Source organism: Chionomys nivalis, chromosome 12 (assembly GCF_950005125.1).
Source record: "Chionomys nivalis chromosome 12, mChiNiv1.1, whole genome shotgun sequence".
NCBI classification, from domain to species: Eukaryota; Metazoa; Chordata; class Mammalia; order Rodentia; family Cricetidae; genus Chionomys; species Chionomys nivalis.
This window is the reverse complement of record NC_080097.1, coordinates 64,732,283-64,876,461: the sequence shown is the minus strand read 5'-3', so window position 1 is coordinate 64,876,461 and position 144,179 is coordinate 64,732,283. Positions and strand designations below refer to the sequence as shown.

Genomic DNA, 144,179 nt, shown 5'->3' with positions numbered 1-144,179 from the left:
CCTTCTGTATATGTATTGTTTTTACTGGTTAATGAATAAAGCTGTTTGGGCCAGTGGCTTAGAAGAATAGAACAAGGTGCAGACAGAGAAAGAAAGAAGTCAGAGTCAGGAAGACACCATGAAGCCGCTGAAGGAGATAGATGCCCATGGGAGTCTGCTGGAACCTTGCCAGTAGGCCATGATCTCGTGGTGATGCACAGATTAATAGAGATGAGTTAGTTTAAGATACAAGCGCTAGCTAACAATACACCTAAGTAACTGGCCAAAGAGTATTGCAATTAGTATAGTTTCTGTGTGATTACTTCAGGTCTGGGCAGCCAGGAAACGAATGAGCAGCCTCTGCCAACCGAATTGTGCCAATGTGGTCAATTACATCCACACAAAACCTGAGAAAGCAGCCAGGCGGTGGTGGCGCACACCTTTAATCCCAGCACTCAGGAGGCAGAGGCAGGCAGATTTCTGTGAGTTCGAGGTCAACCTGGTCTGCAAAAGCTAGTTCCAGGACAGGCTCCAAAGCTACAGAAAAGCCCTGTCTCGAAAAACCAATAGATAGATAGATAGATAGATAGATAGATAGATAGATAGATAGATAGATAAACCTGAGAGAGCTTGGGAAGTAATTCTAGACACAAAAGAACAGAGTTAAGCATGGCTTCTTGGTAGCTGCATTATTTTTCAGATGTCTCTGTTTGCTGGTGGTGAGCAGGGGCACCACAGATCCTTTAAGAGAGGTCTTCCTGACTCAGGCAGCATTGGCAGTGAAGGCTGCTTGGCTTCTTTAGGGGTGGTCTTCTTGGTTCGTGTCAGTTGCACAAACAGCTCTGACTCTTTCAGGAGGCCGAGCACTTAAATGGGGTTTGTAAGCAGCGTGTTATAAACTGCTTAATGTTGTGACATAGACCTGCTGCATACCTGGAACTGGGATGGTGTGCAAAGCTCACAGAGGCAGTGAACATGCCTCTGCCACATTAGACTGGGCGGCAGCCTTAGTCTTAGCCATGCTGCTTAGCATTTCAAAAAGTGGTCCATGTCAGAAAAGGATTACAGATATGCAATAGAGACAGATTCAGAAAAAAAAAAGACCTCTAAATGGATCACAGTGTTAAATAAATATACGTAGGTTTGGGAGAGAGAAGAAAAAGAGTAAAGAGACAGTAAAAGTAATATAAAAGAGTTCAGACAGTCATAGATTAAAGGAGTAAAACAATAAGTCATGTAAAGATGGAAAATACACAGAGAGTCTGGATTGTGTATATTATTGTGTTTTCTTTGAATCTTTTGACTGGGAATTGAGCTAAGTACAGAGAGACATTTCATTGTACGGACTACTAAGCTAAATCAAAATATGTGATTTAAAGGTATCTTGAAACCAAAATTTGTGTCTAAGAATCTGTTGCTTTGGAAAAGTTCTGCTTTTGTTTCCACAGAGGTTAGAAAGCTAATTCCTTACAGGCTAATAAAATTTGATGGACCAAGACAACCTGAAAGGTATCCATGAACACCAAAAAATACTTCACCCAACAAAAAGCAGGAAGCAGTTTGGAGAAAACTATACCCAAATTCCCAAATATTGTTTATAAATGTTTGATTACATTTAAAGGAGGATTATGATATAATGATGAATACTTTGCATTGGTATGGATTTTGGTCTATTGACATAAATTTAAGGTCAATTTTGTTATATGTATATTTCTGCTCTTGATTAACGTATTGGGTTTGTGCAGCTCATTTAAAAATGTACTGTATAATTAAGAAATACAGGTTAATAGATAATCATTTATAATAGTCAAGCTTGTAGTCCCATTGTTATAGAAGATCTTTGGGTGACTGCGAGGCAGTAAGATGTCTCTGTCAAATCTAGAGTTTTGGAAGTTGCTTATAATGCACTTCTTGTTTCTTTAGGTAATATTATACCCTCCTATAGTCTTTGATGGAGTTGAAGAATAGATAGTTATAATTATAGTTTTCCTTTGTTATGATAAAAATAACATAGATATAAATATTGTAATTGTAATTCTTGCTTGATACCTGTTTTGTTATATATAATTTTACTATGCTAAAGTTAAAACCTTCCTTTTTATTTGAACAGAAAAGAGGAAATGGTATGGGAAGTCCTTCTGTATATGTGTTGCTTTTATTTCTTGATGAATAAAGCTGTTTCAGCTAGTGGTGTAGCAGAATAAAGCAAGATGGGAATTCCAAGCAGACAGAGTCAGAAAGAAGGGAGAGTCAGGAAGACCCCATGCAGCTGCTGAAGGAGAAAGACGCTGGGAACCTTGCCGGTAGGTCACAACCTCATGGTGATGCACAGATTAATAGAGATGGGTTAATATAAGATTTAAGAGCTAGTTAGCAATATGCCTAAGTGATTGGCCAAGCAGTGTTTTAATTAATACAGTTTCTATGTGGTTATTTCAGCTCTGGGCAGCGGGGAACGAACAAGCAGCCTCCGACTACATTCCCTGATTCCGTTTGTACCAGTCCTCTAATCCAATGGTTCTAAAGATGCAAAAAGTGGCTGATGTGGCCTTGGGTGTAGAGACTGGAGAGGGTGGGAAGGGAAGGAGGCATACGCACAGGATGAAACCTTCTCTAAGGCAGATTGTGGTGACAATGGCACAGCTTCTGCAATGCACTCAGTTCCTTGAATCTGCAAGTTCATCTTCACATTCAACCAACTGCAAACCAGGAGTAAACACATGTGTGCAAAGTAAATGTATGTTTGCTGGATGTCAAACCCAGGACTTGGTGCTTGCTAAACATATGCTATGCCACTAAACCCTACTCTCAGCTGCCTGAACACATTGATTTTCTTTTACTAACCTTTAGTGTACAAAATAATGAGTTTCACTATGACATTTCGGTACACACGTGTCATTGTGCCTTGCTCATATTTGCCTCTCTCCTCCCCTCCACTGTCCTTCCTCTCTGCTTCTCTGGTATCCTTTATCCTGAATTTATTTTTAAGTTACTGCTGTTGTGAGTGGAGTGGCGGCTTAGCAGTTAAGATCACTTGCTGCTCTTGCAGAAGACTTGGTTTGGTTCCAGTTACCCACATGATGGCTCACAACTGTCTGCACCTCTAGTTCTGGGGATCTGATGCCTCTTTTGACCCTCATGGGTATCAGGCATGGACATGGTATGCAGAAAAACATTCATACACATAAAATAAAATAAATAAATCTTTAAAACAATGTTTCTCTGCTAAAATGTTTAGACTTTTATGGTCTCACCATCATCTTTTAAGCAGTGTAGAGTAATAACCACTAGTGTCCTAGTTTTATTTTATTACATATTCTAAGTAATGTAGAAATGAGCCGCAATTACACAGGAGGATGGGCATAAATTATATGCAGATACTATACCATTATATCCAAGGAATTTTACCATCTATGGATTCTGGTATCTGTGGAAGGTCCTTGCTGTGCTGGCCTGAATAAAAATGGCCCCCATTGGAACATAGAGACTGATACTGTTAGGAGCTCTGGCCTTGTTGGAGTAGGTGTGGCCTTGCTGGAGAAGGTGTGTCCTTGTTGGAGAAGGTGTGGCCTTGTTGGAGTAGGTGTGGCCTTGTTGGAGAAGGTGTGGCCTTGTTGGAGTAGGTGTGGCCTTGTTGGAGAAGGTGTGGCCTTGTTGGAGAAGGTGTGGCCTTGTTGGAGTAGGTGTGGCCTTGTTGGAGAAGATGTGTCACATGGGGTAGGCTTTGAGGTCTCAGAAACTCAGACCTGGCTAGTATGTCACTATTCCCTTCTTCTGTTGCCTACAGACCCAGATGTAGAACTCTCAGCCTCCTCCCCAGCACCCTGTCTGCCTGCATGCCACCATGCTTCCAGCCATGATGATACTGGGCTAAATCTCTCAAACTGTAAGCCAGCCCCAATTACATATTTTCCTTGGTAAGAGTTGTTGTGCCATGGTCATGGTGTCTCTTCACAGCAATAAAACCCTAAGACAAAAACACCTTGTGGCAATATACTGTAATCAACCGAATTAATACTTTAAACAGGTAAATTTTATTTATTTTATGTGAATTGTATTTTAATAAAGCTATTATTATTATTATCTTTTGAATATTTTATTAATCCTCTGAGAATTTTATACAATGTCTTTTAATCATATTCACCTCTGTCTTTCAACTCCTCCCAATTTCACCCACACATCCTCACCCACCTTCCCTTTCTCTCTCTCTAAATTTAAAACAACTGAGTTCAATTTGTGTCACCCCAACTCCTCTTTGGGGTAGGGCTTGCTCTGAAATGTGGTTGACCTACCAGGGCCACATGCTTAAGGAAAAATGACTCCTCCTCTCCCAGCAGCTGTTAACTGTGCATAGCTCCTCAGGTGAAGGGTGGAACTTCATAGCCACCTGCCCCTTCCGTGCTGGGATTTTGTCTGGCTTGAGCTCCCACAGGCCTCATGCCTGCTATTGCTGTGAGTTCATACGTGCAGCTGCACTGTTGTTCTGGAAAGCACTATGCCTAAAGTCATCCATCACCTCTGGCTCTTACAATCTTACAAGATGCTCCCTGAGCCTCAGGGCTGGGGAATTTTACAGATATGATACAGAGTGATACATTCAGGGCTGAGCCTCTGGTTCTTCTACACTGGGCTGTGCTGGACTTCTGCACTGACTGTCATCTCCAGCGTGGGCTCTCATGAGAGCTGCACTGATCTGGGCTCCCAGGTCATGCTGAACCTCAACAAAGCTAACCTTTCTGAGGAGAGATGCAAGGCTCTCCTGAGTTCGGTGACTCGAAAGCACAGCTGAGTTTGTCATTGCTCTCCTTTCCTCTGGACTCTTCCTTCCTGACTCCCTGTGGACATGCTTCAGCCAAGTCCCATGGGGACACAACGCATTCAAGATCTTGCCTTATCTACTACCTGCTCTGTGGACTTTCAGGCTTGCTTAACTAGCTCACAGTCTCAAAAGTCAATTCCTTATGACACAGTAAGTATATTCAGCTTCTTTGGTTGAAATCTGACTTTGAGATATGCCAGTGGCAGAAAGATTTTTCTATAAATATTCATTGCAAGAACCTAGGCCAGACATTTGGTTTAGGATTAGAGGAGCCATGGAATCTGCCAAATAGCAAACCATCACCACTTACCTTGGGAATGACTGTTGAGTTAGCTTTGTTCACCTGGGTTTGGAAAAGCAACCATGTGAAAGATGGAGCAAATTGTGCCAATCCTGTCCCCATTGGAAGGGAACCTGGGGGATACTGGTGATGATGGAGACATGCCCATTTGTTTAGCATTTATTTAGCATGGTTCTATCCATTCCCTCATTCCACCCACACAATTTGATCAAAGGAGAATATTTTGAACTTGCACAATGCCCAGAAAAAGGACAAGAATCTTGGACGTTTCAGTCTGAGGGTGCCGTGGTTTGTACATATGCTACCCCACATCTAGGCTGTAGGCAGGATCTCTAAGTGATGCTGGTGGGAAGTGGAGCCTTTAGGTAAAGGTTAGTCTTTGTGGTCATGATGGGCTTGTTCATCAAAGCTCCAAACATCAGGCCCAGCTGCTCAGGAACTGGAAGCCATGAATCTGTGCACCCTAAGAAACCTATTCTGTTTCTGCTAATTGCACCGAGTATTTTATTGTGGGGGTGAAAAGTCGGTAGGGGAATCTAGACAGATAGACCCTGGAGCTCATGTGACCGCTAGCACATGTGACCCACATTAGCAAGAGCTCACCCCACATTGCCCAGTCTTTGAGCAATAAGTTAGAAGAAATAGAATCTGTATTCTTTCTTTTTCTTGGAATCTGTATTTCTTTTAGCCCACTGAACTTCCTACCACAACTTACCTCTTCCTTAATATATTAAGAAGAAAAAAAAAAGAAAGAAAAAATGCTGTGATATTTTTTCCCTCATTTTACATGCTTCCCTGTGGTAGGGATTTTGTCATTATCATAGATGAAGAAATGTGTGTGCTAAATAGTTTTTTCATGGTCACAATGCTTACCAGAGGTAGCACTGGAGATGAAATCTAGTGCTCTAATTTTAGTGCAAGCCTGGAATCGTGAGATTATTATTTTTCTGTCAAAATGCCAAACTGCACTAAAGAGACGCAGGACCCTGCGGAAGTACGGCTGCTAGGGCAGAGGGCCTGGCTCGGGTGTTAATCCAACTGCCCGGTTCTGGTTCCTATCCAGCATGATGTCACAGAATGTTGTGGAATCAAAATTTCCTCTCAAAGAATAGAAGGAAGTGAGTAGAATGGGGTGTTACTGCCTGACTCCAAACCTGTGATCTTAATTAACTCTGATGTGTTTCTGCCTCTCCAGGAGTGTGAGGGGCAAACATAAATTTGTAGACAGCCAAAGGAAAGTTTCACCGATTTTCCAGGAGCAATTAATCTATACATTATTCATCAAGTAATAGAACTTAGCACTTGTCTATTCTAGGCTTCCTTAAATAATCCTCCCTGTGGGTTCTTTGCAAGAATACCAATGATACGGAAGATACATATTAGGCCACTCTGCGGCCCGGAGAGGGGACACTGGTGATTATTTTGCAGACAGCAATTTGTTAATGAGGTCATTGCTCTGGTTTTCTATGAAATTTACAAGTTCATTTAGATTTTCTGCAAAAAAAAAAATCTTTAACTACATCCATCCATTTCCTATGCTGAGAATTAGGTCACTCACCCATTCACTCTTGATGGGATGCTGTCGTAGGCACTAGCCTTAGAGCCAGAAACTGAGCAAAGCTCCTGGTCGCATGTGCAGAGGTATTATGAAACAACAGAGGCAGTAGATCTCATTCACGCTTAAGTTATGCGTGCTGCCTCGTGACACACTTGTGTTCTTGGAAAAGACGAAAAACATGTGCATGAGCTGGAGATACAGCTCAGCAGTAAAGCACCGGCTGCTCTCCCAGAAGACCTGTGGGTGTTTGATTCTCAGCACTGCATGGTGGCTCGCAAGCATCAAGACTGCCCACTTGCTCCATACCTATTCAATAGAGTACTTGAAATCTTAACCAGAGCAGTAAGACGACTGGAGGAGATCAAGGGGATACAAAGAGGAAGAGAAGAAGTCAAGAGATCTTTATTTACAGATGATATGATAAGATATATATATGACCTTAAAAATTCCACCAGGAAACTGCTACAGCTAAAAAATCTTGCAGCAAAGTAGTAGGATACAAAATTAACACACAGAACAGCTAGCCTTCCTAAACACACAATGATTTTTAAAAAAAAAAACAATTAGGGAAACAGCACCTTTCTTAATAGCTTCAAAAAACATAAAATGTCTTGGAGTAACTCCACCAAGGAAGCAAAAGTCTTGTATGATAAAAGCTTTAAGACATTGAAGAAAGAAATTAAAGAGATGTCAGAAGATAGAAAGGTCTCCCATACTCATGGATAAGTAGGATTAATATAGTAAAAATGTCCATTCTACCAAAAACAACATACAGATTCAATGCCACCCGCATCAAAATTCTAACACAATTCTTCACAGATCTTGAAAGTACATTTTTCATATAGCAACACACACGCACAAAAGAAAAAAAAAACAGGATAGATAAAACAATCCTCAATTAAAGAACTGCTGGAGGTATTACCATATTGATTTCAAATTGTACTGCAGAGCTATAGTAATTAAAACAGCATGGACCTTTCCCTAGGAAGGGAAAATAGAGTAGTTATAGATAAATAGAGTTGGGGAGTCTGTAACAGGAGGATCATATGAGTAGGGGAAGGGAATGTGGCGAGGGATAACAAAAACTAAGGGCCCCTTGAGGGGACAGATGGAAATCTAATACAGTAGAATCTTTCTAAAATATATACATATATGAAGATGATCTAAATAAAATTGCCAAATAATGGGGGAAATAGAGCCCTGGCTGAACATATGACCAAATAAAGTACCAGGAACGGGTTACATCTAATCTAGTGGTTGGCCAAGGGTGCCCTATGGGAACCACCCCGGCTAGTGCCCATGCTGTTGGTTGTTCTCCACTAAGGACAATAGGTCTAGGTCCTTTTGTTGAAGACAACACTTACACAAGCTGGTGCCTACCTATGTAAGTTTATCCATTTTGTCTCGCTGAAGCTATCTTTGGTTTCTACTCCCGCTCTGAAAAGTCCTCTGAGAAAGCACCCTACCCTGTTCTAGAAACTCAGGGTGGAAATGCTCCAGTTAATTGCATGCTATTGGCTCTTGTTAGACTGCTTACTTGCTGCACACACACACACACACACACACACACAGAGAGAGAGAGAGAGAGAGAGAGAGAGAGAGAGAGAGAGAGAGAGACCAACCACCAACCTCCCTGTAGTATACATTTGGGCCACTCTGTGAGAAATGTTTCTCTCCAGGCAGTTGCTAGTTGGCTTAATACAGACCCTCAATTTAACTTAGGTTGTGCTCAGTGACCTTTGGGTTTTTGACTCCATAACAATAGAGCTTTCACCCCTACGGACTAGAGTTCTTGGATCTGGGAGGTACTCTGTATGCTACCAGAGCAGAAATGTAAGCACCAAGCCAGCTACAAACCTTTTGATCTACAATGGTGACCTGCCTGTAGGATATGCTGATGCAATAGCTGCCCAAACTTGTGGGAGTAACCAACCAATATTTGATTTGGGTTCAAGTCCACTCCATGAAGTGGAACCCATACCCAATGCTCCTTGGGTGATCAAGAAACAAAACTAGATAGGCCAGGGACTGTTTATGGCTCTAGTCAGCCATATGAACCTGGAAGAGCAGGGCCTAAAAATGAGGAGGACTAAAGTCTCATACAATCAACTTTATTTAGGGCATTGTCCAAGAACAGTTCTGTGTTTTGAAGAACTGGAGGTCACAAGATTCCTGTCTTGTTTTCTTGAAGTTTTCTCAAAGGCACTCAGAAATCTCCTCATACACAAGGAACCTAGGGGAAAATCAAATACTATTCTTCTGTTAAAGGAGCTCAGCAGTAAAAGGACTCCTAATGACATTCTGCTAGACCCATAGATCAGTGTCTTGCTCAGCCACTATTACAGCAGATGAGAACCCACAGCCAGACATGCAGAGAGCGAGAGACCTTGGAGCGCTCAGCCCTAAATGAGATGTTTCCATCAATTCTCTCCTCTCAGAGCTCAGGGAATTCTGCAGAAGTGGAGGTGGGAAGGATGTAGGAACCAGGGGGAATGAAGAACACCAAGGAAGCAAAGCCTTCTAAAGACAGCAAGCACTACAGGTGCACATAAGAACCCACAGAGACTGCGGCGGCACACAGAAGGCCTACGAGTTTGCACCAAGGTGTCCCAGAGCTGAAAGAAGGGAACACACACACTCATCTCTAACCCAGATAATCACTTGTAAATAGAAAATTACTATTCTCCAAGGGAGTCTCACTGGGGAAACATACCACTCTTAGGGGTGGCTCCCATGCCTAGCAATAGATGGCTAACAAAACAAACTCGGTTTTGTGCTTTTGTGGGTTTTCTGTTTGAGAACACGTGTGTCTCTGTGGCTGTTTTTCTTATGTTCCTTTTATCTTATTTTGTTTGTTTTTGTTATATTATCCCTTAGATGCCTGCTTGTTTTTTAATGAGAGACAGAAAGGGTGGGAGGGGAGTTGGTGAGGAACTGTAAGGCGCTGGTGGAGGGGAAACCATAATCAGAATATATTGTATGAAAATAATTTATTTTCAATAAAAGAAAATAATAACAATAATAATAGTCTCATAATGAATTGAATATGTTTTGATCAAATCTACCCCAATTTCCTCCTTTTAAAACCTTTTACTTGTTAAATTAAATAGAAATATACAACTAAACAGCACGAATATAGAGTTTTTGTATTATAATAATAAGATTCCCCCTGTAACATAGCTCCAACCTCAGACATAACCCAGCATCCTCAGGAGTTCCCAGCTGTTCACATCCTTCCTTTCCTCCACAGCTCCTCGCCTGGCTTCTGAATCAGCCACTCTCTGGCGTTTCTCTCCCACTTCTTCACTCCTGTGTGACTACTCATGCGCTAATTTACCAGAATCATGCTTTCGAAGTTATTTAAAAATACAAAGCTACAGTCTTTGGATTTGATCAACTTTAGATTTTGGTAAAGATGGTTAAGCTAACTGCATAGAATTAATGATATTACTGACCACATATGTGTCCTGAGTGTATTCTTTCCCTGCCAATAATTAAAAACTAATGAATTAATGAGCCAAGCATGGCCCCAGGAGGCCTGGGCTGTTAGCATTGGTGGTGTGGAGGCAGGAAAGTCATGACTTCCAGGCTATTTGGGCCACAGAGTGAGACCCTGTCGCAAAAACAAGTCAATGCAATGCCAATTAGTATCTCATACATCTCAGCAAATGTCTAATGCTGGGGGAAGTCCCTCAAACATTTGTTGTGTCTAGAGTCCCTTTGGGTCTACAGGCTTCTCCTCCACTCCTTCCCCTTGTACGTATTTACTGTGGAATGCAGTGTGTCTGACTCATACCTCCTTATTGCTGACTACACACCCGTATTGTTCTACTTATTCCTCTGTCTTCTATGCTTATTAGGAAGTTAGCTGGGCGGTGGTGACGCATGTCTTTAATCCCAGTACTCGGGAGGCAGAGGCCGGCAGATCTCTGTGAGTTTGAGGACAGCATGGTCTACAAAGTGAGTTCCAGGACAGTCAGTTAGGGCTCTTACACAGAGAAACACTGTCTTAAAAAGAGAGAGAGAGAGAGAGAGAGAGAGAGAGAGAGAGAGAGAGAGCTAGAAATTGGCACTAGGTCCAGAGGCATCACCAGACTCAGGTTCAGTTCTTCTCATGCTCTTTGTGTGTGTATTTGAGACAGGGTCTCGGTATGTTAGACTTTAAACTTAGGATCCTCCTGCCTCAGTCTTCCAAGTACTGAGATTACAATTGTATTCCACTATGTTGATCCTTCACCTCCTCCTCCCAGTTTTGACAGTCTTGTTTGTATTTGCTGGGGCCACGGACAAGGGAGTCTGGTCTGTAAAGCATGCTGTATGTATGATAGAGAAATACATCCATCCAGATGCCCAGATGGCAGAAGTTCCTTGGGTAAGCTTTGTCATATGCCCCCAGGACAGATTTCAGCGTTTGACATCTGCACAGTCTCAGGTTTAGCTAACGGGAGACCTTGACTCTGGCTCCTAGCCTTCTAGCACTTCTTCATCATCCTTTGAGTGTTTTCTTACTTTCTTGCTCAGCAAGCTGTTCCAGGAGCACTTTGACCTTACCCTATCCCAGCAAGTCAACCATTTATTCTTTGTATCTTCATTATGGAGGATGGAGCTCCCTTCCTGTATTAATTCTCTTCTTTGACCACCACAAAGATGGCACCTATGATCACAACACCCTCAGATAAGCTCCCTGCATATAAACCATTTCCCCACCAATGACCATCTTGCAGACTGAAACACCACCTTCACTGTGGCTAAACCAGGAGAGGAAATGATGTCTCCATAGTGAGGCACCCCATCTGCTGCTCCTACTGTAACCTGTAAAAAGCATGTTTGTCGTGCCCGCCTTGACCAGCAAGGAAGATGCAACACTGGAGCTCTTCTTGCAAGCAGTTTATTCAGGACCTTATTTACAGCTTCTCTCTCTCTTTCCATTTCTCTCTCTCTCCCTCTGGGCAAACCTCTACCAGCCCTTAAATGGCATGGGCCGCCAACCCCGGATTGCCACGTGGGCACTGTCCATAGGTTCACGCATATGCAAGCAGCTGACGATCATTGCGTGATAATAGCATAAGTCAGGCCTTAGCCATATAAGGAGTTGATTATTACAGAGAACACTCACTTTCGGGATCACGGAGGGCGGAAGCCAGCACCATGAGGTGCGGCTCCACGCAGCTCTCTACACATGTTATCCAAAACATGAACATTTTCTTTTCAGGTAATGCCTCCTCTGTGTGTAAAAGTCACAGATGAACTTTAGAACTCCATTTATGAGAGCTTTAAGAAATTAATCTCACTCAAGACGTTGCTGCTATGTGCATTATAGCTGGAATCATCTTACTTGTTGCTTCTGCTCTGCCTACAGACTTACTGAGCAAGAATGGCTGTTCAACTTCTTTCTGGATATACAAATTTGACAAATGAGCTCTGACCACTGGGGCAAAATAGTGGAAAAATTTAAATTCATTTAGCCACAGACACCAATCTTGAAGAAGTAATGAAAAAAAAAAACCTCAAATCTCACTTTTAACTCAGTAGATGTGTTCTAAAGCATTTACTACATGGTTGTAAGCCTTGCTGTTAAGAAAGACAGCTTTTATCTGCCTGGGTGCCATGGTTTACAAAGCACTCAAGAACTAACATCCCAATTTCTCCTGGCTCATCGTTGATACTTGATAGGTACTTGATAGGTACATCACAGGCTCGATAAGAATGTAGCTTGTTAGCCAGGCAGTGATGGAGCAGACCTTTGATCACAACACTCAGGGGGCAGAGAGAGACAGATCTCTGAGTTCAAGAGACAGATCTCTGAGTTCAAGACCAGCGTGGTCTACAGAGTGAGTTCCAGGACAGCCATGGCTACACAGAGAAACCCTGTCCAAAACAAAACAAAAAAAAGTCGAAAAACCCAACCAACCAACCAACCAACCAAACAAACAAACAAACAAACAAACAAACATAATGTAACTTGTTACAGGTCACTTAGCTATTAAAATTAGAATCCAGACACGTTTTATTTTATCTATGTGTATGAGTGTTTAAGTCTGTGCACCATATGTGTTCCTGGTGTCTGAGGAGGCCAGAGGACTTCAGACCCACTGACGCTGGAATTGCACATGCGTGTTAGCTGCCACGTCGGTGCTGTGAATGAAACCCTGGTCCTCTGTTAGAGCTGAACCATCCCCTCCAGCACCCAACACAGTTCCTTTAACTCATCACTTATTGGTCCCTTTCCACTATTTTATCTTTCTGGACTGGGATTTGTTCTCTATCCTCATGCTGTCTTGCTTACTAGATTGAAACAGGCTACTGCCTTATCAGGCCAGCTCTTGTGCCCCCAGGCTCAAGATCATTCTATCAGCTCCGCCAATCTCATTTCTTTAGAGCAGCTGAAAATGCACATTGTTTCTAAAATTCAGTTCCCCTAGTTTCCAAGTTGTAGAATGTTTACAGGAAAATGGCCTCCCTGGGGTAAAGTCCCTGTCCGAGTGTCCTTCTAAGGTGAGCATGGTCACTTGGCAAAGGCAGTCATGTGCACAGCTGTTGGTGGCCCTCCTTCCAAAGTGCCCCTAGACTCCTTCTTCCTTGTATATTCTCCATTCTGCTGCCAGGAGCAGAGATCTGCCTGTGGTAATGACAATGAAGGTTGTAGCCAAGAAATGCCATCAGGACCAGGACTCAAGGGTCTCAGGGAAAATGGAGAGAGCTATGGCTCAATTCTGTACTATCACATAATAGATGCTAGTAGAGAGAGCAACTCTCTTTGATCCGTTGGTATTCTGGCTTACCCAGAATCATCCTTAGGTTCACGTGTATTAGCCTTCTGTGGGCTCCACTGACTCCCCAGCACTAATTTGCCTTCTGTTACCGTCAATCAGTATGGCAGGTAAATGAGATAATCTGCCTCACATCTAGAGCTCTACCCTCCCGGGGACAGGGCTACTCCAGGTCATTTCAGCAGGGTGTAAGGAACTGGCTCAATAATGGGTGTGGTCGTTCATTAGTGACAATCAACCTATGGCCTTTCTGCACTCCTGATGATTGGTTCGGCTGACACAAATAACTGGAAGTTTGGCAGAGTCACCTTCTCCTCTGGAAATAATGACGTTCCACAAGCAAACACGGAAGCCACTAGCTGTACAGAAACCAAGGTAAGGGGAATGTAGCTGGAGGAAAAATAGAGATCCAAGGGAATTGCGGGGGATTTCTCTGAGACTGAACTAACTCTAAAGCCAATATGTGCTCATCTCAAGAAAATAAGACACCAAATATCTACTAAAATCATTTAATGTCAGTAGAATTGGGTTTTCTGTTACTAGCACAAAGCGTTATCTTCTGTTTCACCTTCCCGTGACTGCAGATCACATTAGTTTTCAGTAATACTCACCAAGCTGAATACAGTGACACACACCTACAGTCCCGAAGGCAGAGGAGCAGTTGAGGCCAGAATTTGAGGTCAGTCTTGGGTTCAAGGTCATTCTTGGTTCTATAGCAAGTTCAAGGTCAGCCTAAGCTATAGGAGTCTCTATCTTAAATCGAAGTTGACAAAGTTAGCAGGGTGGCACACACTTTTAATCTGAGCCCTCAGGGGACAGACACAGAGGATAGATGCAAATTTGAGGTCAACCTAGGCTATATAGCAGGTTCTAGGCCAACAAAGACCTCATTGTAAGACCATGTCTCAAAATATTAAAAAATCAAAACATGAAGGTTACTGCCCCTGCCCGAGACAGGGTCTGTCTATGTAGCTTAGTCCTGGCCATCCTGGAACTCGCTTTGTAGACCAGGCTGGCCTTGAACTCACAGAGATCCACCTGCCTCTGCCTCCTGAGTGCTGGGATTAAAGGTGTGTAACAACACCACCCAACTAGAGGTTACTCTTTTTGGAAATTCATTCTTTTGTGAATTTCCCCTTCCTCCTTCCCTTTCTCCCTCCCTTCCTTTCTTTCTTCTTCATTTATTTCTTTGCTTTTGTTTTATTTTGTTGAGATAGCTTCTTACAACAAATTCCAGGTGGCCCGGAACTTGCTATATAGCCCAGAATGGGGTCAAACTAAGAATTGTGGAGTTATGATATCTTAAATGCTGGCTTACAGACGTGAGCCACCATGCCAATCTCCTTCCTTTTCTTTATTTTTATTTTTATTATTAATTTTTTTTTGTGTGTGTGTGTGTGTGTGTGCATGCACTCCTACATGTGTGCTCCTGGGTTTTGAGGCCAGAGGTCGATGTTAGGTGTTTTCTTCAGTTACTTACCTTGTTTTTTGAGACAAGGTCTCTCACTGAACCCGGAGCTCACTAATTACGTTCAGCTAGGCTAGCTGGCAGCAAGCCCCAGTGAGCCTCTTGTTTTTACCGCCCCAGCGCTCTTATTATAGACATTTACTGCTCACTCTATTTTTGTTTGTTTTATTGGGGATCTAAACTCAGGTCCTCATGCACAGTGAGCGTTTTCCTGATGGAGCCATCTTCCTCGCTTGCCTTCTTATACTTTTGTTTTTTTTAAACAGGAAAATGGCCCACAAGATATGTTACATGTTAAAGGCATGGGAATATTGAATTCCTTTGCTGCGTATCTTTTTGTTGTTGCTTAGGTGAAATCTTATGTAACTCAGGTTGACCTCAAACAGAATGTGCAGCTGAGGTTGGTTTTGAATTCCTGATCCTCTTGCCTCCATTTTCCAACTGCTGGGATTCTAGGGTGCTATATGACACCCAGATTTCCTTCATGCATTTTTTATGGTGTTCCATTCATCTACATGTTTTTTGCCCATTTCTTGGATGTTGTCTATGGTGAACCCCTTAAAAGAGATTTCTCTAAGTTTCAGAAAGATGGGTACTTTCAATGTTTCAGTTCGTCTTTAATTTAAATATTTCTCTTTTAATGACAAGTAATGGTGTAGGAGATTCTTCTATTCATGTGTTGCTTTTATTGGTTAATGAATAAAGAAACTGCCTTGGCCTTTTGATAGAGCAGAACTTAGGTAGGCAGAAAAAAAACAGAACTGGATTCTGGGAGGAAGAAGGCACAGTGAGAGACGCCATGGATCTTCTGCCTGAGATGGATGCTGGTTAGAATCTTGCCGGTAAGCCACAGTGAAATGGCGATACACAGATTAATAGAAATGAGTTAAATTAAGATGTAAGAATTAGCCAATAAGAAACTAGAGCTAATGGGCCAAGCAGTGTTTTAATGAATACAGTTTCTGTGTGGTTATTTCCGGCCAGGTGGGGCAAAAAAACAGGCCCTCTCCTTGCAACAAAGTAAAAATATTTTTGTGGTGGACAGAATGATATTTTAAAATTTGAACACATTGTGAAATGGCTAAAATGAGATAACGTACTTTATTCCACACACATTTTTGTAGAGCACTGACAGCCTGCTTTTCAGTGATTTTCAAGCATACGATACATTGTTACCAACGACATCAGAGCTCTTGGACTCATTCCTCCTATGTAACTACAGTTGTGTCTTTTGACTAACATCTTCCCAACCCTCCTCCAGACTGGCCTCTGCTTTTCAGACAACGTTCATGAGCGAGATGCTGCATGTCTTTCTGTTGACTGGTCCGTGGAGTCACGTGGCTTCTCACCCATCTGATTAACATGCCGCTGTCCCCTGAGAATTGTTCACTCACAGTTTAGGTCTCAAAGCTCCTTGCGTTTCAGCCCCCACTCCACCGGCACCCGAAGCACACTGGTCATCCAGGTGCACTAAGCTCATCTTTCTTCCCAAACGCCTTCCTCTGTTCTCCCCTGAAACATTCCCACTCTCCCTGCATCCCCAAATCTGAAGTAAGCCTTATCTTCCAATTCCCCCTTCCAACCATATTTAGCCCATTACGTGCAATTTTTTTCTTCTGCAGTGAACTCGAGGGCCACTACCTGACACAGCCCTGACCAATCAATCTCCCATCTAGATGACTGTACTTGTTTAGCTCGTCATACTCTTTCCCCACCTGGTATATGGAATCCTAAAATCCTGCTAAGAGTCCTTAGAGACTCCTTTAAAAACCCTTCTACGGCATGTGTGACCTCCACCTTGGAGAGGGGGCAGGGTCTCATTATGTAGCCCAGGCTGGCTTAGAACTGGATCCATCCGCCCCTGCCTCCTGTGTGCTGGGTGGGATTAAAGGCATGTCCCACCATGCCCAGCTTGGCTTGTTCAATTTTTTTTTTAAAGATAAAGTCTTACTCTCTAGCCCAGGCTAGCCTGGCACTCAGTAGGTAGCCTGGGATGGCTTAGAACTTACTATATGACCAAGGTCCATGGCCGTCTGCCTGCTCCAGCCTCCCAAATGCCAGAATTACAGGTGTGAGCTACCACATCTGGCTTCCTTTCTTTCTAACATCAATGTGCCGTGATCATTCCTTGCCACGTTTCTACGCTTTTGCTCACATCCTTGACCTTGTTCCGGAATTCCCTTCCTTCTTGGACATGATTTAAGATCACCTTTCCTTCAGTGCTAAATCTGAGGTAGTTGTGCTTCCTGTGTGCAATCCCTGCAACCGAGAGGCTGAAGTGGGAGGTGCTGAGCGTTTGAGGCCAGTTTAGGCTTCAGTGTGACATCCTACGTCACCTGTCACCCTCACCCTCAAAAGCTAAGTTCAGGGCCTTGTTCTTCAAAGTAATAGCTCCCTCTCTACTCTCTCTTCCTAGAATCAGACACACATTGGGCCAGCCTGGCAGTGGTCGTCTTTAGCGGACTAGGCGGTGTAGGAAGCACCGCCATGGTAGCTAACGTGTCCTTTGGAACCTGGTGACCCTATAGACCACACAACCCGAAGGCAGACCATCTAGAAGTCCTCCCTGCGCCCTTGTTTCCCCTTTCTACTTTGATCTCCAGAATTAGAAATCCTAATCCCTTCTGAAATTCTTTTGGAAGATGCAGACTAAATCGGAAGGATGGCAGTTGACATAAAAGGCAAGCGGTCCTGGGACTCAGGAGAAGGGGAGACCTGAAAGAGAGAAAATGAATCTAGCGCTGCACTAAGGAGTTGTGGGAGTGGGGGAAGTGGGGGATGGGGAGTGGGAGGGGGAGCTGAGATCTGGCCCCAGGGAGACAATTTAGGGAGTAGACTGAAAGAAGCTGAGGTGGACATTATCTGCACAGACACAAAAGGCCTTTTGTACGTTCGTCCATACTGTGTGAACACGACCTGTTGGTGAGGTCGAGTAGGAAGACTTTTGGCGATGAGAGCAGAGCTAACTTCCTTTTGGAATATGAGCATGATGCCACAGGCAGGCTCTGGCTGTCATGGGTGCCCCACTTGCTGAGGTGTGTTGAAGGGTTTAATGGAGATACTGTTTTCAGAAGTATAGACCAGATTAAGGGATTCAGCAAATGGCAGGGAAAGACCCGGGATAACAACAGCTGAAATCTGCTACTGTCCACCTGCAGAGACCAGGGGGGGAGCTGGAGCACTGAGACCTGGGAAGCTGCAGCTGGAAAGAGACCCCTGGGTCACAGCTGGGGCTGTAGAGTTGCAGCCATGACCAGAGGGACACGGGCTCTGACTCCTGACTTTTCTCTAGTTTCTGATTTCTGGGTGTGGGGCCATGCTTCTCTTTGGTCATTTCCCATGGAAAGCCTCAGAAAAAGGTAGCCTGGGGTTTGAGGTTCTTGGATATCATCCTCCTACGCACAGAGGAGTGGAGAGAGAGACGATGATGGATCAAGGATAAACCCAAAATGGGTATCACTCTGGGCTTCCAACAGCCTCAGTCTATTTTCTAAAAGGGGCCGCACCGCACTTCTCTGCAAACTCCACTGCAGTTCCCAATGAGCAGGTCCTTAGCCTTCCCAGGAGCACTAGGGGGTTGAACAATCAGAAATAACTTAGATCCGCCTGTCTCTGCCTCCCAAGTGTTGGGATTAAAGGTGTGCACCCAACCGCCATCGCGCTTGGATCTCTGTGAGTTGGAGGCCAGCCTGGTCTACAAGAGCTAGTTCCAGGACAGGAACCAAAAGCTACGGAGAAACCCTGTCTCGAAAAATAAAAAAAATAAAAATAAAAATAAAAAAATAAAAAAAGAAAAGAAAAGAAAAAGAAATAACTTAGATGTGCGTCCCTTTATGAACAAACATCCACTGGGCAGCCTTCAGGCACTTAGAATTATCTACGCTGGGCCTCATTTATCTATTTTTGTTTCACCTTTTCAGAGTCTAAGAGCTGAGATGTGTCCTGGTCATTTTCAATGATGGGAGTTTTATGTTATATTCTCAAACAAACAACCCCCCCCCCAAATCTTAGTGCACATGATGCAGAAAACCTAGAAAGTCACTGCCATTACCTCATATACACGTGTCTGAGTTGGGTGATTGTGGCTCTTTGCTCCCCATTTGTAAGCATCCCCCTCACATTTTTGTTTGTTTCAGTTTTGTGTGTGCGTGCATGGATGTGTGTGTGTGTGTGTGTGTGAGAGAGAGAGAGAGAGAGAGAGAGAGAGAGAGAGAGAGAGAGGTGCTGGTATTATGTCTATCACAGGTATTAGGAGTCTAGAGAAGGATATTAGGGGTCTTCCAACATCCCAGCACTGGGGATGTATTAGGGTGGCTTCAGGCTGTGGTCTAATTATTCCAATAATGGCTGTCTACCCACATGAAAGGGACACTAGCCCACTGGAGTATCTGGCTCTGGCAGGTCTTGCCCTCCTACCCCATTCCTTCTGCCTTGCTAAAAACCATCAGATTACATTCCTAAAGTTAGCCACCAAGGTCTATTCCCTTATTTGGCCACTTCCTCCTTGTAGTGATTTGGGGAAAGAAAGGCCCCCAAAGAGAGTGGCACTCTTAGGAGGTACGACTTTGTTAGAGTTGATGTGACCTCGTTGGAGGAAGTGTGTCACTGTGGAAATAGGTTTTGAAGTCTCATACATGTTCAAGCCATGCCCAGTGTCTCAGACCACTTCCTGTTGTCTTCAAATCAAGATGTAGGACACCCGGTTACTTCTCCAGCACCATGTTGCCTGGATACCACCAATGTTGTACCATGATGATAATGGACTGAATCTCTGAAAATGTAAGTCATCCCAATTAAATGTTTTTCCCTTATAACAGTTGCTGTGGTCATGGTGTCTCTTCACAGCAATAGAACACTGACTTATACAGCCCTCCTGAGGCTGACCACCAAGGTCAAGCTATGAAAGTATTGAAATCAAATATGCCCTTTTGCTCACCTAATTAACAAGCTCAGTTAAGATTAAAGTCCTCATCCTAAGACAGGAATTCTCCTTTGTACCTTTATAAACTGTCATTTTCCTGTGCTCCACGTCTGTCTCCCCTCTATCCAGAGGCTGTCCCTTGTTCCCCTGCCCCAGGACAAATACCCCTGTTCCCTTTCCTTGTTCCCTTCCCCTTCTCCTTGGTCCTCTACTTCCTGTCTTTGTCTTTTATTTCCTGTCCTCTGTTCTTCCGGGGCAAATAAATCTCCTTGTGCTGAGAACTTGGCCTTGTGGGTCCTAAGTCAATACTGTTCCTTTCAAGCATAAAACCCAATGATAGAATAGTTGTTTGATCCGCAAGGATAGATGCCTCAGATAGTTTTCAGAATATTCTGGAATCCCAACAAAATTGCCTCCAATGTCAGTGAAGGAATCAACTTGCCAGTCTTTCCCCAGCCATCTCTGCCATTGCCCAAAGGGCTCCTGAGCAATGAGGCTATGGTGGCACAGATGGAGGTTGTGAGGGGGTCGACAACATAGACTTCCAGTCACCAAGGCTACCTAGTTACAGCTGTTGCTGAGGGCCAGGTCTGCCAACGGCAGAGACCAACACTGAGCCCCAGAGAGGGCGCCACTCTCCAGGGAACCATCAGTGACCTGGTGGCAGGTTGGCTGTATTGAGCCCCTTTCTCCATGGAAAGGACAATGGTTTGTCCTCACTGTTGCAGATATAAGGATCTGCTTGTGGATTTGACATTCCTACAGGTAATGCTTCTGCCACAACCACCATTCACGAACTTACAGAATGTCATTATCATGTCTTATCATGTCATTCCGCACAGTATTGCTTCTGACAAGGAACTCACTTCAGTCAGAGAAGCATCAGAGTGGGGCCACAGTCGTGGAATCTATTGGTCGCCGTGTTTCTCAACATTCTGAAGCAGCTGACCTGAAAGAGCCATAGCCTTTTGAAGACACAGTGATAGCTCTAGTTAAGTGGTGGCAGGGCTCTCCAGAAGACGGCACAAGCTTTGAATCAGCATCCAGTATGGTACTGTTCCTCCCAAAGCCAGGGTATATGAGTTCATGAACCAAGAGGTGGAAGGTAATGTCTCTATTCTCATGTCTAGTGACCCACTCGGAAAATTCTTGCTTCCTGTTCCCAAGACCTTAAGTTCTTCTGGCCTAGAAATTTTGTTCCAGAGTGGGGAATTCTTCTGCCAGGAGACACAACAAATATTCCATTGAACTGGAAGCCGAGACTTCACTCTGGTTACTTTAGGTTTGTTTCTTTTTTATAATTTATTTAACTTTATTTTATGTGCATTGGGGTGAGGGTGTTATATCTCCTGGAACTGGATTCACAGACAGCTGTGAGCTGCCATGTACATGGGCACTGGGAATTGAACCCAGGTCCTCTGGAAGAGCAGTCAGTGCTCTTAATGGCTGAGCCATCTCTTCAACCCCACTTTAGGTTTCTGATGCCCTTAATCCAACAGGATAAAAAAGGAATAACAGTGTTAGGAAAGGTGATTGATCCAGATCACCACGTGGAAATTGGATTGCCGCTCCACAATGGAGGAAATAAAGAATGGGCAGTAGAGGGAGGTGGTTACAGATACCAGCTGAGGTCACGTGACCAGCTACAGAAAAGAGGATTATGTAATTGACACGCATGTTTCCGTCGTATTTTGTTAAGGATGTGCTTGTGAAGGTATTTGTGTGTTCTTTCCTCAATTCCTATATCATGTACTTTAATGTCAATTGAGAGAGTATCAGTGGTTATCATATTTAAGTTTTGATACACTAAAAGAATGTCCCTCAAGGGACATGACCACCTATTCTAAAATTTATAATGCATTTGTGGTCCTACATGGAGTAATTATATTACATTTGGCACATTTATGGCCTGGTTGTCGTTTTAATTTTGAAATTAAGCATGACCTAGGGAGATGTGATTGTGTATCAGCTTGGCAACGGGTGGATTTGTGACAGCTATTCTTGGTTGTGAATTTTACTACGTCTAGAATTGGCTGAAACCCAAGCAGCTGGTACTTTTGTGAGGGATTTTTTTTTTTTATCATTTGAAGTAGGAAGAACCATTCTAAATCCGGATCTTTTGAGGTGGGATGATCCACCTTAAGTCTGGGCCACACCTTCTGGTGGCAGCCTACATAAAGGACAGGGAAGAAGGATGCCCTTTGCTTGCGTGCTACCAGCTTCATTTCTTTACTGGCGCTAGCGACTGAAGACCATCTGAGACATCCAGGTTTGTGGGCTGAACAACTACTGGATTCTTAGACTTTCTTCTGGTAGACAGCTATGGTTAATTTAGCTGGGTCAGAACCTTAAGGTTTTTAACATACATTCATTCTCTCAGTATTTCCCTCTAGAGAACCCTGATAAATACAATGAGGAATTCTTATCTTCACTTTCATGGACATCATAATGTTTTCAGGGCTTCAGAATAAAACAGCTACAAGAGGAAAAGAGTCATTGGCTCATGTTTCGCTAGAACTTTCTATCACGCCAACTGAGGTTAATGCCTGATGCCACTGAACTAATGAAGAGCTTGGTTCCATCCCTAGTACTGTAAAAACAAGCAAACAACTGAAGTTTAAAAAAGAAAAAAGAGGAGAGATGGCTCAGAGGTTAAGAGCATTGTCTGCTCTTCCAAAGGTCCTGAGTTCAATTCCCAGCAACCACATGGTGGCTTACAACCATCTGTAATGAGGTCTGGTGCTGTCTTCTGGCCTGCAGGTATACACACAGACAGAATATTGTATACATAATAAATAAAAAAATATTTAAAATAAAATAAAATACATAAAAAAGAAAAAAGAAATAACAGTGTGTCAGACTCCATTCTGGAAAGGGTTAAAGTATGGAAACAAAAAAAAAATCATTGATCACCAGGGATGCTGTAGGAAAGGATGAGCAGCCCACGCATAGAAGGGCTTTGGGGCAGTGAAGCTATTCTGTGTATACTACAATGATGTAAGCATATCATCACACATTGCACCAAACTTGGAGACTACATGACACCAAGTGATAACTCTGATGTAATGATGAGCTTAGGGGAACATGATTGATGTGGGATTCCCCTCTGTATTCATGATTACGATTGGTTAAATAAAGAAACTGCTTTTGGGCCTATAGCATGACAGAACAGAGCTAGTGGGGGGGGGGGGAAACGAGACTAAAGGCTGGGAGAAAGAAGGCGGAGTCAGGGAGATGCCAGGGAGACATCATGTAGCTGCCGCTGGGAACAGACAAGCCGAATCTTGCCGGTAAGCCACAGCCACGTGGCAATACACAGATTAATAGAAATGGGTTAAATTAAGATGTAAGAGCTGGTCAATAAGAGGCTAGAGTTAATAGACCAAGCAGTGATTTAATTAATACAGTTTCTGTGTGGTTATTTCGGGGCTGAGGAGCGGGGGACAAACAAGTGGCCTCCTCCCACACAGGATGCACATTGTGATAACTCTGACATGATGATGGTTATGTATATGCTGTCCCTGTAACAAACACCACCACTGTGCTGTGAACAGTGGAAGATGCTGTGCATGGACAGGAGCTCTGTACTTCCCATTCATTGTGTTGTGAACTTAAGAATTACTGTAAGTGTATAGATTGTTCATTTAAAAAACTAAAGTTTACAAGAAAGGTTGCAAGGATAAGACATAAAATGTTTAAAAAAAAAAGTCTTAAACCAGCCTGGTAAGCTAGCACTAATCTATAGTCTCAGAGTGAGACCCTGTCTGGAGAGGGTTGGGGTGGGGTGATAAAGCCAAATACATGAATAAACAAATAATATAATCTTACACCATATAATCATCAAAATCAGAGGTTAACATTGGTAAATATCACTATTGTTTTCTAGGCTGCCATTAGATTCCATCAGGGCTTCCAATAATATATATATATAATATGTGCAAAAATTCCAGTCCCTTTCAGGGGAGAAGGAAAAGAGGACTAGGAAACTTTCATTAGATTTAATTAAAGTGCAATTTGATGATGACCTGGTCTTTGCCAGCTCTTCCCTTGGGCTTGAAACCAGGAACTTAGAGAAAAGATGCAAGCATTCAAAACAAATTGAATGTAATTGACAGCACGAGAAAGATTTGGACTTCAGGTGCGCCAAGACACACAAGACTGCTACCAAAACAGAATTCAGAATGCGCACCAGAAACGCAAAACAGAATTCAGAATGCATGACAGAAATGCAAGCAACATCAGAAGCGCTAGAAGGAAGTTTGGATGAAAATTTTGGTTTTCAAGAATGTGTAAAACCATGTTCACAAGAAGCTGAAGAACAGAATGAGAGATTGAATGAACTTATCCTACAGAAAAAGAATCTAGAAGCTTAGGATATACGGAACAAATTCTAAACAACTGGGGGTTGGGGAGGCAAGTGGATGGGTGAAAGTGACCAAAAATTGAGAAATTTTACTCCATTGGAAAGAAAGATTGGAAGAAAACCACACAATATAAGAAACTGGGAATTGCTGGGCAATGGTGGCATATGCCTTTAATCCCAGCACTAGGGAAGCAGAGGCAGGCAGATCTCTGTGAGTTCGAGGCCAGCCTGGTCTACAAGAGCTAGTTCCAGGACAAACTCCAAAGCTACAGAGAAACCCTGTCTTGAAAAACCAAAAAGAAGAAAGGAATTTGGAATTGAATGCCTGAATGGAGTGTGGAAAACAATGGGTTGCTCCAGTTGAGTTATTCATGCAAAGGCTTTTGAAGAAAAAAAATAAACTAAATGTATATAGTCCATTAACAGATGGGAGGGAAGAAATCAGTACAATTGGTGACCATACCAGACGTTTCCAAACCAGTGCTCGAGTTACCATAGTTACTATTTTTCAGCCTGCTGGTTTCTGCTCTGTTCATGTCTTCTGCTTTCCTCCCGTGACTTAAGCCCTGACATCTATGTCCCAAGAAGAAGGTAAGAAAGGGAAGGGGATGTTAGGGTTCTGAGCCCCTCTGGCAATTAGAGAGGGAATAGAAACCCCAGCAACATTGGGCTTGACACAAATTGACAAGCTCTCTAAAGCAGAGTGGGAGTGGAGGGCAAGCAAGGGTGGGAAGGGATGGAAGAAGAGGTTCTGTTTTGTTAGGAGAGCTGGAGAGACAGTCGCAAACATTACAGAACACGGGACATGAAGAGGGGAGGTGTTAGAGCTTGAGGGAGGAGATGGGCGTCAAGGAAGAATGTTCTGCTTGTAGAATGGAATCCATTCCCAACCTCAGGGACAACAGTTTCACAGACGGTAGAGACACTGATCCGGTAGGCAAAGTCGAGAACGGCAGACAAAGCTGTGGAAGGAAGTCTCCCCGGAAGTCCTGGTGTGGCTGACTCAACAGAGGCACGGTTGCTGCAGAATGACATTGCTCATAAGAAAGAAAGCAAGGGAAACAGAGGCACCCTCAGCTCAAAGATGAATTTGATTCCAGATCAAGAACCAAATTGACCAAACGTGAGAGCAGAAGGTAACAAGCAGTTCTTTTACCCACGCCTCCTATTCCAGTCTCAGGAACTTTCCCTACTGTCACCAGGATGTGGTCGCGTTGCTTCCCTTGGATCTTCTTACCCTCAGAGTGGCGCTTTTTGACTAGATGTCCTCTTTGTGTTAGGATGTCACTCTACCACAAACCAGAACCAAAATGGACAGAGAGCTCCCAGGAAGGGAGAAGCCAAAGCTATGACAGAATTCCAAGTTCTTTCAGAATAACTTCAAGAAAAAAAAAAAAACAATTCCAAGGCTATTTCCTCTATACAGACAGTGCAGACTCTTTCTGAAACAGAGATAAAGATCGGGGGTAGAAGCATCATGATAGAAAGATGAGAGGAGCCAAAAGTCAAAACCTAAATTCCTTCCAGAGACTGAAAAGAATTGATGAGATATCATCAAATCTAGTTTATTTCTTTATAAAAGGAAGACTCAAAGCAATTGATTGAGAGTTCTTCAGGCTGGAGAATCCTTGGAGTTTAAGAAGAGAAAATTTATGCATTTAGGAGCTTGGAAAACACCCTTACGTTCCTAGCTTTCAAACTGGTCAGAGATCCAAGGCTAATCACTAAGGAAGCAACCCTCTTACCGACCATCTCCACAATGAAGGACTATTCAACAATGTCGCCAAGATCAAGGGTCCAGAGCCCTAAATGAATTGTGTTTCCTCTAGGGTTGGGGTCCCACCAACAAAAAATTGTTCACTTATGCGAACCCCATCTTGACTCCCCTCTCCTAGAGACTCAAAAGGCATTACCCTAGCCTTCATGCTACAGATGCTGACAATTATCTTTCGGTTCCAATCGCCACCTGAACTGGGGTCACTGGTCCGAGTGTTCCTTCTCTTATCTTCCTATCATGGACCTGATGTTACAGAGAAGTCGAAAAGCCAAAGGCCACAAAATGTCACTTTCTCTTTGTTGTAGCTTCCCCATCAAAAACTCCACATGACCCGGACCAGCACCCGGGAAGTGCTGAGGGCCAAGTCTGGATTTCCCTTCCCAACTCCAACACATTAAAAGCTTGAAACGGACCAGGGTGGGAGGAGTCACACCACTATCCAGGCAAGAGCTGTGTAAATCAAGCTGGGGCTTTGCTGCAGAACTCCCCCAACCCGCCTCCAGCCCTTCTTTATCCGCAGGTCCCTGGCCCCTTGGCAGCAATTCTTCCTTGTTCTTCAGTCACTGATGTGTGGGCATCTCTAGAGCTCTCCAGTTGGTCAGGGGCAATGCGTCTGCAGCCCGCTCCTCTCTGGGTCCCGGTGGTAAGGAAGGAACAGCGTGAAACTGGACCAGATGGTCGGCTGGGCGTCCCCTCCAGCTGGGGCTCATTCTGCTGCCGCCCCCTCCCCTTCTCACTCCGTGTTCAGCATGGTGGGAGGACTTCTTTATGGCTGAACGCTGCCTTTGGCATAGGTCTCAGTCACACATGCATTTTAATTTTCATCACATTTATTCAGTGTGTGTGTGTGTGCATGTGTGTGCGCATGGGCGCGCGTGTATTCACGCGGGCAAGCGTTTTGAAAAGTGTTGTTGGTGTTTTCAAGCAAGACTTGGCATTAGAGGTGTCGTTACGGCTGCTAAGAAAATGTCAGCAAACTCAGAAGCTGCACCAGAAGTTGCTGGCTTTTTTCAAAGAACTCAGTTCTGAGTAAAAATCCATTCCATGGGCCGTTTTAGCAAGCTATGTAGCTGGGTTATTTTAGCGAGCCAGTGCCTCCTTGGTGCCGCAAGTGCCTGCTATTTAGGTGCGAGCACTCCACAAGGGCAGGGGCAGGCTGGCTGGTCTCGTGGGCGTGCTGGCGTGCTGATGCTCCTCCAGTTACACTGCAGTCATTAGGAAATGCCATCTTCTTAAAGGCTTCAGAATGGCACAGAAGATCCTCTAAATAATGTTATTTAGAGAACATTGCCGTAAGCATTAATAGAAAAAGCTCTCCCTATCCCTGAATTTTATTATTCGCTATAATGAATTCAAGAATATTCTGGAAGCACAAAAATAAAAATTATTTTATTATTAGGTGACTACCGAGCTTGTTCCCAAAAGAATACACCAGAGTCTTCCTTCCTTTGTTTTATTTTCTATTCAACCTATTAAAAAAAATAAAATATACAATGTTTACTCTAGGATGTTTTCAGCGACAGATTTTTTTGAGCCCGATAAATTGTTTTAATGGATGTATTGCCTCATATGGCAAGAAGTCTTAATGGTTGGTTAATCAGTTTCATGGATGTCCTGAAGGATACAGGCACCCTCTAGTCTTCTGCTTTGCTGTCCTTGTTAAGTTTCTTCTGTTAACTGCTCTGAGGTCCCAAGATTCCAGACAGGCACTCTTCTAGACTCTGACATCTCAGGCATGCATCTCACAACAGGGTCGCAACCTACGTCACCGTCTTATGTCCTACTTCCCTTCCCTCCCTCCCCACAAGCAGGAACATGTGTGATGCATTTTACTCGTCTTGTTTAAGGTTAAGAAAAGTCTTTTCACCTCAGCACGGAGGTATGTGCATGTTAGGAGGCTGAACCAGAAGGATTTCTGGGAATTTGTGAATAGACTGAGCTACACAGAGAAACCAGGCCAGCAAGATTCCTTCTGAACAAACCAAAACAAAGCATAACCCCCTTTCCAACAATATCTCAGCAAACTTCCCTTTGTATTTTATTGCCAAGATTTGAGGCTCACTCACTGGAGCCAATCCGTTACAGGGATACTGGCCAATGCTGCTTTGCTGGGGGAGGGTTTCTCAAGTTTGGGATTGTTGGCGTTTTGCGTGGTGTGACTGTGTGTGTGTTGGGAGCTGTACTTCGTGATGCCCAATGTTAAGTGTTTATTGGACTGGACACCTACAGTGCCTTCCCTTGAGTGGTGACAACTGGTCTCTAGAAACACCGAAAGCCTTTTGGAAGTGAAATCAATCTTCCTGTGACGGGAAAGTGATTAGCTTAGGGCAATCGGTATCCACTCCACGGGTGCAGACCCACCGCACTGGAGCACAGAAAGCCAGCAGCGATCAGTTACCTATGCTTTCCCAGTTAATGCTAGTCTATCTAAACCAGTGGTCCTCCACCTTCCTAATGCTGCGACCCTTTAATACAGTCCTCATGTTGTGGTGACCCTCAACCATAAGAGGATTTTTGTTGTTACTTCAAAACTGTAATTTTGCTACTGTTACAAATTGTATTGTAAATAAATGTGTTTTCTGATGGTCTTAGGTGACCCTTGTAAAAGTGTCAATCCAACCACAAAGGGGTTGTGACTCACAGGTTGAGAACCACTTACCTAACTGCTCGGTGACATAGTTCTGTGATCAGTGATGGAGAATATCTAGTGAAGTGCAGCTCTGCTGTCTCTAGGAGATGCAGATGGTCCTGTCGTCGGGGTATCTGTGCAGCAGTTCAGAATCTACCTCTTCTGTGCCTTCCTTCTGACAGCCATGCCTCTCCATTCTCGTCTGTTCTATCAGTCATCCGCTGAGGTTAGTTCTCATGTCCCAGAGTCAACTATGTTTTATTTGTTTGTTTTTTTGTTTTGTTTTGTTTTTTTTCGAGACAGGGTTTCTCTGTGGTTTTGGAGCCTGTCCTGGAACTAGCTCTTGTAGACCAGGCTGGTCTCGAATCAACTATGTTTTAATGAGGAAAAGTATGAGTCGTTCAATGAATTCAGCAGCTATGTACTGGGTACCTGCTATGGCTGGGGATGTGTATTAATAAAGGAAAATGGCCAGGATTGATAGTTAGGGAAAGCTCTCTGAGGAGAGACATTTTAGCTAAGACAGGAGGGAGCAGGAGAATGGACAGGGATAGGGCATGCCTGACAAGGACGGGCCACATTTCTGAGTGCAGACTGAAGAACCAAGAGCCTGGAGACAGCGATGGTGATGACAATGGTGACTTGTGTGTGATGAGCATTGGTGACGACAATGGTGACTTGTGTGTGATGAGTGTTGGCCTGATATAGTTCTGTCCTCGGAGCAAGGCTGGCTTTATTTTCTTGTGTGCTATAATAACTATCAGGATACACAAGGTTGCCATCTTCCTTTGTGATTTTTACTCTGACTCTTACGTCAGCATTGTTACCTCAGCTTTTGGTTCTCTAGACGTAACTCTTGGGCCTTCTGTTTTAAGAAGTCCCAACTTCCGTGTTTCTGCTTGGTCAGCGGCAGACTCAGGGTCTACGGCTTCTTCGGCTTTCTCTTTTCATCTGACTCACTGGCTAAGGGACTTTGTGGAAGTTTCAGGAAGAGTCTTGGGGTCAAGACTATGTCTCTTGTCTTCCCCTCTATTTTTCAAACGCTTATAACTGCAGGGGCTAAATGCTTCTCAGTACAGCTCGCTGCTGTTCCTACGGGAAAATCCTTGAAAGCACCCCTCAACCTTTGCTTACCGGATACCTCCTAAGCATCAGCACTTGAGGTTAGCTGCATGGTATAAAGATGAATCAAACTCAGCTCCCCATCTCTGAGGAGCAGTCGTGCTACAGGAAATGGTACATCAAAATGAGAACCATTCATGCTGAGAGATAGCACTACGGCTTTGTGAAAGAACACACTTTTAGGATGGCTAGGGAAGTTCAGCTGTGTCTCCACGCCTCCTCAAAGGTGAGGCGGAATCTCAGCCAAAGATGCACTTGCTCAGTAAATGTAGCAAGTCAAACCCCATCTTAACACATAGATCACAGCATCTTAAGTGCTTTTAGGGGATCCTTAAACCAACACTCAAACTAGTGTTGTGGCTAACCAGTTGCAGGGAGGAGCCTTCCGGGCTAAGGGATAAGAACAGGTTTTGAGAGTGAGCAGGGATTGCTCAACTTGGAAAAGGCCGGAACAAACTGACTTCCTTGAGTCCTGCTCTGCTACACTTGAACTCTGCTAGAGATGACATTCCATTCGCTTCATTCATAGGGTCCCCTGTATCCCAGACTGATGAAGGAAGGTCATTGGTTAATTAATAAAGAAACTGCTTGGCCCTCATAGGTTAGAACATAGGTGGGTGGAGTAAACAGAACAGAATGCTTGGAGGAAGAGGAAGTGAGCTTAGATGCCAATGCAGCTGCTCTCCAGGGCAGACACAGTGCAGCCAGCCACCAGGTCAGACATGCTGAATCTTTCCCAGTAAGTACACATAGTGGTGCTACGCAGATTATTAGAAATGGGCTAAATTAATATGTGAGAATTAGCCTAGAAGAGGCTAGATATAATGGGCCAGGCAGTGTTTAAAAGAATACAGTTTGTGTGTTGTTATTTCGGGGCATAAGCTAGCCAGGTGGCCGGGAGCTGGGTGGCAGGAACGCAGCCCGCAGCTCCCACAACACCAAACTGGCTGTGAATTCACTAGTAGCTGAGCTCAGGGCCACACACCTGTACCCCAGGGCGCCGCAGGCTGAGGTAGCAAAAGCTTGTGTTCCAGGCTTTCTTTTGCTGCAGTGAGAAACAGGTCTGAATAAATAAACAAGCAAACAAACAGGGAGATAGCAGCAGGAGGCTTGGGAAATGAAGGTCACAGAACTGGCAGGATGAAGATTGCTGCTTATGCCCAGAATTCTAGTCAAAAGTCAAATACGCAGGGGCGCAATTGGGAAGCACTGTATCCTGATATCAGACTCTGCCCTGGTGTTAATTTTTATGATAGGAATGGGAAGTCTCTGGCCCAAATCTTTCATGGAATTCTGTAGCAGAAGGAATCAGTCACCTCTTCCGTGTCACCAGGAAGTGAAACATCTATGGAAGTTGCCATGGTCCCCAGTGCTGGTGGTAAAAGCTACCTTTCTAATGCCACTCAAAGGCTCAGGACACTGACAATCAGAGCTTCTGAGGGTGATGTCATAGGTCAGGAGACCTAGCGCCTTAACTAGGTTTGCCACGATGTTGTCAATCATCAGTCTATGTGTTCTTTATGAAAGTGCGGATGAACTAAAGTAAGCTGACCTAAGGGATATTTTTTTAAAATATTTATTTATTATGTATACAATATTCTGTCTGTGTGTATGCCTGAAGGCCAGAAGAGGGCGCCAGACCTCTTTACAGATGGTTGTGAGCCACCATGTGGTTGCTGGGAACTGAACTCAGGACCTTTGGAAGAGCAGGCAATGCTCTTAACCACTGAGCCGTCTCTCCAGCCCCCGATCTAAGGGATATTTTAAAGACACAACTCTCCCCTTTTAGAGATAGACTCTCCTGTTAGCCTAGGTTGACCTGCCACTTACCGCACTCCTGCCTCTGCCTCCTGAGTGCTTGATTACCAATGCCCACCACCATGCGGGTCAGTTTTAAACTTCATGCGTGCCCACGATCAAGTGTGTATGCACACATGTGAGTACATGCCAGGTGTCTTCTTCAGTCTCTCTCTACCTAATTTATTTACTTAAATTTTATTTTATTAAATTTTTTATTTTTTTGTTTTTTGAGACAAGGTTTCTCTGTAGCTTTGGTGCCTGTCCTGGAACTAGCTCTTGTAGACCAGGAACTCACAGAGATCCGCCTGCCTCTGCCTCCCGAGTGCTGGGATTAAAGGCGTGCGCCACTACCTCCCGGCACTGATTTACTTAAATTTTAAAATTTCAATTTATTCATTTTATTTTATGTGTGAATTTTTGGCCTGCATGTGTGTATGTACACCACATACATGCTCGGTGCTCTCAGAGGTCAGAAGATGGCATTGGATCTCCCGCAACTGGGATTATGGATGGTTTCAAATCACCGTGTAAATGCAAAGAATCCAATCTGGGTCCTCTGCAACAAGCACTCTTGCAGCTCAGCCATCTGTCCAGTCCTTAGGTAAATATTTTTTTAACATTTATTTGTGTGTGTGTGTGTGCTCACACGTGCATGAACGCACATGTCATAGTACATGTGTGGAGGTCAGAAGACAGCTTGGGGAGTCAGTTCTCCACTGCCCACATGTGTATTCTGGGTATCAAATGGACCGTCAGGCTCGACAGCGGGGCCTTTACCAACTGAGATACCTCTCTGGTTCCATTTATTTACTCATTCACTTGAGATTTTTTAAATTGTTATTATTGAGCTATATATTTTCTCTGCTCCCTATCCTTCCTCCCCTTCAACCCTCTCCCATGGCCCCCATGCTCCCAATTTACTCAGGAGATCTTGTCTTTTTCTACTTCCCATGTAGATTAGATCCATGTATGTCACTTGAGGTATTTTTATTTCATTTATTTATGTATCGTGTGTGTTCGTGTGTGCCACAAGACATATGTAGGTCAGAGGACAACGTACTGGAGTCAGCTCTCTCTCTCTACCATGTGGCACCCAGAAAGTGAACTCAGATCCCCAGGCTTGGCAGGAAACACCTTTTCCAGCTGGGCCATCTCACTGTTCCTATGGACTTATTTTCGAAACAGGGTATCATGTAGTCCAGGTTGGGCTCAGACTTCCTATGCTGGCCTTGAACTCCTGCTCCTTCTGCCTGCCTCCATCTCTAGAGTGGTAGGGCCACAGCTGAGCCCTACCGTGCTCAGTTTATATGGTGCTGGAGCCTGAGCCCTAGACCTTTATGAACACTAGACGCACATTTTACCAAACTGAAATACATCTATAGCTGCCTTCCCATTTTGGGGGGACCTTGTCTCTCACTGAACATGGAACTAGATGATCTGGCTAGACCGGCCAACAGGTCCCCAGGGTTCTTCATGTCTCGACTTCCCCTAACTGTGTTGACAAGCTCGTGATATCAGGCCTTGGTCCTTCACATGGGTGCTGGGGGTGGAACTCGGGTCTCCCTGCTTGCTGGGGAACCCGTGACTGCCTGAGCCATCTTTCCGGCCCTGCGTTTAGACTTTAGAGAGCACTTTTGCCCTTCTTATTTGATCTTCTCAACTGCACAGTCCAAGTAGACAGGACTGGCCTGTGTTCTGCAGTAAAGACGTACCTTGATGCAAGGCCTAATGGAGTCTGCCTTCTGTGTCTTGGTTTCCTTTCCCTGGAGATGGGGGAAGTGAGATCTGTGAGCAGTAAGAGCTTGAGGAAGAAGCTAAAGATGAACTAGATCGGGGGTTGGGGTGGTTTTTACCTCCGTTGGAGACAGGAATGTGGTTATTAAACAAGAAGCGGTATGTCTTAGTTTTTCTCTTAGTTGATGTTGTGTTCCACCCCCCACCCCACCCCGACACAGAACAGCAGTGAAAAAAAGCCTATGTAAGACCAAAGCCACTGTGCTGCTATAAATTTAACGTAGTGTCTGTAGTGTTTGTTGGTGTGAGAAAACTCAGTTCTAGTCATTGGCAGGGTAACAAAAGTTGCGTATGATGTATTTATACTTTTCTGCTGCTGGGCCACCTTGGACTCTTTAGCTCCTACGGGTTTCTCTGCATCTTTGTCAGCCTCCCCCAGGCACCCCTGTGGCACTGTCTCCTGAGTGTCTACCACAGGGCTCATGGTGTTGTGTACTTCTCTGGCTTCCTGGCCCTTTTCTTGTTATTATACAGATGGAGAGAGGCAAGGGAGCACTTTCCTAACATGACATCATGCTTTAGAGTTAGACCAGTGCTACTCGCCACACCCCAGCGGCTGGTCTGGGACTTTACTAGCTGGCAATGAGGCAGAACAATTTTATGCATGTTCTGTGTATTCATATGTATGTATGTTTATGTGGAAGGCATGTGGAAGATGGATGACAAACAGGTTTTTGTTTGTTTGTTTGTTTGTTTTTGTTTTTTTTTCGAGACACGGTTTCTCTGTGTAGCCCTGGCTGTCCTGGAACTCACTCTGTAGACCAGGCTGTCTCTGAACTCACAAACATCCTCCTGTCTCTGCCTCTCAAGTGTTGGGATTAAAGGCATGCGCCACCACCCACCACAACCTGGCCACTTTATTGTTTGTTTTTTTTTGTTTTGTTTTGTTTGTTTTAATGTGAGTTCTGGGGATTGAGCTCAGGTTCTCAAAACACCAATTGAGCTTCTTCTCTAGTCCTACAGCTTGGTTATTTTGCTGTCACTTTGGTTTGTTCGTTTGTTCGTTTGTTTCAGACAGGGCAGAACCTTGAGTGTAGAGCAGACTGGCCTGGAGCTCTCAGTAATCCAGAGCCTTTGCCTCCTCAGTGCTAGAACAGGCATGCATGCTTAGCACGGCAGTTTGTTAATACCCAACATTAACTGCATTTATATCTGGATATTATGTTACAAACATTTTCATATAGTTATTATTTGATTTGGTTTTTGTTTTTTTGGTAGAAGGTTTCAGTATATAGTCCAGGTTGACCTGGAACTCCTGGCAGTCCCCTTGCCTCAGCCTCACAAGTGCAAATATTTTATGGGCATGTGTCACCTTACTGTGCTGTTATTGGGAGTTTCGTGAGCTTAACAGCTGACACTGTACTGAGATGACAGTGCCTTGCACACTGGTGGCATCTCACAGATGTCACTGTACTGAGATGACAGTGCCTTGCACACTGGTGGCATCTCACAGATGTCACTGTACTGAGATGACAGTGCCTTGCACACTGGTGGCATCTCACAGATGTCACTGTACTGAGAGGACAGCCGCTTGCACGCTGGTAGCATCTCATTATCCGAAGTTCCTTCTGATTTCCTGGGCTCTAGTGCAGTATCTGGTGTTAAAAAAAAATAGGGCTTTGTTTTTGTTTTAAACATTTAAAACTATATCCAGAGTGGTGGCTAAGTGGGTGAAAGATCTTGCTGCAAAAGCCTCATGCCTAGAGTTCCATCCCTGGAACCTACACACACATACATACAAAGCCTTCTGCTGCTTAGCAACCGAAACAACCAAAGATACAGCCTCCTCAGCAAGGTGAGAAAGGCTCATCCTAAACGTGGGCAGCACCAGTAAGGAAGATGCTAAGTGCTGTCATTTACCTGTTTCCCGACTGTGGACACTGTGTGACCAGCTGCCTCGCTAATGCCGCTGCACCTTCTCCGTTTCAAACTGTGAGCAACAGAAACCCTTCTTTTTTCTTAAGAAAGCTTTAGATTTTTAAATTTTATCTCATATTTACGAGGTTTTTTTTTTGTTTTTTGTTTTTTTTTTTGGTTTTTCGAGACAGGGTTTCTCTGTGGTTTTGGAGCCTGTCCTGGAACTAGCCCTTGTAGACCAGGCGGCTGGTCTCGAACTCACAGAGATCCGCCTGCCTCTGCCTCCCAAGTGCTGGGATTAAAGGCGTGCGCCACTACCACCCGGCTCATATTTACGAGTTTTGCCTGCATCTATGTCTGGGTGTCATGTGTGCCTGGTGCCCTTGTAGGTCAGAAGAGGGAATCAGAGCCCCTGCACCTGGAGTTACAGCAGGTTGTGAGTTGCCATGTGGGTGCTGGGATTGAAATCGGGTCCTCTATAATAGCAGCAAGAGCTCTTAACCACTAAGCCATCTCTCCAGCCCCACAAAATAAGCCCTGCATTCTTAAGTTGTTTTTGTGAAGTATTTTGATCACAGCGAAGAGAAAATGACTGATATAGCCCACTAGGCCTGGTACCAATGTCGCCCAGAGTGGCCTTGAACTGCTAGCAATCTCCTGTCTTGGCCCCCAGATTCGGGGGTTACAGATGTGTGCCACCATGCTTGGCTTATTTTTAAGTGTGTGTGTGGGCATTCATGGTATATATGTGAAGGTCAGAGGACCACTTTTGGGGATCAGTGTCCTCCTCCTATCAGGTGGGTTCTGGGGATTGAACTCGGGGTGTCAGGCTTGATGTTAGGCACTTTTATCTGCCGAGCCATCTCACGGGCACGATTTTGACATTTTGACACTCAAACTTCACGTGCAGGTCATACACATATGCTTTACAAGAAGTTTTTTTTTTCCCTTGAGACAGGATCTCTGTAGTTTTGGAGCCTGTCCTGGAACTCTCTTTGGTAGACCAGGCTGGCCCTGAACTCACAGAGATGTCCCTGCCTCTGCCTCCTGAGTGCTGGGATTAAAGGCATGTGCCACCACCGCCTGGTTTGAGTAAGGTTTAAAAAAATGTTTTATGTGTATGGGTGTTTTGCCTGCATGTATGTGCACCAGGTATGTGTCTGGTTCCCAAAGAGGGCGTCAGAGTCCCCGGAACTGAAGTGACAGGTGGTTTGAGCCACCATGTGGGTGCTGAGTCCCTGGGAAGAGCAGCCAGCGCTTCTTAGTGCCGTGCCATCTCTCCACCCCTGGACAAGCTGGTCTTGAACACATGGAAACCTCCCACCTGAGACTCCCAACAAGCATTCCCAAGAGTAGTTTTATATTAAGTGGCTAGCACGAATGTTTAGAATGTGCGTGTGTGTTACATGACTTTACCTGCACGTGTACATGCAGACACCTGCAGAGGCCAGAAGAGGGTGTCAGCTCTCTAGGAACTGGCGTTACAGGTGGTAACAGGTGAGCACCTAAGAGGGTGCTCAGAACCGAATTCAGGTCTCCTGCAAGAATAGGTGGGTGATCTTCACTGCAGAACCATCTCTAGCCCCTGCTTTCTTAAAGGGCTTGGTAAAACCAGAGTTTCCTGATTTGGGTGCTAGGATTTGAACCCAGGACTTGTCACACACTGACTTGTACTCAATCCCTGGGCTAACCTCCAGAAGGCTCCCAACCACCTGTAACTTCAGATCCAGAGAATCTGATACCTTCCTCTGTTTACTTCAGGAACCCACCCACGGCACACACAGACCTGGAGGCAGGAGCAGATGCAAGGGCCATGGAAGGGAGATGCTTACTGACTTGCTCCCTGGGCTTGCTCGGCCTGCTTTCTTATAGAACCCAGGACCACCAGCCCAGGGATGGCACCACCCAAATAGATTGTGCCCTCCCATATTACTAATTAAGAAAATGCTGTATACAGGTATGCCTATGGCCTGATATTACGGAGGCATTTTTTTAGTTGAGGCTCCCTCCTCTCAGGTGACTTTAGCTTGTGTCAAGTTATTATAAAACTAGTCAGCACACTGTCCAATGTGGTTAAAATTATTCAATGGAAACAATAATTTTAAAGATTATTAAAAGTTAGTTTACTGATTCTCTGACTTGAACATAAGTATTGGAAGTCTGGCTTTTTTTTTTTAATTGACAAGCCTGTAGGTTGCCGTAGACTAGTATTTTAACCTCAAAGTTTATGTACTTTCTGGTAGGTACTTCTGTCATAATTTCATGTAGAATATAATTTCTGGTAAATTTAAATTTTCTTTATGTTTATGGTGTTTTGCCTGCATGTGTCTGTACACCATGTGCATTCAGTGTCTATGGAGGCCAAAGGAGGGCATCTAATTCCTTGGGATTAGATGGTTGTGAACCACCATGTGGTGCTGGGAATTGAACTGAGTTCCCCTGGAAGAGCAGTCCAGGCTGATCTCAAATTTGTGTTATTATTGAGAGTGACCTTGAACAGTATGTAGTAAGAAGGCGAGCAGGCCTGCTTTTCGTCCTGCCCAGCTCCCGCACAGCTAGCTTTACACCTGAAATAACAACACACAAACTGTATTCATTTAAACACTGCCTGGCCCATTATATCTAGCCTCTTCTTGGCTAACTCTCATAACTTGATTAACCCATTTCTAATAATCTGTGTAGCACCACCGGGAAGGATTCTAGCCTATGTCCATCTTGGGCCGGAACTTCATTGCATCTGCCTTCTACCCAGCATCCTGTTCTGTTTACTCCGCCTACCTAATTTTCTGTCCTATCAAAGGGCCAAGGCAGTTTCTTTATTAACCAATGAAAGTAACACATAGAAAGATGACTCTCCATCAACTTTATCTATCTATCTATCTATCTATCTATCTATCTATCTATCTATCTATCTATCTATCTATCTATCTATCTATCTATTATTGTTGATAGGGTTTCTCTGTGAAACAAGCCTGGCTATCCTGGAATTCACTCTGTAGACCAGGCTGGCCTCGAACTCACAGAGATCCGCCTGCCTCTGCCTCTTGAGCGCTGGGATTAATGGCGTGTTCTACCATCGCCCTGCGACCTATAACTTCTCATCCACCTGCAGCCACTTCCCAGATTCTGGGATTACAGATGTGAAGCAACCGCCCAAATTTTCTTACAATTTTGAACTTTGAAATAAAACCATATAAGCTAGTGGCAGAACCAAGATAAGGACCCAGGTATTTTGGACATCTCAGCGTCAAGCACGCTTCGACTTCTGGACCACCTGGGAGCGCTAATAAACTTGTTGCTCTAACCTCTAACCGTGCTCTAGGGTTAAGGTCCTTGCCCTCGGTCACACTCCCCCACTTATCCACCACTTGGGGGCTCCTCCCGGCACCGTCCACCTCTCTCCGCAGCGCTCGCGACCGCCGGTAGGGGGCGCCGGCGCACGCAGGCTCCGCGGCCCCGCCCCCGGGCAACCGTCGATTGGGCCGGCGCGTGATGTCACGCCGGTTTAGCCAAACAAATGGGTTTCGGGGCGAGCGTTGGGCTCCGCCGCGCTGCGCTGAGCTCCCGGTCCGCCTCAGTCTCGGGGAGCGAGTCAGGCCTGCCGCCGCCGCATCGGGCTGCCGCAGCCCCGGGCCAGGCCCCGGCCGGGCAGAAGCACAGGTGGGCCGGGCGGGGGCGCGGGCGCGCGGCGGGCGGACTCCGTGGCGGCTCCCGCTGCTCCCCGCGGCGGGGCCGGGCGTTGGGGGCGGGGACCGCGGGGCGCCGCGCTCGGGAGTGCAGCCGCCGCGTCCTCCCGGGCGCCGTCCGCGCGGCCTGGCCCCGAGGTCGTGCGTCTGCGGGTCCCCGGGCCCCGAGGCGGGCGACCCGAGCTAGGCCGCCGCGGGGGAGCTGCTTGCCGGGCGCGGGGAGTGGGGGAGGCGTCCCGGCGCAGGTGAGCGGCGCGTCTCCTCCACCCTCCCGGGCCCCGCCGTGTGAGCCTGCGGCGGTGAGGTCACAGTTCCGAGGCTCGGTGTGTCCTGTGATGTCAGGGCTCTACCCGGAGAGACCGTGATGTCACAGCAGGCCCCGAGTGGCGACCTTGGCGCGCGGAAGGGCTGGGAGGACCCGCGGGGAGAAAAAGGAAGTTCAGTCCTCGCAGATTTGAACCGAAATCGTGGGATATCGGCTTCGTAGAATTTGAATGTAATAATTGTCAGGTGTTTAAACTTCATTTCGTTAGTGTCAATTTAAGGACATTTGGTTTAGAAGAAGAGAAATCGTGGGAGATCTTGAGGGGAGGCGGGAGAAGGGATTTTGCGGTATTCACTGTGAGTGCCTTTCAGGAAGCTAAACTCAGTTTGATGGTTTGATAACAGCAGTTGCTGGGGCAGAACCAACTGGAGTGCCGATAATTCTGTTGGCTTTATTTACCTTTTCTGGCTAGTGATCTGCTTATTAGCCTTTTTGTTAGCGAATGACCATGGCAAACAGATCTTAAACGAACTTTGTCTTATAAGAGCTCTTTTTAAATAATAATCACCTGAGGATTTAATTTATCCAGGTGTTTCTTGTCCCCCCCCCCCATGAAGGATAATTGGAAGTTTTCTGTGGTTATAGCTCAACAACAGGACTTTTTTATTTTTTTGCTTTTTTTTTTTTTATTTACAGACTGGGCTGTAACTTAATATAATAACACATCTGAAGATTGCTTTTGGGGACTGGTAACTAAAATTTCATCAGTAGTGCTTTGAATGTGAAATTATAAATTTTAGGAGATTTTGTGTCTGATGATTTTCTTGGCTTTGACCTGCATAGAAGCTGGTGTGCTGAACTAACCTGCAGGAGACATTCCAGAGACTCAGTCCTTTCAGCCTTTCTCCCTTCTACACTCTTGTTCAGAGGTAGCAGACCTAAAACCGAAGCATGCCTACAATTAGGGTTCTCAGCAGGAAGCCTTCGTTGGAACTGTCCGTGCCTCCTCCTGCACAGTTACTTGCAATAGTAGGGTCCCCTCTTTCCAATACTTTCTGCTTCCCATTTGCTCTTCAAATATTTGCATTTTTATAGGCAAATATATCCTTAATAACTTTTTTTGACAGGGTTCTCACTGTAGCTCTGAGTGGCGTGGTACTTGCTGTGCTGTCTAGGCTGTCCTTGAACCCTCAGCCTGCCTCTGGTGTGCTGGGATTACCTGTGCGTGCCATCACACCTGGCTCCTTGAAGACTTTTAATGGCTTTCTGAATTTTGCATCAGTATGCAGATGAAATGCAAATTAGCACAGGAAATGAAAACAAAAATTATCTGTTAATATTGGATCTGGATGTGTGTCCAGAGTCTCAAGTCTAGGGTCTCCTGCAGGAATACCGATCGGCACTGAGCTACATTCCCAGGCCCTGACTGCTGGATTTCACTGGCTCTGTCAGTGGCTCTCAGTCTTCCTAATGCCGCAGCCCTTTAATACAGCTGCTCGTGTAGTGAAGACCCCACCATAAAGTTATTCCTTTGCTCCTTGACAACTAATTTTACTACTGTTATGAATTGTAAATATCTGGTGTGTGAGCCCTGTGAAGGGGTCGCTCGCTCTATGTAAATGAACACTGCTAATATAAATGGAAGGGGTGGGGCCAGTCTAAATGGGAGTTAAAAACCCTGTAGCTGACCGCTGTCTTGGCAGTGCTTGGCCACCTCACTGTCTATCTTGCTTCGATGTTAGTTTTTATTTTTACATGGAAAGAGAAGAGTTACTGGGTGGAGAATGAAAGTCTTAGTGTGTTCTGGTGTTACTAAGAGACAGTGGTGGGCACAAGAAAGCCGCCTGCATGTGTGTCATTGCATAACAAGCCATGACTATGGAACATTTCTATAACCTGCTTCTGCTTCGGTGCTTCTCACCCACGTCTTGCAGTTTTTGGTCCAGGAAGCAGCTTTTACTTAAATGGTTTTATGGAAATTGGAGATTAAGCTTATTTTTTTAAAGACATTTTGTCATTTAGTTCACTTACAGAATTTGGAGGGACTAAAGCATCATTAGTAATGTGGCATCTTTCTGACGAATAAGGCAACATTGTGAGCAGAGTGTGGTATTAGATAGAAGTCCTTAGGATATACTCATCGGCTCAGCTGTTTTACTAACATGCTAAACAGTTTCTACTTTATTTTCCAAACTTAGTTTATGCTCACCTAGTTTAATTTCTATAATACTGGAATCCCATTGAGCTTCACTTGTGTCTTAATATTTGTTGGTAGGAGAACATACTCAAGAGACTTCATTTAGAGCTAGCTACTTTCCAAAATTTGCAGCTGTTTAAAGCCAAGATACGTGGGGGAAGCGACTATGGTGTGATAAATGCCTTCCTTGTTAGGTTATTTGTGACAGGCAGAATTCAAGTGCATGAGCTGCGTGCTGGCCTTTGGATTTCTGTCGGTCCTGTCTACCTTATCTTCCCACTTATGTTGTCTATGGGATGTTGAAGCAGATGAGCCTACTGTATCATCCAGGACGGAGTTAATTAAGATGTATGTGGTTCTCAGTGTTCACTAAAATTACTTAACCTTTCATTTTCAACTTCATTTTCTAGTTATTGCACTCACGTCAGAAATGCTTAGCTTCATAACCTAGCTTGTCCATTTCATACCTTAATGACAATATAAGTTTGTGACTCCAAGCCTATGCCAGTGTGCCCGCACAGTGTGAGTCTAAGTGTGTCCCACGCGTGTGCCAGTATGCCCGCACAGTGTGAGTCTAAGTGTGCCCCAGGCCTGTGCCAGTGTGCCCGCACAGTGTGAGTCTAAGTGTGCCCCACGCGTGTGCCAGTGTGCCCACACAGTGTGAGTCTTAAGTGTGCCCCAGGCCTGTGCCAATGTGCCCGCACAGTGTGAGTCTTAAGTGTGCTCCAGGCCTGTGCCACTGTGCTCAGCTTTGCACAGGTTCTGGGGATCTGAACTCAGGGCCTCATGCTGGTGTGGCAAGCACTTTACCCCTCATCGACAGAGCTGTGCGCACGGTCTTGTCACCTTTAATGCTCACTTACGGGCGTGAGCTCTGGGTCTGGCCGCTTAGTCAGACTGCTGGCTGCTGCTGTTGCACTTGGCTGCACACAGTGTCAGTGTGAAGAGGGTTAGAAACTCGGGTAGGAAGGCTGGAGTAGTTATCGTAGGCTCGGACAAAGGACTCATCACATCACTGATGTGTATTGTCCTGGAGTGAGTGAGAAGGATGAGTGCCCAAGGCTGGAGCTAGTCAGTGGGCGGTCAAAATTATATCTGTCCTTTCTTCGCCTTCCTTCCTTTCAATTTTTTGCTTTTTGAGATGAGAGTATTATCACATAGTTCAGGCTGGCCTTGAACTCATGGTCTCCCTACCACAGCCTTTCAAGGCCTGAGACTCTAGGCAAGCTTCACCATGCCTGTCTCTACTTTAAGATGTGTGTGGACCTTTTCATTAAAGTGAGTTCTCTTAGTCTGTGGACTTGAGAAGTGCCTGAGCTCCTCGCCTTCATTTGTCATATCTTCCTGACATTTTATGGGGAAACTGCTGATCATTACAGAAAAATATTTGAATGTTGAATATCTAAATACCCATATCTGTAATTCCATAGTCTTCCGTGAAATAGTTAGGTGGGTCTATTTTACTGCCTGCTCATTTCCCTCCTGTCTACCAGCCAATCTTAGATTTTTGTTGTATTTTATAATAAGTATACTTCACATGTAAATCCTTCAGAATACTTATTATTTACTTGATTTTAGGTAACATATATGGTAAAGTGTCCAGGTCTGTGTCTACATATCTTGAGCCGTGTATCCTGTCAGGATCACAGAGCTTTACGGTGCCACAGAAAGTCTCTAGTCGGTGTATGTGGCTTTCCATCCTCTGCTCTGTTGTTTGTGAGTCCTTCTGGCCCCGTCTGTTTAAACCTTCCTCCCTGCTCTCCTAATGCACATCTGTTACGACAGAGAGTGGACCCTTGAAGAGGTTGGAGACCTGTCTAACATTGTCGTCTGTCCTGTGAGGGAGTCCGAAGCTTCCTAGCCCAGAGAGCGCAGCCTTTGCTTCTGTGAAAGAACCTAGGAGAGGGCTTTGTTTTAGAAGTCCTGTTGAGTGAGGGTGGAGAGTGGCCCCTGGAAGCCGGAACTGAAACTGTGGGGTGGCTTTGGGGTGATTGGGGCTGCTGGGACCACTGTAGCCTCAGGTGAAGTGCAGAGTGTCTTGGGAAAGGTAGGGATGGCAGTCCATGCTAAAGTGGGCAGAACTGGGGGTTTGTGCTTGTGTCCTGGTGCTAAATTTTAGGACCACACTGTCCGAGCGCTAGGTGTGTGGCAGAAGAGACACTTCAGCAAAGTGGCCTCTCTAACTGCTTAGAGTGAATTGTAGTGACAAAGGCACGTTATGCAGGACACTTGATAAGGAAGAGGGATGAAAAGAGTCAGCACAGTTCCGACGGGCCCTGCTAGAAATGGAGAGGGATACTCAGTACAGAGCAGGCAGGTGAACTTTGGGTAAAGAGATTAGGGCGACAGTAATCCCGAAGGCATGTCCGCTCCTTACAGCACTTACAGCAGCCCTGCCCTGCGCAGGCCCTGGATGACTTCAGGGTTCTGTTCCTCGCATTCCAGTGCCAGTGTCGACTTCGACTTGCCCAGGTGCAGTCTTGTTTACAACGGCCACCTCGCTGGAGGTCTTAGACTTTGGCTGTGTGGTTCAGGCTCCTTCAGAGCGGACGGAGTGCCTAAATTGTGTGTGTGTGTGTGTGTGTGTGTGTGAGAGAGAGAGAGAGAGAGAGAGAGAGAGAGAGAGAGAGAAAGAGAGAGAGAGAACGACCAAGAGTGTAGACAGGATGGACATTCTGTATTCACCTAGATTTTTGTTGTTGTTGTTGTTGTTGTTGTTGTTTTGAGACAGGGTTTCTCTGTAGCTTTGGAGCCTGTCCTGGAACTAGCTCTTGTAGACCAGGCTGGCCCTCGAACTCACAGAGATCCGCCTCCCTCTGCCTCCTGTGTGCTGGGATTAAAGGCGTGCACCACCACCTCCCTGGCCTCACCTAGATTTCAAAGTCTGCTCTAGAGAACTTTGGGTTCTAGACAGACTCCACCCTCGCAATGGGTGGGCCCTGATGGAGAGAGCATCCCTACTAGGGCAAAGCTCAGTGGCTCTATAGGGATGGGGCTTGTCCCTGCGACCTCTGTGGCATCTCCAGCTAACAACTCCAGCACTTGTGCCGCGTCCAGTGAAACCATGGAAGTGGGTGCTACCTGTATTCGTGGGGGTCAAGTCCCCAGCACGGTTTGTCTGGAAAGCTGAATATCAAGTCAGACTGTGGAACTTTGAGGCTTAACTGCTCTGGGAGGTTCTGTGCTTGCAGTAGTTTTAAGAAATGATTTATTTATCTTTTAATGTGTGTTCTACTCCCCTTTGGAACTGTGCCTGACTCACCATTGTAGTTTGGAAACACTTGAACTGTTTGGTGTTACAGGCCGTGCTAGACAGCAGTTTGCTTCATGACAATTCTCATTTACTGATTTAGATGAAGGCCTGGATGTTAGATTTTTGAGTTGTTGCTTCGATTGGTCAAGATGTTTGGGGTTGTTGCTAAGGAGTGAAGATATTTTGTGTGACCTTTGGAGGACTAGAGGTGGGGCCGGTGTTTGAACCAGGAACTGCCTCCACTATATTTGATGGCAATCCTTTGGAGAGAATGCCATTTCTGTCCTTATGTGAGACTTTTGTTCCCATGTGATGCCACAGTTGGAGTTTGTCTGCAATGTACTATGTGAAGAACGGAAGTGATTCTCCCATATTATCCTGTGTGAAGATAAAGCTTTTTCTAATTTTGTTGCTTCTCAACAAAGCAATGGCTTGTAGTTTTCTGAGTGAGCCTAGTGAAATCAATGGTAACATTTGTTTGTTTTTTTTTTTAAATGTTGTTATAACAGAAAACTAGCTCATTCACAAGCTAGTATCATTGAGAAGTCCAAGGATGGAGTTTGACTGACTGCATACTTGTGTGTTCTGATCTCAATTTTGCTTCCTTTTTTTTTTTTAAACAGGGTTTCTCTGTACTCGCCCTGGGTGTCCTGGAACTAGCTCTGTAGGGGCCTTGAACTCACGCCTGTCTCTGCCTCCCAAGTGCTGGGACTAAAGGTATGTGCTGCCACCCACCCGGCTTTCCTTCCTTTATTTAATGAGCTCAACTTTTATGCTTTTTGTCCCTTTGTGGTCCTGGTACAATTGTCATAGCTCAGATCTCATGTCCTCATGCCATGTGCAGAGGGGAAGGAATTGTGTGTGAGGCCCGAGACCCCTTTTCTTGAGAAGAACTTGAATAACATGCTACTCACACATTGCTGTTGGAGAGGGGGTTCCTAAGGCCGAGACCGGTAGCTGCAGACAGCACATGCTCATTACACCGCCCTAAGTCCGCCTTTTCCTTGTTCCCATCAGCCAAGCACTTGTTCGTGAATTTATCTTTTCCTATTTAATCTGCCATTTTTCTAAGCCTTGGATGGAATAGGCTAGTCTGGTGGGTGGAAGAAAGAAAATTATCCTTTATGAGCACGGCGAGAGTGGGAATGAGCATGTTAGAAGAGGTGGGGATAAATGTATGGTAGTCTGTGCAGTAAAGATACAGTGTGAGCCATATGTATGTATGGTAGTCTGTGCAGTAAAGATACAGTGTGAGCCGTTTGTATGTATGGTAGTCTGTGCAGTAAAGATACAGTGTGAGCCATATGTATGTATGGTAGTCTGTGCAGTAAAGATACAGTGTGAGCCATATGTGCAGTTTTCAGTTGTCTGCGAAAATCATTGTGTGGTTTTGGACAAAAATTCCAGAGGTGCTGTTTCCTCCCCTTTCTCTGATCACTTTGTCTTAGCTCTGGTACAGCCTAAGCTGAGCTAGAGGTCACAATCTCCTGGCTCAGCCCCTCACCTACTGATGCTACTCTCAAGTTTGAACCTACCCTGACTTTTGGTTATCATACTTAAAAAACGTTTTTGTAACTATTTTACATGGCCTCACCCTCTTCTATTTTTTCTTCAGCTGTGCCTGTCCTTTTACATTGCTTCACATACAGTCAGTTAAAGCCAGGTATGGTGGGACACAACTGCATTCCCAGCATTGGGACGGGGGTTGGAGATGGGGGAGGTGAGGGGTGGAAGGAGCATCAGGAGTTCAAGGCCAAGCTCAGCTATGTTTGAGGGTAGCCTGGGCTCTGTGAGACCTTGTCTCAAAAAAAACAGTAATCAAACCCAACCACAGTAATCTATTAAAAGAAAAATCTGTTCCTATCAAATTTCCTTGGGTCCTCCGGTCCACCTCACCTTTCCGATTCCTTAAACCCCTATATGTGCATATCGAATACTTACTACCTAGTACTTCTGTTTCAACATATGTGCAGTTGCTTAATTGTTCTCCAATCGTCTCATGTGTATTAGCCTTATTTCCTCTTCTAAATTATAAGCATCACATGTTACTATGTTCCTAAGTTGCAGACATATAATTGAAGATTTAGCTTTTCCTTAATAAGGTTATAATATCACAGGTTATTTAAATTTGTATCCTTAAAGTTTCTTAAAGTTTTCTACTCTGTTACTAACTTTGAGATATGTTGTTAACACATTGGGGTGTTGGAGTTTGTGTGTTAATTGTGTGTGTGTTTGTGTGTGTATGTGTGTGTAGTGCTGGAGATTAAACCCAGGGTTTCACATGAGCTAGGAAAGTGCTTTTTCAAAGTTAAAATGATTATGTTTATATAATTGCTTATTTGAAGCCATAGAATCACTCTAGGAACTACAGAGATAATTTTTGATTAGCTGGAGTTTCTTAAGATAAAATCTGTATTTGCTAAGGATGTCTCAGAGGACCCATTTACTTTCTTGCTGAAGAACCAGGAGAGGCAGACCAGTTTCCAAAGTAGGGCAGGAGATCTTATTTCAAGTTGAGACATCAGACTTGGTCCCTAGGGGTTCTCAGTACCTTCACAGCCCCCACTCACTTAGTTGTAGAGTGTAGGTTCTGTGGTCCAGGTTGTCGGCTGTTTTAAATGAACAGCTCTCTCACTCTCTCAGTATTGTGATAATGTTGGTTCTTTGGGGTGCTATGAAGAGGACAATCAAAAGATCTGAAAAGAAGTTCAAAAAGGGTCTGAGAACTTGGCCCCCACCCCCAGTTCTTTGGCATGTTATAATGATTAGCTTGATGAAAAAGAAATGCGTTGATGCTTTCATTTGTGGAATTTTATGATCCATTATTTCCTGGGAAATGCATACCCATTTAATAGCATTGATGCTAAGTGCATTAGTTTTTTTGTTTGCTTGAGACAGTATATGCCTTTGGGAATCTTTAGCTTGTCTGTCTTGCTTGAAATGTATTTCTTTGTGTGTAGAGTGTGTCTGGGTATGTGGCTGAGCACACTCAGGCTAGAGGTTGACACTGGGGTTTTCTAGGGATCACTCTTCACCTTATTTATTTTTAAAGATTTCTTTTTGTTTTATGTGTGTGTCTTGCCTGATGTGTGTCTGTGCACCATGTGTGTGCAGTGCCTGTGGAGGCCAGGAGAGGGCATTGGATCCCAGTGAACCTGGAGTTAAAGATAGTTGTGAGCCCCTGTGTAGGGGCTGGGAACTGAACCCTGGTCCGCAAGAGTAGCAAGTGCTCTTAATGGCTGAGCTTTCTCTTCACCCCCTTTGATCTTATGTTCTGAGACAAGGTCTCTCAGTGAATCTGGAATTCACTGATGGACTAGACACTCACAAGAGCCTCTGTCTCTGCCCCCTTGGTGCTGGGATTACAGATTTGGTCTGAAATGCCCTGTTTTTTTTTTTTGTTTGTTTGTTTTTTGTTGTTTTTTTTTTTTTTTTTGTTTTTGTGTGTGTGTGTGTGTGTTGGGGTTTTGAACTCAGTTCCTCATGTTTGGGTAAGACACACTTCACCCTGCTGATCCATTTACCTAATTAAATGTTAACGTAGAGAATGAAGCTTAAGGATTTACCCCACCCCTGACCCACTTTAAGAGACGTGAGAAGGGGAGTGCACACTTGTGAAGATATTGATCTGGCATAGTGTCCCGTGCTTTTAATCCCCACACTTGAAAGCCTGAGACCAGAGGAATGTATGGCAAGACCCTACTTCAGGGAGGGGGAAAAAAGGTGTTTGGCAAGATAGTTCAGGGGATCATCAGGCCTGACGATCTAAATTTAATGACCAGAGCCTACATGGTGGAAGGAGAAAACAACTCTCACAAGTTATTCTGTGACCCACATCCATGCTGCAGCACACAAATGGACGCAAAATAAAAATGTAATCATTTTTTAAAATGCAATCTTTCTTTGGTAAAGGTCTTTTCATGAGCCCTGAGTGTTTTCTAGCATTCTTCTGGTTGGACTAACTCTTGAATCCATCTTTTTTACCACTTTGATTTTATTTATTCACTTTTTTATTTGTTCATTTGTTCATTTAAAACAGGATCTTATTTTGTAACCCTGGCTGGCCTAGAACTTGCAGTAATCAGACTAATTGCCGTTTAAGACATTTTCTATTGGTTTTATCTGGCTGTTAGTATAAACATCTTAGTCAGAGAATTTCAGCTTAATTTCATTTGCCTGGTGTGTTTATTTCTTTTTGTTGTTGTTGTTGTTTTGTTTTGTTTTTTCGAGACAGGGTTTCTCTGTAGTTTTGGAGTCTGTCCTGGAACTAGCTCTTGTAGACGAGGCTGGCCTCAAACTCACAGACATCCGCCTGCTTCTGCCTCCCAAGTGCTGGGATTAAAGGCGTGCGCCACCACCGCCCGGCTGGTGTGTTTATTTCTAAATGGTTACTGCTCATCACACTCACCAACTGTGACTGCTCTGAGTCTTCTACATTTGAATGTCCTGTTCTGCATTGCTGAAAAGTAATATGTTAGAAAGTACAGCCCCGTCTTCAAGAGAGTTTACTTTGAAAAGGTTAGTAATTATTATCTATGCTAACATGTATTCCTTAGGGCCTACTGCTTACTAAGAATTTCTAAATAGTTGATGGTTTTGTTTGTAACTTTCCAAGCTTATTAGACACAATCTGATATTTGACTCTTTTGTTGTTGTTGTTGTTGTTTTACAGTACTGGTGATGAAACCCAGGTCCTCACAAAAACCTAGGGGACACTCTGAGTTACAATTTTGGTCCAACATGTTGTTTTTTCTCTTGACACCAGAAATGGTAGATGATGTCTCCTTTTGTGTTGAAATGTGTGGATGCTTAGCCTTCAAGGCTATTTGTGTTTGCTGTGGATCCATACCCCACTGGAGGGCTGTGTCTCACAACTGGGTACTAGTGCCAGAAAATAGGGCTTGCTGGAGATGTAGCTTTCTGTGTGCATAGCATCTGCAAGACTCCAGTAGTCTTTGGTGCTAAACATCTCAGATTTAATGTATACTTCTAAAGTAGAGAACATTTTTTTTATTTTATGTGATGTAATTATAATCATTACATAGAAATATGTAGAAAATGGAGTCTAAAATTATATATCCAAAAATAGACCCAATCTCAAATGATCTAAGAGTAGTCAGTTTATAAATGTATGATGATGCTTACCAGTAATCCTAACGGGGTGGGGTGCTAAGGCAGGGGGATTTAGTGTTCAAGGCCAGCTTGAGCTACATACAGTGAAACAAAAAGAAAACTATATATGTATAGTGTGTGTGTGTGTGTAGGTGTAGGCAGGTCTTGTTTATGTAACCTAGACTGGCTTTGAACTTCATTCAGATTCTTCTGCCTAGTGTAGGATTATGGGAGATGTACCACCAAGGTTGGCTCAAACAATAAAATTTTACGTATTTATGTTTATGCCGTGGGAAAGGATAACTTAAGCAGATTTGAAGTGGTGTTGACAGCTGGATGTGGTGGCTCACACTTGTAATCCTAATGCTTGAGGAACGGAGGCAGTAGGATACCACAGGAGTCTGAAGACAGCCTGACATACACGGTGAGTATCAGGCTGACTTAGGCTACCTGTTTCAAAAATAAAAAGCGGAAAACAAAACCTGTTGGAAGGGCCACCATATATGGTCAGTTTGATACATCTATTTCTGCATTTAATCCATCTGCAGGCTTGCAAATGTTCTTATTTGCAATTCTTCAGGATCTCTATTCTTGCCCCCCACCCCCCATCTAATAAGCCCTGTTAAATGATTCCTTTGGCTAATGGGACCTCTTTTTTGTTGATCTTTTTTTTTTCTTTAAAAAAATACCCAATTTATTTTTCATTTTATGCCTTTGAGTGTTTTGTTTGGATATCTGTGCAACACATGCATACAGTACCCACAGAGGCCAGAAGAGGGCATCAGAGTGTCTGACATTTAGTTATAGATAGTTGTCATGTGGGTGCTAGGATTTGAATCCTGGGTCATCTAGAAGAAGAGCATCAGATATTCTTAACTGCTCAGCCATCTCCAGCCCCTTGTTGGCTTTTTAACTGCATTTGGTTGCTTTTGCCTGTTTCTATTAAAAACAGGTGAATGAGACATTAAAAGATACCCAGTGTAGCTTAATGGGACATATTTTGTCATCCCTCCTCAAAGGAATTGACTTCTCAGCCTTTCCATTCCCTTTCCTCTTTACAACACTTTAATTCTCTTATAGCTAGTATGAGGTGGTTTGAATAAGAATGGCCCCATAGTCCATATATTTGAAAGGTTGGTCATCAGTCTATGGCATTACTTGAGGGATTAGGAGGTGTGGCTTTATTGAAGGAGGTGTGTCAGAGAGGGTGGGATTTGAGGTTTCAGAAGTCCAAACCAGTCCCAGAGGCTCTCTCTCTTCCTGCTGCCTTCAGATCCGTATGTAGAATTCTGAACTGCTTCTCCAGCACCGAGTCGGCATGCCTGCAGCCTTGCTCCCTGTCATGATGACAATGGACTAAGCCTCTGAAACTGTAAGCTAGCCCCATTTTTAAATGCTTTTCTTTCTAAGAGTTGCTGTGGTCATGATGTCTCTTTTGGCAGTAGAACACTAAGACATAGTGGTTCTTCAGGCAATTCCATAAAGAATCATGTAAAACTATGGCCATGTTGTAAATGGTTCAGAATGCCAAAGGTGTTGTTTCCTTCATCTGTCTACTGGTTACCCAGTCCCCTCTTTAGAAACAGCAGGATTGCTTGCGTATTACCTGCTTTTTCAGCACATACTAAAACAAACATATAAAATACAAATCTAAAAAAAAAAATTAAAAAATAAATATATGGTGCTTTGCTTTGTTAATTTTTAAAACATTTTTGTCATTCTTTACATCTTAGTATATGACCAAAGTAGATAGAAAGTCTGAACAGTGGGTTAAAAGCAAGTATTTCGGATGTTGCCAGGCGGTGGTGGCGCACGCCTTTAATCCCAGCACTCGGGAGGCAGAGGCAGGCGGATCTCTGTGAGTTCGAGACCAGCCTGGTCTACAGAGCTAGTTCTAGGACAGGCTCCAAAGCCACAGAGAAACCCTGTCTCGAAAAACAAAAAAAAAAAAAACAAAAACAAACAAACAAACAAAAAAAGTATTTCGGATGCAAGAGTCCAGGAAGCACTTAGGCGTGGTGCACTTTTTGTAATGGTACTCTTTCTCTCTCACTCTTTTAAATTAAGGTATAATTAACACTGGAAAAATGCACGTATATGGCACAGCTGGCTCTGGGGTTTTGATTGTCGGTACTTGTAAGTGCTGCCTGTGCTTTCCAGGCTCTGGGGTTCTTTCCCTTCATGTACGCTCCAAGTCTTTGGGGGCCTATCTGGATCTCCAGATGGAACTGTTCTAGGCAGTGGGGTTCAAGGAGCAAAGGTTACATGCCAGCCTTTTAAAAAGGAAAGTTTCTAGAAGCTACCCCTTCACAGCAGTTTTGTTAGCCAGGATGCGTTGTTATGGTCACATGAGAAGTCAGGGAGTTTGGAGATCCAGCCGTCACCATCTTTCTGTATCTAGTGAACACCACTTCTGTGCTGTCTGCGAGTCCCCAGAAGCTGAGCTGCTGCAGAGGACAGGGTGCTGGAGAGCACATCTGCTTTTTCTTGCTGTTACAGTTTTTATAGTTGTTAATCTTGTAAGTATAAAGGAATTATGGCTGAGGCCATCTCTGATTGGCCCAGTAGTATAGGTAGAGAAAGTAATTCTATCCTAATCCCCTAATGCATTGACAGCGCCTTGAAAATGCGGACTGTCCATCAAGCAGATGATTGACACACATACAGCACATTTCTTTGTCCTAACAGGAAACTAATGGTTGACGGAAAAGAAGAAAGGCTTGAACTCAGAAATGCTTCAGATCAGCGTGGTCATGAGTGGAGGAAGCATAGTGTGTCAGCCTGCTGCAGTACAGCCGCAGGGCAGGAGTGTGTCAGCCTGCTGTAGTACAGCCGCAGGGCAGGAGTGTGTCAGCCCCCTGCAGTACAGCCGCAGGGCAGGAGTGTGTCAGCCTGCTGCAGTACAGCCGCAGGGCAGGAGTGTGTCAGCCTGCTGCGGTACAGCTGCAGGGCAGGAGTGTGTCAGCCTGCTGTGGTACAGCTGCAGGGCAGGAGTTTGAGAGCCTCTGTCAGCAAAAATGAAAACTAAATTAGGGCACAAGGTTAATTTAACTTAATTTTTTATTTTTTGTCTATTTTTCTTTCATATTCATTTAACCTGTAGGTGGAATATTCACAGTCTACCTGCTTCAGCATCCCAGCGCTGTGATTTCTAATTGTTCTCTTAGCCAAAAGAGGAAAAAGCAAAATAATAAACATATGTCCTATTTGGCTCTCTTTTACAGAAATTTGCATGTTTTGTTTTTTCATGTAATTATTTTTGTTGAGATTCTCTAAATTTTCTTTTTACTCTCCAGTTCAGATGGATTCAGATTACATAAAATATATTTTGCCAAAACTCTTTAGTAGGCTGTTGAGTTGTTTCAAGTGCATTTCTATGCTGGGTGTGGTAGGGTATGCCTATAATTCCAGCACTCAGATGCATGAGGCCAGTCTGGGCTACATAGTGAAGGTTTTTGTTTTGCTTTGTTTTTGCTTTTTTTTTTTTTTAATTTAAAAAAGTACGAATAGGAACTGTGAGTTGGTCTCTAGAAAAGTTGGTAGTGTTTTTCCAGCTAATACTATGGAGAGTGTTCCAAGCTATCTTTACTGCTGAAATAGATCGGAGCAGTTACTAAAAGGTGATCTATAGGCTCAGGACTTGAGCAGCAGCCCAGGTTGTATAAGGAGCCTTGTGCCCCCTCCCCCATGAAGGAAAGTATGTGTGTATTTTTATACCACATGGTGAGGGCTTAGCAGAAATCTCTTAGCTCTCATGGCATACGGCATGTATTACCTTGTACTTAGTATACATATTAACTCTGCTTTTCTCTCTGAATTTTGGGGAAGTGTTAGAAAAAGGGTTATGTTTCTGATTGGGAACCTTTACATGGCTGTTACCAAATACCTGAGAGAAATAAAGGAGAAAGTGTTGATTATGGTTGCTTGTTCCAGAAGGATTTCAGTCCATCTTGGCAGGGAAGGCAGATGATGGAGTGGACCTCAAATGGGAGCCTGAGGTGCTGGCCTATTCGCATAGTGACAGACCAGTGGTGACAGACCAGTAAGCTTCTAGGACAAGGGGCAGGGATGACCTTCAGATGCCCACCCTAGGCGGGAAACAAGTGTCCTAACAAAAGATAGCAACAGACTTTTCAGTTCCAGCCAGACCAACTCAGTAGCAGTGTTTTGTGCTTTCTAGGAGGGAAGGGAACGTAAATATTATAAGGCAAGTGATCATACTTTTGAATTATCACTAATTAAAGAAACTTTAATGAGAGCTTGGTACCCATTACCTACAGCAGGGGTTTTGAGATACTTCCAGTGCAGTCGCCCTCATTTGCCCGGAGGTCAGATTTCTCCTTATTTCTCCTGTGTCTTAGAGCACAACAGCATAGCAGTGAAGGCCGCATGTCAAAGACTCCGTTACTGAGCTGTGTGACTTCAGGGTCCGGCCTAAGGTTTTTACCGCTTACTTTACATTGAAAATGGCACAAACCATAGTGTTACAGAGAGATTCGTTAAGTGAGTACATAAGTTGTTTTGTTTCACGAGCACATACTTTTTGGGGGAAACTGGAGCTATAAGAAGCTGAGGCAGTGTCTGATGGTTTGCGCATTGTTGACATACACTATTATCTAACTAGTTAGACCAGCAAGCACTGGGCCTGAGATTCGTATTGGTGCCTCCCTGTGTCTGGGTTGCTGTCATTAAATAGATAAATCTAACTCCTTTGGACTATTAGATATCACCTCAAGAAAGTCTGTGCTGACACCCTATTTAATCGCCACTGCTGATTTTCCTTTGTGCTTCCCAACTCCCTTGCGCTTCACCTCTCTAAATATTACAGTCAGTCAGAGGCAGCAGTCACAAGTGTGTACTGCTGGGTAACAAGTGTAGTTTAGGTGGGTAGATCTGTGATCCATCTTTTTACCTTAGCACTGTGCTCCTTGAGTGCTGAGTGCTATGATTAAAGATGTGTGCCACTGCGCCTGGCCTGAAATACTTACACATGTCTGCTGTTTATAGCCCTTTTTAACTCTGTTAGTCCTTGAGAGCTTTGTTTCTTTGTCTACTGTGTTCCAAGTACTTAATAGATGCTCAGAAGACATTTGTCACCCGCAGAAGGTAGGAAGAATGTAACTATGAAGTTAGCAGCAAAATAGTTTACATAGAAAATATTTGTGGGGGCTAGAGAGATGGCATTGCCTGATCTTCCAGAGGTCCTGAGTTCAATTCCCAGCAACCACATGGTGGCTCACAACCATCTGTAACCTTCAGGCATACACGCAGAAAGAATATTGTATGCATAATAAATAAATAAATAAAGTAGAAAATATTTAAAAGAAAAGAAAACATTTGTGTTTAAAAGTATTTTCATTAATTAATTAATTTAGGATGGAGCCCACCTTTAATCCCAGTACTTTGTTTCCTGCCTTTTAGAACAATTTTGAAGCAATGGAAGACACACAAGCATGCACACGTGCACACACGTGCATATACACACGAAGGCATGTTAGGATGTGGGGCCTGGCTAGTGGAAGAAGGTCACTAGGGTGGGCATCTGAAGGTCATGCCTGCCCCTCGTCCTGAATGTTTACTGGTCTGCCACTATGCAAGGGAGGCAGAGGCAGACAGATCTCAGAGTTCAAGGCCAGCCTGGACTACAAAATGAGTTCCAGGACATCCAGGGCTACACAAAGAAACCGTGTCTCAAAAAAAAAAAAAAAAAAAAAACCAAAAACCAAATAAATAAATATAAAAATAATAATTTAGGAGCTTAAAATAATAAAAAATATTTATTTTGGAGACTACTGTGTCCTGTAATGATAGCAAAGACAGAGAGACAAGGAGTGTGTGTGTATACACACACACATTTTTCCCCCTCTCTTTTGACATTGCTGAGTCTTCAACCCAGGGCCTTGCACATGCTGAGCAGGTGTACCGTGCTAAGCTACATCCCCAGCAAAGACTGTTTATTCTGTTGGTGGAAAAGGAGCTGAGTTTTGGCTTGATATGACTCAGTTCAGATCCCCAGCACTTACATAAAAAGCTAGGCACCGCAATAATGCTGTAATCCCAGAATTAGGGAGGCAGATAGAGTTAAGTTAGCTAGCTAGCTAGGCAGCCTACCTGAGTCAGTGAGCTCCAGGTTCAGTGAGAGACCCTGGTCTCAAAATTGAAGTAAAGAGTGATGAAGACATCCTGTATTGGCTCCACACCTGTGCATATATGTGCATGTTCGTCTGTACATACACTGTATATACACACAAAGCTGAAAGGTCAAAAGAAAAATACAGCATCTGCCTTGTGCCTAGTGCAGCATCTTTTCAGCTTAATAGGGATGGGATAGTGAGGAGAACTCCATTAGATTCCAGTTGTCCCACAGTGTGCAAATAAACATCTGTCTCCTATCGGAGCCCTTGAGGCTTCAACAGAGTGAGGTATGGCAATGTAGTAACTTGCTTGATTTCACTCTTCATCTGGAGTTGTGGTTTGAATCTGAAATGTCTCCCAAGGACTCCTGCATTGAAGCCTTTCCCGCTAATGCAGTAGTGCTCAGAGGTGGGGCTCTGGAGCTCTGGGCCATGCTAGGCAAGTGCTCCATCCCTAAGCTGTAGCCTTAGCTGGGTTTACAGCTCCTTACCATCAGGCTTGGAGTGTCTCATTGTGACATAGTTTGCATTTCCCCAACAGCTCATGTGAGTTACCGTCTCTTCATGTTTGTTAGTATATCTTTTTTGGAGAAATGTCTCTTAAAGCCCTAGTTATTTTGTGAGGATTGAACCCAGGGCCCAATACATGTATATGTCTTGTCACATATAGTCCATCTGGGATATTTGTCTTCACTTGTTTTAACCTAGTTTAAGGCCTGGAAATAGTCAGTCTTCCTTGCTAATACTCATAGTCTTAGTTTGTCTTTACTGATGTCCTGAGACTGTTGGTAGTGAGAGTAGTCAGACTATTGAGACTGAGTCTGGGTAGCGTTTATTTATGTTTTGTTCCTTGAATTTACTGTGTAGAGGAGGTTGACCTTGAATTTCTAATCTTGCTTCTTTACAACTGCTGGGATTATAGGTGTTAACTGCTTCTGGTTTTGTACAGTCTGGGGATCGGACCTAAGGCTTCCAGAATAGTAGGCAGTGCCATGATTGTGAAGATGATTTTCCATGGCTCTCCAGATGTGCTAACCCTGCAGCTTTCCCAGATGTGGGAAAGTGGACTGCATAGTTTGTGGTAGTGGGGGCTGTTCTTGTTCTCCCCTGAAAGGGAAAACTGTTTGGCAAGTACTCTGCTAAATGAATCACATTCCTAGCTCCTCAGCACCCTGTTTGAGGCAGTCTTAAGTAGCCCAGGCAAGCCTTGAACTACTGGCTTCCTGGCTCCACCTCAACTGCTGGGATTCACCTGGAGGTTCAAAGCATAGTTGTGGAGGAGTTGGTTTAGCTCTGATGGGGACTCCTGGTGGATGACTTTACAATGGTGGAAAGGCTTGGGAGGGAGAGAGCACTGCTGGGAAACCACCTTAGCCCTTCCAAAGCCAAAGCCACCACAACCCAAGAATCCTTCCTTCCTTCCTTCCTTCCTTCCTTCCTTCCTTCCTTCCTTCCTTCCTTCCTTCCTTCCTTCCTTCCTTCCTTCCTTCCTTCCGTCTGTGGTGGTGACAGTAGAGGGGCATTACAGAGTATTCTAATGAGCCATCGGCCAAACAGTAGCCAGACGGGGAGTCATTAGAGGAGTTGATTGAGCCAAACATTGAGAAATCAATGCACTCATTTAACATACACACATGTATATTTTAAAATGCAAATTTTAAAGGGCCTCAAAACATTTTTTTAAAAAAAGAACATATGATTAAACTTGGGATTCTGTGTAAAAAAAAATTGAACAAATGATTTTTCTGCTTTTAAGGTACACGAAAGAATATCTAATTTATTGCTTAGTTATTGTGTGGCATTCTACTGCTAAGGAGACAAAGTTGTTGGTAAATACCTCAATTCTAATGAAACTGGCTGAAGGTATATGATTATGCTTCTAGTTTTAGTATTTGCCATGGTGGTTTTATTCTAACATTAAAAGCTTTAAAAAAATCTGCTGTGAGGCCGGGCGGTGGTGGTGCACGCCTTTAATCCCAGCACTTGGGAGGCAGAGGCAGGCGGATCTCTGTGAGTTCGAGACCAGCCTGGTCTACAAGAGCTAGTTCTAGGACAGGCTCCAAAACCACAGAGAAACCCTGTCTCGAAAAAAAAAAAAAAAAAAAAATCTGCTGTGTATTTGAGTGTTGTACTTTTTCTGTTGTCAGTAGTGGAGTATGTTTAATAGTTGGGAATACTAGTCCTCTAAATCACTGGCACAATTACTGTCAGTCTCATCTGAGAAAATATTTCTAAGAATATATTGAGGTGCTAATTAGACATGATCTAAAGTCATTATGGGTGTTCTTTGATTCATAGACATCAGTTGTAAAACAGCAACAAACCCTTCACAAAATGTGCAGGTAGCAGCGCCCACGGTGTCCAGAGAATAGCAGTGTCTACTTCAGAGTTTGTGTAGGGCCTGTGTGAAATGGTTTGTTAGTCTTTGTGCTGTATTCTGTCAATTAAATAGGTCCTAAATATTGATTTTTAATTCTTTTCTTATTTTGTTATTCTAAAGTGTCTTCCAGACCTGGCATGATGGCTCCCAGCTGTCATCCTGGCCCGGTCAAGGAGTTGTCATGAGTCTGAGGCTAGCCAACATACATAGAGTTACAGGCTGGTTGTGGGCAGAGGGAGACCCCTGTTGGAAAACCACTGAAACAAAAAAACCTCACTCAAATTCCTGGTATATAATGTAGAAAATTTTTGTTATGTATTTTTGGCAAATGATGGGACTTAATTTGTTTTCACGTTAGTGTGTTTCTTCAGGACTTACCAGCCGCTTCAGTCTTAAGTGTTGTTTTTTCCCGTTAAGTCATCGTAAGCACCAAATAATTTGAGTTCTTACCCATTTTTGTTATAGTCATCTTTCTAGGCTGCTGGTGTAATTTTTAAAAAATGTTTTTGAAGAAGCTGGGGAGATGGTTCATTAGGTAAAATATTTGCCTCGTAAGCCTAAGGACCTGCGTTTGATCTCTAGAACCCATTTTTTTAAAAAGGCAGCTCAATCTGTGACTTGCTTGGAATCCTAGTGCTGGGGAGGCAGAGATAGGTGGGTGGATCTTCTGAGCTTGCTCGCTAGTCAGCCTAACCTACGTGCTGGGTCCCGATGATGTAAGAGGGGGACAGCTGGTGACTGTTCCCAAGGTCGCCCACTGCTTTCATGTGCATACACACAGATGTTTAGGATAGAGATTAGAAATACGGGCTGAAGGAATAAATCAGTGGTAGTCACCAGTAGGCTAGGGGGTTTGTTGATAACTGGATAGAAGTCAGGAGTAGGCAAGTGAGGTTTGTTTAGGATTAGCAGCTCCAAGTGTTAGTGGTACAGCTCTCAGTGTTACTGTATCCTCTGAGTGCTGGCAGCTCAGCTCCCTGCCACCGTGGTGACTGCTTAGCAGCCATCTCCTGTAGCCTTGTCACAGACCTTCCATCACTGCCCGCTGCTCCTTCACCCTCCCAGTCTCAGGTCTTTGTAGACCTTTGTCTCTTTCCTGACTGCTCTCCAGGGTTCATCCATTCTAGCTGGGGGGTGTGCTTAGAGCTAATTGCCCCCTGGTGTTATCTGCTGGTCCTGTAACCAGCTCAACCTGTTCTAGATGATGAGTAGTTCCTAAAACCTGTAAGGTCACTGAACTAAGTCTTGTTGGGGTCTGTGACACAGTACGGGAAGGCAGTGCACGCACACAAGACATGGCTCCCAGACTGAAGCATTTGAGGGGATGGTTGGTTATATAGGCAGCCATGCATGTAGTCGTACATCTGTCTGCTAGGCACACACTTTTTGCACAGTCATACTAGGCTGCACAGGAGTACTTGGTTTGCCTGTCCTGTCTCTGTGAGTCAGGGAGGTGGCGGGGTGGGTGGGGAGGCGGGGTGTGGGAGTAAAAGCTTTTACAAAGGGTGGGGTGGAGGGCAAAGTTTCCTAGGGGTTTGGCAGCACATCTGGAGTGGTTGTGGCTGCAGCAGTCTCTGAGGCAGTGGTTGATAGAGACGCTGTTGAAGTAGAAGCAGTGGCTTCTGTAGCTGTCACTGTACTTTCTGTGGCCGCAGTAAGACTCTGTAGGATGGCTGCAGCTGACAGTCTTTCTAAGTGGCTGTGAGAGGTTTAGAGCATCCATTGCTGGCTGTGATAAGGACAGCTCAATGGATCAACAAAGAAGTTTATTTAGGGCTCAGTGAGTGGAGAAAGGGACTTGTTATCAAGCCTGACAGCCGGAGTTCAGATGCCTGGATCCAGGTGTATGGTGAAGAGAGAACTGAGCCTGGCCTCTGAGTGAGTGTGTGTGTGCGCGCGTGTGTGTGTGCACCTGATTATTTGATGGAAGTTCGTGTGGCTTCTACAGAAGTGGCCGAGTTGAAGTTGTAGTTGCTGCTGCCTTTGATGAGACCTTAGAAATGGCAGTGCCACTGAGTTCAGCTTTTTGTCACCTTGAGTCATCTGGGAAGAGTGAGCCTCTCTTGAGAAAGTGCCTCCATCAGATCGGCCTGCAGGTAAGCATGCGGGGCATTTTCTTCTACACATTTTTTTTTTTTTTTGATTTTTCGAGACAGAGTTTCTCCGTAGCTTTTGGTTCCTGTCCTGGAACTAGTTCTTGTAGACCAGGCTGGCCTCGAACTCACAGAGATCCGCCTGCCTCTGCCTCCCGAGTACTGGGATTAAAGGCGTGCGCCACCACCGCCCGGCTCTTCTACACATTTTTAAATTTTATGTATTTCGGTGTTGGCCTCCATGTTGTGTCTATGCACCAGTCCTGTGTCCAGTGCCTGTACAGACCAAAGGAGGGCGTCAGATCCCCTGGAAGGAGTTACAGACAGTTGTAAGCTGCCGTGTGGGTGCTGGGAATTAAAACTAGGTTCTCTGGAAGAGTAGCCAGTGGATTTAACCTGGTCCTCTCTCCAACTCATATAGTTGAGATTGGTGAACAGCATCATATAAGGTGAATAGACTTCATATAAGGGAGAGAGTGAAGTTAGGAATGCTCGTTTCCTGAGGGTTACAGCAGTAGCATACATCAGACCAGACTTTTGGCCTTGTGTTGTTTCCTGAGGTCCCCGGTCCCTTTCTGCTCTCGCTAACTGTATCTGAAGCGGAGTCCTCAAGCTGCAGCAGCTGAGTATCCTGATAGGCTTTCGCTGACACTGCCTCTGCAAAGCAGCCTTTTGAAAATGGTATCTCACATGTAGCATCCAATGCATATAAGTTTACAAGTTATAGAAGGAAATAAAATATTATCTTCCAACTCTGTTTTTAAAAACTGGCCTTATTTGTGTCTTGAAAAAGGAAGCCTTTTTCCGATACTGCTTTTTAAGTAGTAAGGTTTTACTGTGTAAAGGAGAAAGGGCACTTCATCCTTTGTCCTAATAGCTAATTCCAAGATAGTTAAATGTGATCTCCACCCATTTCGTTAGGCTGCAGCCTTTGCTCTCCTGAACCTAAGACTGATTATTCAAAATTACTTTGTGTGTGCTTTGGCACAGCATGAAGGGACCCTAATAACAACTGCCATTATGTTTTACACAGCTTGTAGTTACTTCTACAAATAAAAGGGCACAACAGGAGAGCATGGCAGGTCAAAGTTCTGCTCCCAGTGTTAGATAAAATCTGTTCTACACTTCGATGCCTTTGTATTTCCTTTGCGACCTACCTACTGTATTTTCTGTTCCTTGTTAACTAAAATGTGTTTGTGACTCACTCAAACTTAAACATGTGTGCAATATATCTAACCATATTGACTTTTTTCTTTTTCTTTCTTTCCTTTTTATCTTGTAAGATGAGGCCTTACTGTGTTGCCCAGACTGGCTTCACTCTCCCTTTGAATTCTTTTCACAGTGGTAAGCGAAGCAAATGTGCGACTTAGTATGTTTGAACAGCTAAGCACTTAAATAATTGTGCATGACTCTTGTCCATCAAATGTTTATTTAGTTTTATCTCGTTTAGAATATACACTTTGGGGTAGAGCTTGTTTTCCTTTCCTTTCTTTTTTCTCTTTTTTTTTTTTTTGAGACCGTTTTGCTGTGTAGCTCTCTTTTCTACTGCTGTGAAGAGACACCATGACCAAGCCAACTTAGAAAAAAAAAAGAAAGCGTTTAACTGGAGGCTTACTTACAGTTTCAGATGGTGAGGCAGGAAGCATGGCAGCAGGCAGAGAGGCACGGTGCTGGGGCAGGAACAGAGAGCTTACCTATGCACAGGCAGCGGGCAAAGAGAGGCTGGGTCTGTCCTGGGCTTTTGAAACCTCAATGCCCAGAATACACCTCCTCCAAAAAGGTCACACCTCTTAATCCATTGGTTTTCTTGCCTTTGCTAAGCTAGCATTGCTGGCATGTGGCCCCACATCTTCCCTTTATTGTATCTAGTAAGTGATATGGAAGGAGAATGTAAATACCCAGCGTGGAACTCAGGAAAGCGCCTGTATTGCTTCAGAACGTTATCTCAATAATACTTGCCCACTGACCTCTTTAGGAGAGACCTTCATGGCACCTTTATGTGACTATTAGCATTTATTTCCATTTCATTGACTGACAAGTGGAGGGTCAGAAAAAACAATCATTTTGCTTAGAGTTGCAGACACATAATTCCAGTTCATATATATACATATATATGTTTATATACACAATATGTGTATGCACACATTTGTATATATATATACATAATCATGTTGAGACTGTTGTTCTGAGGACGAAACCAGGGCTTTATACTTGAGTATTCTGCTACAGAGTTGCTAAGTCTACCCCCTCTGCTCCTGGGGAAAAGAACCTTGTCACTCCCAGCTTCCCTTAGTTGCTTATAGTTCTCTGTGGGTTGAGGTCTTGTGGGCTTTTCTCTCCACGTGGGCATCTGTATTGGTGTCATCTTTCAGCTCTTGTTTGGGCAGTCACGTTGGTAAGCCTTATGGGTGTAGTTTCTGATATTACTGGAGACACTCAGAGCAGACTCCCTCATCTTCTGGCTCTTAACAGTATTTCCACCTCCTCTTCTGCAATGATTGCTGAGCCTTAGGTGTGGGAGTATTTTGTAGATGTCTCGTGAGGTGGGTGCCTGACAACTCTTGTGTTTTGATTGGGTGTAGTTTTCTGTAGTGGTCACCTGTCTGCTATACTGAGAAATTTCCATCATGGGGGCTGAAGATTTGCTTGTTGAGTTATAAAAACAGTGTTTAGGTTGTTGTTAGGATTGTGCTCACTTACTAAAGTAGTGGTTGTAGGTTCTCCGATAGCGGTGCCCTCACTAGCGCAGAGTAGCTAGCCAGGTTTCCAGTACCAGGTGTAGTTTCCCTCTTGTTGAGCAGGATAAGTAATCTTCTATCACATCCTGCTTGCTGCAGAAATCTTGTAAATGTTTGTTAGTCACTAACTAGAAATTAAGGTGGTAAAAACTTGTTATTAGAGCCTGCTACTTAATTTGTTTAAAAGGAAAAACTAGAAGCAGAGGCAGGAGGATCTCTTGAGTTCTAGGCCAGTCAGGGTTACACAGTGGAGACTGCCTTGGGGGTTGATGCTAAGAAACTGGACTGGGCACGTGGTTCAGTATTAGATTGCTGACCTAGCATGCCTGAGTTCCTCAACTGAATTCTATAATTGATTTTCTCTTGTGGACACATCCACACACTTTAAAATATGCCGAACGCTCTGCCAGAGGAGTTTATTGCACACCCCTGGATTAAAGATTAAGGATTAAATAGCTCTGCTTGGTTCTGGTTTAGGGTAGCACTCTATCAGACTGAATCAAGGACTTCCAGACTGATAATCTCTGCTGATGTCACACGTCTCTCATACTGAGTTTGGGTGGCAGTAAAGACAAATTTGTGGTTGTGATCATCTGCTTTTCTTTTGTTTCTTTTTATTGATGTTTTCCTTATCTCTGTTTTGGATACATTTATTTGGAAGAATTAAGGTTGTAAGTAGTTGTTCCATTTGATGGCTTTAGGAAAAGACCTTTGGAGGTTATCTGCTGTGGATTTTCCAGGCAGGAGGACTAGCTTGCCAGGAACAGACATTACCAAATAACACATGAACTATGCAAAATATTTCTGAGACAGGTCAGTTGGGAAGTTGTTTTACCTTAGAAATATGAGATCATTGGCTCCTGAGTGAGAGGGGGCTGGGGAGTGACAGTAGTTGAGGATTAACTGGCTTAAGGAAGGAAATAGGAATAAAGTTAGTAAGAATTTATGGAAAACTGAAAAACTTAATTGGAACACAAAGACTGCTGGAGTGGTCAGATGTTGGGGGTGGAGGGGGTGGGGGTGAGCCATTATTCCAAGTGTTACAAGTTTATCTTTAGCCGATAGGTTACAATGAGTTTCCAGATCCTTATCAGTGGTTATAGGAGTACTGTTTTAATAGTGATAATGAGGCAGCTGTTCCCAGGAGGAGACTTAGTCATGCAGGATTGTCAGAGCCCAGAAATAGTTTGGGAAAACTCAGGATGGAAAAAAGCAAACTGTTTCAAAACAAAACAAAAACTTGAAGCTGTTTTTTAGGGATGGTGATATGGGAATTTTCAGGTGGCAACCATCTCCTATCCAGGGAAGCGGTGAGCTTTCCAGAAGGCATCTGGAGGACTGCAGGTTAACATGAAGTGTGAAGAGTGTGAAATTGAAAACAGCTACTGATCTGAAGTTAGGGTTTTTTTGTTTGTTTTTTTAGGGTTTTTTTATTTGTTTGGTTTGTTTTTTTGGATTTTTGAGACAGGATTTCTCTGTATCTTTGGAGCCTGTCCTGGAACTAGCTTTTGTAGACCAGGCTGACCTTGAATTTACAGAGAACCACCAGCCTCTGCCTCCCTGCCCGAATGAAGTTAGATTCTTTATATAAGTTGGCTAAACAATTTTACATTAGAAAAAACATCTGGTAGCAGCTTTGATTTAAAAAGGAAAGATTTATTTTTATTTACGTGTAAGTGTGTTTGTGTGTGCACAGGTGCCCAAGAAGGTCAGAAGGCAGAGTTTCAGTCTGTTGTGAACCGCCTGATGTGGGTGCCAGAACTGAACTAGGTAGGGTCCTGTAGTAGAGCAGTAAGCTCTCTGAGCAACCGAGTCATCTCTCCAGGCCCTGGAGATAGAAAAATTTAAATAGCATTTCATACTGTGGGATTATTCTGCCAGGTGTTAGAAGTGTTCATGAACTTTTAAACTGCACTGCTCTTTAACACCAGGGTATTGGTTAGCATCGTTAGGCCAAAAAGGGTGAAAGGGTAGGCTGCCTTTATGTTTGTCTATTTTATTTCAGATCTAGGAGCAAGAGAATTTTTATGTTAGGATTACTTTATGGCTGCCTGAATACTAGCATAGCAAACTATGAAACCAGTTTTTCTAAAATCCAGAAGTAATAATATACCAAATTAAAACAAATAAGTCACTCTTAAGGAAATAAATGCAAACATGTAGCTGCCTTGGTTGAATTACAGTCCACATATTGTCTCAGCTTTCTGTGCTAAGCAAATTCCTCCTTAATATGATTCCATCATAGTCATCGTCATCCTGTCTGGAAACATCATTTACTGCATGAATTGTGTTTTGAAAACTCAGGCCTTGGTAACACCCCCACCCTCAGAGCTGAGGACTCAGCCCTGGGCCTTCAGCTTCCTAGGCAAATGCTTTGTCACTGAGCTAAATCCCCAACCCTAACTGAACTTTCCTAACTGAACAGAATCAACCTTAAAGCTACCTAAAGAAGTGGACAGGTGGGCTCAGTGAGTTGGAGCTTTTCTGCACAGTTCAATTCAGATTACCTGATTGATCCCAGGAATCCATGGTGGAAGGAGAAAACTGACTCCCAAAAGAAATCTCCGACCTCCACACATGTGCCTGAATACACATACTCAGAAATCATAATAAAATAAAAACGTTTATAGAACGCACTTAAAGGTGTAAACTAGAAACAATTGGTATCCAGTTAAAACAGTGTATTTCATATTTCAGGTTATTTAGATACTAAAATATTACCTTCAGTGTTGGAAAGTATGAAAGATCAAAGGTGTTGCCATCGTAGGGCACATTTGAGAATTTATTGTGTTGATCATTTTAACTTCTTACACAATATGAAGTGGAAACAGTCTCTTTATGGTGCTTTAAATATTGTCTTAGAAAAACCAGAGTGTGACCGAATGTAGCAGCCGTTGAAGTAACTCCCTCGTTTCCTGAGGTGAGTTGGGTATACCCTGTGACATGGGAACAAAGCAATTAAAAAGAACTTGGAGTTACGGAAAGTTTGGAGTGTCACACAGAATCAGATAGCTATAGTTTTTGTTGTAAAAACGTGATGTTTCTAAAATAAGAGAATTTCTTCTGTGGGAAATGATCAATTATTCATTTGAAAAAGGAGTTACGAGGGGGGCGAGAGAGGCCGCACAGCTGTTAAGACCCTTGTGCTCTTGCAATGTGTGGGAGTTTGGTTCTCTGCACCTGCATGAGTAGTTTACAAATACCTGTGTCTACCTCCAGAGGCATGGCATAGTCTGGCCTCCAAGGGTACCCACACTAAAGTGCACATGTCCACACATAGACACATACGCACACAGTTAAAACTAAAATCTTCTATAAAAGAATTATGACCTAAATAGTTGAAGTTTTGTTACACTTTTGTATTTTGATCTAATATTAAATGCATGCAGTGTGTTCAGTAGCTCTGTAAGAGTTGCTCTGAAGAACAGCAGCATTTAAAAAGCAGTAGTGCTTTTCATCCCCAGCTTTCCCCTGGAGACAGTGCTTTCGCGTACTCCTTTTCATTGGCTTAGATTTTCTCCATAGTCTTACTGCTCTTCCTTGCCCAGGCTGGCCTCAGACCATGGCAGTCTTCTCTCCTCGGTCTCCTAAACTCTGAGATGTGGGCATTTGCCACCATACCTGTCTTACTCTGTGTTATTAGCAGCATTGTTTCTTCTTTATTTTATTTTATTTTGATCTGGGTTTCAAGTAGCCCAGGTTAGGCTCAAAGTTACTGTGTAGCTGAGAATGGCCTGAGCTCTCGAGCCTCTTGTCTGCCTCCTTTCCAGCTACTGGGATTACATGGCTTTGCACCATGGGTAAGCATTAATAGAATTCCCACATTCTGGTTGTTGACTTTTCAGCTTCAGGTATGAGGATTCAGTGTTTTCCTCATCCCCAGAAAGGTTTGTCTTTTGCTCTTTTACCGCTTGCTTAGATTGTTGTTTGGTGTTTCTGTGCTGAGACTGAAAGCACTCCTCACTTAAGCTAGCGCACTTTCAGAAAACTACTTTCCCTGGCATTTATATAGTTATATTATCTATTTCATTAATCTACTTCGTCTTTTCCATGTCCTCTCAGGCCTCCCAGTAGCCCTGTGCTCCTGAGGACTCACGCCCCCAGGACCACTTGGGTTCATGCTGAGGTACTCTGCAGTGTCCCACCTCCAGCAGTGCCTGTTTGTGTGGGGTTCTTGTTTGCAGCTTATGTCTTCTTTATCCTGCTTTAGATCCCATTACCCCATCTGTCCTTGTCCAGGCCCTCGACCACCTCTCCCAGTGATGGGAATTGAACCCAGGACTCTGCATTGTAGGTGAACTCTCGACCACCAAACAACATTCCCCTGCCTAGTTTAGTCTTTGATTGTAGCAAAACGTACTCATAGTCCCTGGTTAAGAAAGTTAAACTTGTGTAAACACATGTGATACATTTTTGATTCATCAAATATACTACCAACTGGTAGATAACACAAAGAACATGGAACTTTTATTACACACCTAGGTAGAGGGACTGTGCATATTCTGGTATGGAACTCAAAGTGGAGCCAGAGAGCTGAACCCTGAATGGAGCTATCAGACTAAGGGGAGGAAAGTAGAGCGGGCTGTGGAAGGTACTATACTGCTGAGATAAACACTCATACTGCACACATATGCTTTAATTTATAAAGTTTTTGTGGTTCAACACAGTGACTGTTGTAACTAGAGGGAACAGATTCTTGACCAGATCCTTTTCAACACTGAATATGTGAATTACACATGGAGCAGGTGAAGCCTGGAGTTCAACCTTGTGAAGAATGCTAGTTGGCTTAGGTAGTTATTTTGCTGTGAGGAGACAGCATGAACAAGGCAACTTACAAAAGTTGTAAGCTTGCTTACAGTTTCGTAGGGTGAATCCATGGCCGTCATGGCGGGGAGGTTATACGGCAGCAGGCATGTGGGCGTGGCGGTAGAGCAGTCGCTGAGAACCTAACATCCTTATCTGACAGTAGGAGGCAGGGAGAGAAAGACTGGGTTAGGGTGGACTTTGAAACCTCCAGTGACACACCTCCTCCTACAAGGCCACACCTCCTAATCCTTTCTAGACAGTTTTACCAACCAAGAAGCCAGACATTCAAATACATGAGCCTAGGGGGCCATTTTCATTCAGACCACCACAGCAAGTGGTTCCTGTCCAGGGGATGGGGATATTCAATCTCTAGGTTTTATTAAGCATTTATATAAAATGAATTTCTCTTCTCTGTTCAGTCTTTTCTCACTGTTCTGTTTTGTGTGCAAAAGATTTTTCTGTTCTTCTTGCCCCTAGTTTGTGTGATGAAATCTAGGTCAGACTTATATGGGCTAATTGCTGTTTTCAGTTCTTGTGACTCCCATTTATGGCTCTCAGATCCGCTTCTCTTTTTGGAAGGGGCATCGAGGGGAGTGGGCCAGGTTTCTTTAGTAGCTTATGCTCAAGACCAACATTCTGTGGTATCTGAAAGGCCCTTCTCCAGAACTTTATTCATATAAAGTTGATTTGGATGTTTGACCAATTACTTTCACTGAAAAATGGGATTATACGCGGTTAACTGGGTCCTGTGATTACCAATGCACCTTCCCCAGAAACTGACCTTCATTTGCGTTGGCTTTGCCTACATCATGCATTTGAAATACAGAATCTATAAATAAGGAGGATCTTTTAAAGCATGGTCCAGAGAGAATTACATAGGGTTTTTATTTTTTATTTTTGCTGGACTGAGGATTGGGCCTAGAGCCTTATGCATATCAGAACAGGCTACCATTACACTGTACCTCCAGCCACGACTGTAGGGTTCTGGAGAACTTAGTCAGGCACTGGACCTGTGGAAGACAGTGTGGCTGACCAGACACTCAACAAGCTCTTCTTTCAGCCTTAGGTGGGAACATGGGCAGCTCTAGAGTGATGGGAGAACCAGAAGCTGCTGCCATGTGCCTTCTACAGTTCACTTCCGAGACATAGGGCGGGCTTTGGAGTGCACTAGTGTGCCCTTTTTCTGTGGACAGTCTCCTAGTGGACACTTCTGAGAGACAGGGCTGGCTGTGGGGTGTACTAGTGTGCCCCCTTTCTGTGAACCGTCTCCTAGTGGAACCTTCCGAGAGACAGGGCGGGCTGTGGGGTGTACTAGTGTGCCCCCTTTCTGTGGACAGTCTCCAAGCTGGGGTTGAGAGGCTGTTAAGGCAGGAAGATTGTGTTTGAGCCTAACTGAGGTAACATACTGAAACCTTGTCTCTAAAACCTCCAAATCTGTACAGCTCTAAGGTGAGAAAGTTGGTAGTTTTTAATGCACGGTCATAATTTTGTTCAAACTTCTGTGAAACTGCTGTTGGTATGGCAGATGGCTGCGATAAAATGGGAACATGTAGACCAAAAAGAAACCAATGTAGGTTGAATCATAATTAAAAATATCTCTATGATTCACTAAAATAGTTTTTATTTGGGTTAACTTGTTAATGCTGTAATCTTGTTTTATTTGTCATTAGAGAAAAACAAAAGTAGACAAAGCAGACTGGCAAAATGGCTCAGCAGGTTAAGGCACATGATGCTCTGCCTGATGACCTGAGTTTGCTCCCCATGTCTCCTCCCCTGGTGGAAGCAGAATAGTTCTAACCTCTACATGCCCACTATGATACAAAACAAACAAAAAACTGAGACCAAAGGAAATAACCAAAGATGGCTTTAGAATTTCTCCATTAGTCAATTTTTAGGTCATGAACTTTCTGAAGTTAAAAGAATCTCAATAAGATGATTGCTTATAGAAGCTGATAGAGACCTTTGCTTTTTTGCTTTCTCTTCTGTTGTGGAATATTAGTTGATGTGTTACATTTGTTTATGCTGTTTTAATGATGCAAAGAAGTATTGCATTCTTGTATGTTGTATTTGTTTAACTCTGTGAAGCTGTGTTATTTTGCCTGCCTAGAACACCAGATTGGTCTAGTAGAGGACTGAATGGCCAATAGCAAGGCAGGAGAGAGGGGATAGGTGGGGCTGCCAGGCAGAGGGAATAAATAGAAGGAGAAAAAGAGAAAAGGGAGAGTGAAAAAAGGAGGACAGGACATCAGGGACCAGTAAAGAAAGACATGTATTACAGAGAAAGGTAAAAGCCAGAGGCAAAGGTAGCTGGGATAATTTAAGAAAAGCTGACTAGAAGTAAGCCAAGCTAAGACTGGGCATTTGTAAGAAAGAATAAGGCTTGTGACTTATTTATTTATGAGCTGGGTGGTGGACCCCAAAAAGAAGAATAAAACAAAAAACAACTCCACTCTTCAGTGAGTTTTCAGAAGTGCATTTTACTTGTCAGGAATACCTAATCATCTTCACAGGAGATTATTCCCGGATACCTTACAATGGGAAGAGCTTCTCCCTGGCTTGCCAAGAGGAATGGCCACCCTCACTTCCCTGTCTCTTGCATAACAGCCCAAACAAAGTATATGGTATTTTTCTTGAGATAGTTTACAGCATTTCTGATGTGGCACTAAGCTGTGTTGTGTTTTTCATGCTTGAAATCTTACTGAGCCCAGTGAGAACTGGCTCCTGGAGCATTGGTGGTCATTTTATCAGAAGGGAAAGGGGTGTTCTAGGTCTCTTATAAGGGTGCGGGTCCTGTTCATGAGGTCTCCATCTTAATGATCTAATGATGCCTGAAAAGTCTCACTCCAGACATGATCACATTGGGGATTAGGGGCTCAGCATACGGCACACAAACATGACTGCGCAGCTTGTTGAGCTAGCGTCTCACGCTGGAGTATGTCAGCCCACCACTCTGCACTCTGTCCTGTGCTTTCCCTGCTTCCCTGTTTCACTCTAGTGGCTCTTTAACAAGACTGTTGCATGGGAGCCTTTGAGGTTTCCTAGTATGTTTTGAGTTTGTAACTAGTCTGAACATGCTGAGCTCTGAGATGGAGTGAAGCTCTTCATAACAGAATATATAGCCCAGCACTTTCATTTTCTTTGGTCTGTTTACTGGGAACCAAGCAATTTAAAATGTTTGTTAGTTAGAGTCAAAAAACATCACCTTATGTTTATAAATATACTCTAGAATTGACTCATTTGCTCCTATCACATTCTTGATGAGAACAAAGCCCCAGAATGCTCTGCATTTTTAGCAAAGCAGCTCATTACCATGGTAACAAGGAGTCAGTTTATTCTGAGGCAGGGTTTTGGTCTCTTGCTTTCAGGAAATATAAAAACAATCCAAGCCGGGCGGTGGTGGCGCACGCCTTTAATCCCAGCACTTGGGAGGCAGAGGCAGGCGGATCTCTGTGAGTTCGAGACCAGTCTGGTCTACAAGAGCTAGTTCCAGGACAAGCTCCAAAACCACAGAGAAACCCTGTCTCGAAAAACCAAAAAAAAACAATCCAAATGCCTTCTTGAAGACTTGACAGCATGCTCTATTCAGAGTCATGTCCAAATAACCTTGGCTTATAAATATGGCAGCACAACTCAGGTATATTGTAAGGGAAGGACAATCCCCAGAGCTGGGGTTCTGTCACCTTGTGAAGACTTCAGATCAGATCCAGATGGCTTTTTACCTGTGCCTGAGGATAACCTGACTACTTCCTGTTAAGTGTCATTACCATCTCCATCCTCCCAGTCCACCGTGAAGACAGCTAACTAACTGGCAGGGGTTTAGGAGAATAGAATCACATAGGACAAAAGTGAAAGTGACTTTACTTAGGCCAAATTGCCCTTGGGACCCTCACAGTCTTTCATCTAAATGTGTGGTTGAGATTTTGAAATGTGTTTCTTAGATCTTAGTATGGGCAAGGCTGTTTAGAGCCTACATCGTCTTAGGGATTTTCTTTAAGAGTAAAGCAAAGGTATAGCAGAGCACGTTGCTGGGGAGCAGAATAAAAGGAATACAGGAGGATTTGAGATATGTCACCAAAGCTGTCTACCCTAGTTTCTGTAGGCTGAAAAAAATCTAAATTTTTTTCTGGTTGTTAGTAAAATACAGTTGCTTACTTCATCTTTTAACTTATGAATAGAATTAAAGAGTTTGGGGGAAATCAAAGTAAAATTAATTTGGATTAGCGAAATAAAATCTGTAGGTAGGATGATCTGAGAAAGCATTATGTTTTGTTAACCAAACAGGAAAATTTGGGGAGATAGTATAGGAGAACTCCTAATATTACAAACATTGTGGATAGTTTAATGTAATTAGAACATTAGACTTAAAAGAGATGTTAAAATTTGGGAAGTGAAAAGTTCTAGGAATTGAACTTTAGGCCTCCTGTACAATTTGTGTAAGTTTTACTTAACAATATTTGTGTATCTGTAAATGTCCATAAGGGAGTGCGCACAACTCAGACTCCACTTAGAGACGCTGTTCTAGTTCAGGAGCGTGCAGCCCTGGAGAAATAGAGGGGCAGTCTCCTGCAAACAGTTAGCTGTGTTCTGAGAAGACACAAGTGGGTATCACTGGGAAGCAGCAGGTTTTATATCAGCAAGCGTCAAAGCTGGGGGGTAGGATTGTGTGTGTCATGTTTGAAAAAGTAGTTTCCCATTGAACTGAGTAAGCACAAAGGAGGCAGGTAAGCAGAAATGGGAAGTGGGCCTGCCTTCAGGGACTTCTGAAGATTGTAGTGTGGAAAAGGATAGGATGCAAACTGGGGAAGATGGCTCAGTGAGGAAGGGCTCTTACAGAAGACCCAAATTAGAATCCCAGCACTTAATGCAGGGGACCTAATGCCTTCTTAGGACCTCAGTGGACACTGGGCATGCATGTGATGCACTGAAAAATGTGCAGGAAAACACACACTGTTAAAGTCTGAAGGCAGACCTAGTGGGATTTGTGAGGAAGGAAAGGGGATCAAGAAGGAGTCAAGGTTTCTGATGTTAAGAAATGAAAAAAATAATGTTTCTGTTTATTAACATGGGGAAAATTGTGGAGTGTGCAAAGGGAATCAGAACTTTTACTTTGGACATGGCTGAGTCTGAGAAACTTATTTGATGTGCATGTAGAGAATTGAAATAGGATGATGTGGGATTCCCCCTTTGTATGCTGTGAATATCATTGGTTAATAAAGGAACTGCTTTGGGCCTATAGCTTATAGGGGAACAGCTAGGCAGGGAAAACTAAACTGAATACTGGGAGAAAGGAGGCGGAGTCAGAGAGAAGCCATGTAGCCCCCACCAGAGGCAGATTTAGCTGGTAAGCCACAGCCACGTGGTGATACACAGATGAATGGAAATGGGTTAAATTAATATGTGGGCATTAGCCAGTGAGAGGCAAATGGGCCAAGCAGTGATTTAATTAATACAGTTTCTGTGTGATTGTTTTGAGGCTAAGTGGCCAGGAACCAACAAGCCGCCTGCTGCTGCATAAGGAGAGATAGGGTATATATTGGGATGGCAAAGGGGGGTATCTTGGGGAAGGTGGGGGAGGAGGAACCATAATTAGAATATATTGTATGAAAAATCTATTTTCAATTTAAAAATAGACAAAAATAAAGGAAAAAAATGGGTAGTTTGACTTCTTTAATGATTTTACAAAAATGGGATGATTGCCAAGAAACAAGAAGCAGGTTCTGGTGGGTGAGGTCAGACATGTGTTTGTAAGGGGAGTGTTTCTTATGACTCCCCACCTTATTTTTTGAAATAGGCTCTCTGCACGATTTGAATAGGCTGACTCATCTGCAAACCCCAGGGATTATTGTCATTTTCCTAGCGTGGAATTACACTTCCTGTGTTGGTTTCCTGTCGGGTGTTGAGATTTTAACTCAGTTCTTCATGCTTTGCCACAAGCTCCATGCTGACTGACTGACATCTCCCCAGCCCCAAGATCAGGGATGAGCATCTAAAGAGCTTTAGTTCAAGTTCTGAGCAGTGTGGACATCGTGTGTTGGCGGGTAATAAACCAGCACGATGATTGTAGAAAGGATATTTCGTTAGGCTTCTTGATACTTTTTAGTCTGTCCATTTTTTTTAATAAACTGGTTGGTTTATATTAGCTCAGGCTTATTATTATTTAACTCTTACATCTTACATTAACCCATAATTCTTGTCTGTGTCAGCCACATGGCTTGGTACCTTTTATCACTGAAGCATTCTTATCTTGTTTCCTCTGTGTCTGAGTGAGTCTGAGTGATGACTGACGTAGTCTGTGCATTTTTAAAGGTAAAGCTTTCTATTCCGTAATGATTTGAGGAAAAAAATAAGGAGGCACATAGTTTTCAGGGGTTTTTAGAAATGTGGTAGAACAGTTAAACATGAATTTTTGTGGGAGGGCGTTTTGTAATGTAAAGTCTTTGTGAATGTGAAAACCAAAAGGGAAATTGACAATGATGTGATCTTTCTGAAAATGTAGTATATACCAGATTTTTGCCAGGCATGGTGATGCATGGCTATAAATCCCAACATTGCAAAATGGAGGCAGGAAGGCCAGGAGTTCAAAGTAATCCTTGGCTATATAGCCGCAAGGCCAGTTGGAGACCAGCCTAGGCGAATCCCTGTCTCAAAGATTTTTCTCTTAGCTTCTCAGCCCTTCTTATTTCCTTGTTTCTAGTTAGTTTTGTATTAGGAAACATGTTAACTTTAGTGGTGATTTTCTTTATTGCTATCCTTCCTTTCCATATTAAATTAAAAACAGCTATTTCTACTGCTTGCCTTATTTGGATTTTTGTTTTCTTGATGTTTGATATTCCTCTCCTTCCCTCTCCCCTCTCCAAATGAGAGTCTGCAGAAGGCATTATGTATGGTTTTAGATTTATGGCTTTCCCATAACTTTGCCCCAGAAGTTTATAGCTAAGAGCTGGGTGTGGTGGTGCATGCCTGTAATCCCAACACTCTGGAGGTTGAGCAGGAGAATCATGAAAAAAGTTTACATCCAAGTCTCATCATATAGGCATGACGTCATTTTTTTTCTATCCAGATACAATTTTAGGGCTATAAACCCCAAATCCTCTACACTTATACTAATGTGAAACACTTTAAAAATTCAGATTTTTAACCTGCTTTCTGGGGTCTTTCTGTATTATTCCATCCTCCCTATTAGTAGTTGGAGGTCTTCATATATGTTTTCCTAAATATTTCAAATCTGAGACTAAGTGCTGATTTGACTGTGTATCAGGATTGGCTTCAGTTGCCCAAAAGATGTTCCTGTTTGTTTTGTTTCTCTGCAATAGCCTGATCTTATCCTCCTATTTGTTTGTCATTACCTCAGTGCTCATATTGTCCTCATGGATTTTGTTAAAAAACAACAGCTGAAAAAACCAGCCCTTATTTTGTGACCTGGTTGGCTGCAGAGTAGCTTGTGAAGCCTTCCTCTTGCACTGTGTGTGCTCACTGCCCTTTTTGTCCGTAGCCTTTACTCTTTATGTACTGTGTACTTTTTAAGTTCACCTCCAAATCAGAAGGTCCACTGGATGAGGATTTGCTTACTATTGTGTTAGCCTCTGAAAGGATGCTTAGAACCTAGGCAGGTGCTCAGGAGCCGGAGTGACTGCAAGGACCATGGCTTTGGTAGCTAAAGATAATTAAGCTTCTGAACTGTGGGATTTGAGGAAGAGAAACAGTTTTACTTGAAGGTTCCGATTAGAGGCTGGAATTGTTTTACACTTGTTAAGTGAGATGGGGGAAAACCCTGAGTTAAGCAGTACATTTCTCATAGCTTGATTTCTGCAGGTGCTCTCAGTTTTACACAGCAGTGCTCAGAGCTGGAGGAGCTGCACCTTGGAAACCGTTACTTTGTGGTTTTTATTGGCTCTCTGGTTTACATCTGTTAGTAGCTTTTCCTACACTGTTCTCATCTTCTCCTGCACTGGATGACTCCTGATCTAAAGTCATAGGATATAAATTTGAGTAATAAGTTCCATCTAAAAGAACATTATTAAATGTATTAAATTATGCCCTTCCATGTATGCAGTTTTCTAGTTTTATTTTCTGTTCTCTTATGTTTGCTTTTATAACAAACAAGCAAAATACTCTTTTGATATCAAGTTGACTAATAGTGATTTGAGACTGAGGTTGATACTTAAAGTCTAAGTACAGATCCCACAATTTTTGCCCTAAAATTCCGTCTTATCATTTGGGGGGTGCACTCGTGCATGCTTGTGCACCCCGCCCCTCCCTCTCTTTCCCTACTTCCCCCTTCCCCTCCCCTCCTCTCCGTGTGTGTGTGTGTGTGTGTGTGTGTGTGTGTGCGCACCTGTCTGTCTGTCTCTGTCTTGGACAGGCTAGCCTCACACTCATGGTGGTTCTTCACAAGGCTCCGAGCGCAGGCATGTCTGTTCCGTCGCGCCTGGCTGGGTCGGGCGGTATAGGGTAGCCTGGCAGCTCTTCTCTCCACTGTCTCGTGTCCACTGCTGCTGGAGTCGCTTCATCTCACCATCACGAAGTCAGGGTTTAGTATATTGCAGTTGTCTATCTTCAGGGGTTCAAATACTTTGCTAGTAAATTCAAAAGCTAAAAAAGTGATATTTGACTATCTTAGGGTGTTTAATATTTTTCTTAACTGATATTCTGTTCAAAGGCAAAAATAAATGTTACTTTCACTGTAAGAGCTGACTTTCTTTCCTTATTTCTTTTTTCTTTCATCCTTCCTTTCTAGGCAGCATCTTATGTGACCCAGACTGACTTTGAACTTGCTATTAGTTGAAGATGACCTAAAACTCCTGAGCCTTTTCCTGAATGCTCAGATTACAGGCTTATGGCAATCATGACGCCTGGGTTTTAGAAAGTCTACTCGAGTGTAAACTAGGTCTGCATAAGTTCTCTAGGACAGCCCAGGCACTGCAAGTTAGCTTCACGTTTGCTTCCAGACAGTTTTGTTAATCACTGTAAGCTTTTTTTAGATGGATTTTGTTTCCAGATTGTCTTACATAAGCTGTCTAGAACTGAGAGATATAAGTGTTGTTTTATATATGGTGGGACTAAGTATTAGTTCCTGAAGTAAACCATACCACTAAATGTTTTCATAATGGGGATTTAGTATAACTCCTTATTTATATTATTTATTTTTTTAAATATACTTTTTATTTAAAAGAAAATGTCACATTTTGTATCAGTGTTATCAGGAATGTTGATGTGTATGCAGTGGCTATATCTGTGGGGAGGAAAGGGTTTATTTGGTGTATACCTCCATATCACAGCCTTATCACTAAGGGATAGCAGAGCAAGAACGTGGAAGCAAGAACCGAAGTAGAGACTGTGGAACTTACTTACTGTGGAACTGCTTACTGCTGGCTTGCTTTCCACACCACTGTCCAAAGATGGTACCACCTCCAGTGGGTGCTCCTCTCTCTTTCATCACAAAATCTCTCCACAGACGTACCCCACACGCCAATCCTGATGGGAACAGTTCCTCAACTGAAGGTCCCGCTCCCTGGACTTTAAGCACAGGGACCTTGAGTTGGCGTCATTTTCTGAGCGCATATCTCCTTTTCTGCACAACGGTTGCAGGAGTACAGATGTGGAGGGGCTGACACTGATGTGCTAAAATCAGGACCTCTGAGAAAATGGAGAAGAGGATCAGCTGGCAGAGTGGGCCCCAGATAGAAGTGATTCAGCAAGCTGAGTGGTGGTGGCGCATGCCTTTAATCCCAGCACTCCAGAGGCAGAGGCTCGCGGATCTTTGTGAGTTCAAGGCCACCCTGGGCTACAAGAGCTAGTTCCAGGACAGGTTCCAAAGCTACAGAGAAAGCCCTGTCTCAAAAAACCAAAAATAAAAATTTAAAAATTAAAAAAAAGTTCAGCAACAGAAAAAAACAAATGAGATGTCGTGAAAACCATAGGTTTAAAGCATCCCTTACTAAATATCATGTGCTGCCAAGTTTAGGGAAGAAGGCTGGGGTTGTATCTGAGCTGCTCTCTTGTTTCTCAGCAGCCTGCTGTTGACTACCAAGCAATGCAAGGAAATAGCATCTGTCTTGTGTGGAAAGGAAAAAGTTGAAACCGCGCATCCTAAATCCCTGCACTTTGTTAGCTGTGACTATGGTTGCTTATTATCTAGAAAATGGACAGTATGGAAGGGATTTGTAAAGCAGAAACTTTGGAAGAAGAAAATTTGTCATTTCCTCTATGCATTTCTGTTTTCTTTTGTCCCCGGCTTTTCCTCCTCCACATATGTCTTCTATGCTCTTTCTCCTTCCTGCGGCAAACTCCTGAGAGACACAGCTTACCTTGCTCACTTCTGCTAGGCCCTGGAAAGAGACCCGGAAGAGCTTTGCTCTATTCCTGGGTACCTGCCTCCATGTCCCCACATTTTTTTAAAAGATTTATTTTGTTTTACTTTCTGTGTATGAGTGTTTTGCCTGCATGTACAACTGTGCACCACATGTATGCCTGATGCCCAAGGATGTGGGTGCTAGGAACTGAACCCAGGACCTTTACAACAATAAATGCTTTTAACCACTGAGCCAGCTCACCAGCCCTATGGCCTTACATGTTGAAACTAGTTCCCATGTCCAAAAGGTTCTCAACCTCCCAAAACAGTGCCACCAGCTGGGGCCAACTGTTCAAACACAGGAGCCTGGGGTGACTTTCACGCTCCGACCATAACAGCATGCTCTACTTCGGCCAGCGGTGAAGCTTGATCTTTGCTCTCAGCCTCCGTTGTGAGTAACAGAAATACTAAAGAGTTCTAGATGTGATCTGTGCATTCTTTCTAGGAATTCTGAACCAGGGAAACTGGACTTTTCTGTTGAGGTTAATAATGTTTTTAAAATGAATATAAACTTAATATACAGAAGTAACTAGGACATGATGATAGAACACAGCTTAATTATATTTTATAACATAAACCTCTGAGTATTTTTATGCTTCTTGGTATTCTCTTCTTCTCTAGTTCAGGTGTTTAGGAGCCTATTTATCAGAAAGTATGCTGATAAGAGTTTGGCTTTTTTAATTTTAATATTTTTTTTATTTTGGTTTTTGTTTTTTTGAGTCAGGGTTTCTCTGGAGCTTGGAGCCTGTCCTGGAACTAGCTCTTGTAGACCAGGCTGGCCTCAGACTCACAGAGATTTGCCTGCCTCTGCCTCCCGAGTGCTGGGATTAAAGGCGTGTTCCACCACTGCCAGGCTCATTTATTTACTTTTTAATAATGCCAAATTAAATACACAAAAGCAACTTTCATATTGCTAATAGCGTCTGGGATAGAATAGTCTAGATAGTTATATAGGTATTCAGCAACTTCCCTCTCGCTTTCAAAAGCCTCAAATCCTGTTTTTTAAAGTATAAAGACACCAAGTTTTAACTAGAAATGCTGTAAGGTCTCCCCATGATTCTTCCCTATGCCAAACACAGCCAGGAGAGGCAGTTAATGACTATAGTCCCAGCAGTTGAGAAACTGATCCAGGAAGATTATGGGTTCAAGACCAGCCTAGGCTACATAGTAATAATAATAACCCTGTCTCAAAAAAGCAAACAAGAGCCATAAATTTTACTATTTTAAATGTATTTGAATGAGTGTTCTGTCTGCATGTATATGTCTGTATGTATATGTATGCCCCATTGGAGGAGTCCAAAAGAAGGTGTAGGATCCCGCTAGGGCTAGAATTACAGACAGTAGCAATCTACCATGTGGTACTGGGAAATCAAAACTGGGTCCTTTGGAAGAGCAGCAGTGTTCTTAAGTGCTGAGCCATCTTTCTAACTCCCAAGAGCTATAAATTTTAATTGATAAATTACACATTTGTGAAATGAGAATATTAATTGTATCTAGCTAAGTGGTCAGTGCTCAATAAAAATGACTAATTGACTGACATTTACATAATAATGTCTTTTCTTTTTTTCCCCACATGAGTGAATGTGGGCAGTCTCCTGATTCTTGTTATAGAAAGATGTTTACAAGATAGTTTTAAATAGCAAATTTAAATAGCAAAATTAAATTTTTACATATATCTTACATTAAAGTTGGTACAAGTTAATAGTACTTAAATAAGATAGATTCAGGTACTACGTAGGCTGTTTATAGTATGCAGACTTGGAAATGAGAGTCATACCTGTCTAGGGTCAACAAGATGCATAAGAGTGTTTGCTACCATGCATGAAGACCTGAATTTGAGGCACAGGTCCCGCATGGTAAAGGAGAGAATGGACTCCTGCAGATTGTTATCTGACCACACAAGTGCCGAGACACACATACCTCTCTCCCCATGTATCCATGTACATAACTTAAAAAAGAAAGAAAGTCTTAAGTTTTTAAGAAGTGGTTGACCCAGCGATGGACGTCCGTGCCTGGAATACCAGCACTTAGAAGCTCTCACATTCAAGCCAGTCTGGGCTAGAGTAGTGAGACCTTTTCCCAAATCAGTGCTTCTAGAACTTCCTGTAAAGCAAAGGAGAGAGAGGCTGGTCGTTGTTGCCCATTCCTTGTCAGTCACTGTACGGGAGCTCTTTATTACCCAGTTTCTGAGTGTCTCCCTTTCTTTCTTTTCAAGTTGCTTCCTGGTTTACTTCCTGTTCAGTTTGCAGTAATGGGTGTGGAATGAAGCAGGAACTTATGTTGGTGCCCATTGTCTGAACCAGGAAGGAGTATGGCAGCTGCAGGACTCGGATGCCCAGCTGCCCCACCCGCTCACCCTCTCTCCGAGTCAGTTAGCCTGTAGCTCCTCACTGTGCATACACAGTCAACACTTGAGGCCTCATTTATCCAGGGAATTCCCCTGCTTCTGTGTATGTATGTCTCTTCTTAAGCAGTAAAATAGGAAGATTCAACTCCACAGAAATAGAAAAGTAAACTCTATACAATGAAACTAAAGCAGTTTATTACCGCACATAGCCCAGGGTGGCCTTGAACTCCTGATCCTGTTTTTGTCTCCCAAGTGTTAACAGTATGTGTTCATTAATTCTCTTATCAAAAGGAACTCTTATTAAATATATCCTCTTTTTTCCTATTTTGAGTTTAGAAGCTATCTGAAGAATCAAGATTTAAAAAAAAAAAAAAAAAAAAAAAAACTGTTGTAAAACTTCCCCTGGTCTGGATTTTGCTGTTCTGTATTTCCCTCAGGTGGCTAACCTAATTCCTAATTCCTGTTCTCCCGTGTTTTCCTATACATTGGTGGCTGGTTCTCTAGGACTGACCAGATTATAGTTGGTAGGCTTTGTTTTTGACAGTGTTTTTCTCTCTCACCAGGAGTCCCTTTAATGTCTTGCTGTGTTTCAGTTTTGTATTGTTAGCAGTGACTTAGTCCTTAATATAGTAAAAGCTGCAAAGTGGGCGTATTTCTTCTGTCGTTCCTTCTTTCTTTTAACTACCACCCATGAGGAACCTCACTTTGATTAAAGATTCAGCTGGCTTTAAGTGTGTTTTTGCTGAGTTAGTATCCTCTGTGACGCTGGGTAGCAGTAACAGGACCTGGTGTTAGATTTTTCGGTATAGTAGGTATTGAGTAGTTGGTAACAGTCCAGATTCAGATCCCTATAGTTTATTAGGGTGCTGCCTTAGACTGCCTAATAACACCCATTTCTCAGCTTGGTCGGGTTCAGTTTGTGCTCAGGTTAACATGGACTTCTGTACTTGGGTACTATAGTGGCTGTTTTAAGGCCTCACCTGCTTGCTTGTTCTTGTTTTCTTTTTCTATAGTGCTGGGGGATGGGGGTGAACCCAGGGCCTTAAAATGCTAGCCAAGTGCTCTGTTATTGAGATGTACGTCCCCAGCTATATGTAAGTTTTTAAAATGAATTTACATACTTATTTTCTAAAGTCTAATTTCTGGACTTGGTTTGAAATTTGAGCAGTAGAGGCTAAAATATGTCTGTATAAAATATTAGTCCGGGTAGCTTTGGCATTGCTTCTTGAAGGCATTGCTTTTATGGTTTGTTTACTTGTTTTGTTTTGCCAGTGCAGAATTTAAGTTTCTCAGCAATTTACCAACATTTTAAATTTTTAAGTAATTTTAGAAAATAGTGTAACAGTGTTCCTAGTGACTAGAAGCCAGTTGTTCTGTGCTTTGCTGTGCTGTTCTAATGCCTTGGGTCTAGTACAAAGCCAGAGAGATTTGACTGAGCCTGGACAGTACAAATGGTTATCACAGTAGCATCCCTTTTCTGTATCAAGGCTTCCTCATATAAAATACATTATTCAGATTCAGTGTTGGAGCGAGGTTTGTGGTAGTAGTAGTCACAGAGCCCCTGCCCTGCGAAGCTGGCATGCACAGTTGCACAGGTGAAAGGTGACCCTGCACCTCCACCTCTCCTCTGCAGGGCTGTCTAAACACTCCTGGAGCCAGACCCTTTAAAGGACAGACAGAACATCTGCTGTGTACAAGTACAGCCAGCTTTTAGAGTATCGGAGCGTAGTACCTTGTGCTGTGAGTCTGACATGGTGAAATGGTAACCTGTTAGTGACTTATTCCCAACTGCAGTATGTATATGTGCGTGCACACACATGCCTATGAGCACTTTGTGTGTGTGTGTGTGTGTGTGTGTGTGTGTGTGTGTGCATATGTGTAGAGTACTGAGGAATTATATGTGCTGCTCCTGAGGAATGTTCACCTCGTTTTTGCCAAGTAGGCTAGGCTGATTGGCAGTGAACCCCAGCAGTCCACTGTCTCCATCCTCAGTGTTGGGTTACAAGTGCACGTCACTCTGCCCAGGTTTTTATATGGGCCCTGGGTGTCAGACTTAGTTCTTGGGCTTATAAGGCACACACTTTACCAAACAGAGCCATCTCTCCACCCCTAGTTTAGATTTGTCAAAAGATTGATTCTTTTTTCCTCTTACTCCAAAGTAGTTAAAATCCATCACTGAATTGATTGTGCATCTTTCGGTGCCTTGGAGAATAGCTAAGTGTGAACATGTTTCTCCATCATCATTTTCAAGGCAATCTAAGTTTCAAGCATTTTGTTTGATTAAAAAAAAAATTATCCTTGTGCGTGTGCGTGTGTGTGTGTGTGTGTGTGTGCATGTGTGCAGATGTGCAGTAGTACACAGTAGAACAACTGAGTCTCTTCCGCAGTGGGTTCCTGGGGTCAAGCTTAAGTTGTCGGACTTGGTCATCTTTTTAGAGGCCTTTAGTTTTGAATTTTTTTAAGAGAGTCTCACGGAGTCCAAGCTTGCCTCAGACTTGCTGTGTAGCTGAAGACTGTCTTGAACGTCTGGCTCTGCCTTCACGTCCCTGTTGTGCCACCACGACCAGGGTCTGCAGTGCTAGGACTCACCCAGGGCTCCCGGCTTGCGAGACAAGCACCGTGCCAGCAGTGAGTCACAGCCCTGGCCCAAAGGTGGTTTTTCATTTCGATAAACAAGCGATCTGTAAGTTAGTGCCCCCTGACATAAGTCTGGGGACCCTGATGAACTTGAGCGGACTAGTTTGTGACTGTCTTGAAACAGTGGCAGACTTCATGACACATGCCATTTCTTCAGGAGTGGTTCATTTTCTTTGATCCGGATTTACTGACTGGAAAAAAAGGTATATATGGTCACTGTACTTGATATAAAAGAGATTTTAATTGACATGAATGTAACATTTTTCCCTTTCCATATGTATTTTTCAGTAAGTTAGAAGTTTTCCATTATATTCTCACCAATGAGGCCTTGAATCATCTTATACAGACTTTCTATCAGTTAGTTTCTTGTTCTGTTTTTTTCTTCCACCCCTCTTTTTCTCCTCTCTCCCCTTTCTCTCCTCTCTCTTCCCTGTCTCTTCCCATCCCTGTCTCTTCCCATCACTAGACTAGGCTGGCCTCAAACTCACAGAGCTATACCTGCCTCTGCACTTGTCGAAGTTGTGTGATCCACTTGTCGTTTTTCTTTTGTATGATTCTAAGGCATGTTAAACTTGGGGAGCTTTTATATACTTTAGTGTTAGGAGATATACGCCCCTTTGTCTGCTACAGACCTCGCCCTCAGGTGAGGGCGTATTTCAGGGTGTGACTAAATTTAAAAGGAGGACCTTAGAGGAGGAGAGAATGACTTCAAATGAGGCTTTGGGGGTCAAAGGCTAATTTAGTGTTTACTCCTGTGCTTGGTTATTTCATTGTCCCATGGAGTTTGCCATAAATTACTTATTTATGGAAGCTAGTTTTGTTTGGTCTTATTTATGGTGTAAAAGTCATGTAACAATTAACCTTGGGTCAAGTGGGCACTGCTGTCTTGCCAATTCTAAGATGGAAGCTGTGAACATCTGGCTCTTTAGAACCACGTGTTTCCAAAGGCCATTCTCCCTGTTGTGGTTGGTTGGGTGGTTGGTTTTACCATCAATTAAGAGATAATGGGAGATTCCCCTCCCCAGGACAAATTCAGCCAAAAATGCTTTGGCGAGTGTTCCTTTAAAGCCATGTGTGAATGAGCAAGGCTAGGTGTCTGCAGCCCTGGCTACATGGGCGGTAGGAGGGCACTGAGCCCCCGAGTTCACAGCCAGCCTGAGCAACGTTGTTCTCTGAAACTGAACCACAAAGAAGAGATGAACAGAGCCGTCAACCCGCCTTCTGGAGCTTGTTTTAAGAAGCTATTTTCCCACACACAGGATTTTTTTTAGTGTTCTGTGGGAGTTGGATGCATCCTGTCAGTGCTTAGAGATGTGCCTCTGTCTGAATTCACACCCTCCTGGCCTTGGCACCTTTTCCAGTAACCGCAGTGGAGAGTCTTGTGCCAACTTCTGCTCTGATGATGCCTGTTTCGGCGCTTCACTCTTCTGTCGTTCAGTGGAAGAAACCTGACCTCACTTCAGAGATAAAAGCTCTTCTGATAAATGCCCTCAGAATCCTGTATAATTTTATTTGTACTGTAGATGGACCTAGACATTTTGTTGTTACTTCCTTGTTTTATTTGAGGCCTTGATGTGGTGTGCAGGCTGACCCTTAACTCCAGAGCTAACATAGTCTTACCTCATCCTCCTGAGTAACTGGGACTACAGGTGTGTGCTAGCACGCCTAGCAGACACCTGTGAGAAGAGTTTTAAATTTGTTTTTGTTTTGTTTTGTGTTACTATGTAGTCCAGGCCAGCCTCTCAGATCTTGATTCTCTTGTCTCAACCTCCTAAGTGGTATGAGCTACCACTTTGGGTTGCTTTTTTTTTTTTTTTTTGAGAGGAAATTTAAGAGGTACTATGTTTTTAAAACTTTTTTTTTAACTCTTATGTGTACAACTGTTTGCCTGTATATATGTATGTGTGCTACCACTTTGATGCCTGATAGTCTTAGAGGCCAGGAGAGGTCATTAGTGGACCCTTTGGAGTTGGAGTTAGAGAATCCAGCTCCCATCCTTTGCAAAGGCCCCAGACGCTCTTAATCACTGAGCCATCTTTCCAGCTCTGAGTTTGCGGTTTTATTCTTAATATAATCTTACTTTTATCATGACATAGCTGTGGTTCTCCAGAAGTCATACCTTCATTATTTTCTTGTTATCATGACAGAATGCCTGACCAAAGCAACTGCAGGAGGGAGGACTGGGTTCGACTCCCAGTTCCTGGTGGGGATGGGTGGGGGCGGGGCAGGAGGTTGCTGCTTTGCATTCACTGCGGAGAAGCAGGCAGCAGTGAAGCAGAGCTGGGACCTCACAATAAAGTAGACCTTCTACCGCAGCTGATGTAATTAGGAGCTCCTCGTGGACATGTCCACAGATTGCTTTCTGGGTGGGTCTGAGTCCCATCAAGTTGACTGTCGAGGTTAACTAGAAATCATCACTCCCACCCCACATAGAATCTGCCAATACTTGTTTTTTAGAAGTCTTTTCGTGTTTCATTTTTGAGACAGGGTTTCTATAGATCAGGCTGGCCTCGGACTCAGAAATCCTCCTGCCTCTGCCTCCCAAGTACTGGGGTTAAAGGCATCTGCCAGCATTGCCAAGCCTAGAAACTTTTTAAAAAAACATTTGAGACAGAATCTTTAAAAACTTCTTAGTCCTTTTTTTATTCTCATCACATTGCCTTTTAATTCCTTACCGATCAAGTTTACCGCTCTACCAAGAGTTAGTTATTATTTGGCAGTAAATACCTGTAATCCTAGCAAGCAACAGGCTGAGACAAGTAAACTCTGGACTACACACAGACCCTACCTCAAAAGACCAAGAGCTAGGGATGAAGCTAGTCGCTTTGCTTGCCTAGCTGTGCTAGGCTCTGGATTTGATTTCCAGCACTGTACATACAAAAACCTTACTTTGACTTTTTGATGGTTTGGTGTTCATACCCAACTTTTGGCTGGAGGTGGGGGTGAGATAAGTGTTACATCATCTCCCAGGCTGGCATGGCACTTACTATGGCCACCTGACCTTGAATTCACAGCCATCTTCGCCTTCCTGAATGCTAGGATCACAAGTGTGATTAATCTACCACACCTCACCCCAGACACATTTTTTAACACATAAATGTAATCTTTTGTGGCTTTAACTTGTGGTTTTATACTACCTTCATATGATTTTTCCCACTTTTTTTCTTAAGATTTATTTTTATGTATAAATGTTTGCCTCCATGTCTGTTATGTGTACAGTACCATAGGAGTAACGTGCTGCCCACAGAGGTCAGGAGATGGCATTGGGAACTGGGTCCCTGGAACTGGTTACAGATGACTGCGAGCCACTGTGTGGGTGCTGAGAATCAAAACCTCTGTAAAAGCAGCCACATAAACACTGAGCATCTCTCCCACCTCAATTCTCAAGCTTCTGTGAGCTGGAATTAGATAGCATCTAACCATGACACTGGAGCTTTGGAAAACCAGATTTTGGCCATCACTTCTTGAAGTTCTCCAAGTCTGAGTAACTTGATTGTTAATCTCCCTACAGCCCTGCAGAGTCCGTGTGATAGGTGTGATCTCCCTGTAGCCCTGCAGAGTTCCTGTGATAGGTGTGATCTCCCCACAGAGCCCCGCAGAGTCTGTGTTATAGGTGTGATCTCCCCACAGCCCTGCAGAGTTCCTGTGATAGGTGTGATCTCCCCACAGCCCCACAGAGTCCCTGTGATAGGTGTGATCTCCCCACAGAGCCCCACAGAGTCCCTGTGATAGGTGTGATCTCCCCACAGCCCCGCAGAGTCCCTGTGATAGGTGTGATCTCCCCACAGCCCCGCAGAGTCCCTGTGATAGGTGTGATATCCCCACAGCCCCGCAGAGTCCCTGTGATAGGTGTGATCTCCCCACAGAGCCCCGCAGAGTCCGTGTGATAGGTGTGATCTCCCCACAGCCCTGCAGGGTCCGTGTGATAGGTGTGATCTCCCCACAGCCCTGCAGGGTCCCTGTGATAGGTGTGATCTCCCCACAGCCCTGCAGGGTCCCTGTGATAGGTGTGATCTCCCCACAACCCCACAGAGTTCCTGTGATAGGTGTGATCTCCCCACAGCCCCGCAGGGTCCCTGTGATAGGCGTGTTCTCCTCACAGCCAAGTCCCCATAGCTTCCTTTAACAGAACTCTGCTTTGCCCCTAGCAGTTCCTCCCAGTGGGTTGCCAAGGGCTCCACCAGCTGACACCGTCCTCTCCCTTCTCCTGACCACACTCTGCCTCTTAATTCCTACACATTTCCTCTTCAACACTGCACTGTGTGTTGTTAGTCAATGACTAGTCCCATTTTAGTTTAGTTTGGTTTTTTTGAGATGAAGTCTTGGTGGGGAGTTGTGAGCATGCATGTGTCCATCAAATTCTTCCCCGTTCTATCTCTTCCTCGGTTGCTGTGTTTGTAGGCATTCACTACCATATGCCATTGATACACATTCTTCTATTACAAAAGTAATACATGCACTTTCCTATTATAAAAGTTTATCATGCAAAATTTTGGGAGAGTTCTGTTGAGACAACTTGTTTCAATCTCTTATTACAGTACTTCAGTGGCAACTGTCTTCCTTCTTTTTCCTGACCTCTTATCTTCTGGCTTACAGACACTCAAGCCGCACGTTTCTGAGAAACTGAACTTACCTCTGCCTTCCCTCCTGCAGATCTGGCCATCCCCAGAGGAACCATTCTTCGTGCAGTTGCCAAAGCCATAAGTTTGAAGACCTTTGATGCTTCTCCTGCACCCTCCAATTGCAATGAACTTAGACTCTTGCTTGTGCACATACCATCTCTCTTCTGTTGGACTCAGCCCAGACCCTTCTACCTGCATTTCCCCAGAACATCTATTTTGGAACTTCTTAGGACTTTTATATTTCAAGGCTGCAGCTTAGAAAGTAAGGGCCTCTAAGACCTGTTTCCCCTCGAGTGTAATGTTGGTAGCCTTACTTCTAAAATGTCCACCCCTCCTCTCTTCCCTCATGGACTCTTAAAGCCAGCACCCATACCACCCTGTGTACCCTACCACATTCTCTTGTGATTGTTGAGTTTTGTGTCTTCTGTAGCAGTGACTGTGTCGTATGGGTGCGAATGGTTAGTCATGTTAGCAGAGAGAAGGAGATAGGAGGGAGACACTCCTGTGAATGAGTTCTGAAGCCATTGTGTTTTATGGCTCCTCTTGCTTTAAAGTTGATCAGTGATGTGATTAGCATTCATTTTTCTGGGCCCATCCTAATAGTTGTATAAGTAAGCGGGACGGTCGGCTGGGATGGACTCTAGCCCTCTGCAGACAGTGCAACAGAGAGAAACTGTTGCTAAACCTAGCAGGGTGCCAGGGTGCCAAGGAGGGAGGGTGTGTTCTAGTGACTGGTGTAGGACCAGGGAGGAGGAATCCAAGTGACTGCTTCTGGCTTGCTAGTGTGGGTACCTGAGGCCATGGTCATATAGTGGTGTTGGGTTTTGACCCATCCAGGTGAGGGAGGTCTACCAGACAACAGCAGACTCTCATTAAGAGAATATGCCACAGGAAATGATGAGGTGGAGAATCATCCATGTGTGGGAGCTAATTAGAGCTAGAAATGGTCATCTAGACATCACCCAAAAGGAATCATGGTCTGTAAACAGAATGAACTGGGCTCTGACGTCAGGAGCTAGGAAGGAAAGCAAAGCCTGGGGGTATAAGGGATCGGAGTGGCTGAGGCTAAAGGCTTGGGCAATAAGAAGCCCATCACTAGCTTTGTTTCAAGGAGAGAGACAAGAAAGTTCATCTTTGTTTACCCAGCTTAGGATAGATGGCTCAGCACAGACTGTTTCTTCGGCTCTAACTCCCATTCGCTCCCCAGCCCAAAGTCAAAGGCCCACCAACACCTTTTGTTAGATGTAGCACAGCCACCAAAGTCCCTTCCAACTTCTGTGTAAGATTTAAGACAGAATCTGGGCCAGAAAAGTTGATACTTATGTGCTGTATAGGTTTGCATTTTATTTAATCACGAGAGGAGGACTTGATTGTTGTAGGTGCCCACTTGTTCACTCCAGGCTGCCCAGACTAGAAATAACCACACAGAAACTGTATTAATTAAATCACTGCTTGACCTATTAGCTCTTGTTGTAATATGCAGCAGCGGGGCTGCGTCCCTGGCACCCGGCCGCCCGCATGGCTTATGCCCCAAAATAATTACACGGAAACTGTATTCTTTTGAACACTGCCTACCCCATTAGTTCCAGCCTCTTATTGGCTAGCTCTTACATATTGATCTAACCCATTTCTAATATTCTGTGTAGCACCATGAGCTGGCTTACCAGGAAAGATCTTAACCTGCGTCTGTCTGGAGTGGGAGAATCATGGCGACTCACTGACTCGGCTTCTTTCTCCCAGCATTCTGTTCTGTTTACTCCACCCACCTAAGGGTTGGCCTATCAGATGGGCCTAGGCAGTTTTTTTATTAATTAACCAATGAAAACAGATTAATACAAGACCCACCTCCATCATTCCCCCTTTTTCTGTTTAAACAGAAAAGAAAGGCTTTTAACATAGTAAGATTACATATAGCAAAACAGTTATCAAGCAAGAATTACAGTTACAATATTTATATCTATTTTATCTTTTATCATAACTAAGGAAAACTATAACTATAACTAACCATTTTTTAACTCCATCAAAGACTCCAGAAGGATATAATATTACCTAAGCAAACAAGAGGTCCAAAACTCTAGAAATGACAGAGACATCTCACTGCTTGGACAGTCACCCAAAGTTCTTTGTACTGTTGGGGCATCCATCTTCAGCCTTCAGGCCCATAGTATCCAGCAGACATTTTCATCAAGCAGGAAATTTTAAAGACAGTTTAGTCACTTTTTGCTGTGTCCTGCAGAATGTCTCGTAGACTCTTTTATGAGTCAGGAACCCCGAAAGACCATCTCACCTTTAGGCAAGTTCAGCAGTCCTCTTTCTGTGGGTTCTCTGTGTCCAGTTTATGCAACAGTCCAGGCAAGAGCAGTTTTTTGCCCAAATGGCTATCAAACTCCTTAAGGAGCCTCTTCGGTGCCCATCTTCCTCTTGAAGTAGATTGGTGCTGCCAGGAGCAGACGTGTCTCATTATCATGAAAAGCCCTAAGTTATTAAAACATTAAATGCCATATTCTGCAGTCTTTGAAAGATATGAAGAATGCCTATCTAGCTGAAATATATCTATGTACATCTAGAAAATCTAACTAACATGACTAAAAGCTTGACAATTATCGATGATTATCCATTAACAACCTATATACATTACATTTTTAAATGAACTATACAATCACAACACCTTAATCAAGATTAGAAATATGCATATACATATAACAAAATTGACCTTCAAATCCACACCAATGCAAATTATTCATATCCATATCATATCCCCCTTTAAATGTAAAAGAACATTTATAAACAATATTTGGGAATATGGGCGCAGTTTTTTTTCTCCAAACTGCTTTTTGTTGAATGGGGGCGCCGTTATTTAGGTCTTTTATGGTATAACCTGTGTGCCAGGTTTATCTTAGTGGGCAGTTGAGTGAAGCAATTTTTTGAGGGTGTTCACAGCAACCTTTTAGGAGGGCGTGGTCTATCATACCATATTGGGATAGAAGCAATTAAGAGGGTCTCGTCATCTGTGAAAACAAAAGAAGACCCTCTCCAAAGCATCATATCCTTAGACCCATATTCTGGAATCATAATACTCTTGTATCCATTTTGGTTTCGCTTGGCAGCCCATATAATGAAATGTCTCTCTGTACTTAGCTCCTTTACAGTCAAAAATTTTAAAGAAAACACAATAATACAAAGAATCCAGACTCTCTGTGAATTTTCCATTTTTACGTGGCTTATTTTTCTTTATTTCTTTTAATTTATAACTGTACTCTGTCTCTTTAAAGACTTTACCCTTTTTTTTAAACCATTAACTTTATTTTTTATATTTGTTTTTTTTCTCTCTCAAGCCTACATACAGTCACCAACACTGTGGTCTTTTATGTCTGAATCTGTTTTATTGTGAATCTGTAATTTTTTTACTATCTAAGAGCATTTCTTAAAATGTTAAGCACTTCTCAAAAACTTAAGTTGCACCATGTAGGGGTAATATGGTACCGCCTGTGTCCTGCCCAGTTGAAACCTTAACTGCGCTGTTATTACAGTAATTACGGTAATTCCTGCCTGAGACCAGCACAGTTTAGCACGGAGGAGCTGAGCCGCTCCTGCCTCAGAGCCATTTGGTGCCCCTGAGCCACAGCATGCAGTGACTTCCTTTTAGGCACACAGCGAGTCTAGTTGCCATCAAACAAATCGTAGCACTTTACTCCAAATGCTCCATTCAAAGACTCTTTCTCCCGCAGGAGCCAGACAGAGATCTCAATGGCGGCACAGTGCAGAAAGCTGGCATTTTAAAACAGCCAGTTTTTTCCTGCTGCTGAGTCAGGACAATTTCTTTGCGGCACGCAACCCACAAACAGCAAAAAACTGTCTTGAATTCTCTCTCTCTCTCCTTTTTAAGCCCTCTCAGGTTTTACGTGGAGTTCATTAGCACGTTGGGTGCCACTCTGTAGTAATAAGAGCGGCGGGGCTGCGTCCCCGGCACCCAGCCGCCTGCATGGCTAGCTTATGCCCCGAAATAATTACACGGAAACTGTATTCTTTTAAACACTGCTTGGCCCATTAGCTCTAGCTCTTACTAGCTAATTCTCTTTTTGGATTTTTCGAGACAGGGTTTCTCCGTAGCTTTTGGTTCCTGTCCTGGAACTAGCTCTTGTAGACCAGGCTGGCCTCGAACTCACAGAGATCCGCCTGCCTCTGCCTCCCGAGTGCTGGGATTAAAGGCGTGTGCCACCACCACCCTGCTCTAGCTCTAACTTCTTATTGGCTAACTCTTACATACTAATTTAACCCATTTCTAGTAATCTGTGTTTGGTCACGTGGGTGTGGCTTACTGGCAAAGTTCCCGCTCAGGCTCATCTGTTCCCAGCATCGGCTACATGATATCTCCTTACCTTGCCTTCTTTCTCCCAGCATTCAGTTTGTTTTCCCCACTCACCTCTATTCTGCCCTGTGCAGGCCCAGGGCAGTTCCTTTATTAACCAATGGTATTCACAGCACTCAGCGGGGACTCCCACATCACTTGATTATATCAGACTTCATTTAAAGCAGGGTCATGTAGTTCAGGCTGGTCTCAATCACTGTGTAGCTGAGGGTGCTCACAACTGACAGTGCCCTCACGCTGTCTCAGTCCCCATCCTCCTGTCTTTGTACTTGTGTATGGTACTGGCATTGTAGGCACGTGCCGCTAGGCCTAGCTACTTAGAGCAAACTTTCAAAATAGAATTTTGAGAACTGGGATGTAGCTCAATGATTGTTTGCCTAGCACAGATAGCACCCAGCATGGACCAGGTTCTGACTAAGAGATGGGGAGACTGGCAGCCATAGAAACTGGCTGGAACTTTCCACTGTGCTTGTCTCTAGAGTGGGATGGGAGTGGGCAATGTGATACCATCTGTTTTTAGTTTTGGGGTTTTTGTAACAGATGCCCTGGTACCCTCCATCATATCCTTAATTCCCCACCAATATCAACCAAAACTCAGATGCTTGTCATCTGAGTCTTATCAGAGCCTCGGGTTGCTTTTTTTCCCTCAGAACTGTTAGGTTCACCAGGGGAAGGGAGAAAGTTGACTCCCTCTCCCCAGTCTTCAGCCAGCAGCAACACCCAAATATGGTGCCTCCTAGGCCTCCCTCCCAGCAGTCAGTTGGATTATGGATACCTTTACTCCTTCTTTGGGATACCTCCAGTTTTTATCTTGCTAAAACTGTTGATTCAGTTATTGTCAGTAGAGTGGACTTTACAGGTTTTGTGTAAACAAATGCCTCCCCTAATTATACTAGTTTCTTGGCAGATGTCTCTGTCAATAATAGTACCTGTCCTAGTTAGAGTTTCTATTGCTATGATGAAACACCGTGACCAAAATTAAGTTGGGGAAGAAAGGGTTTATTTGGCTTATACTTCCATATCACTGTTCCACAGTGAAGGAAGTCGGGACAGGAGCTCAAGCAGGGTAGGATCCTGAAGGCAGGAGCTGATGCAGGGGCCATGGGAAGGGTGCTGCTTACTGGCTTGCTCAGCCTGCTTTCTTAGAGAACCCAGGACCACCAGCCCAGGGATGGCCCCGCCCACAATGGACCATGCCCTTTCCCATCATCACTAAATAAAATGCCCTAGAGACTCTCTGCACACAGCATTCTGCAGGCATTTTCTCAGTTGAGGTGCTCTCCTCTTAGCTTGTGTCAGGTTGACATGAAACTAGGCAGCACAGTACACAGCACCTAAAATACTGTGAGGGCACAGGGAGGCAAAGCAAACATTGTGCAGTGCAAAACAGCATACACCTTGCTAAAGTGCAAATTTATTCACAGGTATTCTGTAATAAAATCATTATGTGATAATTTATTGCCCCCCCCCACACACACACACATCCAACTTGCCATTACTTTCAGTTCACTTACAGGAAAATATGAAAACCCAGCACATAGTTGGTACAAAGAGAGAGCACTCAATATGACTGTTATTTATTTTTATATCATCTTGTTCTTGAAGAATTCTGCATCGTTCTTTTGGGAAGACCAGATTATAGCCCATGACAGAGCTATTAAAATGCTGTGGTGCAGAAGGGGGCTCTCTGCAGACGCTTAGGCTGTGAGCTGTCAGAGCAATCAGAGGCCCTTGTTAGGATCCACCACAGGATAGAGATGGCTCCGTGTGGAGAGCTGCTTGCCACCACACCTGGATTCCTGAATCTCATCCCTGGAGTTCACGTGCTGAAGAACCAATTTCTGCCATTTGTCCTCTGACTTCTTCATATGTGCTATATGGAATTCACTTGTGCTTATATAGAAAATAAATGTAGCTGAATGGTGGTGGCACATGCCTTTAATATCAGCACTTGGGAGACAGAGGCAGATGGATCTCTGCGAGTTCGAGGCCAGCCTGATCTATATGAGCTAGTTCCAGGACAGCTAGGGCTGTGACACAGAAACCCTGCCTCGAAAAACCAATAAATAAATAAATAAACAAATAAATAAATAAATAAATAAATAAGATAAATTAATAAGATAAATTAATAAGATAAATGAAATAAATATATATAAATGTAAAAAAGAACTATAAAGGCACTTTATATGCCAAAATTGAGAGTTTACGTTTTCATAGTTAGGGGCAGCTGAGGCTAGGCTAGAGCACCACGGGAGTGGGAATGGAAGGCAAAGAACAGCATGCACACTTGACGGGCAGCGCTGACAGCTGGCCGTGGGTAAAGGCTCGGAAAGCCTGCGAAGGGCTGTACTTTGTTGCCCCAAGGATGCGTGTCTTAAGCGATAATTTCCACTAGAGTGGATCTCCCCATGCGTAGGTCTGCAGGTGTGGCCTCGCTCCCACAGACCTGTAACTGCAGATCCTTATTTTGGTTGGTAGGATTTTTCCAGAAGACCAGAATTTCTTCAGCCCCGGGGAGTCTGTGTGGCTAGGGCTAGGGCGTGTGCCACTGGACTGTCTAGTATTTCAACCTTCAGCTCACACCTCTCCTCAAACTCAGAGGGGGCGTCTCGCCCGGGTGCACAGAAACCAGGGCACAGGCCAGTGTCCAGGAATTATCTTTGTCTCACTTTTGAAATGCCTTCATCCTTACCCTCTGGCCAAGAAAGAAAGAAAAGCACCATGACTTTTGTTTGTCTGAACTAGTTGAAACTTTTTTTAGAATTAGTAAGGAATATGGACTCTATGCGTTAAGATAGCTACAGGAGATTTAACATTTAGATTTGACAATTGGCCAAAGGGCCAATAAAGATGGATAGTTCATATGACTAAATTTTTTTTTAGGAAGCCTAGACTAGAATATAGCACAGCACAGACAAGTAAAAAGTTGTAGACAGCAGAATAGCCAACACTGTGGAAATGATTAAAGAAATGATAGTTATTTTTACATGCAGCTGATAAAATGATAGTTGTGATGACCTAGAAAGATCATGATTAAAAATATACTAGGGGCTGAGAGTAGTGGCACACCTTTAATCCCAGCACTCTGGGAAGTAGGCAGATCTTCTGTGAGTGTCAGGACACCCAGGATTACATACTGAGCCATGATCTCAAACAAAAATCAACAAACAAAGCAATCTACTAGTATACTGGGCATAGTATACTGCTGGTTTTTCCAGCATTGAGAGAAGCTGAGGCAGGAGGATCACAAGTTTGGAACCAGCATGGGCTATGTGATGAGACACTAGTTATGGGGAATAAAGAGGGGGGGGCTGGGGTTTGACACTCAGCTGGTAGAGTACTTGCTTAGCATCTACAAAGTCCTGGGCTCAATCCCCAGTATCCTCTGTAATCTTGGGATTATGGAGGCAGGAGGATGAGAAAGTCATAGACCAGGGTGGCCTACGTAAAACCCTGTCTCCTAAAAACAAGACAGAATGAACAATCTAGAAGGTCGAAGTTCTTTAGTCCTACCTACCTCTGTGCCAAGGTGTGATAAGAAAGCAGTTTCAGTAAATTCAGCTTATTTAAAGGAGCCATTCACATTAACTAGTAGCCCCATTCACATTAACTAGTAGCCCCAACAAACTGAAATGTGACTTTTGGTAAAGACTTTAGAAATTGAAAAACAAATTTCTCTTGCTAGAAGCTACACTAAGTCAGTTCTGTTCTCTCCTGTTCCAGGGCATCTGTTATGCACCTTAAGCCATACTGGAAACTCCAGAAAAGAGAGCACCTTCTCGATGTCAGCAGGGACCCCCTGAGAAGAGCTGCGAGCCGCCAAAACGCTGTCAGTGATGAGAAAGACAAAGCTAACTACATGAAACCAGCTGTCTTTGCTTCAACCTCCCCTGTCAAAGCAACATCTAGAAAACCTTTTGGGATCCTTTCTCCAAATGTTCTGTGCAGTATGAGTGGGAAGAGTCCTGTGGAGAACAGCTTGAATGTGAAAGCCAAAAAGAATGTGCCGTCTGCAACAGTGCACCAGAGTGAAGAAGAGGGGCTGCCTGGGAGCTGGGCTATTGTCAAACCTGGAAACACAAAGGAGAAAATTGCATTCTTTGCAGCCCACCAGTGTAGCAATAGGATAGGATCTATGAAAATAAAAAGCTCCTGGGATATCGATGGGAGAGCCACTAAAAGAAGGAAAAAATCAGGAGATCTTAAGAAAGCCAAGGTGCAGTTAGAAAGGATGAGAGAAATCAATAGCCAGTGCTGCCAGCCTGAGCCATTTGCATGTGGCATCGAGCACTGCTCTGTGCATTATGTGGGTGACAGTGGGGATGGTGTCTACAGTGGGAGGCCTCTGTCGGTGATAGAGATGGTTGCCTTCCTTGAGCAGAGAGCCAGTGCTCTGCTAGCTAGCTGTGCAAAGAACTGCACAAATTCGCCTGCCATTGTGAAGATTACTGGCCAGTCCCGAGGTTTGCCTCCTGCACCTGAGCCCTTCTCTGCTCCGGGAACTTGTGAAGAACCCACGGAAAGAGGAAATCCTGAGGCTGGCAGATCACAGAATGAGCCAGTCCGTGTCCTTGACATGGTAGCCAGGCTGGAGTCCGAGTGCCTGAAGCATCAGGGCCAGAGGGAACCTGGGACCCTGTCACGGAATAACAGCTTCCGTCGAAATGTAGGCAGGGTGCTACTCACTAACGGTGCTCAGGCCAATGACAAGGATGACAAAAGCACCACAGATGCACCTGACACCCAGGCTCACCCCATGCAGTTGGTGTCTGTGGGTGAAGGAACCTCCACAGCTGACCACTGTTCTGTGAGTGACCAGGCCTGGGATGGTATGTCTCAGGGCTGTCCCTCATTGCCAGCAGTTGTGAGCTTCCAGACGGACAGTACAGAATTAGAACCAGGTCAGCAAACAGCTGTGAGAAACTGCAACCGGCATGACATAGAAATGACAGACGCACTTGATGAGCCGTCCTTTTCTTCTCACACCTGCCTCCAAGCCGCTGAGGTGCCCTCAGATGCCATCCGCTGTATGAGCCGAGCCCTGGGACCACTCAAGAAGCCCAGTCCTGCCCAGAGAAAGGAACCTGTGTGCATGAGCATCAGCGTGTGCACAGTGGAGACAGCCCTGCCTGCTGCTGGAGACGCCCGTGAAGAGCCTCTCCCGGGGACGCTGTTTCTCCTGTCGCCTGGACGGGACCAGCCAGAGTGCTCCCAGTTAAAGGAACACACAGCACAAGAGGCTTCAGAGGCCAGTAACCCTCAGGATGCTGCTGAGGGCAACAGCGTATGTGAAGAGAAGGATGCTTCTGTGGAGCCATTTGTCCCAGCAGCCTCTGCGGGGGAAAGTACATTTCCAGTGCTAGAGGCATCCAGTTGGAAGAAGCAGGTGTCTCAGGACTTCCTGGAGACCAGGTTTAAAATCCAGCAGCTTCTGGAGCCACAGCAGTACATGGTGTGCCTGCCTCACCACATCATGGTGAAAATCTTCAGGCTACTCCCTACCAGGAGTCTAGCAGTTCTTAAATGTACCTGCCGCTATTTCAAGTTCATCATCGAATACTACAACATCAGGCCAGCAGATTCTCGGTGGGTTCGAGACCCACGCTATAGAGAAGACCCTTGCAAACAGTGCAAGAAAAAGTATGTGAAAGGGGATGTGTCCCTGTGCCGCTGGCACCCCAAACCCTACTGCCAGGCGCTGCCTTATGGACCTGGGTACTGGATGTGCTGCCACCGCTCTCAGAAGGCCTTTCCTGGCTGCAAGCTGGGCCTTCATGACAATCACTGGTTACCTGCCTGCCACAGCTTTAACCGGGCAATCCATAAGAAATCAAGAGGGAGCGAAACGGAAGAGGAATGCTGAAGTCCACGTGAGAGGCAGGGACTGTGAAACACCTGGGTCAGCCCCGAGGCATGCGACCTCACCCTCGCCCTTTGAGAGTCTCTGCTCAGATCAGACTGCCGTGGCTCAGGCAGTTTTTAACTCTGAATTTACCAACGTACATGAGATTCGTTCCATGGTTTTGTATAGTAGTGCCTCGCATTAACCCTTTCAGCTGTGCAGAACTGCCTGTTTTCCTCCACCAAGGACATTCCGAGGTCACCAAGCAGTCTGCACTAGGGTCCTGACGTGTTCCAGTACTGACTGTATTTGAAGTGAGTGGAGAAGAAAGCAAACCTCTGAGAATTCTGCCTAACCCCGAAAACTGGGCACCTTCCCTTCTACCTTGTATGCTTGATCCTGTGAGAATGACGCCTGCGGATGGAGTTTGTGCCCTGTGCTGTTTACAGTGTATATATGGTTGTGTTTGCATGGGGCTGTGGAAGTGCACATTAAACCTGAGCGCCTTTACCTGGGATGAGTGCTTTGGTCCCTCTGTAAATGACATGATTAAAATTCAGTATTGTATATTATGGACAGTTGACCACAGAATAAGACAGTGTCATATAATAGTCAGATCAAAACATTGTCCATCCTCTTGTCTGGTTTCAATTCTTTTTCTTGAAACTTCAATAAAAATGCACACTTTAAATGTTTACAGGGATTTGGGGGGTGTAAGGTATGATCTCTTTAGATTTTATGTGTGGATGTGGGTGGTGGTGGACCCTCTGAAACTGTGCTGGGAACCAAACCTGGGTCCTCTGCAAGAGCGAAAAAGTTCTTTTAACTGCTGAGGCATTGCAGGCCAAAGATTTATTTTCTGTGTGCCTGTGCTTGCTTTGAGTGCGAGCACCCTCAGAGGACAGAGGTGGCAGGCCCTCCGCTGAGGAGCTTGACTCACGGGCAGTGTGAGTCACCCAATGAACCGAACCCACTTCTGCCGAAGTCATCTCTTCATCTCTGGCATGGGAGGTTTTTAAAGGTTCTTAGGAATTGAGTTGTAATTTAAAAAACAAACTTTGATGTATGCTTCCCAGGTGCCTGAGGAGGCCAAGAGAGGGCATCAGACCCAAGAACTGGAGTTAGAATGGGTTTTGAGCCCTCGTGCAGTTGCTAAGAATCTGGGTCCTCTGGAAGAACAGCCTGTGTTCCTAACTGGTGCAATCTCTCCAGCCCCGTTAAGGACTTTCTAAAGTTTTGTTTTGAAGCCATTTGTGGTGGCTTATGCCAGAAATCGCAGAACTCTGGGGGCAAGGCAAGCATTGCTGAGCTTGAAGCGTCCCTGGGTTAAAAATTTCAAGCACACCCTAAAAAATTATTCAAAGGGAGATAGCACCAAAAGTTGGTGCTGTAAAAAAAAAATAATCCAAAAGCTAGGTCAGTCTGAAATCAAGCACACGCGTACAGGCACGCACGCCCACACACAGTCACACACCTTGTTTTTGTAGTTGTAAGCAGGGAGGACAGATGACAAATGTGGGCGAGCAATGGGAAGGAAAGAGCAGTGGTTCCCTTTTAAGGAGGATACAAACTTGGCCAGGACTCGCAGGGAGCAGAGGTCAGGACGACAGCTAGGGAGAGCTGGCTTGACCTATATTGAGCAAAGTGGCTTCCAAACTGGAATTTAGTTGTTTTTGAGTTTTGATTTTATTTATTATTTATTTTGGTTTTTCGAGACAGGGTTTCTCTGTGGTTTTGGAGCCTGTCCTGGAACTAGCTCTTGTAGACCAGGCTGGTCTCGAACTCACAGAGATCCGCCTGCCTCTGCCTCCCAAGTGCTGGGATTAAAGGCGTGTGCCACCATCGCCCGGCTGAGTTTTGATTTTAAAATGTATGTGTACATGCATGAGTAAGCCAGGTGCCAGATCCCCTGCACATGGGATTACAAGTTATGATGTGAGTCTTGGGAGCCAGACTTGGGTTTGTGGCTCCTAACTGCTGAACCATCTCTCTGGTTTGGGTTTTCTTTTATTCTTAACCATAACTGCTGAGGGCAGGCTGTAACTGCAAAGTGACCATGCCAGGGAGGCCACCCCTGACAAACAGGCCATGCTATGCTGGCCTGCAGAACAGGCTGAGACATCTGTTGATTTTTGTGGACTGTCAATCAGCATCCAGTAAGTTTGTGCTGTCAAATCCTTCCTAATGTGAGGTTAAAGGAGAAAGCCACAGGGCGGAAACAGTGTGGCGTACCTCATGCACTGTTCTCAACTGTTGTTGGCCATGGTTCTCCCCATGGATGCTCAGGATAAATAACTGGGTTTTCATGAGTCAGCATTCCTGACCTGGTTATCACATGCTAGACAGCTGTGTGGGGCTGGGCTGGCTGAGCCGGGGCACAGGATGGCCCCATGCCACTTGGCATTACCTCAGAAATAGATGGCCCGATTTGACCGTGGCAGGACAGGGTTCCCGGTGCTGAATAGAGGCTTTTGCTGGTTATATCAGAAAGCACCCATGCTGGTCCCTACTGCCAGAATGTAATGCTGCTTTTTGAGAAAGACTGTGTGGCCCCCTAGTGTCAAATGTAGAAATAGCCCACTCTTTGATTTTGGTTTTAAGATTTTACATGAAAATGTTTTTGACTGCGTGTATGTGTGCCGCATGCATGCAGTCCTGTAGAAGCCAAAACAGGGCATCATTCCCCTAAAATTGGAGTTGCAGTTGAGCTCTGTCCTGTAGGTACTGGGAACCGAACCACAGTGCTCTGGAAGAGCCGCCAGTGTTAAGCACGTCTCTGAAGCCCCCAGGAGAACGTGGTGCTCCCTTCCTGTATTGCTAAAGGACCTTGACATACATTCCAGGGCCCTCCCCTCCCCTAGCAGCCTAAGAACACCTGCAATTTCAGCTCCTCCAGCCTCGCCCACTCGTGCTTCTCCCACCTCATTTCAAGTCCATCCTTGGCTACGTAGTGAGACCCTCCCAACAGAACCCCAGAACATAATGCACTTGATGTCTGCCCTGCGCACTGACGGCTCCACCCCAGCATCTGCTGGAACGCAGTCCTAGTTTCTTTTCTGGCGCCTCTCAGGCACCCCAACACAATCCTGTATCACTGTGTGGAGTTCCGTAGACCCTTGGGGCAGCTAGTTTGAGCTTCTATCTTCACTGCCTCATGGTACACACTTCATGTTTGCAACTGTGTTTGATCAGCAAGCTCTCTAGAGTTGAGCCAAATTCCCAACCCTTTTCACATTTTTTTTCAAGATATGGTCTTAGATAGCCCAGGCAATCTTCACAATCTTCCTGCCCCCAGCCTTACGAGTACCTGGGATTACAGGCATGTACCACCAGACCTGGCTTCCTAGTGCCAACTCAATGTGACAGGTGCAGGCATGTTTGGACGGCACTGACTCCCGGAAAAGAATTTTAAAATCTCTGCCTCTGGACAGAGCTGATCCCAGGGGACCAAGCTTGTCTAGAGAAGTTCCTACAGGAGCTGTGGCTATTTTGTTCTGAACCCAATGACACATGCTTGCTATACACTACGGTGGCTGTGGGCAGGTACTTATGGCCTGGCACTGGGGGGGGGGGCGGGTTCCCTTAGGCTCTGTCTACTCACCGTGGTCACGTGACTTTCGGTGCCTCTTAGCCTCCCCGGCGTCTTGGACAGTTTTCACATGAGGACTACCAGCTCTTTGCCACATTAGTTTTTGGCATTTCTTTGCTGAGCAGTTTGTCTTCCTTCACCCACTACATCATATATACAGTCATCATTTGACACTGAGCCCTTCTTCGCAGTGAACAGTGCCAGTAATGAATGGGTGTGAGCCGCTGCGCATCAGGTACTAAGTCCTGCAGCTGTATGTTGTGCACACAGGAGAGTTCTATCGTCTGTTTCCTTCGGGTTCAGATGAGCTAGTGTTAGAAGTGTGGGGAGCACACCACCTCCAACTTTATGGACATTTATGGCAGAGCTGATGTTTGCAAAGCCTCATGGAAAGAGTAAAGAGTTTTGGCACCTTTCGGTGCCCCACATCTATCTGTGCCTAGCTGTTGAAGCAGAACCTCATTGGAGCAGCACCCCACTCTGGGTGGCTGAACTTGCTACCTGAGGGAAGTCACTAGAGTTAGCAGCCGAGAACAGCTGGACTGGAGCAGAGGTGGCAGCCCTCGTGGGAAGACAAACCTACTTACAGCAGTGAGGGCTGGCGAGATGGTTCATCGGGTAAAGGCGCTTGCTGCGTGAGCCTGGCAGCCACTTAGGGGGACAGAATGGACTCCACAAAGCTGCTGTCTTACCTCTACATGTCTGTAGCACACATGCCCCCTCTAGTAAAAACTGTAATTTTTTAAAAAGCCAATGAAACATTTTTCACTTTTTCCCTAAGGCCCAGAGAACAGAAGTGAGCTTCCAAAGGTATCTGTTTTAGAGGGGCTTTGTTTTCCACTGGTACTGGGAGTCCAACCCCAGAGCCAGGCGAGGTGGCTGGGTCACCATTAAGCTGCAATCCTGCCCTTTAAAGGTTGGTTTGTTGCATTTGAATTTTGAGATGGATTCCAAGTTGCTCAGGCTGAGCTGAACTTGTTTTGCCGCAGCCTTTTCAGGGCTGGATGAGTGACCATGTTTGCTCCCTCTTTATTTGGGACAGGGTTTTTCTGTGTAGCCCTGGCTGTCCTGGAACTCATTCTGTAGACCAGGCTGGCCTCACAGAGATCTACCAACCTCTGCGTCCAGAGTGCTGGGACTAAAATCGTGCACCACCACCGTCCAGTCCTCCTGACTTCTGGCAGGGTCTCATGGAACATGGAATACTCCTGTCTACTCCTAGATACTGACATTACAGGGATATGCCATCATACCTATACACATCAAACTATATTTGAGGGTGGGTTTGCAAAAATCAAACCAAGGCCCTTGAACATTTTCGCCTTGAAATGATAAGCACGTGGAACTGGGTTCTCAAGTGAGCACCAAGGGAGGTGGTGTATGGCCAAATTTACTCGAGAATGTGGTGCCTACCACTTAGTCAAAGGCAGCTATTACCAGTACATAGCATGTCACGTCAGCCAGGTAAGGCTAGCTGATGCGGCTGTGGTGAGCAGTATGCAGACACAGGACGCGGGAAGTAGCAACAGCACGGGTGTGCAATCGGCTGTCCCTTTCAGTGACCTCCCTCCCTCCCTCTTCTGCACACACTGAACCACAAAGTCAAAGCACCGAGTCTAAGACCTGATAATGGGCTCCATCATGGAGTAGGTTCATTTTTTTTTTTTTTTTAAATCAGTGGTCAGATACAATCAGAAAAATGGAAAGTTGCATTTAATCCAATTTGTCCCTGCTACATTGTGGTATCACATGACCTGTCTGCATAGCTGTGTTTGGTAGGAGTCAAGCCAAGCTTAGCTTGCCCAACCTTTCTTTTCTGGGACCAAGCTGCTGGTCTCCGCTGTCCTTCATCTCCAGTCCTCCAGTGGCTGCAAGGAGTATAGTCACTGGCTCACTTTGCTTTATTTTCCCTCCCAGACAGGAGGCTGGCTGTCCCGAGGTTCACACTGGGACCTGTGGCATGACCTTTTCCATGGCCAGCAGTCTTGGCCCTGGCCTTCTTGAACCTGCTAAGCGGACTCTGAAGAACAGATGACTACAGAGAAAATGAACAAGTTTATGTGTTTATTTATAAGGGTGTGATTATAGGAGTGTGCCATCCCCAATATTTGCCAAGCCCAGGGCAAAGACAGAAAACCCACCTTCATCCCATCCTCCACTTTCCCACCTCTGCCCCCTTTCTGTCCCCTGCACAGACACACACCTTCAACAGCAGGGCTTGTTGAGACTCACTAGTAGCCCTGGCTATCCAGGGAACTTACTATGTAGACCTGGTGTCTTAGGGTTTCTATTGTGGTGAAGAGACACCATGACCACGGGAACTCTTTTTAAAAAGCATCTAATTAGGGTGGCTGACATTTTCAGAGGTTCAGTCCATTACTATCATGGTGACAGTGACATGCAGAAAGATGGCGCTGGAGAAGTAGCTGCGTGTCCTACACCATGTTTGTAGGCAACAGGAATCGGTCTGTCTCAATGGGAGTAGCTTGAGCATGTGAGATCTCAAAGCCAACCTCCATAGTAACCTCCTCTAGCAGGGCCACACCTTCTAATTGTGGCACTCCCTTTGGGGATCATTTTCTTAAAGCCATCCACCAGACTAACTTCCAACTCAAGAAACACCTACCTCTGCCTCCCACCTAACCAAACACTTAAAGGCTCTTCTCTCTGTGGAGGACAAAGCTCAAGGTTCATTCTTAAACTATAGAATCAACTTCTGGAAGTGGGAGTCCAAGGTGGCAGCTTCGCGTATAGTGAGGTCTGAGCGCTCATAGGCCTGGGAAGGAATGGAAGAAATAGACGGGATGAAACAGGAAGGCATCAAAAGTTGATGCAGCCCACTGAGCAGGAAGTAGTGAACCTGGAGGGGCAATGGGAGATAACCCAAGAAAGCTGTGTAGAATACACGAAGCAAGAATGCAGTCACTGTGTCAGAGAGACTTTCCCCATGTACAGCCCCTTAAAGGCTGCTTCAGAATATCCCCCTCTGTGCTTGGAAATCTATGGCCTAAGTCTTCAGGCTCTTCCAGAGGCCCTTAGTACTCAGATATTCCAATTTCAGATTGATTAATTAATTAGTGAGACCATGAGCAAATCTCTGCATAAGTTCTATTATTGCTGGTGGCACTTGGGAAGCAGAGGCAGGCGGATCTCCGAGTTCAAGGCCAGCCTGGTCTACAGAGTGAGTTCTATGACAGCCAGGGCGGCTATATAGAGAAGCCTGTCTTGAAGAAAAAAAAAAATTCTATTATTTCCCCTTGGCCGTGTAGCTCTACTCCAATGATCTTAGTACAAAGAGGTGTAGAAAGGTTGTGATTTAACAGGAACGAAGGTGTGCCCAGATGCAGAATTTCTAGCAAGTTCCCAAGCTGATACTGATTTTGCAGTTATAGGCTCATACCAGTAGAAAGGGAGGAATGTTGGAGCAAGCCTCTTGGGCATGCCCAGTGCGGCGGAAGCTCACAGCTCTTGGGGTCTTTCTCTAAGGCCATCAAGGAGACAGAGTTCCCTGTTGCCATCAGCGGTAGCACCCACAGACAGCTTATTTCCCTGTCAATACTAGACCTCCTCCTGCTCGGCTGTTGCTCAGATCATCTGCCTGTCACTGTTGCGGCCTTCTGGCTACTGCTGGCAAACCATCTAAGCAATTATCCAAACTGAGAGCTATGCATGTATTTGTTTATACCCTCAGAAATGTCTTCAGAATTTTTAAAGTTAGGAAAATGCACTACTAAACAAGTGTGGGAAAGTATTTCCCTCAACATCTGGGTGGCCTTGGAAGTGAATAAATGCTAAAACGCATACTCAAAGGTGAGGGGTACAGGATGGTGTGGGTTCTGGGGTATCCACCAGCATCTTCACCCAAGAGCTCTCTCAAGTGGCCCGCCCATTCTCACCACTGACCTTGAACCTCCAATCAATTTCTTGGCTTTTGAAAAAAGATTTCTAGCTTGGGCTTTAGTCCCGCACTCACGAGGCAGGGGCAGTAGATCTCTGTGAGTCTGACATTGGCCTGAACAACAGAGCAAGGTTCAGGCCAGCCAGAGCTTCATAGACTCTGTCTCAAAAAAGAAAAAAATCTGTTAAGACTTACTTGTGTGTATGAATGCTTTCCCTGCATTTATGTATTTACAGCACATGCAGCCCATGAAACCCAGAGGCGTTGGGTGCCCTGGAACAACCGTGTGGGTGCTGGGAATTGAATCAAGGTCCTCTGCAAGAGCAGCCAGCACTCTTAGCCTCTAAGGCATCTCTCCAGCCTCAATCTCTTGCATTTTAAGTACATTACTTTCCATCAGACCCCTCTCACATCCCAGTTCCGTGTACTCACAGCCAAGTCTGCAGCCTGAGTCTAACCCCTGGACAAGGGAGAATGAGAAGGCTCACACAAGTTCTCATTGGCATCCACACGTGTATGCGCACAAAATAATTTTTAAAATTAAGTTTTCCACCCTGGTGGTTTGGGGTGCTTACAAAAATCTCACTTCATCTATTTAACTCTATGAGTAAGAACCCCCTTTCAGGCTATTTTTAAATGGAGGTGATGGCTTCACAGCTGAGGTGCCTAGATGTCTCGCCCAAGCCTAGGCTCAAGCCTCCTGTCACACTTTACAGAAGCGCTTCCACCTACTACAAGTTCCTGCCCATCTGCCTCACTTCCTGCATCAGACAAAGATAACTGTGGATGAGAAACCTTCTCTTTCCTTTGTACACTACGTGGAAACTTGCTGGCTGCTACCTACGAAAATGGAAGGGCAGGAACTCTGAAGCCCAAACTCTCTTGAAGAACCTCCCTTCCCAGGCAAACAATGAACGGGCATGAGAAAGCCTTCAGTGTCCTTCCTGAGAGCCCAAACTGTTCAGTCCAGTCACTCATACCCTCCACTCGTCAACACTACCCGGAAGCTAAGTGCCTGTCTGAGATTAATTACAGAAAGGATTTCCCAAAGCTAGCAGACTCCTCTCGGCTTGAGAAGGCCCTCTGACTTTTCTGTTGACCCGAAGAGTGAGCGGGTTCCATGTGGGCATCTCAGAGGCCCACTCCTTTCCCAGGTAAGGCCTCAGGGTTATGGCTATCAAAGAAAAACACGTCTTTTAGAGAATGAAACGGAACTGATAAACATATTTTCTTGTTTGCCAAAGACAGGCCATCATTACTAAAGGCACCATACCTGGTGACTTTAAGAACAAACTTCTTACCTAGCAGAAGAATCCTTCACAGCTACTCCTTTAATCTCTCTGAAGCACTCAGGTTAGCTTGCACTCTCGCTAACCTCAGTGAAGTGGCAGAAATGAGCGGTAACCGGGAAGAGGCACACACAGCAAAGTACTGTTAAAGGATTTATTGCAGGAATACAATAAAAGCTTAGAAAACGTCTGTGTGACTCACCCTGACGCGTAAGTCTCAGGTGCGGCGAGGGGCTCCGACACTGCAACCCTTCCCCAAAGCACGCCCGAGTCCTCACCACGGCGCCCACCATACCGCGGGGACTGCCTGTCTCTCCGTTAAGTTACACTCTTGGTACACTTACATCATATGCCTTTTATAAGACCATTAAAGCAGCCTATGCGGTGCCTCTGAGTTTCTAGCAGTATTACCTTGTTTCAATAAATCATTTTAAAATGGAAAACATGGCCAACTTCTATGGCTTTTGGTTTACAAAAATACCAGCTTCACTGTTTCTGAAAGCTGTTTACAGATGGTCCTGGCACCTACATCAAAGGTTTCAATGAGCAGCAAAGAGTACGGGGGGAACAGTGGTTGAAATGTGTATTTAAGAATATTTACAACAGGTAGATCCAGTGCAAAATCACGAACCTCGAGTATTTCAGCAGCCTAGGCGGTCATCGACTGTGACATAAAGTGACAGAAGTGCCTCTACTTTACACTAAGACCAAATACCCATCAGGCCTCACTCCTGCATCCATTCTAGCTGCTGTGGGCACAAGTCCGTGACATCTGTACTCTGTGCGGCTCAAGCTCACGGGTCCTTTCCCAGTTGGTATCTGCTCATTCCAGACTCAGCCTACAGATTCCAACAGTGATGGAGCCGAGCATGGAACAGACGTCAGTCAGTGACGCCTGCAGGAGGGAAGCGGTCTCCTCCCCAGGGAGTATCTAGAGAGGGACCATGGGGCTCCTTGCTTCCTACAGGTCTACAACAGCAAATGCTCACTAGCACCTCAGTCTGCAGAGTAACAACCATAACGACATGAACAGAAGCCAGGGCGCGGCAAACTGCTGAAGGACTTGCCTGAGGTGCCACCACACCAGTTCAGTCGGGAAGGTATGGCACTGCCGCAGGGGAGGGGCGGTTTCCAAAAGGTTTCTGTGGTCTGTTACATAGGACTTCTCTCTTTTTTGAAGTTATTAAAAATAAAAAAGGGCTATTTCCAAGTTTTACTATAGTGCCTCTCGTTATAACTTTCTATAAGATTGTCATTAAAATGGTCTCTTGGAGGAAATTCCTCGAGCACTTCCTGGGAGAGCTGCACGTGCTCTGCCATGTGCGGCCTCTGGAGCCACGGAGACCCCCAACGACAAGCAGGGGGTTCCCCGGAACACCTGCTACTGGTTAGCCCCCCTCCAAGAAACTGCAGCAAGAGAACAAACACTTAATCAAGTGTCCAAGCTGCCCAGGCAGCGTTTAGCTCATACAGGGATGGTAGTGAAAAGTCCACTTTAAATGCGTGTAGCACAGACATCGCCAACGACTTAAACAAGAGCACAAGAAAACTGTCCCGACATCTCTAAACGTCGCAGCTAGGACTCCCCACTCGTGGAAGAAAGGCCATGGTTTCTTTGGTGTGGCAGAGAATCAGGAATGTGATGCATGACGACAGCAAGAGCAGAGTCCCCGCCTGCCCTCCAGGTGCCCACCACCACCAGATGCCAGCCTCCCCCGGAAGACCAAAGCTACGGCTGGCAGTCTCTCAAAAGATGACAAAAAACAAAACTCAGCTTTTGTCTTTCATCCCTCACTACCAAGAAACACTTCATTGTGACCTGACAGAGTCTAGAACTTACGTCAGGAAGACTCTAGGCATCCCAGCAGCACACTGTGGGGTCTAAGGTCTAAGACCAGGGCTGAGGAGGCCCTGAGCATGGTCCTTATCACAGGCCACCTGAGAGGCACATGTGCTTGTCCTCACACTAGGTGACTACACACACAAGGTTATTAGAGTGCAGTGGAAAAGATCTCGCGTGTTCTGGTCGACGCTCATTAGCGGTGTCCAGTATAAGCTTTGAACCAGGAGGTCACCGAGGCTGCAGCAGAGGAAATCATCCCACCCGCACTGCTGCTGGCAATGGGTGGGGAGGCCTGGGTACTCTGGCTCTGGGAAACTTCCACTGGCTGGGAAGGGATGTCACAGAACCGGGGGCTCGGCAGGTTCTCCCAGTCTGTGCCCAGGTCAGTCTCCTCATCGCTTACACGCTCGTCTCCACTCACATCTGATTCTCCGGCAACTCCGGGGTCCACAAATTCCATGGATTCCTCAAGGTCTGCTCGCACTTCAAAGGGTCCTGACCTGTGTGCACACAGAGGGCTGCATAAGCACCATTCTCTCCCACCCCAGGATCCTGTGAGCTGGGCATTACCTAAGCCGGGAAAGAGGAGAGCCCTGCCCTGCTGCGCTCCTTTATTCCGTGTGAGACAGACAGGAGCACAGGGGAGCAGGCACAGTACAATGCCCAGGAATGACTCTGCTCCTGGTTTTCTTTTAGAACGTGGGCACACCAGGCAAGCTGGTCCACAGCTTTGGGTGGTTCTCCTGTCTGGGCCTCCCGTCACAGAGTACAGATGTGTGCTACCTCATCCAGCTGACTTTCTTCATGGGCTCACTGCTTGTACAGCAAGCACTTTAACTACTCGAGTGAACGTCCCTCTAAGCCGCATCTTTACTCTTCATTGAAGATGAGTTATTTAATTGAATTCCAGGCAAGCGATTTGCATCCTCTGTCTACCTTTCTACTAGGTTGCTTTCCCCTTGACGATTGAAAGACTGACCTCTAGATTTTGATTTGCGCTCTAGTACAGATGTTACAAACCTCTTCATTGTCTCTTTGTTTAAGATACAGGGCCTCTCCTACTGGAGTCAGCCAGTTCCTACATAGCAATGTGTGGCGCCTTTCATTTAAAGGGTTTTGAGGTGTTGGCTTGGTTAAAATTTCTCTCATTACCCACGAGTATAGACCAATCTTTTCTCTTAGGTCTTTTATATATCACTTAAAAACAGGATCTTTTATTTCTGAAACTTGTTTTTACATATAAAATATTATAAAAATACACCCTAGCTGTCCCTCACTTGATGCCAACTAGCCCAACTGTATTGACTGTGATCATCTAATTCAGCAGGCAGCCGAACAGTCCTGTAGGCGCACGATCTGCTTCAAGATGGAGTTCTCTTTTCTAACTACTACACATACTATTAGATGCTTACAGCTTCTGTCTTATTGGGTGGGGAGGAGTATTTGAGATAAGATCTTATTATATAGCCAGGCTAGCCTCAAAGTCAGTCATTCTCCCTCAGTTTCACAAAAACTGAGATTAAGCAAACTTCTTTGTTTGCTTGTATTGCTGGGGGGGAGGTGCCATAGCAAGCTTGTGGAAGCCATCTCTCTCCTTCCACCATGTGGGGCGTGGAAATCAAGTCAGCTGAAGGACCTTTACCCCTTTACCCACTGAGCTGTCTTACTGGCCCCACCCCCCAGAACACCTTTTAAAAATTAACTTTCTATACCCTGTTTGGAAAGGGGCCAGACCATATTATTCTTACTCCGCCCTTGCTGCCAATGGTTCGGGGTGAACTTTGGAGTCAGGCTGTCCACTCTGAAATACCCGCTGTACTTTTCACCAGTCTCCCTTTTGGGAAGAAGGGGCTCATCTTTAGCTGAGAAAATGAAGGATTTCAGTGCCTCAGACTTGCTTCATCCAGACAACTAACTCCTTATCCAGTTCCAAAAGCCATTTAAGAAGTGTGTACCAAATAAAACCTTACTGTTTTCTTTCCACAGATGCTCCCCAACTGGAGAGCTGAAAATATGAGTCGCCTTTACCACTTAGCACGCCCCTGCCCCTTTAAGACAAGACCTCACTAAGTTGCTTAGGCTGGCCTTAATTTTGTGGTCCTCTTACCTCAGCTCCTGAGTGGCTGGATTACAGGCATTTGCCAATTTAACCAGCTCAAAAACTCTAATATACCAAAGTAAGAAACAGCAACATTTAGTATAGTCTAACTTAAACAGAGTGCTTACATTAGCCTACAGTTTGAGCAGAATCACCTAATAAAAGCCCATTTTCCAAAGTGTAGACATATCCGCTGCCTCCCATCTACCAAAATGATGTGCACACTGGTGAGAGCAAGGACGATGGGAAGAGCCTAGACCAGGGCACAAAAGATGAGCCGCGTCTAGTTCATGCTCTTTGGGGTTGAGTGACAAGTTATCTAGAGCAAACCATAGACCAGTGTGGTGTTCATTGTTACTGATTTCTTCTTTTCTTTTCTTTCCCTCTTTTTTTTTTTGTTGTTGTTGTTTTTCCTTGTAACAGGGCTTCTCTGTGTTAACAGTCCTGCCTGTCCTGGAACTCGCTTTGTAGACCAGGCTGGCCTCGAACTCACAAAGGTCCACCTATCTCTGCCTCCCAAGTGCTGGGATTAAAGACATGTACCACTACACCTGGCTGATTTCTGTTTTAAGCAGATGAATTTCAAGCGAGCTCAGTCTATAAACTTCCAATAGTTCTAACAAATGGTGGGCAGACAGAGGATATGCAAGCGGACAAAGACAGAACAGCTGCAGGGGCCAATTAGAAAAGAAATGAGCGAGGGTCAAGAGAAGCACAAGGTGGTGGGCAGGGCATCGGGACTCCTCCACTTCATGTCACATGCTAAACGTACTCTATTGCAACTTTTTCACGTGACTGCAACACGCTCATAGAAGACCACGCGTGATCAACTGCTTCCTTCCTTCTGCAGAGTATGTACAACTTTTGTCCTTGCCGGAGAATCTGGGACTTGGGAACACTAGATACTACACCAGTGTGCATCCTGGTTCTACTTAAAAGCAGCCACAGAGAAACAATGCTTAGAGAAAAGCTACACACACACAACTTACCTGCCTAGGTGCTCCGAGTGTGGACTGACCAGGTGCATTAGGTTTCTGAGTGTATGCAGTGGTTGTAGCTGATCTAAATTCACATGCTAGAAGAAGCAAAGGCTTGGTTACTACTTTCAAACACACAGCAAATTAAAAAAGAGTGCAAAGCCCAGGCTCGTACCTGCGAGGAACAGAGGTAAAGGATGTTTGCGTTCAGTTTCCTCACCGCGCGCGTCAGCTTCTGCTTGCTGAGGTTTTCTCCACAGAACTCACTGTAAGATAAGGGTAGGACTTCTACGTCTGTTACAACGTTCCTTTTGAAGGCCATGTCTTAACTGCAGTTCGGCGCCAGCACAGCACACCCTCTTCCCCGTAGTAAACGGCCGTGAACAGACACTTCCTGTACTGAACTACTGTGCTTATGGGGAGCAGTTCCCGTCATCGACAGAAACTACAAATGCATGTCCCTGGATAACTGAGCAATTCTGCCAGAGGAGCTCGTGTCACACCAACAGGGATGCTGTGAACTGATACATGGGGGAGCACATTCTATGAAGCATCAACACAGGACTGTGGGTAAGGGACAATTCAACCACCAGCCGCTCTGTGCAGAATGACAGCTGGAAACTTTACTAGGGTCCCATGGGGCACATGTGTGCTCCTCTTCATCTCTGCTGCCTCCCCTCTCCCGGAACTTTGTGCCTTCTCTGCCTGCAGCTCTCTTCCTTAGCATCCCCATCCATGGCTTGTTCTCTTCATGCCTTGAGCTAGGGATATAGCTCAGAGGAAGAGCATTTGCTCATCTGGGTTCAATTCCCTAGTACATGAAAAAACAAAAACAGGAGAAAAAAACCACATACGCCTCCTGCTTTCAATGCTCTCCACCTGCACGGATCACCCTGGCTACGCTTAGTTTACTTGAGCATGTGCCTAAAAGCCCAGCAACCAGAATAATGAGGCAGGAGGAGCCTTTAGGCCACACCAGAATTGAGTTCCATGATACCCAGAGCTGTTACATACAGAAACAAAGTCTCAAAAAAAAAACAAAAAAAAAAAAACAACTGGGCAATGGTGGCACACTCCTTTGACCCCAGAACTTGGGAGGCAGAGCAGGTGGATCTCTGTGAATTGAGGCCAGCCTGCTCTACAGAGAATTAATTCCAGGACAGCCAGGGCCACAGAGAAAATCGGTCTGGAAAAAAAAAAATAGTAATAATGCAAACATGCAAGCTTCATAAGAACGAAAGAACCTTCCCCACCCCTGTCCTGTCTCATTCCCTTGGCTCCAGCGCACGGGTCTGCAGCATCCTCCCTGCACACCCTGATCCTTCCTTTGGTTATTTCCCCAAGAACCAGATGGATTCTCTGTGGACTCCTCGGATTTCACGCACAACTGTAACACAATCAAACTGTCGACATCTTCTGAAACAATCTTAATATTTCTATTTCTGTCAAGCCTTCTCTTAGCTAGTGTAAGGATACACCAGGAACACGAGAAATCAATGAAGACGGGATAGCCACTTGAATTACTTGCCTGTTGCACAGCTTTTTGGGAAGATTGATATCAAGTATGTGAGACACAATGTTGACGAGCTGAGTGGCGTAGCACAGCGCTGCACTGATAGTGTAGGCAGGGTTGTTGTGTTCCATGTCTGAGAACGGACACAAAAGGCACAAAGGACCTCCACATCAGTACACATACCAAGAGTTTCACTTGTAGTTTTATAGTTTCACTCTTCCTGCGTGGTCAGACGCAAACAGTCCTTGATTGGGCCTGGCAATGTATTTCCTAACAGTGACTAGATTAGCCCACTGTGGTGACTCCTGTTAATGTCAACATTGGGAGGCTGAGGCATGAAAATTAGAAGTCTGAGGCCATCTTGAGCTACATGAGACTCTTCCTCAAAACCAGGGCCTAGGGAGGGATAATGGGGCTGGAGAAGTGGCTCAGCAGTTAAGAGTGCTTGATGCTTTTCCAGAGGCCCAGAGTCCAGTTCCCCACACCAGTGCTGAGTGGCTCACAACTGTATGTAACTCCAGCTCCAAGGTGATCTGAAAGCCTCTACTGGCTTCCACACTTGTGTACATACACTCACACAGACACACAGGCTTCCACACTTGTGTACATACACTCACACAGACACACAGGCTTCCACACTTGTGTACATACACTCACACAGACACACAGGCTTCCACACTTGTGTACATACACTCACACAGACACACAGGTACACATAGTTAACATTTGAACTCAGCCTTCCAAATGTTAGGGTAATAGGCATGAATTACCAGAAATCGTCTAAGGATGTCTTTTTCATGAATTAAGTCATATTAACCACAAAGGTGAAACATCATCGGTCTGTCAAGTGTTGAAAATATAAAATGTGGTATATGCAAACAATGGAATACTAGTAAGCCACTTAACGCAATGGAATTCTAACATATGCCATGATATGAACTTTGTAAAAGAAGGCTAAATCAAAGAAAGCAGACCAAAAAAAAAAAAAAAAAATTGCACACACTGCATGATTTCACTCCCGAGTTGTCTAGGATAGACTGCCTATTGCTAGAAGAGCTGAAGAGGGGAAGAGAACACGCTCACAGCACATGGCCTTGGAGATGAGGAAACAGTTTTCAGAACTAGGAAGAGTTCAGGCTATCAGACTGCTGTGCTGCAGGCAACCCAGCTGTCACCCCTGCCCTGTTCACTCTGTCATGAAGATTTTACCTCACAAAATACAATACATTTTCAGAGAATGGTTTGCTTCTCACCAGGCCCTTGGGTTGTTTTCTTCTCTTCTACCCAATTGTAGTAGGCAGAGTAGTCCCCGTTGTTCGGGAGGCTAATCCAAGGGCCTGTAATGCTAATGCTGGTGTCACCGTTGTGGTCATCACAGACCCATCTTCCAGAGAGGTAGGTTGTCCTCCGGGCCTCAGCAAGTTTGCTCACCATGCTGGATGTCATGGCGCTGTCGCTCTCCGAAGACACGTCTGCAGGATCTCTGTAAACAAGCAAGATTACAAAGGAACTCCAAAGCCACCTGAGCTTTTAAAATAGCAACAGTATATCTACTATAGGCTAAGAAAAGGTTACTGACGGGCAACAACAAAGAAGGCAAGCTGTTCCTCATGTCTTGTGCAGCCCTACAAATGTGTCCACACTCAAGAGAAACACACTCAAGTGTGGCACTGGGAAGAGCAGAGGACCTCGTGCAAATGAAGACCACATCACTACCTGGTCTTGTTAACCCAAAGTCATTATGAGCCACATAACTACATGTGTACATGTTTTCTTTGTAAAAAAAAGTTCAACCTTATTGAAAATTGCAAAAGTTTTAAAGTTTTACCCAAGTTACCAATTATGGAAAATGTAACAATCAAAATTAGGAAGCCTAAATTCAATTCTCATACTGAAAAACAAATAAAACACAGTAAGGAAGAAATTAGTTATCTTTTTGTTTGTTTTTTTAAGACAGGGTCTCATGTATCCTAGACTTGAACTCCTAAAGTGTGTGCCTAGCTACTGTGGTATAGAAATCGAGTCATTTACACCACAGTGCTATCAACTCATCTACAGACCTGATCCAACTCTGAAGTTGTTAAGATCCTCATTTTCAGTCCAGAAGGGAAACCCAGAATCATGCCTGGTGCTGGGTTCCTGCTGATCCACCAGGACGGAATGCTGGCACAAGGCTTCTGTTCCACCAGCCTGACCAGTGGTCTTTATGCAAACTTTAGTAATTTAACTTTTCGTCACTGCTCCAAAACACTTAGCAACTTTGTATCTGAATTTTGTATATGGCCTTTCTATCAGCTCTCAGAGATAGAACCTAGGACTTCTTGCTAGCTGCCTAAGGGCTCTTCCACTGAGCTATATCCCTGAAAAGGGGTCTCCTTAAGTTGCTCAGGTTAGCCTTAATGTGCAGTCTACCTAATAAACCTCAAGTATCTGGAATCACACGGGTCTCTGGCACTGAGAGATGGAGGAGGAGGCTGGAGTGTGCACGCTCATCTACAAAATTCTGAGACATGAAGGGGAGGGAGGAGTGTGCACGCTCATCTACACAATTCTGAGACATGGAGGAGGCTGGAGTGTGCACATTCATCTACACAATTCTGAGACACGGGGGAGGCTGGAGTGTGCACGCTCATCTACACAATTCTGAGACAGAGGGGAGGGAGGAGTGTGCACTCCAAGAGCTGAGTCACAGCCCAGCCCTCTCTTTAAGCTGAGACAGGATCTCAGTTAAGTTCCCCAGCTTGCAGTCCTCCTGGCTCACCACCCAAGTCACTAGGATTACGGGTGTCAGGCACTAGGCCCTGGTGAGCTTTGTCAAAAGCACCAGGCGTGCCTGCGATGAATGGCGGGGCGAGGAGTCCCTCTGCACTAAAATCACCATGCTGTCTCAGCAGTGCAGAATGAACTCCGCTGCCAGGAAAGGCTAAGTCAGCATGAGTCTAGGCATAAGGTATGTTCTTCCTTTCCATACAAGATCATTTAGTGGACAAGGAGATCAGGTTCGTGGGTTCAAGACTGTCTCAGCCTGGCTAGCAGTGGGATGGCATGACAGTGGTGAGTCAGCATGTAACCTGGGCGCTTTGTGACGACACGGCTGCCCCACCCCGTGGCCTGGCTGCCTCCCTGGCTTACTGTTTGCTGAGGACGATAAGAATCAAATTTCATACCAGGAAAACAAGGACCCTAGAACAAGGCCCAGTAAGTGCTGACATACGGAAAACACAGTCCCCGGTATCTGGTCCCCCACACCAAAGCCTTCTCACTTCATCTACCTCACAGAAGTCTTCACTTCGTCCATTGGGAAGATGACGGAGGTGAGCTCTAGGATGTGGGACCTTCGCAAACACGCCAGCCGCTCGTAGTGACTCTTCAAGTCAATGGTTTTCTTCTCCACCAGGTCCCCAAGCTTGCGGTTGTGCCGCTGAATCTTCTCCTTTTTCTCTTGGTGCCGCTGGGCTCGGCTGTAAAGCTTCTGGTTCTTCTCCTTGTTTTTGAGAAGGCCTTCAGAATCTAACACATCACATGCCTCATGAGCCCTGCAGGCCACCATACAGCACTGCTTCCCTTCCCACTGTACACTCGGGGTAAAGCCCAAGAATACTTTTCACTAAGGGTTTCCTGGAGAGAGCCGGTGGGCTATGGAGTCTGGGGCTTGCTAGGATCATTATACTCAAGTTAGGCTTCAACTGAGTCACAAAACCAAACTGCACTCTAAGACAGACATCTAGGAACCACATTCTCAAGTTCAAAACCAAGCTCAGAGCCTTCCAGGAGCATCGCCTCTGAACACAAGTGAAGCCCCTCCGTCTCACCTGTGCACCGCCTGCTGTGGTTCTATTAGCTAGTCTGCAATCTATTGATGCCTTTCTTTCCGCTCTCACTGCGGTTGCTAATTAACTCTCACTTAAATGCTGCCCATCTCCAGGGTGACTCAACTCCAACCTATTTGCCCCCCCTTTCCCCGGGTGCGTGCATGCGTGCGTGCATGTGCTCCTCTTGCCTCAGCCTGCTGAATGCTAGCTAAGATTACAGGAAGTGTCACCATGCACGGCCTTGCACAATCTTTATAAACTACAGCCAATGACTGACAGTTCTCAAACACAAACCAAACTTTTAACTTCCAAACTGGCATAGCCACGGTTCCCTTTTGCCCCACGTTCAGTGCCTCCATCCTGCAGGTCCTCTTCTCAGAGGAGCCCTAACGGCAGTGAGCGGAGGAATGAACACTGGAGGAGTTTCCGTCCTGCAAGGCTCACCCCGCACTGCCACTACCTGCTGGGACTGGGCCTACTTTGCTCCTACTTTCCCTCTTTCCGTTGTTCGCGTTGTATTTACTACATTCCCACTGTTCCCACTGTTCCTCTCATTAGCCAGGCTCTGCCCATTAGTGCCCCCAGACCTGTTCCTCACAATCTGGACCCCGTGTTAGCCTTCTAAAGCATACAGCTCTCAGTTCTTCACACCAGGGCCCACTGAAGCCTTGCTGCATCCTAGCAGGCTGTAACAGGCACCTGTGGACACAAGCTGCTCCTCTCAGGACTAAGCTCCTGGTTTAGCACAGGCAGGAACTTTCTTAGTCTTCCATCTCCTCTCAGAAACACCTCTTCCCAAGCCAGCTCCCATCTTGGCAAAACATTCTGGGACTCAGCCTCATATAAGCTTGCTTTGACTTACTTTTCTCTTCTCACGTCTGTGATTTCTACTGCCCCTCAAAGTACTCACGAGAACCTGTCTAGCTACGGTCCTGAGTGAGTACCTTCCCCCAGCACAGGTGATAGGATGTTCAGGCACCCACCTGCAGCCAGTGCTGAGGGAACTCAGGGCTCCCTCATCTCCCCCCTGGTGTCTCCTGTAAAACATCAAAGCACTCTGGGGCTGGAGAGATGGCTCAGAGGTTAAGAGCACTGGCTGCTCTTCCAGAGGTCCTGAGTTCAATTCCCAGCAACCACATAGTGGCTCACAACCATCTGTACTGAGATCTGGCGCCCTCCTCTGGCGTGCGGGCACACATGGAGGCAGAATGTTGTATACATAATAAATAAATAAATCTTTAAAAAAAATCAAAGCACTCGATGCTATTTCTATTAAGTCTGTAGCCAGATCAAGCCTATCTTCAAATGCACATAACCAGCTCTCCTGGCCATGTGGTTCAATGTGATTGCATCATACTGCACTGTGACCCTTAAAGGCTTGGATAAGTTATCTATGAGGCTCTACAGCTGCCAGTCTGTGCCCTTTCCTGGACACAAGGGGTATATTCCAACAACACAGCATGAAGAGATAGGATACTGGGTAGCCTCCTCTCCATCTGTGAGCTTAGGCTTCTCAATACTTCTAGAATCTGTGAACTCCTTTAAAACAGCCCACAACACAGTGGGAGGCTCTAGAGGCAGGCACCAAGGCAGTAGCCACCTTGTAGTAAGCAATAGTTTAACTCCGGGGGTCATCTGAGCCACCTACAGCAGCCCAAAGTGAGGTCCGCGGACTGGAGCTGACAGCAGTATGGAAATCTGCAGTAAGCGTATACAAAAACTTTTCACAACAGAGCACTATGAAGTGGCTGTACACCTAGCTGGATCCTAGACTTCTCGACCACTGTATTCCCAAACAGTCATGAGGTCACTCCCATAGTGCGCTGCAGTCCTTGTTTTAAAGTTTAGAGAGCTGTCAGAATGGATTGATGAAGAGTTTATGCATGGACATGTTCAGCATACTGTGCAGAATCAAAAGGCTGGGACACACGCCTGAGCATCACGGGAGGTTGGTGGGGGATGGCGAGCCATGGTGTAGTCACGGAACCCAAGTTCTGGAGAATACCAGCAAAAGTCGGGGGTCCCTTCTCCCTGAAGATCCACATCTCTATATCATGCTGTCTTGCTGCTCTAGCTGTCCAGCCCACCCAATACCATGCAAGCACCTCATAAGAGTGAGGACCTTCTAGGGAAGCTCTGATACCATCACACACCAATATAAAGTAACTGCTAAGTGAGAAGGGCTTCATAGACATGATGGGGACTTTGTAGAGCAGTTATGGTGGCTTTGATGAGTATGGCCCCATACACTCTTTATGTTTGAAAATTTGGTCTCTAGTTAGTAGAAATGTTTAGGAAGAATTGGGGAGTGTGGCTCGGGGGTTGGCTTTGAGGTTTAAAAGTTTCCTGCCATTCCCACTGAACTCTCTACTTCCTGCTTGAGGTTTGAAAGGTAGCTCCCACTACCACGCCTCTGCTCCACCATCGCAGATGCTAACCCTCTGGAATTGTAAGCCCAATTAGATGTGTTCCTTCATAAGCTATCTTGGTGATGTTTATCACAGCAACAAAAAAGGTTTTATTAAAGATATAAGATTTCTTAGATGACATAAAATTTAAGTCACCTGATAACATCTAAAGCGCTTATCTATAATGTGAAAGCCGTACATATAAACATTGATTCACTAAGGGGCAAAAGCCATGGTTTCATACTTCTGCATGAGTAATGAACCATTACAAGTCCCAAGTTGGACTCTGCCCTTTCTGTCTGCTACAGCAAACAGCAAATGTGTGCCCCAGTGTCTAGTTTCTATGGTGCATGCGATCAAGACAAGAGCTGAAGGCATTCAGAGCACCGAGGTGAACGACATTCCCAGCTCTTCCTTTTTAGACTGAGACATTTAGTTATTGAAGACATCTGCAAAAAGCACTGCAAACGTCGCCCTAAGAAAGCAAGCAGAGTCCTGCTTCCCCAGGAACCAGCTGAACTATGGGGCTGTGCACCGCACACGGGATGAGAGGAGGAGGCTCGTGAATTTCAGGCCAACCTGCGCTACAGAGCAATTCCCTTTCTCAGTAAAGAAGCGAATCTCAAGAATGAAATGTTCTAAAACCACAGCTTAGTTTTCTTTTAAGACAGGGTCTCACTGTGTAGCCCTGGCTGTCCTAGAACTTGATGTGTAAACCAGGCTGACCCCAAACTCAAGAGATCCACCTGCCTCTACCACAGTGCTGGGATTAAATGTGTGTGTCACCACACCCAGCCTTAAAATCCAGAGCATTTTGAGTGCTGACATGATGCTACAATTTTAATTCTACACTCGACTTGTTATCAAAGTCAAAATGCAGGCACACTAAAAAGACAGGGTCTCACTGTGCAGCCCTGGCTGTCCTAGAACTTGATGTGTGAACCTTTCAAACCTCAAGCACGAAGTAGAGGACCTGTAAATCACCTCCAGGACACATGTATAAGGTACATGGAAAACACAAATGGATTTCATGTTTAGAGGGTCACATGTATAAGGTACATGAAAACACAAATGCATTTCATGTTTAGAGGGTCACATGTATAAGGTACATGAAAACACAAATGGATTTCATGTTTAGAGGGTCCCACCACGATATCTCACTTTACACGCACGCACGCACGCACAAATTTCAAATCTGAAATACAAAATACTAGTAAAGGCATTTCAAATTAGGGATTTGATATTTTCAACCCATAGTAAACTCTTCAAAGTCACTGATAGTCTGTGATGGTCAATATTGCCAACTCAACAGGACCAGGTATCACAAGAGACAAACCCTGGGTGTGCCCTTCAGGGACCGAGAGAAAGTACACTAAGTGTTAGCACTCACCTCTCTTCTTCCTGCCTGGATGCATGTGCCCACTGCCTCAGGCCCCTGCAGCCATGACTTCCCTGGCAGGAGGGACCATAGCCTCCAACTGTGAGCCAGACAAGCCCTTCCTTCTTTAAAGAAGGTGCTTTTTGCCAAAGCAATGAGAAAATAGACGACTTCCTGTCCCGACCCTGCCTCTCATTATCCCTCTAGCTCATAACCCATGCAACTCACTCAGGCCTCTCACTGGGGCAGCAGGGAGAGAAAATTACTTACTTTTCTTCATTTCTTCATTTCCTTTACATATTGTTTGTTTCAGCTGCTCAATCCTCATCTTGCATGACATTATTTTCCATCTCTTAAAAAAATGTCACAAATGTTAGTCTCACGGATTATCTCCCTGGAATTACTGCTTATTCTCAGGTCTACTATAGGAGACAGCGAGGAAAAAGCTGTCACAACTGCATTTGCCACAACTGTTTGCACCTGAGGAGAATTTCAAGGGAAAGCACTTTCCTAGCTCAATGCAGTAGCTGCTGGGAAATGAACAAGAAAGAAATGCATTTAGTTCCTTCTCATGGGTTAGAGCAGAGAAAAATGCTTCTAAACTTTCCCTACCAAGTACACAGCTACCTACCAGCCTGCCTCAGCTGGCGTGCTGGTATACAAGTAGAAACCTAGAGCTTGGGAGGCGATTTCAAGACCACCCTGAGCTACATAAGGCCCTGTTTCAAACCCATCAAAATACAGTTATAATACATGGAATAAAGATTCACTTTCTCTACTACCCACACGTCATGGCTAAAGGCTACCGCACAATCAGCGATTCAGAGAATTCGTGTCATCAGAAAAGGACTGAGTTCCACTCTGTTCTGGCTACTGAGGCACAATGCAAATACAGTTTTCTAAGATGACTTGGAAATTACATGGACTGAAGGCGTCTCTTTACATTAGCAGGAACATACAGTTTCTCCCATAGTCAGGATCCATGACTTCATGAATCAAGGGGCAGAAAAGGGAATGGTTCCACTCTCGCTCCTAGTGACCAAGTTTTTGCTTCCTGTTCTTGTTTTGGTTCCAGACAGGGGAGTGCTCCTGCCAGGAGAAGCAACAAACATTCTACTGAACTGGAAGCTCAAACTTGCTCCTGGCCACTTTGGGTTTCTGTGCCCTTAAGCCATCAGGCGAAGAAAGGAATAACAGTGTTAGGAGGGCTCAGCAGCTCCTTTAGGATGGAATGGAGGGGATCCTATCTTTGTACTATTCTATCCTGTGATTAAAGTCAACGGAAAACTACAATTCAATCCAGTAAGGTAACAGAGGTCACAGACCCTCAGGAATGAAGATGTGGGTAACTCTAAGACCTCCTGAGGAGCTTGCTGAGGGTGGAAGAAATACAGAATGGGCAGTACAGGAAGGCAGTCATAAATACAAGCTAAGGCCATGTGACTAGCTGCAATAATATAGGTTATAATGGACATGAGTGTTTCTGTTGTATTTTGTCAAGAATGTGCTTGTATAGGCATTTTTCTTTTCCTTGGTTTCTTTATCATGTAATGTAACATCAATTGAGATATATCAATGCTTATCATATTTATGTTATGAAATACTAAAAAAAGTCCCTCAAGTGACACTGCCACCTCTTCTAAATGTTTGTAGGTGTATGTGAGATATTTATATCATGTTAGGTATAAGCATGATCTAGTTATTGTTTCCATTTGGGAATTACTATGACATAAACAGGTACAATCATGTGTCCAAATGACAAGACTTATGATGGCTATTCTTGATGATCAACTTGACTCCATCTGGAATTAACTAAAACCCCAAGCAGCTGGCCATACATGTAAGGGATATTTAGTTAATTGGATGAGTTGAGGTTGGAAGACCCATCCTGATATGGGCCACACCTCATAGCAGCTTATACGAAGGTACGAAAATGCTTTTGTGCTCTTGCCCTCGGTCTCACTGCAAAAACGTGTGCCTTGCGGCTGAGGCTGACTCTCTGGAATTCCAACACACAACACACACCGAAGACCCTGACACACCCAGCCTAGGGCACTGAGTACTGAAGACCCTGACACACCCAGCCTTGGGCACTGAGTACTGAAGACCCCTGACACAGCCAGAACTGAGCAACTAACAGATTCTTGGACCTTCCGTGGGGAAACAGCCGCTGTTGGATTAGCTGGACCACAGCCTGTAAACCACTCTAGTAAGTCCCTTCTACATACAGATTCCTTCTACCATTTCTGCTCCTTTACAGAACCTTAAAACACCTGCCCCTATTTTATAGTCCAGCCTGGCCTTGAATTCATGATCCTCCTGCGTTAGCCTCTCTGATGCACATCCCTAAGTCAGGATTCTACAGATAAGTGTAGATTTCTAAAGAATTTTCCTCAAACATCTTAATTATAATAGTCACAGCATGAGTCACTTCTATTATAAATATTCTTTAGGTGTCATGAATATACAAAATACAAGATGCCTCCATTAAAACCATTAGAGACTGCAGGAAGTCTGTCCTCTACGGGGTAAGTTTCTTCTTCATATGGTTGAAGCAGCCCTGAGCCTTGTGAGCACTCAGCACGCGGTCCTCTGTTGGGCCACTCCAGTGCACCATGTACCATTTTTAGAGCAGAGTTAACATACACACAGAGAGAATGGCATTCCTTTACTTTTTTTTCATTAAAAATTTTCTCAGACATAGTTTCTTTTGGATACATGTATGCTAATCATGTTTTTTATATCATTAAAACTCGAACTGCCACACTAATTGGACAGTTACAGGACTCGGGAATATCTCCATGCATGAATACCAAAGCCGCTCCACAGGCCATGGGTCCCTCTAAGCTCCTGAACCTAGAACACGCTACAGTTAGCTGGCTACCCATAGTCTCTCTGTGTGCAGTTCTTAGGAGGAACCTGCTGAGCACACACGTGCTCTGTAAGCACCCCAGACTGCCCAAGTCAAGTGTGTCTCTAGGATGCTGCCAACAGGATTAGGTGTCACAGTCCTGTCAAAGTCCCTAATTTACACATTTGTGCTCCTTTTCTCAGCTTAGCGGTCAGTCTTGTTTAATGTACAGACTTATAAATTAGTTTACTGTGCCAAATGCTTTCTTCTGAGGCTTCTAAAGGTCCTACCAACACCAAACTAGGTAAGTCCACCACTATATTCTTTTTTTTTGTCCTACTCTGGCATCTCACATAGCCCAGCTGGCTTCACATCCCAAGCCTCCTTCAGCTCCAAGGGCACATCACCGTGCCCAGCTCTTCCTGACTCTTTAGTAATTTACATGTAATCATTAACTTACCTGCACATGTGTTTATTTTAGTTTTTTAAGATGAATGATCTGTCTGGTTCTGTATTACTATGCAAACAGCAGTCCTGTAATTATCCTTATATAACAAGCCTATCTATCCCACTTAGTTTATCTCCATGTAACAGTTCAGAAGGCCACACTATTTAAACACCAAATGTGGTGAAAAACTAAGTTAAAGAATTATTCCTTTAAGCTCTATCAACTTAAAAACATATAGCCTCATGTATGAAGAATGTTAGCTTAAATAATTTTTGGAACTTACCAACTGATCTGTTAGCTGTTTTCCTTCCATAGCTTTTAGTACTCTGTATGGGAAAAAGACAGATTGAAGTTCTTAATAAAAATCAAGCTGGGCGGTGGTGGCACACGACTTTAATCCCAGCACTTGGGAGGCAAAGGCAGGTGGATCTCTGTGAGTTCGAGACCAGCCTGGTCTACAGAGCTAGTTCCAGGACAGGCTCCAAAACCACAGAGAAACCCTGTCTCGAAAAAACAAAAAAAACAAAAAAAAATCTTAAGATAAAAAAGGTTCCAAAGATAATAAATCAATGTTTAAAATATTACTTTGTCTATGGGTGTTTTGCCTACATGTGTATGCCTGGTAGCGAGGAAGCCAGAAGAGGACATCAACTCGATCCCCTAAAACTGGAGTTACAGACGGTTGTGAGCTGCCGTACGGGTGCTGGGAATGGAATCAGAGGCCTCTGGAAGAACAGCCAGTGCTCCTCAAAGCTGAGCCATCTCTCCAGCCCTTCCTTTCCCTTTCATTTTCAGTACTGCCTGATGCTATGTGCCCAGTTAGTCTTGAACGCAGCCTTCAGATTATAGGTGCATGCTGCCTGCCTAATGATCAGCTTTTAAGGAAGGTGTTTGGAAAAACTTGGAAATGCCAAAGTGTGTCTAAAACTTAGTTTCAAATTCTTTATTCCTTACAATTTCTCATTTCTTCCTTTACTACCTGTAATAATAACAAGAACTCCCAGTCCTCAGACATAATCAGTAATTTCTATGAGTCATAATCAATAATAAGGGCCACAAAATAATTCATAATCTTAAAACACAATAATTTGTTCTCAGAGAAAGGGCAAAGACAGTGCCTCTCCGTACTCGTCCTAGGAATGAAGCACTCCGGGGAAAGGTTACAGGACGGAGACACTGCGGGCCCCACACACCAGGCAGGTTATGAAGCGCGGTTTTAAGAGGTTTCCTCTGCACGCAAATGTGTTTAAGGAGTCCACTGTGAAAATCGCTGTACAGACAGATGCCAGCTGTCTTCACCAGTAAAGACATGTCCATATTGGTCTGGTTTGGAAAGTATTGGCAGAGGGCCTCAAGTGATAGGCAGACATGCAGGAGAAGGGTGAGCATCTCTCCAGCCCTTTATCTTTTGGGGGGTTTTTTTTGTTTGTTGGTTGGTTGGTTTGTTTTCAATATTGGCTCTTGCTGTGTGCCCAGGCTCGTCTGAACTCAGCCTTTTGGTTGTAGGTACGAACTGCCAACCCTGGCTAAGATCAGTTTTTAGTAAGAGTCCAATGCCAGCAGGCACCACAGGATAGCTACCAGGTCACTTTAGGCAGAGGTTCTACAGGAAAATTTACATGGTAAGGGAACACAGGGTGCTGGTTAACAACTCAGAGTCGTGGGCCTCACTTGGACTCCATCAGAATGTCTGAGGTTAGGAGTTCAAGGATCTGCATCCGAAAACCTATCTCAGCACACACACGTGGAACTCTACTGCCCTAAACTGATGACCATCATCCTATGGGGCCCACTTCTGTGAACACTAACTTGGGTCCCATAAAACCTGCTGCTGTAGGCCCAGCTGCCACCAGTGAGCGGGGCCAAGGGTGACTTCTCTGTCCAAACACAGATCAAGATCACTTCTGTGAGAAAGACTCCAGGTCTTGGGCCAGGATTTTCTATTCTGAGCTTCACTTCTCCCAGACAACTCTCCCTCCTTCCCCCATACTGGTGCTCCGCCCACTGAGTTGTCAGGGTGTGCTCCAACATTTAAAAAGATATTCTGCTAAATGAGCTGGCAATTCCCATATCTGCACAGCACAGCAAGACTAAGTGTTTGGCTAGAGAGCTCTACAGATTAAAAATAAAAACTTACTCCTTCTGAAACTCCTCTTGCTTGCTCTTAAGCTGGTTCAGCCTCTCCTTCTTGTCAATAAACCTGTGAGAAAGAACCTGGGTTTATTTACTGTCCTTCCCGACCAAGTTTAAAGAGACTCTTACCAATCATGAGCTAATCACTCTGCAAACTCCTGCGGAAATGCCCACATCCTGAAAGCAAACACTTTCTCAATAGGGTACAATAGCTGGGTTTGTTTGTTTGTGACATGGTTTCTCTGTGTAACAGCCCTGGCTGTCCTCAAGCTCAGAGATCTACCTGCCTCTGCCTCCAGGGTGCTGGGATTAAAGGTGTGCGCCACCACCACCCAGTTACTTTTTTTAAAAAATCAAGTTAGAATTATCAACTTTAAAGCTCATTCCTGGCTTTATAATGTATGTTTGTAGACTCTATCTTGTACTTTAACGCTGTTTTTCAAAGCAAACATCAGAATACTAACATGAATTTTTGTTGTTTTTGAAACAGGGTCTCACTGTATACCCCTGGCTGATCTAGAACTCCCTGTGAAGACCAGGCTAGTCTTGAACTCTCAGCAATCTGCCTGCCTCTGCCTCCCAAATGAGATTAGAGAAATGCATGACTATGTACAGCACCACTACGGATCTGAATGCAAGGAAATTCAGAGTTTCATTACAAAAGTAACATTAAGTTGCCAAACTTAACTTAAACCTGCTTTCCTCTACAAATTGAGTCCTTATAGCTTCTAAAGTAGAATTAATTTCATTAATTTGTGAGTCACTGGACGCTTACAAGCTAGTGAAGGAAGGTGTGCACACTACTCGGTTCCTAGGCTTCTTCATCTGCTATCATTTTTATTTCCTTCTAGCGACCTCGCTTTGTTGTGTTTTTATTTTTTATTTTAAAGTGGTAATTTAGAATAATTTACCCCCTCAATTTAAAATTTGTCACATTAATTATTAAAAAAAAATCAAACCAGGCACCAGTGGTGCATGCTTTTAATCCCAGTACTATGGAGGCTGAGGCAGGTGGATCTCCGTAAGTTCGAGTCCAGCCTAGTCTCCAAAGATACAGAGAAACCCTGTCTCAAAAAACCAAACAAATAAAATAAAATAAAATTACAAATCAAGGCTGGCTCAGTGGTTAAGAGCACTTGTTCTTGAAGGCCGAGCTTCCATTCCCAGCACCAACATGGCAACTCACAACCATGTGTTCCTCCAGTTCTAGGTTACCAATGTCCTCTTCTAACCTACATGCATACACCAGGCACAAACAAACATAATAAATACATGCAGGCAAAACATTCATATACATAAAACAATAATCTAAAAACTTACCAGGTGATGTCTTTATACATAAATGGATTGTGTAATGTTTACACCTGATTAAACATTATCAATCTCCTCAGATATTTATCATGTCTTTATGGTACAAATAATCAAATTCTTTCAAGATTTTTTCAATCTATCTCACACAATTATCTATAGTCAATTCTACTACACACCAGGAGGCCCAGTCTTTCCTAACCATAACTGATCTAGCTTTCGGCTTACTCCCTCCTTCCCAGCCTCTCTAAGTGTCAGACTCTCAAGCAAGACTAACTCTCTTAGATCACATGCAAGTAAGAGTGTAAGGTACTTATCACCTCTAATTCTAACCATCTTGTTGAGAATATTCCCCTCCTTTTTTAACAGACTACGAAACTATAAACGTCCCCTCCTGGCATCACTTCAGCTGCAGCCTATAATTTCTGAAGAGGTGCATGTTTGTTATTGTTTAGCTTAAAACTGCTTCACCACATAATTATTTAAAAGGGTCATTGTGGTTTCCATATTTGTAGCCATTTTTATTACCTCCCTCCCTCCCTCCCTCCCTCCTTCCTTGAGACAAGGTTTCTCTGTGGCTTGGGTGTCTGTCCTGGAACTAGCCCTTGTAGATCCGCCTGCCTCTACCTTCCAAGTGCTGGATTAAAGGTGTGCGCCACCACCACCCGGCTGTTCTTTCTTTCTTTGGTCAGTTTTTGAGACAGGATCTCACACAGAGCCCTGACTGGCCTGGAACTCACAGAGATCCTCCTGCCTGTCTCAAATGTTGGGATTAAGTCTTATTACTATTTTCTAATTTAATATTGTTATGTCAGACTATACTCCATGAGATTCTGACTGGAAAGTTCCATGTACACTTTTTTGTTTTTTTTGTTTTTTTTTTTTTTTGGTTTTTCGAGACAGGGTTTCTCTGTGGCTTTGGAGCCTGTCCTGGAACTAGCTCTGTAGACCAGGCTGGTCTCGAACTCACAGAGATCCGCCTGCTTCTGCCTCCCAAGTGCTGGGATTAAAGGCGTGCGCCACCACCGCCCGGCTCCATGTACACTTGAAAGAATGTTTCTACAGTAATTGGGTACTATATATAATTATGCATATATATATATATACATATATATATTGGTTACTATATATATTGATAAACTGCGAGTTGATAGTGGCTGGTGGCTGATAATATCTCAGACCTTCCGATGTATTAAAATATGGTCGCCACCTGACACATGCAGCTGCCAGACACCTGTGACTTGATATGCAATTAGGATTCGGGGGTGAAAGTATGGCTAATACAAGGCAAGCAATTAGGAAATGAGCAAATAGCAGCTAACATGGTGTAGAGTCCAAGAACAGAGTTTGGTGTCTCCTGAAATCCCAGCATAAACAAAACCATGGAACAGAACCACCATCATGGGAGAAAAATCAAGCCAGACAACTTTCTCTAAAATGCTCATGTTTAACACATAAGATACCTACCTCTAAATGGATGGGACAACTGCTTTGGATATCAGTATGGCGATTTCTCAGAAAATTAGGGAACAACCTACCAAGACCCAGCAATACCACTTTTAGGTATATACCAAAAGGATACTCAATCATACCACAAGGACATGTGTTCAATTATGTTCAAAGTAGCACTGTGTCATAGCCAGAACCTGGAAACAACCTAAATGCCCCTCAACTAAAGAACTGATAAGGAAAATGTGGTGCACTTGCACAATGGAGTTCTGTACAGCAGAAAAAATTTCTATGCCACACCATGGAGGTCTGGCCCCACCAACATGGACAAGTGAAACTGTGCCAGCCTTCAAACTTCTCAGCCTTGCAGAGGATTGACTGATGCTGCCCAGACTTGTTATGTCCCATAACCCTACCGGAGCCTAGGGTAAAGCTGCAGGTAGAGGGTAAGTCCATTACTTTTCTATTGGACATGGGAGCTACCTATTCTGTTCTGACTTTTCACTCGGGCCTTACGTTCCTCTCATCAATTTCAGTTATGGGGGTAGACAAGATCCATTCCTTCCCACTTAAAAATTTGCCACTGCCCTGCATTCTTTTTTTTTTTTGGTTTTTCGAGACAGGGTTTCTCTGTAGCTTTGGAGCCTGTCCTGGAACTCCCTTTGTAGACCAGACTGGCCTCGAACTCACAGAGATCCGCCTGCCTCTGCCTCCGGAGTGCTGGGATTAAAGGTGTGCGCCACCACCGCCTGGCTGCCCTGCATTCTTTTTTTTTTTTTGGTTTTTCAAGACAGGGTTTCTCTGTGGTATTAGAGCCTGTCCTGGAACTAGCTCTTGTAGACCAGGCTGGTCTCGAACTCACAGAGATCCGCCTGCCTCTGCCTCCCGAGTGCTGGGATTAAAGGCGTGCGCCACCACCGCCCGGCTTGCCCTGCATTCTTGAAGGACAATTTTTCTCTCATTCTTTCTTAGTGATACCTGCTTGCCCAGCACTTTTACTGGGTCGAGATATCCTCAGCTAGCTCCTAGGTCTCTTGAACTTCAATGGACAGGACCTCATAGGACACCTGCCTTCTCACCTCCCCCAAGGAACAGATGCCTGGTGTCTCCAGGATGACAGTACACAGGATGCCTTTCCAGCTACACCTCCCGCTGAGCATGGACCCACCTACACCCAGCTCTCCCCTTCCCCCCATCACCACATGCCCGCAGGAAGTAGCCAGACTTGAGTCAACACCCCTTTTTCCTAAGAAAGCCTAAATGTTAATCAAAATACCACCTCAGCTTCCTGTCACCCCTTATACAAACAGTCTGGAATGTGAGTCCCCCTCTCTGGCCTCCATCTTTGCAGGCCCTGTCACCGCCAAACCTTGACCCCTCCCCAGAGAAGGGATGAGGCAGCCTGCCAAAATTTTAATCACTCCCCCAGTCTATTTAAACTGCTTCCCCGGAAAGTCCCTTTGTGGTGTCGTCGTGCCCCCCCCCCTGCCAGTGGTTACCCGAGAGTGCAGGAATCCCATTAAATCTGGACCTCCTTTAATTAGGCTTACTGTGATTTGGCTTCATTGGGATTTTTGCATCGGCAGAGAGCTCATGTTAGGAATATTCCTAACAACTACCATAACAGGACAGACGCACACCACAGTGCACTCTTTACACACCTTTTATTTTCTGAGAAATTCTTTTCTTTTTGTCTTTTATTTTATTGATATTTATTGAGCTCTACATTTTTCTCTCTGAGAAATTCTTACAAATGGGACAAGACGCTGGTCAAAGACTACGCATATGCAAAACTTCCTCTAGAACATTCACGCATTTGTCGCCTCCTCGAGACCTGAACAAGTGTCTGCAATCCTCTTGGCTCATTTACCTGCCTGTGCTTCACGGTGGAAGCCAGCCGGCGCCTTGTTCTGCTATTCCATCAACACCTTCACCCATTCTCTACCATCTTTTTCCTTTAAAGATTACCACAGACATTAGGGATTTTTCTTTCATCCAGCGTGAAATCCTGATTTTCTTGCTGCTTGTGAAAATTCTGCCACCCTCTATTGCTGTTGTTTAAAGACTCTAGCTGTGCTGTTTCCGAAAATCCATCTGCCAGCAAACTGTTTTCCCTCCCAAGTTAAAAATGCCTATTTTTCCAGAACAGCTAGGGTTGTTACACAGAAAAACCCTATCTTGAAAAACAAAACAAACTGAAACAAAAAAGCCTGTTTTTTGAAAGAAGGTCTCACTAAATAGCCTTGACTTGAACTTACTATGTGTGTGGTCCAACCCTGAACTCAGAGAACTCCATCTGTTTCTGTCTCCTGAGTGCTAGGATTAAAGGTGTGGACTACAGACTCGGTGTTAAAATGCTTCTAAAGTCAAGTGGGTGGCACAGGCCAACATCTGAGATAGTCATTACAATCCTTCTTACTTACACCTTTTTTGAGACAGGATTTCTCTATGGCTTCGGAACTTGCCCTGGAACTAACTCTGGTAGACCAGGCTGGCCTTGAACTCACAGAGATCTGCCTGCCTCTGCCTCCTGAGTGCTAGGATAAAGGTGTGCGCCACCACTCTATGGCCTTACTTACACTTTTAGCATAGATTCCTTTTTTAAAAAAATTTTTTAACTGCTGTTTCTTACATTATTACACAATTTTGTGACTTTTTCCCATTAAAAACTACTTCTGTGTCCTATTTCTGCGAGGAGACACCATGACCAAGGCAACTCCTAAAAGAAAGCATTTAATTAGGGACTTGCTTAGTTTCAGAGGCTTCTTCCATGAACAACATGATGGGGACCAGTGGCACACAAGTAAGTTTGGTGCTAGAGAAGTATCTGAGAGCTAGTTACGCCCTGATTCTCAGGTAGCAGGCAGAGAGAGAGAAAAAGAGAGAGACTGGACTTGGCATGGGCCACTTTAAAGCCTAGTTCTAGTGACACCTCCTAATCCCACCCTGACAGCTATCAGCTGGGAACTCAGTGTGCAAATACAAGAGCATATGGGCCAATCTCATTCAAACCACCACAGCAGTCTTTCAAATCAACTGTCAAGTGAGAGAGGGTGTTCACATAGAACTCAGTGTGGCCTGTGGAAACAGCTCAGAACTCCAGGATCTTCCTGAGAATTCAATGCCTGTCTACACTGAGGCATGAGGATGACGGAAGACTAGCAGGCCTTACAGGCAGGGAAAATTCTGCACCAAGCAGCTGGCTATGACAGGACTATAAATGTCAAAAAGGGCAGTGATGCAGAAAATCTCGTAACTGCACTGATTCCCCAGTCACAGTAGTCATGGGCAACTGAGCAGATCTATCCTCGTGGCAGATCAGTTACAGAAATCTGCCCAGGTTTCTAAAAAACCACAGGCTCCATGATCTACCTGTACTGATTTGGTGCAGGGCACCTACTGAGCACTTCCCATGTCCTTGGCAAAGAAACCTAGTGAGATGACAATCTGCCTGAGTCCTTGCCCTCATCTCAGAGCCAAGCTTAGACTCTAGGATTGCCACAACAGAAGTCTGAGATACACACTCATGAACTTTTAATTTTCTCCCCAAAGGGGCAAAAAACTGTAACCTTCTGAATAAGAAACCGATACTCTGAAAAATATTCAAACCTCTCAACCAGCTAATTCAGTGCAAGAAACCAAGGAACCAAACTAGACATGAGTAAAGATTTACATCTGAAGAGTCAATTACAGTCACAGTAGCCAAATGTTAGTGTCTAAAATATTCAACAGGAAAGTTAAATGACACCACGCGGCCATAATATTAAAACAGTTTATAGTCAGAGCTGGGCGGTGGTGGCGCATGTCTTTAATCCCAGTACTCAGGAGGCAGAGGCAGGGGGCTTTCTGTGAGTTCGAGACCAGCCTGGCCTATAAGAGCTAGTTTCAGGACAGGCTCCAAAGTTATAGAGAAACCATGTTTTTAATAACAAAACAAAACAAAAAAATTGCTGGGCGGTGGTGCCTGCCTTTAATTCCAGCCTTCAGGAGGCAGAAGCAGTCAGATCTCTGTGAGTTCGAGGCCAGCCTGGTCTACAAGAGTTAGTTCCAGGACAGGCATCAAAGCTACAGAGAAGAGAAACCATGTCTCAAAAAACCAAAAAGTCTATGTAAGATTATGCTTGCACTTGCACACACACGTACACACGCACGCATGCACGCACGCAAATTCTGGAAAAGCAAACTGCATCCCTCAGAACTAAATTATGGACAGTTTGTGAAATACCACGTGGTGCTGGAATGGAATAGGGGTCCTCAACAAGAGCAGCAGTGCTCTTAACCAGTAAGCCATCTCTCCAGTCCTGATCATTTACCTTTAACACCAGGGGAAATAATACTATTCAATAATTGAAATTACTCATGCTTCCCTTTTAAGGTTTACACACACTACACAAACACATACGCATACACAATTCCTCCAAATTCTTAGCTTCTCAGAGAAATTACACTCTCTAGGTTCCTTAAATTGGAGGAACGGGAGTGAGAATCAACAGCTTTTTGGTCAATGGGAAGGAACTTTCTGTTGTGAGTGAGGAGGCCACTAGTTTGTTCCTGGCAGCTCAGACTCAAAATAATCACACAGAAACCATGTTAAACAGTTATTTAAATCATTGCTTAGCCCATTAGCTCTAGCTTCTTACTGGCTAACTCTTACATATTAATTTAACCCATCTCCAATAATCTGTGCATCACCATGAGGTTGTGGCCTACCAAAGTTTCAAGGCATCTGTCTCCAGTGGCTTCTCTCCTCCTCCTCCTTCCTCCTAGCATTCAGTTTAGTTTTCCTTGCCTAGCTCTGCTATACCCTATCAGGCCAAGCCAGTTTTCTTTATTCATTAATGTTAATCACAGCATACAGAGGGGACTCCCATATCAACTTTCCTCACCCCTAATTTCAACACACATGGTAGAACCCCTCACAACAGCTTTCGGCTCCAGAAAGCAGTGAGGACCTTAGGCAAGTCAGAGAGCACAGCGACCTCAGCAGCCCATTACCAAGGCTTTGCTGAGAAGGGAAAGACAATATGGCTAATTACAGACTGAGAGATGGCTAAAGAACTAAATGTTCTTTACAGTTCTTTTAATTTTTTTTTTCCTTTTTAAAAATGTATACAGCTGGGCTGGAGAGATGGCTCAGAGGTTAAGAGCATTGCCTGCTCTTCCAAAGGTCCTGAGTTCAATTCCCAGCAACCACATGGTGGCTCACAACCATCTGTAATGGGATCTATTGCCCTCTTCTGGCCTGCAGGCATACAGACAGACAGAATATTGTATACATAATAAATAAATATTTTTAAAAAATGTATACAGCTGTTTTGCTTGCAGGTATGTCTGCATACTGCATACCATATGTATGCAGTCCCCAGGGCACTCAGCAGAGGGCCTCTGGAACTGGAGTTACAGTAGGCTATGAGCTACCATGCGGTGCTGGGATCTTCTAGTAGAGCAGCCAATACTTGTATCCACTGAGCCATCTCTCCGGCCCCTTAAACCGAATATTTCTGGAACTGTGATCTATCATAGTGACATTTAAACAATGACTAAGCGTCAAAGTTTCTTATTTGTTTCTTCTTTCATGTTGGAAACTAAACCCAGAGCCTTACAAATGCCTAGCACACACTGCACAGTGAGCTAAACCTTCTCATATGAACTCGAGACAAGAGGGGACAGATATGCAAAGGCATGGACTCACTGGGAAGATTCTGTCTCTACCACAAAACATCGTGGATGTGAGGAAATGTGGTCAGCACAACACAGCAGAGCAGCGCTCAATGCCCCCACTCACAGGAGTAGGTCACTCTGTACCACCTGCCCACAGGACGACTCAGATACTCAGCACACAGCGTCATCAGCAGGGGTGACTCCACATCTCATTCTGCATTAAACCAAAGCACAGAACCACGGGGAGACTAAGGGATCGCAAGGCCGGGATGAAGCCGTCCTCACACTTGCTGCTTCTGCAAACACAGAACAGTAAGTCACTGCCCTAGGCTCACTCTGAATTAAGACAGCCTTCGGTAATTAGGATTGGAAAATTCCTTTTTGCTGTGCTGTAAATAAAAATGAGAGATCTTCATGCTGGATTTTAGCAGCATTTATAGTTATAAAAGAGCAATTAGTATTCCATACATTAACATGAAAGATATTATTAAGTACCAAAAATTAAGATCTGCAAAACAGCATGCTGTATGGTCTTAGTAAAATATTAAAGACTACACCTCACAGAAGTAACCCTGTTGTGGGGCTGGCTGTAAGACTTAGATAAAGGTTTCAGCTAAACAGCTTAAATGTTCAAATACTGTATTCATACTTGATTTTCTTTTTTAAAGGTGCCCACTCATGTATAATGATTCAAAAGACTCGAATTCTGCTTTGCCTGTGAGTGAGAACAGGAAGTCATGGAGTTATCTTCAGGTGGAAGAGCTACTGAAGTGACCTTCCCAGACACAGATCACAGTGCTGAGTGCAGGCAGGCAGGCAGGCAGATCAGCTCCTCGGCACTTAGAGCATGGTGGTGCAAGAAGACTTCCATTATTAGCAGAGCTGAAATGTTCAGCTGCAAGATTCTGGACTACACTGGAGCTGGGTGCTCTCACCTGGCTCCAAGCAGAAGGAGACCAATTCTGTCTTAAAAACCCACTAAAATCTCAGCTATTCCTGTAGTCTGGACCCCTAGAGCATCTCCCCCCACCCACAGGCTATGCCAGCACCGCTCTGCCACACTCAAGTAAGCCCTGAGCTTGCACACGGTGATCAACACATCAAGTCAGAACCTTCCCTATCAACAGCAAACAGCACGCTCCAAGACTAGCTTCAAAATCAGTTCATTTTTCATGAACTGCTAAATGCCTCTTGTGCTTTAAAGAGATTTGATTAGGGCAGGTTTGAAAACAGTGCTGAAAACTCGGCAGTTAGAGTCTTCTGAATGCTGGGCCTGTGGAGTAATCAACTGTGGCAAAGGAGCAGCTGGAGCGGCTGGAGCAGCTGGAGGTGAGAGGAGCCCCTGCTCACAGTGGCAGGTAGACAGCCAGAGGTGCTGGCTCCTCTGGCTTGATGCCAGCCTTTGGATAACTCATTAAAATGTATTTGGCCAGCCGGGCGATGGTGGCGCACGCCTTTAATCCCAGCACTCGGGAGGCAGAGGCAGGCGGATCTCTGTGAGTTCGAGACCAGCCTGGTCTACAGAGCTAGTTCCAGGACAGGCTCCAAAGCCACAGAGAAACCCTGTCTCGAAAAACCAAAAAAAAAAAAAAAAAAAAAAAATGTATTTGGCCCTTTTAGATACATCTGAAACCTATCTAATAAAACCAAAGGTTTTTCTTTCCTGTTTTACATGTAGACATAAACCATGGTTGAGATGTGGAAGTGAACTTGAGAAACAGCACAGCCTGGGGTCAAGTCAGCCACTGAGCCTCGGTTTCCTCGTCTTAAAAACAAGTTCATAATCTGAGAGGGTGTGGTGGGGGAAACTGGCAATAAATGGGGAAGCCTTTTATAAATTCTAAAAGGTGTAATGATACTGAAAACAAAAGCTGTTGTTTGCTTAGCCGATCTGTATCTGTTGATGGAATACCATTAAAAAGCTGTGTGGGATAGGAACTAAGGGATTTCATGCAATAGAAAGATTGATAAACTCGTTTCAGCTGCCAGCACTACTGAACTCAAGAGAGTTCTTTCCATTTATAAACAAGTGGCTTGTTAAGTTTCCTTGCAACTGAATCTGTAAAATAGTGACTGCATTATCTACACTCAGTAACAGCAACGAAACAGTAGAGGGGTCAGAAGAGAAGCCTCAGACATTAAAAACACTGGTTGCAAGCTGGGTGGTGGGGGCACACGCCTTTAATCCCAGCACTTGGGAGGCAGAGGCAGGCGGATCTGAGTTCAAGGCCAGCCTCTACAGAGCAAGTTCCAGGACAGGCTTCAAAGCTACAGAGAAACCCAGTCTAGGGGAGGGGCGACAAAATGGCATTGGTTAACCTGGGTTTGAGTCCCAGCACCCATACAGCTGCTCACAATCACCTGTAACTTCAGCCCAGGGTACCTGACACCTTCTTCTGATTTGAGGCCAGCAGGCATGCATATGGTGCAGACATGACTGCAGACAAAACCTATGCACACACACAAAAATAATAATTTTTAGAGAAAAGTCGCAGCAAACACAGACTCCTTGCTGGCAGTCAATCATCTGATACCCCAGGAAGTGAGTCCACAGGACAGAGATGAACAACCAAGAAGGCACTGGAGGAAGACCAGAGGTAGCTAAATGCATTTGGGCCATGCCTTTCCCTTGAAATCTATAGTAACAGCTAAACCTTTCTTGACTTTAATCCAGATCAATTTGGGTAGTCCCTGTATTTCTGCTTCCAGGCAAAAAAATGCAACCGTGTATTTCTTTCTTTTCTTTTTTTTTGGTTGAGACAAGGTTTCTCTGTTGCTTTGGTGCCTTGTCCCGGAACTAGCTCTTGTAGACCAGGCTGGCCTCGAACTCACAAAGATCCACCTGCCTCTGCCTCCCAGGTGCTGGGATTAAAGGCGTGCGCCACCACCGCCCGGCTGCAACCGAGTATTTCTAAGTCATGGTGAAGGTAAGACAGCGCCATTCCTAAACGTGTACTTCTAAACATGGCCTCACCATATGGCCTTTCTCTCTACTCCCACTAGAAGACCACTGCTACTAACCCAGCAGGCAGACCCCCAATGCCAGATCACGTTCCCACCCCCCACCCTGTCTTCCACTGAGCACGTGCTCCCAGATGAGGAAATGATTACTCAACCTGTCAGTCTTCTATTGCACAGCAGTGCTATTTGGGGAGTTAGATAAGCACAGATTCCAGGAAAATCAGACTCCTGTTAAAAAGCATACACATCCAACAGCACAAGATGCCGAGAAGACCTTGCTGGGAGAAGGCAAAGCCTCACATCACAGGAGTGGAGGGACTCATGCTCCTGTGCGAGTCGAAGGCAGAGAAGAAAACTGGTGTTGCCTTAGACAAGAGACAAGGCAGACGAGATCAACAGTATCCTGAACAATAAAGGAAATGTTTCCATGTCTGTCAAACTCATGCCATTGCTAATAGTATGTAGACATATTAGTTAGGTTGATGGTCAATGCCCATAACCGCAGAATCTCAGCACTTGGCAAGCTAAGACAGGGAGATTTACGTAAAATCAGGAATAGCCTGGGCTACATAACTCCAGGTCCGCTCCCCAAAATCAAAACAATGACAAATATTTCTTTCAAAGGACCTAATTATTGTGAGATTTACAACTTTATTATCTACTTTTCCCTAACTGGCAAACTATTCAACTCCACATATTCAGCTGGTCTAGGTTAAATGAGGGCTTAACTGTACCAGGTTTCATTCCAAGTAGCTCCAGTCAGAGGTTTTCATGAAGTGAAAAGGAAAAGGACTCTAAAGGCAGGCACAGAATACGAAATTATTCACAGATAACAAGACAGTGGTACAAGCAACCTTTGCTCTCTAGGTTTGAGGCCTGCTAGAATCAGTCAAATCCTTGAGAGCAGACCAGGCTTTATCCTCAGCAACTTGTACTGATACATGCCTTACAAGCGCCTGGCTATCAGGACAGTGGTTCTGGTCTCATGAGAGTCTTTCATCCTATAAGACACCGGGGAATGTTCTGGAAACAAAGGAAGACTGACAGACTGCACCTGAAGGCACACACAGCTCAAGAAAGGGAAGGATGCGAATGAGGGAGCTGCCCAGAAGACAACTGTGGTGGCCTGTGCGGTCTAAATGAGTGAAGCACTAGTTCTTCATTTTCCTGCTTAGTTGGGAAAGAAATCCGCTATAAACACATCCCTCTTCAGAAAGGCAGGCAGGCTGGCCTTGAACTCCCAGGGATTGCCTTTTCCTCCGAGTGCTGGGATTAAAGGCGTGCGCCACCAACACCAGACTCCAGAAAACTAATCTTTTTTTTTGTTTGTTTTGTTTTTTTTTGTTTTTGTTTTTGTTTTTGTTTTTCGAGACAGGGTTTCTCTGTGGCTTTGGAGCCTGTCCTGGAACTAGCTCTGTAGACCAGGCTGGTCTCGAACTCACAGAGATCGGCCCGCCTCTGCCTCCCGAGCTTAATGCTCAGATTTGGAAAACAAAACAATGTCTTAGTTGGGTGGTGGTGGCACACGCCTTTAATCTCAGCACTTGGGAGGCAGAGGCAGGTGGATCTCTGAGTTCAAGGCCAGGCTGGTCTATGAAACAAGTTCCAGAACAGCCAGAGCTGTTACACAGAGAAATCCTGTCTCGAAAAAACAACCAACCCCCTCCCCTCCAAAAAGGAAGCTATGCCCTCATGGAAAGCCATTTTCAGTTGCTGGCATTATACTCAAATAATATTGCACGTGGAAGGGGCACTCACCACAAAATACACAAGTGATGTGATGAAAAATGGAAAAATGGGATGATGGAAGTGAAAGCCTTGCAGGAGGAGCAGGATGCGACACTGAACTTTAGGTGTCCAAGAGATAACGAAAACACAGCACATATACACAGTGAGATTTTATCTGGTCATATATAAAAATTATCAGGAAAGTGGATGGAATACAGTAGTGAACAAGGTAACACTGTCACAGAAAGACAAATACTGCACGAGTTCACTCATAGGCAGATCCTAGCTGCTGGGGGGTGTGTGTGTGCGCGCGCGCGCAACTGTGGGCTCAGGCCAGAAAACTAGAAAGGAGCTCATGGGTGGGGGAGAGGGAAAAAGAGGCTTTAGGAAATGGAGTGGAGGGTGACAAAACTCATGATTGTGGGAGACAAAGGAGAGCAGAAAGTCAAGTGGGAGGGAGCAGGAATATGGGAAGGGACAAGGAACAGAGATGGTACGCGTGAAAATGCTGAGAGGGACGGGCATGATGGTGCAACCTTTAGTACGGAGCCTGGGAGACAGAAGCAGGCAGATCTCTGAGTTCACCACCAGCCTGGTCGACACGGTGAATTCCAGACCAGCTAAGGGCTATGTAGTGAGACCCTGTCTAAAATAAAGAAAATGCAGAAGGAAACTGATTACTTTGTATGCTAATTCTAAAAATTCAGAGGCAAACAATAAGGTGCCTATTAACAGGAGAAAATGTTCAAAATGGGGAACAAGGACTATGTTCAGTTGTGGAATTGAGGACTGGGGATGGGCTCATAACTATGGAACAATCATGGCCTGAGTTTATTTTTAGTACCTATTACATGCTAGACGTTACACTAAATTCTTTAAAAGCATGCTCTAAAAATCACTCCCAGAAACCTATGAAGTATGTGATACTCAACTGTTTTCAAAATGAAATAAGTTTCAAAGAAATGTGCTCAAAATCAGAAAGCCAGTTGTGGGATTTGGATTCCATTCAGGGCAGCGTGCATCCTTAGCACATCTTTCTAACTCAACCTTACAGCCAAAGTTAGAGAAATACCAGTATCCAGATCACAAGGGGATTCAAATGCCAAAGCAACAGATTAGATTTTATTTTTAAATGCAGTGGAAAGCAAGAGAAGGGTTTAAGCAACAGACTGACATGGATCTTGCTTACTTTTTAGGTGAAAAGCAGGGGTGGTCATCACTGCATAAGGAAAGGACTACATGACTACACAGACCTGGTGATGACCTGGATTGTAGGCAGACAGATTCAAATATACTTTGGTGTTGGGGAGAATTAGACTGGCTGCTGGTTAGTGACTTAAGATGCTAGGAATAAGAGAAAAAAAGTAAAGTCCAAGAAAACTCAATGATTTGCCTTTAGTAATCAGTGATCATGAGAGATGATATAGAAGTGGCCTGTAGGAATAGGAAGCAGACGGAAATAGGGCTAGATTCCCTGAATTCTTAAATCTGCTATGTGAGGATACAATCGTGTACACCCTCAGAGTCTACACCTAAGGGGATCAGACAATCAGTAAGTTGTCAAATGGTGATGACAATGAAGCACATGAAGTAGGAATGAGGTCATTAGTTGAAGGGTCCAAAAGAGTCTTAAATGTATTAGCAGAGGTCTGAAGGAAACAGGAGGCAGCCATGAAGATTACTGTAAAAGCTCTTGGCAGTCTGTGTGTAACTGCAAAGGCTTTGAGGGAGGAGTGTGCTTCGACTGTCATGGAAGCCAAAAGGTATAACTTAATAGGTAAGGGAGAAGATAACAAGGATTATGTCAGAGGAATTATATGCAGGACTTTGGTTCAAGATTTCAGCTTTCCCTTTGAATAAAACAAAACCAAAAGATTTGAACAGAAGAATGGAGCGGCATTACCCCCACTTATAAAAAGTACAGCAACAAGAAGGGTACAGGAAAGCAACAATCCTCCCGTGGGTTTGCCTGTGTAATGATCAAAGCCTCACGTTGGGGATGGGCTTTGCAGAGACAGAATTTGTTGATGGATTAGACATAGTGTCTTACTGAAGACTGGAGGGGTTTGAGTACTGAATACAGGAAGGATGGTACTGCAATTTACTGTATTAAGATGTGAAAAACAGACTTATTCATGTAAAATTAGGAGTTCAAATGGTCATGTTAAAATAGAACTATCACAAATTTAATGATGATAAGAGGGAAAAGAGGGAAAAAAATCAAAATACAGATGTAGAGTAACACTCTGTTCTGGCTGTTAGAGGACTGACCATCTTCAAAATCTAAACAGTATTAAAATTACAAGAATAAATCTGGGAAAGTGTAGATGCTAAATACTTGATAAGATTTAACAACTAGACATTCCCATTTCCTACCTGATTTTCTTAAAACAGAACTGGTTTAGTGTTTAGAGATATCAGCTGGGCGGTGGTGGCGCACGCCTTTAATCCCAGCACTCTGAAGGCAGAGACATGCGGATCTTAGTGAGTCCGAGACCAGCCTGGTCTACAAGAGCTAGTTCCAGGACAGGCTCCAAAGCCTCAGAGAACCCGCTCAAAAAACCAAAATAGATAGATAGATAGATAGATAGATAGATAGATAGATAGATAGATAGATAGATAGATAGATAGATAGAAAAAATTATTTAGAGCTATCACTTAGGACAGCAGTCCATGGTCTAAAGTCATCAAGCTCATCCATAAAACACAGCAGAAAACTAAAAAGATTTTGTTAGACCAATACCTCCAGAAGAAAAAGAATTGAGCTCCACCTATGATCACAGGAATACTGGGAACTCAAAACATCCCCAAATCTACATGCTGTATAGTTTAGCAGTTAAATGCTCAGGTATACAGATACAGACAGGATGCTTGGATTTTAATTCTGTGTGACCCCAGGACAAGACACTTACAAGTCTCCTCAGCAGCCAGTTAAGGATAACTTGTGTGGTTGCTGTAAAGGAATAAATTCAACTTTAATTCTTAAAAAAAAAATCTTTTCCAGGCATAGTGGCGCATGACTTTTTTTGTTTGTTTGGTTAGTTTTGGTTTTTCGAGACCAGGTTTCTCTGTGTCACTTTGGAGCCTATCCTGGCACTAGCTCCGCAGACCAGGCTGGCCATGAACCCACAGCTCCAGCGCACTTGGGAGGCGGAGGCAGGTGGATCTCTGTGAGCTAGGCCAACCTGATCTACATAGTAGTTCCAGACGAGCCAAAGTTACGTCGTGAGACACTCCCGAAAAAAAAACAAACAAATAAACTAACCAAACAAAAATTACATGCTTTACTATCATTGAAGCTCATTGTTGAAACAAAAGTTAGGAGACAAAGACTTCAGCTAAGCATTTTTTTTTTCAATTATCTTTTTGTTTGGTTGGTTTTGGTTTTTTGGATTTTCAAGACTGGGTTTCTCTGTAGCTTTGGAGCCCATCCTGGTTTTTTGTTGTTGTTGTTTTTTGTTTTGTTTTTGTTTTTTTCGAGACAGGGTTTCTCTGTAGCTTTGGTGCCTGTCCCGGAACTAGCTCTTGTAGACCAGGCTGGCCTCGAACTCACAAGAGATCCGCCTGCTTCTGCCTCCCGAGTGCTGGGATTAAAGGCGTGCGCCACCAACACCCGGAGCCCATCCTGGAACTCACTTTGCAGACCAGAACTAACCCGTCTCTGCCTCCTGAGTAGTGGAATTAAAGACATGCACCGCCACTGCCAGGCGTTATTTTTCAATTATCTTAATTCAAAAGAAAGACAAAATGTTGTACTAAACTCTAGGCTTGCAACTCAAAACATAGTCCCAATTCCCCAGTGACACAAAATCACCTTTGGGGTTACAGTAGATGAGGTAACCTTCGAGTCCTTTTCACACATTAGAGATAGCTGACAAGGTCCACCTGTGACACAAGTGCCCAGGACTCAATCCCTCCTAACCTATTAAATTCTCTATTTGTGCCTTCTGTAGAAAAGTATAGACGTCTGAAGACGGGAAAAGGTTAAGCCAAGTTTCTGAGTGGGATCACAGCAAAGAACTAGACTCCTCTACACGGCTGCACAGACTTCTCCAGCAGGACACTATTTCCTGTTCCCTAGTACCCAAGAGGGCCGTGGAGAAACTCTCTGGTGGGTGGTGGAAGACAGCGACCTTCACTCACCTGGTTCCCACCCCCACCCTACACAGTGGCAACAAAGCGCCGGCGCAGAACAGCCACTTTCTCTTTCCACAATCGCCCGGCTCCAGGGCCAGGACTGGGGTGTCCAGGCTCCAGGCTCTCGTCGCTAGAGTAGAGAAAACAGACAGGCAGAAACAATAGGGCCGTGGCGGCCGCCGTACCTCTCCTTGTCGCGGCCGTCGAAATAGACGAAATCACCGCTCTGGATGCACTTGGCACAAGTCAGCCGCCGGCGAGTGGTGTTGCACAGCGGACACCGCTCGACCGCCACGTACAGCCCCTCTGCGTCGTCCACCGAGTCCACCAGGTCTCGAGCTAGCGCGCGCGGCCCGAAGCCAGGAGCCTCGGGCGTCCAGGATCCCTTCCCACTGGGAGACGCCATGATGGTCTGAGCGCAAGGCCAGTCACGTGGGATTTTGTTTTCATCCAGGTGCATCCTGGGCGAGGAGGCGGGGCCTGGAGGCCGGGGCGGAGGGTGAGGGCGTGGCTCAGAGGCCCGGGGCAGGACCCCGAGGCTGACGGTCATGGGGTGCGGGCTCCCAGGGTCTTCTTCCCCGGCGTCCCCCAAGGCGGCTGCGCAGTTCGGCACGCCGACTGGAGCTGTGCCACTCCAGAACGTCAGGCAAAGTATTGCAATGGATGCCCCAAGCCTTCTCTGTGAAAGGCGCGGGAACACAACAAGGG

At 44.6% G+C, this 144,179-nt stretch overlaps 2 protein-coding genes across 8 annotated transcripts; one reads left to right on the top strand and one right to left on the bottom strand.

The window, feature by feature from the left end:
- The first annotated feature begins 38,675 nt into the window (after positions 1–38,675).
- Positions 38,676–98,701, top strand: Fbxo34 (F-box protein 34). 7 transcript variants are annotated; one of them, XM_057786695.1, is made up of 4 exons: positions 38,686–38,818; positions 45,183–45,276; positions 87,811–88,041; positions 95,872–98,701. In XM_057786695.1, the coding sequence occupies exon 4, from the start codon at positions 95,882–95,884 to the stop codon at positions 98,009–98,011; it is 2,130 nt and encodes a 709-aa protein (XP_057642678.1). In that variant the 5' UTR covers positions 38,686–38,818; positions 45,183–45,276; positions 87,811–88,041; positions 95,872–95,881; the 3' UTR covers positions 98,012–98,701. The 7 variants fall into 7 exon arrangements, with proteins under 7 accessions (XP_057642674.1, XP_057642678.1, XP_057642676.1 ...); XM_057786693.1 differs by lacking the exon at positions 87,811–88,041; XM_057786694.1 differs by lacking the exons at positions 38,686–38,818; positions 87,811–88,041 and adding an exon at positions 39,323–39,340.
- Positions 98,702–106,923: 8,222 nt separating this feature from the next.
- Positions 106,924–143,962, bottom strand: Atg14 (autophagy related 14). The gene is made up of 10 exons (XM_057786658.1): positions 143,657–143,962; positions 126,232–126,294; positions 124,378–124,420; positions 121,066–121,147; positions 116,470–116,707; positions 114,451–114,680; positions 113,213–113,330; positions 111,860–111,950; positions 111,697–111,782; positions 106,924–109,109 (listed from the first exon to the last, which is right to left on the bottom strand). The coding sequence occupies exons 1-10, from the start codon at positions 143,929–143,931 to the stop codon at positions 108,803–108,805; spliced, it is 1,533 nt and encodes a 510-aa protein (XP_057642641.1). The 5' UTR covers positions 143,932–143,962; the 3' UTR covers positions 106,924–108,802.
- Between the last annotated feature and the right edge of the window lie 217 nt (positions 143,963–144,179).

What these genes read in the sequence shown, in the direction of transcription:
- Atg14 (XM_057786658.1), bottom strand. Translation starts at nt 143,931, where the DNA reads ATGCACCTGGATGAAAACAAAATCCCACGTGACTGGCCTTGCGCTCAG. An exon ending in AACAGCTAACAGATCAGTTG is followed by an intron (nt 121,148 to 124,377) that starts GTAAGTTCCAAA and finishes CATTTTTTTAAG; the next exon opens with AGATGGAAAATAATGTCATG. An exon ending in TTTACCTCTGTTCCTCGCAG is followed by an intron (nt 111,783 to 111,859) that starts GTACGAGCCTGG and finishes TGCTTCTTCTAG; the next exon opens with CATGTGAATTTAGATCAGCT.
- Fbxo34 (XM_057786691.1), top strand. Translation starts at nt 38,676, where the DNA reads ATGGGTTTCGGGGCGAGCGTTGGGCTCCGCCGCGCTGCGCTGAGCTCC. An exon ending in CCGGCCGGGCAGAAGCACAG is followed by an intron (nt 38,819 to 95,871) that starts GTGGGCCGGGCG and finishes CTCCTGTTCCAG; the next exon opens with GGCATCTGTTATGCACCTTA.